Here is a 144,179-nt window from a genome sequence, read left to right on the forward strand (position 1 = left end):
ATGCAAACCAAATTTTAGCATGCTCTATGTATTTCTTCATTAATGGGTGCAAAGCATATGATGCAAGAGCTTAATCATGAGCACAACAATTGCCAAGTATCACATTACCCAAGACATTAATAGCAATTACTACATGTATCATTTTTCAATTCCAACCATATAACAATTTAACGAAGGAGAAACTTCGCCATGAATACTATGAGTAGAAACCAAGGACATACTTGTCCATATGCTACAGCGGAGCGTGTCTCTCTCCATAAAGTGAATGCTAGGATCCATTTTATTCAAACAAAACAAAAACAAAAACAAACCGACGCTCCAAGCAAAGCACATAAGATGTGATGGAATAAAAATATAGTTTCAGGGGAGGAACCTGATAATGTTGTCGATGAAGAAGGGGATGCCTTGGGCATCCCCAAGCTTAGACGCTTGAGTCTTCTTAATATATGCAGGGGTGAACCACTGGGGCATCCCCAAGCTTAGAGCTTTCACTCTCCTTGATCATGTTGCATCATACTCCTCTCTTGATCCTTGAAAACTTCCTCCACACCAAACTCGAAACAACTCATTAGAAGGTTAGTGCACAATAAAAATTAACATATTCAGAGGTGACACAATCATTCTTAACACTTCTGGACATTGCATAATGCTACTGGACATTAGTGGATCAAAGAAATTCATCCAACATAGCAAAAGAGGCAATGCGAAATAAAAGGCAGAATCTGTCAAAACAGAACAGTTCGTATTGACGAATTTTAAAATGGCACCATACTTACTCAAATGAAAATGCCCAAATTGAATGAAAGTTGCGTACATATCTGAGGATCATGCACGTAAATTGGCTTAATTTTATGAGCTACCTACAGGGAGGTGGACCCAGATTCGTGACAGCAAAGAAATCTGGAACTGCGCAGTAATCCAAATCTAGTACTTACTTTTCTATCAAAGACTTTACTTGGCACAACAAAACACAAAACTAAGATAAGGAGAGGTTGCTACAGTAGTAAACAACTTCCAAGACACAAATATAAAACAAAGTACTGTAGCAAAATAACACATGGGTTATCTCCCAAGAAGTTCTTTCTTTATAGCCATTAAGATGGGCTCAGCAGTTTTAATGATGCACTTGCAAGAAATAGTATTTGAAGCTAAAGAGAGCATCAAGAAGCAAATCCAAAACATATTTACGTCTAACATGCTTCCTATGCATAGGAATCTTGTAAATAAACAAGTTCATGAGGAGCAAAGTAACAAGCATAGGAAGATAAAACAAGTGTAGCTTCAAAAATTTCAGCACATAGAGAGGTATTTTAGTAACATGAAAATTTCTACAACCATATTTTCCTCTCTCATAATAACTTTCAGTAGCATCATGAGCAAACTCAACAATATAACTATCACATAAAGCATTCTTATCATGAGTCTCATGCATAAAATTATTACTCTCCACATAGGCATAATCAATTTTATTAGTTGTAGTGGGAGCAAATTCAACAAAGTAGCTATCATTATTATTCTCATCATCAAATATAGGAGGCATATTGTAATCATAATCAAATTTATCCTCCATAACAGACGGTACTAAAAGTCCAATATCATTATCATAAATAGGAGGCAAAGTATCATCAAAGTAAATTTTCTCCTCAATGCTTGGGGAAATAAAAAGATCATGAAAACCAGCTTCCCCAAGCTTAAAACTTTCTATATTATTATCAACAATGGTGTTCAAAGCGTTCATACTAATATTACTACCAGCATGCAAATAAGATTCCATAGGTTTTTTAATTTTCGCATCAAACAATCCATGTTTTAAATCAGGAAATAGAAATAGAAGCTCATTCTTGTCCATTATGCAAAACTAGTGAAATAAAAACATGCATGATATTAAGTAAAGTAAAACAAGTAACTAATTTTTTTGTGTTTTTGATATAGCAAACAAGATAGCAAATAAAGTAAAACTAGCAACTAATTTTTTTGTATTTTGATTTAGTGCAGCAAACAAAGTAGTAAATAAAACTAAGCAAGACAAAAACAAAGTAAAGAGATTGAGAAGTGGAGACTCCCCTTGCAGCGTGTCTTGATCTCCCCGGCAACGGCGCCAGAAATTTAGCTTGATGACGCGTAAAGCACACGCTCGTTGGGAACCCCAAGTGGAAGGTGTGATGCGTACAGCAGCAAGTTTCCCTCAGTAAGAAACCAAGGTTTATCGAACCAGTAGGAGTCAAGAAGCATGTTGAAGGTTGATGGCGGCGGGATGTAGTGCGGCGCAACACCAGGGATTCCGGCGCCAACGTGGAACCTGCACAACACAACCAAAGTACTTTGCCCCAACGAAACAGTGAGGTTGTCAATCTCACCGGCTTGCTGTAACAAAGGATTAACCGTATTGTGTGGAAGATGATTGTTTGCAGAAAACAGTAGAACAAGTATTGCAGTAGATTGAATTTCAGTAAAGAGAATTGGACCGGGGTCCACAGTTCACTAGAGGTGTCTCTCCCATAAGACAAACAGCATGTTGGGTGAACAAATTACAGTTGGGCAATTGACAAATAAAGAGAGCATGACCATGCACATACATATCATGATGAGTATAGTGAGATTTAATTGGGCATTACGACAAAGTACATAGACCGCCATCCAATCGCATCTATGCCTAAAGTCCACCTTCAGGTTATCATCCGAACCCCCTCCAGTATTAAGTTGCAAAGCAACAGACAATTGCATTAAGTATGGTGCGTAATGAAATCAACAACTACATCCTTAGACATAGCATCAATGTTTTATCCCTAGTGGCAACAGCACAACACAACCTTAGAACTTTCTGTCACTGTCCCAGGTGTCAATGCAGGCATGAACCCACTATCGAGCATAAGTACTTCCTCTTGGAGTTACAAGCATCTACTTGGCCAGAGCATCTACTAGTAACGGAAAGCATGCAAGATCATAAACAACACGTAGATATAACTTTGATAATCAACATAACAAGTATTCTCTATTCATCGGATCCCAACAAACGCAACATATAGAATTACAGATAGATGATCTTGATCATGTTAGGCAGCTCACAAGATCCGACAATGATAGCACAATGGGGAGAAGACAACCATCTAGCTACTGCTATGGACCCATAGTCCAGGGGTAGACTACTCACACATCACACCGGAGGCGACCATGGCGGCGTAGAGTCCTCCGGGAGATGATTCCCCTCTCCGGCAGGGTGCGGAGGCGATCTCTGGATCCCGAGATGGGATCGGCGTTGGCGGCGTCTCTGGAAGGTTTTCCGTATCGTGGCTCTCGATGCGGGGGTTTCGTCACGGAGGCTTTAAGTAGGCGGAAGGGTAGGTCAAGAGGCGGCACGGGGGGCCCAGACCATAGGCCGGCGCGGCCAGGGGTGGGGCCGCGCCGCCCTAGGGTTTGGCCACCCCGTGGCCCCTCTTCGTTCCGTCTTCGGACTTCTGGAAGCTTCGTGGAAAAATAGGCCCCTGGGCGTTGATTTCGTCCAATTCCGAGAATATTTCCTTACTAGGATTTCTGAAACCAAAAACAGCAGAAAACATCAACTGGCACTTCGGCATCTTGTTAATAGGTTAGTTCCAGAAAATGCACGAATATGACATAAAGTGTGCATAAAACATGTAGATAACATCAATAATGTGGCATGGAACATAAGAAATTATCGATACGTCGGAGATGTATCAAGGACCATTCTTTTACTTTCAATGTTGAGTCAGTTCACCTATTTCTCTCCACCTCAAGAAGCAAACACTTGTGTGAACTGTGCATTGATTCCTACATATTTTCTTATTGCACTTATTATATTACTCTATGTTGACAATATCCATGAGATATACATGTTACAAGTTGAAAGCAACCGCTGAAACTTAATCTTCCTTTGTGTTGCTTCAATACCTTTACTTTGAATTATTGCTTTATGAGTTAACTCTTATGCAAGACTTATTGATGCTTGTCTTGAAGTGCTATTCATGAAAAGTCTTTGCTTTATGATTCACTTGTTTACTCATGTCATATACATTGTTTTGATCGCTGCATTCACTACATATGCTTTACAAATAGTATGATCAAGGTTATGATGGCATGTCACTCCAGAAATTATCTGTGTTATCGTTTTACCTGCTCGGGACGAGCAGAACTAAGCTTGGGGATGCTGATACGTCTCCGACGTATCGATAATTTCTTATGTTCCATGCCACATTATTGATGATATCTACATGTTTTATGCACACTTTATGTCATATTCGTGCATTTTCTGGAACTAACCTACTAACAAGATGCCGAAGTGCCGATTCTTTGTTTTCTGCTGTTTTTGGTTTCAGAAATCCTAGTAACGAAATATTCTCGAATTGGACGAAATCAACGCCCAGGGTCCTATTTTGCCACGAAGCTTCCGTAAGTCCGAAGAGGAGACGAAGTGGGGCCACGAGGTGGCCACACCCTAGGGCGGCGCGGCCCCTTGGCCGCGCGGCCACGTGGTGTGGGGCCCTCGTGCCGCCTCCTGACCTGCCCGTCCGCCTACTTACAGCCTCCATCGCGAAACCCCCAGGACCGAGAGCCACGATACGGAAAACCTTCCAGAAACGCCGCCGCCGCCGATCCCATCTCTGGGGATCCAGGAGATCGCCTCCGCACCCTGCCGGAGAGGGGAATCATCTCCCGGAGGACTCTACGCCGCCATGGTCGCCTCCGGAGAGATGTGTGAGTAGTCTACCCCTGGACTATGGGTCCATAGCAGTAGCTAGATGGTTGCTTCTCCTTATGTGCTTCATTGTCGGATCTTGTGAGCTGCCTAACATGATCAAGATCATCTATCTGTAATTCTATATGTTGCGTTTGTTGGGATCCGATGAATAGAGAATACTTGTTATGTTGATTATCAAAGTTATGTCTATGTGTTGTTTATGATCTTGCATGCTCTCCGTTACTAGTAGATGCTCACGGCCAAGTAGATGCTTGTAACTCCAAGAGGGAGTATTTATGCTCGATAGTGGGTTCATGCCTCCATTGATATCTCGGGACGGTGATGAAAGTTCTAAGGTTGTGGATGTCTTGCCACTAGGGATAAAACATTAGTGCTATGTTCAAGGATGTAGTTACTAGTTACATTACGCGCAATACTTAATGCAATTGTCTGTTGTTAGCAACTTAATACTGGAGGGGGTTCGGATGATAACCTGAAGGTGGACTTTTTAGGCATAGATGCATGCTGGATGGCGGTCTATGTACTTTGTCGTAATGCCCAATTAAATCTCACTATACTCATCATAATATGTATGTGCATGGTCATGCCCTCTTTATTTGTCAATTGCCCAACTGTAATTTGTTCACCCAACATGCTGTTTATCTTATGGGAGAGACACCTCTAGTGAACTGTGGACCCCGGTCCAATTCTCTATACTGAAATACAATCTCTTTGCACATCGTTTCTCTTGTTTTCGCAAACAATCATCTTCCACACAATACGGTTAATCCTTTGTTACAGCAAGCCGGTGAGATTGACAACCTCACTGTTTCGTTGGGGCAAAGTACTTTGGTTGTGTTGTGCAGGTTCCACGTTGGCGCCGGAATCCCTGGTGTTGCGCCGCACTACATCCCGCCGCCATCAACCTTCAACGTGCTTCTTGGCTCCTCCTGGTTCGATAAACCTTGGTTTCTTTCTGAGGGAAAACTTGCTGCTGTGCGCATCATACCTTCCTCTTGGGGTTCCCAACGAACGTGTGAGTTACACGCCATCACCCACCTTCGCCCAGAAAATCCCCAGGGGGGTTTTCGCAAAACCACCATCTTCCCCGCGCCTCCAAGCACCTCTGTGGCGCGTCCACCGCCGCCCGATGCTCCTCCTCGCCGTCGAGATGAACGCCGCCGCCCCCGGCGGCTATAAAAGCTCGCCGCCGCCGCCCCTACGAACCCTAGCCCCTTTATTCCCCTCGCCGCGCTCTCCCGACGCCCCCAAATCCCTAACCCTAACTCCTCTGGCCGGACCTGCCCCGCCCGATTCCGGCGCCGGCGAGGTTCCCCGGCCGTCGCCGACCCCTCCACGAGCTTCGCGGTGAGCCGCTGCCCCTCCCTGCACCCTCGGGTCGCCCTCTTCCCCTCTGTATCGCCGCCGCGCCGCACCACCTGCCCCGCCGCCGCTCGGACATGGCCGCCGGCCATGCTCCGGCGACTATTCGCGAGCGGCGCCGCCACCAAAAGGCTCAGTGCACCGAGCCGCATCATTCCCCCACTCGCGCGCCTTCAATTTCTGGCCAAATCGCCCAATTGCAACATCACCAGAGCTCTACTGTGAGCCATGGCCGCGCTGACGTCAGCATGACGTCAGCGTGACGTCATTAATCATTTTCCTATTTCTCTGTTTTTCCAGTAATTAATTTCTGTAATTTCTGTAAATAGAAAAATAATGACATGTGGGTCCCCTGGTCAGAATTTTATTAATTTAGGAAATGTTTAGAAAATAATAAAATTATGACATGTGGGTCCAACTTTATTATTATTTATATAATTTTCTGAAATTGATTTAAAATGAATTAAATTTTGGAAATTCATAAGTAATTCATTTTAAATCAGAAAAATATAAAATTATATATCAAAATGATCAGAAAAACATTTCCTAATTGTTTATCCATGTTTCATACATGCTTGAACCAATTAAACATCAAGCCTTAGTAGAAACCCTAATTCGACCCCTCTCATATGTCGGGATCGATGCCGAACCCCTCTTTTTCAGTCGATGCACCTAGGGTTTAACCCAACCCCTTTGTCATCATATTGTATGTGCATTGCATTGTACCTTGTCTTGATCGTGCTATTCTTTTCCGGTGTTTGGTTCTTCACGATAGGGACCGAACGCGAGCCTGAGATCAACGCCCCCAAAGAGCAGCACCAGAACAACGAGGGACAAGGCAAGCCCTAACCTGGTTCATATATTGTTTCATGATGCTTTTACTTCTGGTTCTTACATATTGCATCCGCTTCAAATATGTTTTATCGGCTCTGGTAGATATCCTATGTGTGCATATTCCATCTTTGTAGCCCAAAGTTCCTGATCCACCGCTCCCAGCAAAATTAGGTTGAGCTTTGTTTGCATCGCTAGAGCCATATATATAATATGCTTAGCCATGCTTAGCTGTTGAAGTCTGGTCCATCCGGTTGATGAATCAGAGCTACGAATGAACCTAGTTTGACAGGATGACGTGGTAAGATCAGTGATGATGTTAATAAACATGCTAAAGGCTTGGATGGGCCGCCACATGGGGATGTGGTGATTTGACTCATTCTCGCCGATACTAGGACCTGAGTTCTTGCCTCTGGAACCAAGACTGAGCGTACAACCACACGGGGCCCATGGGAACCCCTTGGCCCGAACTTACCTAGCTTACCCATGAGTCAATTAGTTTGCGAGTTCCATTTGCCATACGCATGGGGGAAAGATGGAAAAGGTTTTCAAAGTGCATCATACAGGGCGTGGCCGGGGTGAAGGATGCTGGAGGCATTGAACTGGATCCCCTGCGCACAATGACCGGGACCGCCTCGGAGAATGGCTACCTACGATGACGGAGCTCCCCAGTTAGTTTGACTCATGGAATAGGCGAAGTAAGGGAAAGGTTTTGGTCGACCACCCTCTGCCTGCACACCAAGGAAGTGTGCTAACGTTCTGGCATTAAGAGTCGGTCGGCGCGTGTGGGTAAAGTTGTACACCCCTACAGGGTAAATCTTTTCGAAAAGCCGTGTCCACGGTTAAGGACGACCTGGGAAAGGACGTGATGATCATAGACAACTTGAACCTAATCGTAAAACTTGATATCTATGTGTGAATAAGGATCTCTTCTCAGGGTGTCGAGGGGTGATCCTAGGTGATAGGTTCAGGTGATGATGAAGATTCGGTGGATTCAACATGATGATCTTAGAGCTAGAGTTGATATCGCTCTCTTATCCCTTTTGAAAATGGTCTGAATAGACGAGCTTCTGCTCCTTCCTGTTTACAAAGGAAAACTGGCTTTCCGCAAAATAAGCTCCACATAAAGCCTCGCATACCCGCTTTGCTAATAGGTTGTACTAAGTCTTGCTGAGTCCCTGTACTCAGCCTTGCATGCTTTGTTTCAGAGGAAGTCCTTCCAACTGATGGCGGCTTCTACCTTGTCGTCGACGAGTAGTTCGGAGTTCCTCAGGCGGCAGCCTGAGACTTATGGGCTGGGACGTCGCCTTATGTTATGGCCTCTTAGGCCCTTTGCAGTCTTGTTATCTAGATAACATAATTTGCTTTCCGTTGCTTGTTGAATTGTGGTCAGTGACCTCTGCGTGTAATAAATTTGGATCTTAACTCTGCTAAGAGTTGTAATATATTTGCTTTCAGTCGTAGAGTCACTGTTGTGTTACCGATTCTCACCCTGTAGACCCTAGAGATTTAGGTTAGGCTTATGCTAGATGTGATATCTGGGTTTGTCTAGCCCTGACCTCCGGGGTCGCGACACCGACAGTCAACAAACTATCGACTGGGCGAAAGTAGGCAACACAGAACAGATAGAGCAAACACAATGGCGATCGCTGATCAGGGCAGCAAAGCCCAACACGAAGAAAATCCTGGCCTATCTCGGAATCAAGCCATCTTCAACTCCTAGCTCATCAAAGCCGAAGGTCTAGTTGAATGCCCCTTCTTTTTATTTTTTCTGTTTCTTTAGCTATTGTCGCCATATTAGCTTTGGCGACAATTACCTTAGTAGTCCCTTTGAAGAACCCCTTCTGTAATATCCATGTAAATTTCATGAAGATCAATGGAATTCTGTCTTGCGCAATCATTTGATATTCAAATTTTCTTTTCCAGTTGATATTTGATAACTACTCTGCCAATCCTTGTTCTCGCTCGATACTACCGCTTCTTCATTCTCGAAGAAAACCCTTATCGAAGATTTTTCCAGTAAACATTTGTCGCAAGATTTGCAAGAACTTCGCCAACAACTCCAATCCATGAAGAAACAAACTCTTGCGATGATGGAGCAACCTCGACAAGCATCCGAGAGAGAGAAAATTGCTCTTCAACAGGCGAAAGAAGCCATTGCTGCAACGGATGCTGCTGTTGCTGAGGCTACCGAAGCTTCTTCTCGAGAAAATTATATGCTTCAGCTAATGACCGACGCCAGCCTGGACATGACAGGTATGTTTCCTGTTCATAACCATGCTGGATGTTGTTTTTGCTATTTTCCTTCCTTGACAATTTATTTGCTGTACCAGGCTCATTTTTGGATACTGCTGCCGAAGATCAACGTGTTGAAGCTCGAGCCAATGTTCTGCTCAGACTGGCTGCACAACATGGTTCTAATTTTTGGGTTACCCCCGAGCGTACCCGCCAAATTGTCAGATTCCAAGATCGCGCGGCTCAGGTCCATGACTTCCTTGACTTCTGTACGAAGACTTTGTTTTTAGTTTATGGAACCATGTTCCCTCGCAACAAAATGCCAGAAACTCTTCCTGCTTTAATGTAAAAATTTCGAGATGCTCCTCGAATCCATGGCTTTGTGCGGGCTCAACTCTCTGCTGGCGCAAGATTTGCTATGATGATGATAAAGATTTGCTATCCAAAATTGCCCATGAATCAAATTGTTCCCACGTGCCTGGCTAAGATGTCGAAGAAAAAGAGAAACATGGGCAAGATTGATGATCTGGTGACTCCTGTAGCCGAAGATATGATGGTTGAACTTCTTCGGATGGATGCTGAGTTCTTTGTGAAGGGTAGCTATGCCGAGCATAGTACTCGTCCTTCCAATGAGCGAATAACCATAGACCATGTGCTAGGTATCCATTGAGGGTTTTCTCCTTTTTCTTGCTGTAGTTTCACCATTGATATGTCTTTGTGTATTTGTAAACATGATCTATATTGTAAAGCTGTCAACTCTGAAAATATGTAATGTTTCTATTTTTGATCGTCAAGCCCCCGAGCCTTTTGTAGTGACCCAGCCACTTAAGTTGGTTTAATCATGTCTAATATACCTTCTTATGCATCATGCTTCTCATAAACATGCATCCTCATCATCATTGCTTTGTCATGAAAATAAATAGAAGTTCAAACTTTGCCCCTTATCTTTGTTATGTGAAAAGTACACCTCATATTAGTGAGTATGCTAAATATTTCTAAAACTGAATTCTCTAATGTTTGGAAAACACCTACTGCTGCTAGGTTATCCTATGCCAAGTTATGAGATAATAGTAACTCATTGCTATTTTTTACATTGCCTTTGTCAAATTCCTATTTTGCAACTTCATAAAAGGTTTACACATCCTTCTAATGTGGTTTGAAATTGTGAATTTCTGTATCCAGTGTTTTCAAACTATAAGTGAGTTCAAAAATATTTATGGCCTTAGAGTTTTACTCAAAATACTAGCTATCATTCAGTTTTCAGGTTTTGTTAAAATCTGGTTGTGCTGTTCATGATTTTTGTAAGCAATTCAAATGAACTCCGTTTTATATAAAAATTCTACAGTATGTCAACAATTGCTTTATCCGGCTTGTGTAAAATTTTTGAAAAAAATTCTGAGCTCCTTTGGTATACCCTCTATACTAAAGCAGATAGCAGTTTCAGTTTCAGAAAACTGTCACGGTTTCAGTTTTCAGGTTTTGTCAAATTCTGGCTGCACTGCTCCCAATTTTGCGAACCATTCAAATCAACTCCGTTTGAGCTGAAAATTTTACCGGATGCCAAAAATAGTTATATCTTGCTTATGTAAAATTTTCAGAAATTTCTGAGCTCATTTGGTTGCCCAACAATTTTAAAACAGAGAGCAGTTTCAGAAAAAACAGCAAGCAGTTTTCAGTTTCAGTAAACGTGTGAGCAGCAGTCTTCTTCCCCGTGGCAGCCAACGACCGGGCAGTGAGGTCGGCGACCTGCTCGCCGTTCATCGAGGCCCAGGCCATCTTGGCCACCCCTTGACCTTTATAAGCCTTCCTAGAGCCTCAGCCCCACTTTTCCCCTCTTCCCCAACCTCCTGTAGCCCTAGATCGAGAAGGCCGTCTCGACGCCATTGACGCCGGCAAGTTTTCCCGAGGCAAGATTCTGGAGCCCTGTTCATGTCATTTTGTACCCCTTGGCTTGGTTCTTCTCGGTGACCTTCTTCCCCCTTCATCTCGCAGCAACCGAGGAGATCGGGCTTCATCTTCGCCAACTCCGGCCGCACTCCGGTGACGTTTCTGACAGTTCCGGTGAGCCACTGGCCAAACCACCGTGTCCTTCAGCTTCTCTGTACCACAGTGCATCTTTTTGATGTGCTCATTGCTTCAGATGGTCACCTGCGTCGAGCTGCCGTTGTGACCAGTCGCCGTCGCCGTCAACTGAACGCCATCGTCAACTTGCCACCGACGAACGTCGACCACCAAAGCCTCTTCTTCCCGGCCCGACCTTTTTCTTTGAGTTTATGGTGAGCTCTCTACTCTCCCATTGCTCGTTGTCCTGCTCAAATTCGTGATCTGTAGCCATCCCTGCATGTATATGTTGGCATGCTGGGCGTGTTGCCCTGCACCCCCCGGTGTGTGCTGCTGTTCATGCATGCTTGCATCTCTTCAAGCGATGTTTTGTCAATATGAAACTTCCTGTAGATGCCCTATGTTCCCAGCTTTCAAACGCAACAAACGGCACTCGATTCCGTTGCCTATACCGCTCGAAATCGTCTTTGTCTGAATCTGTTTCGAAGTTCAGAGTTGAGCAGACGAACTGGTTCTTCTCAATCCCGTCAACCAAAATTTGTTCAAATGTTTGCAACTTGTAAAAATTGTAGAAAATTCATACTAACTCCGTTTTGGGTGATTCAAATTGCTAAATTCGTAATTTTGAAAGATCTACACCGTGGTGTGAGATTTGCTGCATGATCATGCCTGTACAAACCCGAGAAGAGTTTGAGCCTTAAAAGGTAGTATTTGTAATTATATGCATACTTGTAAATCCCATATCTTGAGATAGGAATCTCCAAAATGAGTGAATAAAATTGCTGTACTCATATTGTAACCCCATTTATACAGTGATGATAGTTTTTCCACTGTTGTACATATACTTGAAAATGCATGTATGTGATGGATCATTTGACTATTCTTATGATACCGCATTTGAGTTTTGCTTGCTCGTGATGAACTCAAATTGATTGCTCTATATTATCATGGAATGTGCATCATGAAATCATAATCATGGCATTTCATTGATTTATGTACTGAGAACAAAACCATTGTTGAATGAGTGACTTATTTGCCTTCTATTTGGATCTTTTGTTCTTCTTGCCATAGGTGATGAGGAGGGTGTGAATTGTGAGGACGACGATTCACTGTACCAGCAGGGTGATAAAGGCAAGCAGCCCATAGGGTGTATCAACTTTGTTATTCTGAATATGCCATGCTGGGTGTGATGTGATGATTGTGTTGGAGACACTACCCTTGTGTTTCTAAATGATTGTTTACTACTGTTAATGTTGGTCATTAGCATGTGTAGGAGTTGTTTGTGGTAAACATGGGATTGGTATGCCATTGATTTGGATATGATCCCAATTTTGGGTAATTATGTTGTTGGGCTGTAAGCATCGGTCCTTGCTCTTTGGGTCTTGGCTGACTTGGTAACTTTGAGCAAGGCATCAGGCTTAGCGGTTTACCTCCTTGGCTGAGAGTCATGCCATGATCAGCGAGCGATGTCTCTGATCATGATAATTAAAATTGCAACTAAAATGAATCGACTGGAGTGGGTACCCTGATATTTGCTTCTTTATCCCACTTAAGTCACTTTAAGGACAAATTTGTGTGCCTTTGATCCCAAGCTATATCGTATCACCGAGTCTTAGCATAGTAGCTGCAAATGTTTAGTTGGTATTTTCCTTGGTTGGATTTGGAGTTTTGGACATGGTGTCCTGTAAAAAGGACATGGTGTCTCTTTTTGTGCCCATCCTAGCTAGATGGCGCACACCCCGCAAACGAGGAACCATAACTGTACTTTGGGCTTCGACCGCAACCTATGGACCAGGTCAACGCTTTCTAGAAGCGCCCTGGAGTGAACCTAGGGGCAGCTACTATGTTAGGGCGACGTGTTGGAAAGGTCTTATAGTGGTTCACCGTCTATCTTGTCCGCTGTAATAGAGGGTCAGAAGGCTTGGGTGAGGGTAAAATTGTACACCACTACATGTTTAAATCTATTCGAGTAGCATTGTCCACGGTCATGGACATGCTAGGTTATTTCACACATGAGATGTAAGTCACTATTGGTCAAGCGTCGGTCTCGGGATGCAGTTTGGAATGTTGAACCCTCATATGCTTTACTTACACCATGGTTGTTTTGGTAATATAATGAACTGCTAGATGTCCATTCTATTGCTCGCAATCATGTTATAATATCCGTTACTTGTCCATGTTATACAATATTTGTATATGTTGCTGAATTCATTATACTTTTGGTCACTTGTGAGTGGATCCAATGATCCTCCAATTCCGGGGTTGTGATGCGATGATCATAAACCTAGAATGAGTGATTTTACCATGTCATAGATGGGTTTTATTGGTGAATTTTCGTCCTGGACAATGGTGCAGATTTCTGTCATGTTTTGCTAATATGGACGTCATTGGCAGTTGCTTATGTTTCTCTTGTTTCTCAAAAATTCCAGAACTGATGGGATATGGACATAGGTGCTTTTACTTAATTATATGATGTATTTTAGACTGGGAACCATGATGGTTTAGGTACTGGACAAATGAGTCCAGATCTGAAGTTTTGTTTGTCTTGGAGACCCCATATGCAATTGTTTACTTTTGATTTAATGGGATTAATATGCATGCTATGTAACTAATTTAAAATGGAGGAAAGTAAGTCTTGCTGAGTACCTTAAGTACTCACCCTTGCTGTTGTAATCTTTTTGCAGAGGATAAAACTTCACTTGGCAGCGAGTCCGAGTATGACCTCGACGAGTAGTTTGGTTCTACCTTCAGCAGCTTAGTCCCTTGGGTTGTTGGTGGGCGAACTGAAAGGTTGTTATTTTGAAGCCATCTTATGGCATTGTGAATTTCTTCCGCTGTGTTTATTTGAATTGAGCTTCTGGTTTGTATCATGTAACTTGAAGTTAAAAATTGAAGTCCTTGTGAACTATGTTGTATCGTGTTGTGCTTGAGTTGTGGTATCAAATCTGGATATGTATGCATGTTGACTGATCCTTGGGAACATGTTTAGCATATCCCAGCTTTGGTTATGGTGTTGGATTATTCTTATGTTGAATTAGAATCATTGCCGAACCGAGTGGTTGCTATGAGCACCGGTCATGCCGGTTGAGCGATGATTCGGGTTTGATTGCGGTAATGAGTTTAATTCAGCATAGGATTATGATAATGCATAACTTGGGCTGTCACAGGTTGGTATCAGAGCTTAGGATGTCTCTAGGATAGAACCAAGTAGAATGGTCGAGTTTAGATGTCTTTTGGAAAATATTTTGAAAGAATAACAAATCCTAAAATTGTTAGATAAAAATCATTTATTCCTTATCTCTGGTGGTGCTGTTCATATACTTGTGAGTTAGAATGACTTTGAAACTAACTTTAATCTTCTTTCTACCTATTCAAATTCATAAGTGCGAAGTTTAGCTTCCGTAGTTTTCTTCCCTTCTGTTATCCTTCTAGACGGAGTCGAGAACTTAATAGATCATAGCTAGCTGCGCGTGGCCTTCGAGTTTTTAGCTAGTTGCTTTTGGATATGCTATGTTCGAATAATTGCTATTTTCTGGTTCAATCACAAGTTGTAACACCATTTTAGTTGATGATGCTCTTGTTGATATATAAGAACCTTGTGTGCCTTATTTGATTCTTGTACTGGCTATGATGCCTCTGTACAACCATTTGGATTTCAAATATGTGAAAGTTTGTTTGTGCATTCACATAAAACGCATTCCTATCTTAGTACCCTTATGGTTATCGATCTATCCCATTCCGTATCATCCTTCTATTCTTTTTGTGCTAACCTTGTTGTTATCGATTAATTTCGGTTTCAACAGGATGCCTCCTCGTCGTGGTGGTCGTGTTGGAGGGCGTGGCCATAGGCGTGAGGATGATCTTCCTCCTCCACCTCCAAATCTTGCGGAGGTCATGGCGAACCAGACACGTCTTTTGGAGGAGATGATTAGGAGCAATGCAGCACATAGGGCACCACAAGATCAGGAGATCTCTCTCATGGATTTTCAGAAGTGTGATCCTCCCAACTTCACTTCAGCCTCTGAACCTTTGGTGGTGATGACTGGCCGAGAGATATGGAATTTAAGTTCCAAAGACATGCGCATTCCTAATGGCAGCAAAGTTCTCTTCGCCACATACCAGTTTCGTGGTCCCGCACTTGCTTGGTGGCAGTCCCAGTTGGCTATGCAGCCCGCTGGTCAGGAGATGTCTTGGGCTGATTTCTGCACACTTTTCCGTCGTGCTTATGTCCCGGAGAGCACCATTGGCCTCATGAAGCAGAAGTTCAGGGCTCTCAAGCAGGAACGCCGCTCAGTCGACGAGTACTTGGGGGAATTTGAGCATCTCTCCCGCTATGCTCCAAGAGACGTTGAAGATGAAAAAGAGAAGATTCAGGCCTTCTTGAATGGCTTGTGCGAGGATCTTCATGAGAAGCTAGTCACACATGATTTCCCGGATTTCCGCACTTTGGTGGACAAGGCTAGGCTAGCCGAGAGGGCTAGTATTTCTTCAGAGATAGCCCGCAAGCGCAAGAGGGAGGCATTTCAGGCTTCCAAGGCGGGATCATCTAGCTCTCGCCAAGAGAAGTCGGTTCCTAATTCTTCTAGTGGCAAAAGGTTCCATAATCAGCAACCTTATACCCATCCAAGGCATCACAGACATGACTACAACAACACAATCAGCGGCAGGGTGGCGGTCAATTCAAGGATAATAAGAACAAGAATGTTGAATGTTGGAACTGCCATGAGCGTGGGCACTTCTCCACTTCTTGCACCAAGCCGAAGAAGGCTGGAGAACACCTTGGGCCTCACAAGGTGCCTCCTAGAGGTTCCACTTCAGGGGCTAGACCTGCTGCCAAGGTCAACGCCCGTCGTGCTCGCATCAATCACATCAAAGTCGCTGCAGCGGAGGAGTCCCCAGAGGTCATTTTGGGTATGTTTCTTGCCGAGTCACATTCTGCACTCATGTTGTTTGATTCTGGTGCTTCTCATTCTTTTATCACCAAGAGGTTTGCGCTTGCTTATGGTTTGCCGCGATCTAAGTTGTCGGCGCCTATGCTTGTTCAAGCACCTGGATCTAACCTTGATTCCGATACTATTTGTTTGGGAGTTGAGCTCTCTATCATGGATGTCACTTTCTGGGCCGATCTGATTGTGATTGGTTCTAGAGACATTGACATCATTCTGGGCATGGATTGGTTATCCAAGTACAAAGGGAAGATTGATTGTGCTAGGAGATCTATCCGCCTCACTAATGATAGTGGGGAGACAATCCATTTTTCCCCCAAAGCTATAGGTGCACGATTGTATGCCCTTAATGATCCTGCCACCACTGAGATGAGTGGGATTCCGGTTGTCAGTGAATTCTCTGATGTCTTTTCAGAAGAGTTACCTGGCATGCCCCCTGATCGTGAGGTTGAATTTGTTATTGAGCTTGCTCCTGGTGCTGCACCTATCTCTAAGAGACCATATCGGTTAGCCCCTGAGGAGTTGGCTGAAATGAAGAAGCAACTCCAAGAGCTTGAGGAGAAGGGTTTCATTAAGCCTAGTAAATCTCCATGGGGTTGTCCAGCCATGTTTGTCAAGAAGAAAGATCACTCGCTTAGGTTGGTCGTTGATTACCGCCCCTTGAATGAAGTGACAATCAAGAACAAGTATCCTCTCCCAAGGATTGATGACTTGTTTGATCAGTTGAAAGATGCAAAAGTTTTCTCTAAAATTGATCTCAGATTGGGATATCATCAAATCAAAATCAGACCCGAAGATACTGCAAAGACAGCATTTCAGACTCGTTATGGGTCATATGAGTACACGGTCATGTCTTTTGGGCTGACCAATGCTCCTTCCACTTTCATGCAGCTTATGAACCATGTATTCATGGAATATCTTGATAAATTCATTGTCATTTTCATTGATGATATCCTGATTTTCTCCAAGTCCGAGCAAGAGCATACCGAGCACTTGAGACTAGTGCTCGAGAAACTCCGTGAGCATCGCCTCTATGCCAAATTCTCGAAGTGTGAATTCTGGAAGACCTCAATGGAATTCTTGGGTCATGTTCTTTCGGTGAGGGTGTTCTTTGTTGATCCTAGTAAGGTTGTTGCTGTTCAGAAATGGCAATCTCCAAAGTCTGTCTTCCAAGTCCGAAGTTTTCTTGGGTTGGCTGGTTATTATCGCCGCTTCATTGAGGGCTTTTCTAAAATAGCCAAGCCAATGACTGAGCTTCTGAAGAAGGATAAGAAATTTGTGTGGAGTGAGGACTGCGAGAAGAGCTTTCAAGAGCTCAAGAAGCGCCTCACCACCGCTCCAGTGTTGACTCTCCCTGACACTAGCAAGCCATTTGAGATTTTCTGTGATGCTTCCCGCACTGGTTTGGGTTGTGTTCTCATGCAAGATCGAAAGGTTGTGGCTTATGCATCTCGTCAGTTGAGACCTCACGAGCTTAATTATCCTACCCATGATCTTGAGTTAGCCGCAGTGGTCCATGCTTTGAAGATATGGCGGCATTATCTTCTTGGTAGTCGCTGTGAAATCTATTCCGACCACAAAAGTTTGAAGTACATTTTTACCCAGTCTGATCTAAACTTGAGGCAAAGGAGATGGTTGGAATTGCTTAAGGACTATGATATGGACATTCAGTACACTCCTGGCACGACCAATCTTGTTGCCGACGCTCTGAGCCGAAAGTCTTGTCATGCTCTATTGCTTGCTAGAGACCATCCTCTAGAATTGGTCCAAGATCTCCAGCGGCTGAATTTGCAAATCGTTGAGAAGGGATTTCTTGCTAATCTTGAAGTAAAGCCTTCTCTTCATGATCAAGTCAAGATAGCCCAGTTGAAGAGCGTGAGCATTCAAAAAATCAAGGAGAATATCAAAAGTGGTCAAGCAAAGTACAAATGCTTCACGGAAGATGCCGATGGGATTGTATGGTTTGGGCGACGACTTGTTGTGCCCAAGAAACAATCACTTAGAGAGCTTATCTTGAAAGAAGCCCATGAATCTTCTTATTCCATTCATCCCGGTGCCACTAAGATGTATCAAGATCTTCGAAAGTTATTCTGGTGGACCCGCATGAAGCGGGAGATTGCATCCTATGTTGCCCGGTGTGATGTTTGTCGCCGTGTCAAGGCAGAGCATCAGAGACCGGCAGGCTTGCTACAACCTAGTTCTATTCCTGAGTGGAAATGGGATGTGATTGAGATGGACTTCATTTCTGGTCTTCCTAGGTCTCCCAAGGGGAATGATGCAATTTGGGTGATCATTGACACTTTCTCCAAGGTGGCTCATTTCCTTCCTGTGAAGTCTCAGCTTCGTGTTAGTCAGATGGCTGACCTCTATCTTTCAAGAATTGCGAGTCTTCATGGTGTACCTAAGAAAATTCATTCAGACCGAGGTAGTCTTTTCACTTCACGGTTTTGGGAGAAGTTTCAGAAGGCATTGAGTACACATCTTTCCTTCACAACTGCCTTTCACCCACAGTCCAGTGGGCAAGTTGAAAGAGTGAATCAGATTCTTGAGGATATGTTGAGAGCTTGTGTCCTCACCTTTGGCAAGAATTGGGAGAAATGCTTGCCCTTAGCTGAGTTTTCTTATAACAACAGCTATCAATCCAGCATTGGTATGGCTCCTTATGCCTTGTTGTATGGAAGACCATGTAGGACCCCTCTCAATTGGTCCGAAACGGGAGAAAGAAAATTGTTTGGACCTGATCTGATTCAAGAAGCTGAAGAGCAAGTTCGGGTGGTTAGAGAGAAGCTCAAAACCGCCCAATCTCGTCAAAAGAGTTATGCAGACCGTCGACGTCGTGCTCTTACCTTTGAGATAGGTGACAAGGTATACCTCAAGGTCTCTCCTAAGAAGGGCACCCAGAGGTTTGGGTTAAAAGGAAAGCTTGCTCCTAGGTACATTGGGCCTTTTCCCATTATTGCCAAAAGAGGAGAAGTGGCATATAAGTTGGAGTTGCCTCCTGCACTTTCAAGAATCCATGATGTATTCCACGTATCTCAATTGAAGAAATGCTTTAGAGCTCCTTCCGAGGTTATCCATCAATTCGAGGATCTTTCCATCCAAGATGATTTATCCTATCTGGAGGTTCCGATCAAGATATTAGACCAAGCTGAAAGGAAGACAAGAAGAAAGGCCACAAAATTCCTGAAAGTTCAGTGGAGCAATCATACCGAAGATGAAGCTACATGGGAATGTGAAGATCATCTCAAATCTGAATTTCCATCTTTCTTCTCTAATCCACGGTAATCTCGAGGACGAGATCCTTTCTAAGGGGGGTTGGTTTTGTAGTGACCCAGCCACTTAAGTTGGTTTAATCATGTCTAATATACCTTCTTATGCATCATGCTTCTCATAAACATGCATCCTCATCATCATTGCTTTGTCATGAAAATAAATAGAAGTTCAAACTTTGCCCCTTATCTTTGTTATGTGAAAAGTACACCTCATATTAGTGAGTATGCTAAATATTTCTAAAACTGAATTCTCTAATGTTTGGAAAACACCTACTGCTGCTAGGTTATCCTATGCCAAGTTATGAGATAATAGTAACTCATTGCTATTTTTTACATTGCCTTTGTCAAATTCCTATTTTGCAACTTCATAAAAGGTTTACACATCCTTCTAATGTGGTTTGAAATTGTGAATTTCTGTATCCAGTGTTTTCAAACTATAAGTGAGTTCAAAAATATTTATGGCCTTAGAGTTTTACTCAAAATACTAGCTATCATTCAGTTTTCAGGTTTTGTTAAAATCTGGTTGTGCTGTTCATGATTTTTGTAAGCAATTCAAATGAACTCCGTTTTATATAAAAATTCTACAGTATGTCAACAATTGCTTTATCCGGCTTGTGTAAAATTTTTGAAAAAAATTCTGAGCTCCTTTGGTATACCCTCTATACTAAAGCAGATAGCAGTTTCAGTTTCAGAAAACTGTCACGGTTTCAGTTTTCAGGTTTTGTCAAATTCTGGCTGCACTGCTCCCAATTTTGCGAACCATTCAAATCAACTCCGTTTGAGCTGAAAATTTTACCGGATGCCAAAAATAGTTATATCTTGCTTATGTAAAATTTTCAGAAATTTCTGAGCTCATTTGGTTGCCCAACAATTTTAAAACAGAGAGCAGTTTCAGAAAAAACAGCAAGCAGTTTTCAGTTTCAGTAAACGTGTGAGCAGCAGTCTTCTTCCCCGTGGCAGCCAACGACCGGGCAGTGAGGTCGGCGACCTGCTCGCCGTTCATCGAGGCCCAGGCCATCTTGGCCACCCCTTGACCTTTATAAGCCTTCCTAGAGCCTCAGCCCCACTTTTCCCCTCTTCCCCAACCTCCTGTAGCCCTAGATCGAGAAGGCCGTCTCGACGCCATTGACGCCGGCAAGTTTTCCCGAGGCAAGATTCTGGAGCCCTGTTCATGTCATTTTGTACCCCTTGGCTTGGTTCTTCTCGGTGACCTTCTTCCCCCTTCATCTCGCAGCAACCGAGGAGATCGGGCTTCATCTTCGCCAACTCCGGCCGCACTCCGGTGACGTTTCTGACAGTTCCGGTGAGCCACTGGCCAAACCACCGTGTCCTTCAGCTTCTCTGTACCACAGTGCATCTTTTTGATGTGCTCATTGCTTCAGATGGTCACCTGCGTCGAGCTGCCGTTGTGACCAGTCGCCGTCGCCGTCAACTGAACGCCATCGTCAACTTGCCACCGACGAACGTCGACCACCAAAGCCTCTTCTTCCCGGCCCGACCTTTTTCTTTGAGTTTATGGTGAGCTCTACTCTCCCATTGCTCGTTGTCCTGCTCAAATTCGTGATCTGTAGCCATCCCTGCATGTATATGTTGGCATGCTGGGCGTGTTGCCCTGCACCCCCCGGTGTGTGCTGCTGTTCATGCATGCTTGCATCTCTTCAAGCGATGTTTTGTCAATATGAAACTTCCTGTAGATGCCCTATGTTCCCAGCTTTCAAACGCAACAAACGGCACTCGATTCCGTTGCCTATACCGCTCGAAATCGTCTTTGTCTGAATCTGTTTCGAAGTTCAGAGTTGAGCAGACGAACTGGTTCTTCTCAATCCCGTCAACCAAAATTTGTTCAAATGTTTGCAACTTGTAAAAATTGTAGAAAATTCATACTAACTCCGTTTTGGGTGATTCAAATTGCTAAATTCGTAATTTTGAAAGATCTACACCGTGGTGTGAGATTTGCTGCATGATCATGCCTGTACAAACCCGAGAAGAGTTTGAGCCTTAAAAGGTAGTATTTGTAATTATATGCATACTTGTAAATCCCATATCTTGAGATAGGAATCTCCAAAATGAGTGAATAAAATTGCTGTACTCATATTGTAACCCCATTTATACAGTGATGATAGTTTTTCCACTGTTGTACATATACTTGAAAATGCATGTATGTGATGGATCATTTGACTATTCTTATGATACCGCATTTGAGTTTTGCTTGCTCGTGATGAACTCAAATTGATTGCTCTATATTATCATGGAATGTGCATCATGAAATCATAATCATGGCATTTCATTGATTTATGTACTGAGAACAAAACCATTGTTGAATGAGTGACTTATTTGCCTTCTATTTGGATCTTTTGTTCTTCTTGCCATAGGTGATGAGGAGGGTGTGAATTGTGAGGACGACGATTCACTGTACCAGCAGGGTGATAAAGGCAAGCAGCCCATAGGGTGTATCAACTTTGTTATTCTGAATATGCCATGCTGGGTGTGATGTGATGATTGTGTTGGAGACACTACCCTTGTGTTTCTAAATGATTGTTTACTACTGTTAATGTTGGTCATTAGCATGTGTAGGAGTTGTTTGTGGTAAACATGGGATTGGTATGCCATTGATTTGGATATGATCCCAATTTTGGGTAATTATGTTGTTGGGCTGTAAGCATCGGTCCTTGCTCTTTGGGTCTTGGCTGACTTGGTAACTTTGAGCAAGGCATCGAGGCTTAGCGGTTTACCTCCTTGGCTGAGAGTCATGCCATGATCACGAGCGATGTCTCTCGATCATGATAATTAAAATTGCAACTAAAATGAATCGATTGGAGTGGGTACCACGATATTTGCTTCTTTATCCCACTTAAGTCACTTTAAGGACAAATTTGTGTGCCTTTGATCCCAAGCTATATCGTATCACCGAGTCTTAGCATAGTAGCTGCAAATGTTTAGTTGGTATTTTCCTTGGTTGGATTTGGAGTTTTGGACATGGTGTCTGTAAAAAGGACATGGTGTCTCTTTTTGTGCCCATCCTAGCTAGATGGCGCACACCCCGCAAACGAGGAACCATAAGCGTACTTTGGGCTTCGACCGCAACCTATGGACCAGGTCAACGCTTTCTAGAAGCGCCCTGGAGTGAACCTAGGGGCAGCTACTATGTTAGGCGACGTGTTGGAAAGGTCTTATAGTGGTTCACCGTCTATCTTGTCCGCTGTAATAGAGGGTCGAAGGCTTGGGTGAGGGTAAAATTGTACACCACTACATGTTTAAATCTATTCGAGTAGCATTGTCCACGGTCATGGACATGCTAGGTTATTTCACACATGAGATGTAAGTCACTATTGGTCAAGCGTCGGTCTCGGGATGCATTTGGAATGTTGAACCCTCATATGCTTTACTTACACCATGGTTGTTTTGGTAATATAATGAACTGCTAGATGTCCATTCTATTGCTCGCAATCATGTTATAATATCCGTTACTTGTCCATGTTATACAATATTTGTATATGTTGCTGAATTCATTATACTTTTGGTCACTTGTGAGTGGATCCAATGATCCTCCAATTCCGGGGTTGTGATGCGATGATCATAAACCTAGAATGAGTGATTTTACCATGTCATAGATGGGTTTTATTGGTGAATTTTCGTCCTGGACAATGGTGCAGATTTCTGTCATGTTTTGCTAATATGGACGTCATTGGCAGTTGCTTATGTTTCTCTTGTTTCTCAAAAATTCCAGAACTGATGGGATATGGACATAGGTGCTTTTACTTAATTATATGATGTATTTTAGACTGGAACCATGATGGTTTAGGTACTGGACAAATGAGTCCAGATCTGAAGTTTTGTTTGTCTTGGAGACCCCATATGCAATTGTTTACTTTTGATTTAATGGGATTAATATGCATGCTATGTAACTAATTTAAAATGGAGGAAAGTAAGTCTTCGAGTACCTTAAGTACTCACCCTTGCTGTTGTAATCTTTTTGCGAGAGGATAAAACTTCACTTGGCGGCGAGTCCGAGTATGACCTCGACGAGTAGTTTGGTTCTACCTTCAAAGACTTAGTCCCTTGGGTTGTTGGTGGGCGAACTGAAAGGTTGTTATTTTGAAGCCATCTTATGGCATTGTGAATTTCTTCCGCTGTGTTTATTTGAATTGAGCTTCTGGTTTGTATCATGTAACTTGAAGTTAAAAATTGAAGTCCTTGTGAACTATGTTGTATCGTGTTGTGCTTGAGTTGTGGTATCAAATCTGGATATGTATGCATGTTGACTGATCCTTGGGAACATGTTTAGCATATCCCAGCTTTGGTTATGGTGTTGGATTATTCTTATGTTGAATTAGAATCATTGCCGAACCGAGTGGTTGCTATGAGCACCGGTCATGCCGGTTGAGCGATGATTCGGGTTTGATTGCGGTAATGAGTTTAATTCAGCATAGGATTATGATAATGCATAACTTGGGCTGTCACAGGTTGGTATCAGAGCTTAGGATGTCTCTAGGATAGAACCAAGTAGAATGGTCGAGTTTAGATGTCTTTTGGAAAATATTTTGAAAGAATAACAAATCCTAAAATTGTTAGATAAAAATCATTTATTCCTTATCTCTGGTGGTGCTGTTCATATACTTGTGAGTTAGAATGACTTTGAAACTAACTTTAATCTTCTTTCTACCTATTCAAATTCATAAGTGCGAAGTTTAGCTTCCGTAGTTTTCTTCCCTTCTGTTATCCTTCTAGACGGAGTCGAGAACTTAATAGATCATAGCTAGCTGCGCGTGGCCTTCGAGTTTTTAGCTAGTTGCTTTTGGATATGCTATGTTCGAATAATTGCTATTTTCTGGTTCAATCACAAGTTGTAACACCATTTTAGTTGATGATGCTCTTGTTGATATATAAGAACCTTGTGTGCCTTATTTGATTCTTGTACTGGCTATGATGCCTCTGTACAACCATTTGGATTTCAAATATGTGAAAGTTTGTTTGTGCATTCATATAAAACGCATTCCTATCTTAGTACCCTTATGGTTATCGATCTATCCCATTCCGTATCATCCTTCTATTCTTTTTGTGCTAACCTTGTTGTTATCGATTAATTTCGGTTTCAACAGGATGCCTCCTCGTCGTGGTGGTCGTGTTGGAGGGCGTGGCCATAGGCGTGAGGATGATCTTCCTTCTCCACCTCCAAATCTTGCGGAGGTCATGGCGAACCAGACACGTCTTTTGGAGGAGATGATTAGGAGCAATGCAGCACATAGGGCACCACAAGATCAGGAGATCTCTCTCATGGATTTTCAGAAGTGTGATCCTCCCAACTTCACTTCAGCCTCTGAACCTTTGGTGGCTGATGACTGGCTGAGAGATATGGAATTTAAGTTCCAGCACATGCGCATTCCTAATGGCAGCAAAGTTCTCTTCGCCACATACCAGTTTCATGGTCCCGCACTTGCTTGGTGGCAGTCCCAGTTGGCTATGCAGCCCGCTGGTCAGGAGATGTCTTGGGCTGATTTCTGCACACTTTTCCGTCGTGCTTATGTCCCGGAGAGCACCATTGGCCTCATGAAGCAGAAGTTCAGGGCTCTCAAGCAGGAACGCCGCTCAGTCGACGAGTACTTGGGGGAATTTGAGCATCTCTCCCGCTATGCTCCAAGAGACGTTGAAGATGAAAAAGAGAAGATTCAGGCCTTCTTGAATGGCTTGTGCGAGGATCTTCATGAGAAGCTAGTCACACATGATTTCCCGGATTTCCGCACTTTGGTGGACAAGGCTAGGCTAGCCGAGAGGGCTAGTATTTCTTCAGAGATAGCCCGCAAGCGCAAGAGGGAGGCATTTCAGGCTTCCAAGGCGGGATCATCTAGCTCTCGCCAAGAGAAGTCGGTTCCTAATTCTTCTAGTGGCAAAAGGTTCCATAATCAGCAACCTTATACCCATCCAAGGCATCAGCAGCAACAGCTACAACAACACAATCAGCGGCAGGGTGGCGGTCAATTCAAGGATAATAAGAACAAGAATGTTGAATGTTGGAACTGCCATGAGCGTGGGCACTTCTCCACTTCTTGCACCAAGCCGAAGAAGGCTGGAGAACACCTTGGGCCTCACAAGGTGCCTCCTAGAGGTTCCACTTCAGGGGCTAGACCTGCTGCCAAGGTCAACGCCCGTCGTGCTCGCATCAATCACATCGAAGTCGCTGCAGCGGAGGAGTCCCCAGAGGTCATTTTGGGTATGTTTCTTGCCGAGTCACATTCTGCACTCATGTTGTTTGATTCTGGTGCTTCTCATTCTTTTATCACCAAGAGGTTTGCGCTTGCTTATGGTTTGCCGCGATCTAAGTTGTCGGTGCCTATGCTTGTTCAAGCACCTGGATCTAACCTTGATTCCGATACTATTTGTTTGGGAGTTGAGCTCTCTATCATGGATGTCACTTTCTTGGCCGATCTGATTGTGATTGGTTCTAGAGACATTGACATCATTCTGGGCATGGATTGGTTATCCAAGTACAAAGGGAAGATTGATTGTGCTAGGAGATCTATCCGCCTCACTAATGATAGTGGGGAGACAATCCATTTTTCCCCCAAAGCTATAGGTGCACGATTGTATGCCCTTAATGATCCTGCCACCACTGAGATGAGTGGGATTCCGGTTGTCAGTGAATTCTTTGATGTCTTTCCAGAAGAGTTACCTGGCATGCCCCCTGATCGTGAGGTTGAATTTGTTATTGAGCTTGCTCCTGGTGCTGCACCTATCTCTAAGAGACCATATCGGTTAGCCCCTGAGGAGTTGGCTGAAATGAAGAAGCAACTCCAAGAGCTTGAGGAGAAGGGTTTCATTAAGCCTAGTAAATCTCCATGGGGTTGTCCAGCCATGTTTGTCAAGAAGAAAGATCACTCGCTTAGGTTGGTCGTTGATTACCGCCCCTTGAATGAAGTGACAATCAAGAACAAGTATCCTCTCCCAAGGATTGATGACTTGTTTGATCAGTTGAAAGATGCAAAAGTTTTCTCTAAAATTGATCTCAGATTGGGATATCATCAAATCAAAATCAGACCCGAAGATACTGCAAAGACAGCATTTCAGACTCGTTATGGGTCATATGAGTACACGGTCATGTCTTTTGGGCTGACCAATGCTCCTTCCACTTTCATGCAGCTTATGAACCATGTATTCATGGAATATCTTGATAAATTCATTGTCATTTTCATTGATGATATCCTGATTTTCTCCAAGTCCGAGCAAGAGCATACCGAGCACTTGAGACTAGTGCTCGAGAAACTCCGTGAGCATCGCCTCTATGCCAAATTCTCGAAGTGTGAATTCTGGAAGACCTCAATGGAATTCTTGGGTCATGTTCTTTCAGCTAAGGGTGTTGCTGTTGATCCTAGTAAGGTTGTTGCTATTCAGAAATGGCAATCTCCAAAGTCTGTCTTCCAAGTCCGAAGTTTTCTTGGGTTGGCTGGTTATTATCGCCGCTTCATTGAGGGCTTTTCTAAAATAGCCAAGCCAATGACTGAGCTTCTGAAGAAGGATAAGAAATTTGTGTGGAGTGAGGACTGCGAGAAGAGCTTTCAAGAGCTCAAGAAGCGCCTCACCACCGCTCCAGTGTTGACTCTCCCTGACACTAGCAAGCCATTTGAGATTTTCTGTGATGCTTCCCGCACTGGTTTGGGTTGTGTTCTCATGCAAGATCGAAAGGTTGTGGCTTATGCATCTCGTCAGTTGAGACCTCACGAGCTTAATTATCCTACCCATGATCTTGAGTTAGCCGCAGTGGTCCATACTTTGAAGATATGGCGGCATTATCTTCTTGGTAGTCGCTGTGAAATCTATTCCGACCACAAAAGTTTGAAGTACATTTTTACCCAGTCTGATCTAAACTTGAGGCAAAGGAGATGGTTGGAATTGCTTAAGGACTATGATATGGACATTCAGTACACTCCTGGCACGGCCAATCTTGTTGCCGACGCTCTGAGCCGAAAGTCTTGTCATGCTCTATTGCTTGCTAGAGACCATCCTCTAGAATTGGTCCAAGATCTCCAGCGGCTGAATTTGCAAATCGTTGAGAAGGGATTTCTTGCTAATCTTGAAGTAAAGCCTTCTCTTCATGATCAAGTCAAGATAGCCCAGTTCAAGGACTGCCATTTCTCCTTGTTTATCCCCTTCGTCTCACCAGCTTTTGCCCAGTCGACATTTTGCTGGCTTTCGGAAACCAGAGCTATAGTACCTTCAACTCCAATCTTCAAGTTCTCTTGCCGAAAAGATAGCCCAACATCCTCTTCAGGAGTGAAGCGCTTGGCAAGATCAGAGAAGGTGTCTGGTTGTTGATTCTTCGGGAAGAAGTATGGGAAGAGGCGCGTAAATGCGGTCCGTGCATCAGCAATACTGCGGTGCGCCAGATCATCATGAATTTAAAGGAGGGAAAGGGCGTCGAGAAGACGATCCCCTTCAGGCTCTTGAAGTTCAAAATCTTGACCCATCTGCCCTGCTGAAACAAAGCTCGGGTTATCAACAAGTATAAGGAGAGTTAATCCTAGAAGCGACTCGAGCAAAGTGATCAATAAACTTACTGAAAAAATGCCGATTTTGCGATTCAAGGCGGCCAATGACATCCTCTTCACGTGCAATCTGTTGAGTTATCTTCTCGCTTAAAGCAGTTTCAGCTTGATGAAGTCTCTTTCGAAGATCTTCAACAAAGGCAGCGTCCTGTTCAGCTTTCTTGCGATCCTTTTCGCTTTGCTCAAGATTGATGCAAAGATCATTGGCGCACTTGTTGGCCTTGGCAAGATCCTCTAACAGAAGGAAAACAAGGCAGGAGCATCGAGTCAAACACTGCAATATAGTCGAAAATTCAATTCGGCTCCCGGGTCCGTATGCACCCTCTACCAAAAAATCATATTTCAAAATGTCAAAAAAATCTAACAAAAATTTTACATGTACATCTTCATAATATGTGTTCATTCGTCAAGGTTCACGAAAAACCAATATTTTTTGTGGTCTATCTAAAAAAGAGAAAACTTATCTTGTGAAAACCATTATTTTTAGCACCGAGTTTTGTCTTTTTTACACACGTCACATGATAAGTCTATTTTTTATGAAACAACTTTGTAAGCGTGTAGCACGAGAAGATTTACATGCGAATTTTTGATTTCAAATTTTTTGAAATTCAAAATATGTGTAAGATGCATTTTAAAATAGAGGGAGCATATGCTCCCATGTTCCAAAACAGCACTCCCCAATATAGTCTACTTGTTGATAAGTAAAAACATCACATAAGTATGAAGGTTTACCTTTCAAGCCTTCGACAGTATTACAGTACCCAATAAATTGAGTACCGAGATTGATGAAGTGCTTCATAAGAGGCTGTAGAAAGAGAGGTGAGGTAAAGGTTAAGAGGGGCAAAACTCGACAAACGATACAAAATAGCGGTAAGGGTACTTACATCGTCCAAGGAAGGAGTCGCTGAACTCCCGGCCAAGAAGCTTAATTCCTCGCCAAGTTCAATCCTCGCTCTTTTCGGTGAAGAGGCTCAGGGGCTGATGACAGGAGTCGACATCTCCAAGTCTTGCCGATGAGGAAGCGAGGTTTCTTCTTGTGCACGGCGAGCTTCTAACAAAACTAAAGTCTGTGACGTGCTTGTTGGAGCAGTCACATTGGCAGCGGGTTCTTCCTCCTCTTTGCCACTGTCCACAAAAGATAAGATGAGGGTATTCACAAACAGTATATACAGAAAATAAAAAAAGAGGGCGTAGGATAGCTTATGAGCTAATCATGGCATCATCATAAGGACAGAAGAAACCCTCTTCCTCAGGAGAAGCTTCCTCGGCAGGCGACCCGCTAGGTTTGGAGGTGCCAGAATCTTCAACTTCACCCCTCTTCCTTTTTGTTTGTGGAGAGGCAGCGGAAGGAGGAGAGTGTGCAGATTCGGTAGCCTCCGAGTCTGTATCTTTGTCAGAAGAAGCCGCGGACCTGTGAGATCCCGCGACTTCACTTTCAGGGCGAGGAACGCCCTGAGAATCGTCGGTAACGATGATCCGTTCGTCGACCTCCCCACCTTCAGGTAAGGGAGGGAGAGAGGATAAAATTTGATGGTTCTGCAGAAGAACAAGTCAACAACAAGGGACAGTTAAGAAATACAGGTGGATAGCAACAGCAGGATAAGCAAGATAGCAGTCAAAATTTGAATGAAAGTCGAGAAAGCAAGTTAATCAAGATAGTAGTCGAAAAAATAGAAAACTCGAGAGACAAGTTACTTACTTGGGGGAGGGCGTTGGTGCCGCTAAATGGCTCCACGCGACAAAAGGTTGGAACTGTGTCTTTCTTGCTAAGTGACGAAAAACGTCGGACAAGCTTCTCCAAATCCTTCACAGAGAGATCTTTGGATATGCGGTCGACATCCTTCTCGCTAGCATACATCCAGAGGGGATTTTTGCGATCCTGTAGAGGCTGCACCCTGATCCTAAGGAAATGCGCAGTAATTTGAACACCCGATAGTTCCTTACCGCGGGTGTTCTGAAGCTCATGGATGCGCTTCATCAACGCATCTGTCGCCATTTTTTCCTCCTCGGTAGCTTCCGCGTCCCATGAACGGCGCCGAAGGATTTTTGCGTCACCATTGAAGGGCGCGACATTATATTCCTGCGAGCCAAGGTACTCCTCGCAGATGTGTAGCCATCTCCTGCGCCACCCTTGGACAGAGTCGGGGAATTTGACGTCGAAATAATCGACGTCGGAGCGGACATAGATAACAACACCCCCTACGTTGTAGTTGGTGTTATGGGAGTTGTTGCGGCAAATGTAGAAAATGCGTTTCCACATGGCCCAATTCGGATGGGTCCCGAGAAAGAACTCGCAGAGGGTGATGAAGATGGAGATATGGAGGATGGAATTGGGAGTCAGCTGATGTAGCTGCAGCTCGTAAACAAAAAGCAATCCACGGAGGAATTCGTGGATGGGGGGAGACAGGCCGGGGATGAGGTGGTCGACAAAAGTTATCCGATAGCCGATGCGAGGTGTTGGGAAGCTCTCCTCCCCAGGGAAGAGCAGTCCTTCTTCCTTCTTGGTCAGCTCGAGCTTCTTCAGCATGTTGAAGTCCTGATTGGAGATCTTGGATCTCTCCCATCCAGAGATCTCGAAGTTCTCCGTCACCATGGTGGTTTCTGGAGTGGAGTGCCTTGTGATCCTTGCCCGCGGTGGCATAAAAGTAAGCGCTGGAGAGATTGAGGAGGAACACGGGCGCAGGAGCTTGGGGTTTGCAATGGAAGCTTTGGAGAGAGAGGATAGGAGCGTGGCGCAGCGAAGGGGATTTCTGAGGAAGACGATGGCTATTTGTATCGAGTCACTAAACCGCTGCGCCGTTGGATGATGGAGAAATAGATCCAGCGCCGTACACGTGTGACCATGGGTAAAATAGTCTTTTTACTATGAAGTAACTAGACAGGCGCTACAGCACGCGTGCCAGGGAAAGTGGAGGACGTGTACCCACTTGCGTAACGTGTCAAAAAATGCAGTGGTGAGGGTCCGCATGTCAGCCAGAGAACAGAATTCGCACCTTCCCAACACAGCGATTGTGGCTATCGTCAGCATTGATGTCACCATATGAGAAATTTCGACTTCAGTTCTTCCGAAGTTTGGCGGAAATCTGAAATGGAGTTTTGATTCGAAAGATAGCAAAGGTGAGCCTACAACCAAGTATGAATCCTTAACTGTAGCCTCGGGGGCTACTCCCATCGGGAGCGCTGGTCGTGCACCCGATAAAGATGGAAGTACTATAAAAAATTGACAATATAGCGATAAAGATACTAAAAAAGGTGAGCCTACAACCAAGTACAAGCACTTGGATGTAGCCTCGGGGGCTACTCCCATCGGGAACGTTGTTCGTGTACCCGATGAATTTGAAGAAGTCATGGTGAGCATATTTCGAGTTATGAAATAACTCTTCATATACTCCCATCGGGAGGACAAGGTAAAAAATATAAGTCATCAATTGACTCGAACTAATGCGCTATTCCAGCAGCCGAAAAAGGCACTCGACAACATATTCTCAGAGCGCCTCAGTCGCGATTTAAATCTCAGAATGCCGCAAAACTTTGCGAAGGTAAGACCCCAGGATCCGTCCTGCGTGGCGTGGCATCGTACCTGAATGCGCTCTGCTACTTTTTTTCGTATCAATAGATGCGAAGAAAAATCCTAACGGACGCGTTAGGTACCCGATAAAACATGACTGGAATTTGGCATATGGTAAGACCTTAAGCGGCAGATGTCGAATTACGCTAGTATACCGAGATCATGTCCAGGGACTTGATCTTGAAGTAGGTATTTGCGGGATTGCCACGAGAGCAGTTAACTGGTACCTGATCCGTCAGATGAACCAGCCCCAATTACCGTTATCCCTGTACAATATATGATTATCTTATGAAAGTCTTTCAGTAACTAGAAGAAATCAGGAATTAATTGTAACGATGGAGATTTTCCCTGATTATTCGATTCAAGAAAAATCTCGGGGGGGGGGGGGGGGGGGGGGGCTAATTACATAAGCAACCCCAATGGGCTTGCCAAAGATGGTACCCGGGGTTTACTGAAGGCCCATGAGTCGACAACTATGAAGCTCGGAAGCCCAATTAGCTAATAATATGGAAAGATAGAATTGTATTAGGATTAAAGAGATTTGTAACTTTACGGGTTGAACTCAAAGAGTCTCCCTTAATATGTAACCTTGTGTAATAGGAAACCCTCAGCTCCGCCTCCTATATAAGGGGGAGTTGAGGGATGAAGAGGGCATCGATTTTATTGTCAACACAACCCTAGTTTTCTAGCAGTCGAGTACTTTTCTGGCTGAACCCTTGAGATCTACTTGCCCTCTACTTCCTACGAAAACCCTAGTCTACAATCTGTAGGCATTGACAAGTCCATACCTTGTCACTGTCGTCTACCTCACGACAGAATTTATTGGTGTGCAGCGACGGTGCAGTTTCCATAGAGGCACAGGGATGCGTCTCATCGCCCCTACCTCTCCGTGCCTGCGTTAATGAGCGCCACTGCTCCCCGCCTCCCTCTGGCCTATAAAAAGGGGCGCTCTCGCATCAACCCTCACACACAAACCCTAGCGCCTCTCTCCCCAACCCTAGCCGCCACCATCTCAAGAGTCGAGGGCCATGGCTGGTAGAGGCAGAGGCCGAGGTTGCGGCCATGGTCGTGGCCGCGGCCGTGCTGGAGCACCAAGAGCTGCACGGTCGCTGTCGCCTGCGACGTCATCGTCTTCATCATCGTATCTGCAGGAAGAGCACCAAGTGTCGTCGTGGCGAACGGACAGATGCCATGGGATGGCTTAGATTGGGGCCGAATGGACGCTAGAGGATTCGGGGGAGGGTTTGCGACTAGATGGGATGAACTTCCGGATGCTTTCCTCAAGAACACAACCAAAGGCCGGTATGCAAGAAGAGAGACAAGAGGAAGAACTCTTCACTAGATCGCTTGCTTCATTGATCTCAACATGCTTACAGGTTCTGGGATACAAGTTCTATCGTCTAATCTCCTCTGTGGACACGCGCCTGTATGAGGCAGTACCCCCTCTCCTTATATAGGGGAGAGGGTGGCTTACAGAACAAGAAACCCTAATGGCATCTTTGACTGGACAAACTACTTTACAAAGCTACTTTAATCACAGATGACGCCGGAGTCTTCTTTAATCAGGGACGCTGACGTCCTCCGGCTTCTTTCAGCGTCATCTCTCTCTTTGGCGCCAGGGCTCTGATTAAAGCCGCTTTGCTTAGCTCATCCTTGTCTTCTTGCTCTGAAGAGAATCTTTGACCAGTCCTGCCGACAGGCCCTTCTTTCCGGTATCTTCTTTACCAGGTTCCGGTATACCCCTCTTGGGGATACCGGCTTGGTCTCACTTAGCCAAATTCTTACCTTTGTGTTCCGGTAAGAATATTAAACCGGTATCTTGATGGCTCAAACCATCCGGTTTGGCATGCCTTTGGCATACCGGGGGTTATCCCCCCAACATTAGTCCCCGAAGCTGGTATAGTCTGGCGAATTCTATCCTACAGACCATGCCAGGTTTTCATCTTTCTAGGATACCGGTTTAATCTCTCCGGCTTTGAGCTTGGATCCGGCATCTTTGCCCTTATTTGTCTTTACTATCTTTGCAAGGAATTCCCCGGCATCTCTTTTCTCCGGTATCATTCGCATTTACTCTTTCCTCGGCGAAGTCGAGAATATTTCGGGCCCCGCGTCTGTCAGTGACATGCGCACTGTTAACTAGCGCGCCAGTGTCAGTTGTCACTTCGCTTCGACTCCCGCGCGCTCATTAAATGCACCACTGCGGATCCCACTAGCCACTTCGGATCTCGTGTGTGCCTCCGTGTGGCTTCTTATTTTTTCGCGTGTACTTCCTCGCCACGTGGCGGCCCATGGTGCGAACCGTCGCGGGCCGCGAGGCGAACCGCCGCGGCCCGGCGGTTTTCGGCCCACCTCCTCTCTTCTTTATAAGGAGAACTGCCCCTTCTTCTTCCTCTTCTTGCATTCCCCAACCTTCGCGCACAGTGCTCCTCACCTCTGCGCCTTCGCCGCTCTTCCTCCACCGTTGTTTGCTTGAGCTTTGTCGCCCGGCGAACTCACGCCGCGTTTCTGCCGGACCTCGTCGTGCGGAAATCTTCCGTAGTTCCTCCGTCGCGCCCGCAGCATTCTTGCTTCTTCGCGTCCTTCTCCGCCTCGCCGTCGACGGTGCTCGTCGGCGACAGTAGGTTCGCTCCTTCACCGGCGAACGTCTTCCCCAGCGACTGCGCCGCTCGAGGTTAGTGCCAATCTCACTTTGCTTGCCATTTGCTTGCTTTCTAGATCTTGGGTCGATAGTGTCCTTATTTCCTCTTTTTCTTTGATTTTCTTCTTACTCGTAGATCTTCGCGCGGGGTTCAACTGTGGGATTTCTGTTTTTTCGCCTCCAAACCAATGTCTGGCGAAGAATCTTCCTCTGCTTCGTCTTCTTCCTCCTCCGGTAGTCATCGTAGACAATCTTCCGGTGGATCTAGGGCTTCAGATCCGATGGATACCGATTCCGGCAACCAGCAGGGATCCGGTGGCCGCCAAGAATCCGGTGGACGCCTAGAATCCGGTAGCTCTAGCCAAGCATCCGGTAGCCACCTAGAAACCAGTAGCTCTGGCCAAGCATCTAGTAGCTCTAGCCAATCATCCGGCGCGGAGCCTTCCCCAATTACTCGTGGAGCCTGGATGGGCTCCAATGTTACCGAATACGAGATCGATTGGTTATACCGGTCCCGCAGGATTCCGGAAGGAGTAACCTGCCGGCTTCCCGGTGACGAAATTGAACCGGAGCCCCAGCCCGGTGAACATGTTGTTTTCCTTGCTCATTTTGAGCGTGGCTTCGGCCTTCCCGCCTCTCCTTTTTTCCGGGAGTTCTTAAATTTCTATGAACTCCAGCCTCATCACCTTCCTGGCAATGCCATCTTTTACCTTTCCTGCTACGCCACCTTCATGGAGGCCTACATCGGCATTCGTCCCACTCGTGAGATGTTTGCCCGCTTCTTTGCTCTGCGGATTAACTCCGTTCAGGGCAAGGAAATTCCTAAACCCAAGCCGCCTGTGGAGTGCGGGTCTTGCATCGTCGGCTCCCGCCAAGGGAGCACTTTCTTTAAGTTCACCGGCCTTGAGTCCTGCCGCGCCTGGCAAGGAACTTTCTTCTACGTGAAGAACAATGGCCGCGCAAATCTCATTGATCTTCCGCCGTTCCAAGTGGGGCCTCCCAGTAGAGCCAACTGGAGTTATAACCCGAAGACGGATCATGCCGAAACCAACCGGGTGGTACGCTTCATGGCCTCTTTGAAGAAGGAGACCAACATCTGCTCGGATGATATCATCTGCACCTTTATTTCGCGCCGGGTGCTTCCTCTGAAGCGCCGGGTGCATAGGATGAGCGAGATGTACGGTCCTGGCGATCCCACCAAGATCACAGGCCGTCCCCTTAGCAAGAAAGACGTCGTCCGCAAGGCTAAGCAGATCTGCCAAACTGCTATGCCATTTGAATGGGAATGGGGCCTCCTTCCCCTCAGCACTACTAACCCTCCGACCCAAGAAGTAAGAGATTACGCAATTAGGGTTGGTTTTGCCGGTAACTTTTTGCTCTTGTTAACCCTCTTTTTTCGTGTTTCAGGCCAAAGACCGCTTCCCCCTCATTCAAGCAGAGCGACGTGGGATCTGCGTGAAGCGCGCCCTTGACTCCTTCGACCCAGATCCCTACATTCGTTGGAAGGATCTGAAGATGGGCAAGACTCCGGCTGCGCGCCTTGGCCGGTCTCCACCGAAGCCAACCGGGTCCTCCGATGACCTGTCCATGCTTGAGGTATTTTCTCTTTTCCGGTTTCTTTTACTTCTCCGTTATTGCTTTCTTGCGAATTTTTTCTTAGCTATGTTTAACTTATAGATCCACGAGCAGGCGCCGCCCTTGCGCGCCGAGGCCGGCTCCGAGTTTGTGGACAAACTCATGGCCCAGGGCCAAAAGAACAAGACGCCGGCATCTGATGCCGGTTCCAGTCAGGCCCCTCCGTCCAAGCGCTTCCGGACTGAGCCCTTGGGGGAAAAGGAGGTGGGCGTGCGCCGCTACGGGCGCAAGCAGATGCCGACTGCTTCCGGGTAAGTTTCTTATTTTCTTGCTTGCCTCTTTTTGCCAAGTTCCTTTTTCCGGTTGCTTTTTCCCAACTATCTTTCTTTCTTTCTCTCAGCCCCGCGCTCAAGCTTGGCTCAAGGCCAGCGGGCTCTGAAGGTTCCGCAAGGACCTCAACCCCTCCTCCTCGCTCAAGCCCGGCACCATCTGGTGCCGGCAACACCTCTGCCTCCCCTTCGGGGGGCACAACAAGTTCGGGGCGTGCGGCCCCTACATCAGCAGATCACCGCACGGAGGAGGATCTTTCCTTCCTCCCTGAGAACCAGGATACCGGCGCCAGTAATATCGGCGCCGAGGAAAAAGCTGCCGGGCGGGCGGAGCCTTCGGCTCCTCCCGTCCTTGAAAAGAAGACAACTTCCGCGCCGGAATCTTCCGCGCCGGAAAGTTCCAACCTGGGTGACGCGCCTAGCGCTCCCCCTTCTCCACGAACCATTCTGATGCCACCGCCAGATGCTCCTCGCATCAAGCCCTCCGGGGCTGCTCCAACTGCGCCGCCGCCCAAGATCTCGAAGTTTATCAAAGGGAAGGCGACGGCCTCCAACGCCCCTTCCGGCGGCCAGCAGCCCCTGGTGCTGCACGTCTCCAAGGCCGCCAGCGCTGCTAGCAAGAAGGCCACCGACCTCCTTGGCCGCATCACTGAGTTCCAGCGCAGGGGCCAGGACCTGGGGCATCTGCTGCCCTACGCCCAGAAGTGGAACGCCGCGGATATGACTCCGGCGACCCGCGGCTTGGGCAAGGACAGGCTGCCGGCACCTGACCCTGTTGGGGACCGGTCTTCCGAGGAGCACTTCATGCGGCTTCGCTGCGCCGTGAAAGAGCTCGACAGCGCGTGGTATGATGCCACGAACAACTTGATGGTACGCTTTACTAACTCTTTTCAACTTTTACCGGTTTCCTTGCTTCCGGATTTTTCTATCTTTTCCTAAGTTTGATGCCGATTTCTCTCTTGTCTGCCTTCCCAGTCCCCGAGTTTTGTGGTGAGAGCGCAGCTTTTAGCACAAAACTTTAACTTAAAAACTTAGCGTGAAACCGGCACTGCCAGTCCCCGAGTTTCGGGTTAAGAACCTTGTTCTTAGCGCAAAACTTAGCTTAAAACGCGCGAAACTAGCACTGCCAGTCCCCGAGTTTCGGGTTAAGAACCTTGTTCTTAGCGCAAAACTTAGCTTAAAACGCGCGAAACTAGCACTGCCAATCCCCGAGTTTCGGGTTAAGAACCTTGTTCTTAGCGCAAAACTTAGCTTAAAACGCGCGAAACTAGCACTGCCAGTCCCTGAGTTTCGGGTTAAGAACCTTGTTCTTAGCGCAAAACTTAGCTAATCCCTTTTTCTTGAACAGCTCACGGCTGACGCTCGGAAGGCCCTCTTTGAGGAGATTCTGTGGGAACACCGGGACCTCGCTGAGGCACATGATAAGTGCCAAGGTAAGTTTCTGTACCACCGGCATCTTCTTACCGGAAATCTTTTTCCTCCTAACATTTATAATTTTTTGCTTAACAGTGATCCCGGAAGCTTCCATTGAGGCTCTCAAGGAGCAGCTCGCTGCCGCCCAACGTACAATTTTTTTTTCTCTCTCCTGTTAGCTTGGTTTTCTTTTCATCTTAACCAGCACAATCTTGTTAACACCTTCTTTTCCGGGTTACAGGGGAGAAGGACCAGCTCATCCGGCGGCATCAGGAGGAGCTGAGCGCCCAAAAGACCAGCTACCAGGAGCTCAAGTCCCAGCTCATCCAGCTGGGGCTTGATCATGCTAAGGCCCTCAAAGCTGCTGAAGCTGATGCAGCGGCCAAGATGAATGAAGCTCTTGAAGATGCCGGCAATGCCAACTCGGTGTTGCTAGCTGAGCTGGAGGAGCTGGCCAAAGCCCAGAAGGCTGCTGAGGAGAAAGCTGCGCGGCTGGAGGAGGAGCAGAAGGAGTGCAACCGGCTGGTCCTGCAAACTGACACACTTGCCTACCGTAAGTCCTTTCCTTTTGCACTTTCTGACTACTGCCCACAAGCCTTTTTTCTTCCGATCACATTTTCTTTTCGTTATCTTTCCTTCCGGTTGCCTTTTCGTCCGGATTCCCTTCCTTAGCCTTTTTCTTTCCTTGCACAGGCCTCTTCCCGGACTCTCAGAGGTATGCTGTTAAGAAGGTTGACGAGTGCCGCACTGCCCAGGGCCAAGCGAATCTTGCCGTGCCATGGACCCCCTATGACCATCTGGTCGCGCTGAGTGCGCGGGTGTCTCATATGCGCGCCATAGATCGCAACCTGTCTGACATTCCTGATGTAGCTACCCAGCTCTTCAGGACCTTGTGGCCTGGCGAGGAGGTGCCGGATACTTTTTCACTGATCAGCGACCGCCTCAAGGGCGCTGGCAAGAGGATCCGCGAGTGGCAGTGCTCTGCTGCCCGCGCCGGAGCAGACTCTGCCCTCCGCGTTGCTTGCTCATGGTATCCGGAGCTGAACTTGGATGCCCTCACCGGAGTGCGCGAAGGCGCGGAAACCGATCTGGACCCGATTCTTACCGCTAAGCGGCAGGATCGCGCATACCATATCGCGGAGTACGCTGACATGCGCACCTTCATCCCTCCCCCTCCTGACGTCCAAGACTATCTTGACGAGGAGGAGGATGAAGCCGAGGAGGAGCCTCTGGGCGATGCCGGTGCTGGCGATGCCCCTCCTGAAGCCCCCGCTGCCTGATTATCTACTTGCCTGAAGATTTACCTGTGTTATGCTACTTGGTCCTGCGTGTCTCAAAACAATGTCCTGTTAAATTCTACCCCGGTATGCCGGGGTTTATGATGTAAAACTTTAAGTCCGCTTTTGGTTGCCGTACAACAGTTTGTGCCGGTAAGTTATACCGGTAGCTAATTATCTTAAGTTTGCCTTAGCATATTTGCTTCTGGTTTTGCTTTTATCCTGTACTGCAAGGATTTCCAAATTGTTTTCGCATCCAATTCGATGCACACTTGGTTCTTTTGCCTTGGCTCTGCCTGCCTTCTCTGGGCGTTCTTTGGCGTATGAGCACAAGGTTCTTTCACCAAACAAGCATTTTCTTGAATTTAGAAATAACTTCGAAATTTTGCAAAAAACCGGTTTAACCGGGGTTAGTTAAATTTTCCGGATTGTTCTTTCCTGCTCTCCCTCTTCGCAGTTCATGTGCTTATCCCCTACCGGTTTATCTTGCTTGCCATGAAGCCGGGTTGCGGACAGCAGCAGAGTCGAAGACTCCGGTAGGGTTTAGCACACTACTAAACCGGAAAGAAAAAACGTTCAATAAGCAACCGGTAAACTGAAAAAATAAACAAGTTACATGCAACCTTATTGGGGTAGTCCCCGAGATTCATTCAAGGTTCCGACATCTTTTATTCATAGTATGTAAGGTACAAAAAGGAACTTCTTACACCACAACTTCAAGAGTAGAAAGGACGCAACAGAGCTACGTTCCATGGACGCTTGCTCTCCTCTCCGGACCTGTCCGCCTTTCCTTTTTTCCACTCCTGTGCATCGATCAAGTAGTATGCATCATTGTGAAGTACTTTGCTTACAATGAAGGGACCTTCCCATGGTGGTAAGAGCTTATGCCGGCCTTCAGTGCGCTGCACTAGGCGTAGCACCAGATCTCCTTCCCGGAAAACTCTCGGGTTAACCTTCCGGCTATGATAGCGTCTCGAGGTTTCTTTGGTAAATGGCTGTTCTTGCCAAAGCCAGCTCTCTTGCTTCTTCTAGCAAGTCCACATCATTTTCTCTGGCCTCTTTGACCTCTTGCTCAGTATAGAGCTGTACCCTTGGTGAATCATGAATGATGTCAGTTGGTATGACTGCTTCTGCTCCATAAACCATGAAGAATGGAGTGTATCCGGTAGACCGGTTTGGAGTTGTTCTTATACTCCATAGTACTGATGGTAGCTCATCGAGCCAACATCCCGGCGATTTTTCCACCGCATCAATGAGTCTTGGTTTGATACCGGAAAGTACCAAAGCATTCATTCTTTCCACTTGGCCATTGCCTTGTGGGTGTGCCACTGAGCACAAATCCAACCGGATGTTGTTGTCCTCACAAAACCTTTTGAACTCACCTTGAGCAAAGTTGGTTCCATTGTCATGATGATCTTTGTGCGGGTATCCATACCGCAAAATGACATCTTTTAAGAACTTCACCGCTGTATGCCCATCACACTTTGCGATAGGTTTCACTTCTAGCCATTTGGTGAATTTATCCACCATAACCAAGATGTGAGTCATGCTGCTCCTTGCAGTTTTGAACGGGCCAACCATATTGAGGCACCAAACGGCAAATGGCCATGTTAATGGTATTGTTTTTAAACCGGACGCTGGGGTATGATTTTGCTTGGCGTACCTCTGGCACCCGTTGCATTTTCTTACCAAATCCTCAGCGTTTTCCAAAGCAGTGGGCCAATAAAACCCATGCCGGAATACCTTTGCTACCAGCGCCCTTGATGAAGCATGATGCCCACATTCTCCTTGGTGAATCTCCTCAAGCATTTCTTTCCCTTCTTCCGGTTCCACACATCTTTGAAGGACACCGGTAACGCTTCTCTTGTACACCTCACCATTGATGAATGTATATGCTTTGGACCTTCGTTGGATTCTCCTTGATTCATTTTCGTCATCCGGCAAGGTGCCGTTGATCAGGAATTCCTTAATAGGTTTAACCCATGATGGTGTCTCTCGAACCAAAACACCGGTGCATCTATCTCCATGCTATCCACCAGTATCGTTTCTTCCGGTACGGCTGCAGCAGTCCCCGAGCCTGTGGGAGCAGTCCCCGAGGGTACCGGTGCAGTCCCCGGGTTTCCTTCATCGATATCCATGGGTACTACATGTGATTCCGGTACGAAAATTGATTCCGATTCTGGGCTTGGTTTGATCGATGGCACTTTTAAGTGGGCTAAAGCTATTCCGGGGGGAATTTCTTGCCTGGATGAGCCCAGCTTGGATAAAGCATCCGCGGCTTCATTTTCTGCGCGCGACACATGGTGAAACTCACACCCTTCGAAGAATCCGGCAATCTTTTGCACGTGAAACCGGTATGAGGCCATGTTGGCATCTTTTGCATCCCAATCCCCGGAACATTGCTGTACCACAAGATCTGAATCTCCGTAGCAAATGATCCGGTGTGCACCGATTTCTTTTGCGACCTTAAGCCCATGGATCAAAGCTTCATATTCAGCGACATTATTCGATGCCCTGAAATGCACTTGCAAAACATACCGGAGATGATCTCCTTTTGGCGAGGTAAGCACCACACCAGCACCCAGACCCTCTTTGAGTTTGGATCCATCAAAGTGCATTTTCCAGTATTCTATCTTCTGATCTGGTGGTTTGTATTGCATCTCCGCCCAATCGACGAGGAAATCAGCCAAAGCCTGTGATTTTATGGCATCCCTTCTTTCGTACGCTGGTACATATGGTGATATCTGGATTGCCCACTTTGCAATCCTTCCGCTAGCGTCCTTGTTGCACATGATATCGGAGATTGGTGCTTCACTCACTACCCTCATAGGATGTTCTTCAAAGTAATGCTTGAGTTTTGTGGCGGCCATGTACACGCCATAAGTCATCTTTTGGAAGTGAGGGTAGTTTTGTTTTGAGAGGGAGAGCACCTCGCTCAGGTAGTATACCGGCCTCTGGACGGTTTTTCCTTCCTCTTCTCTTTCAACCACAACCACTACGCTCACAACCCGGTTTGTTGCTGCTATGTATAATAGCATAGGCTCTCTTTCTAGAGGTGAAGCCAGTATAGGTGCTGTGGCCAACATTGTTTTCAGTTCTTTAAACGCTGCGTCTGCCTGAGGGGTCCAGACGAACGTGTCGGATTTTTTCATTAGAGCATATAACGGCAAGGCTTTCTCTCCTAGCCTGCTTATGAACCGGCTTAGCGATGCCAAGCTTCCGGTAAATTTTTGCACATCTTTTAGCTCTCGTGGGATAGTCATTCTTTCTATTGCCCGGATTTTTACCGGATTGACCTCAATGCCCCGGCTTGAGACAAGGAAACCGAGCAGCTTGCCGGCAGGGACACCGAAAGTGCATTTTGCCGGATTAAGCTTCATCCGGAACCGTCTTAGGTTATCGAATGTTTGCCGGATGTCATCGATTAAGGTGTTCTTTACCTTAGTTTTTATCACAATGTCGTCTATATAGACTTGCACATTCTTTCCGATTTGATCAAACACGCATTTTTGCATACAGCGCTGGTACGTTGTACCAGCGTTGCGCAAACCAAAGGGCATAGTGACATAGCAATAAGCCCCATGCGGGGTGATGAACACAGTTTTTATTTGATCTTCCTTTTTCAAGGGGATTTGGTGGAAACCGGAATACGCATCCAGGAAGGACAATAACTCACACCCAGCAGTTGAATCAATCACTTGATCGATCCGTGGCAAAGGAAAAGGGTCTCTTGGGCAAGCCTTGTTTAGGTTGGTGTAGTCGATGCACATACGCCATACCTTTGGAGCTTTTGCCTCCAGGTTCTCATCTTTTTTCTTTTCAACCATTACTGGATTGGCCAGCCACTCTGTGTGCGTGACCTCCACAATGAATCCGGCAACGAGCAGTTTAGTTACTTCTTCTCCAATAATCTTCCTCCTATCTTCAGCGAACCGGCGCAAGGGTTGCTGCACCGGCTTGGCGTCTTTCCGGACATTTAAAGAGTGCTCAGCCAGCTCCCTCGGAACACCCACCAAATCATCAGTTGACCAGGCAAAGATATTCCGATTCTCACGGAGGAAGCTGACGAGCGCGCTTTCCTATGCTTGATCGAGTCCGGCACCGATGCGAACGGTGCGCTCTGGGTAAGCCGGATCCAGCACAATGTCCTTCGTTTCATTTGTCGGCTTGAACGCCGGTGAGCCCAAGCTTCCACTCATTGCCGCTAAACTCAACTATGAGGACTGAGCCAGCGCAACCGCGGTTTGCATCCTTCTCTTTTCCTCCGCGATCACCAGCGATTCCGCCAGGTTCGATCCGGCAGATGCAGTTTCCAGTGAGACCTTATAGTTCCCCACCACCGTTAAGGGTCCACGAGGTGCCGGCATCTTCATTTTGAGGTAAGCTGTATGAGTGGTAGCCATGAAAGCTGCCAACGCTGGTCTTCCCAACAACGCATGGTAAGGACTGTCTAGATCCACCACCTCAAACTCAACATTTTCAACCCGGCAATTGTCACGTCCTCCAAACGCTACGTCCACCCGAACTTTTCCTACCGGGGCACAGGACAAGCCCGGAACGATTCCGTGGAACGTTGTACGCGTTGGCTGAAGCATGTTTTCTCTTATGCCCAGCGTATGCATGGTATGCTTGTACATGATGTTTATGCTGCTGCCGTTGTCTATCAGCACCTTGCTGAATTTTACTCGAGTTTGCGGCCCTTTCATGATTGGGTCCACAACAAGAGCGTATCCACCCGGATTCGGCATGATCTTGGGGTGATCCTTAAATGACCAGGTAATTTCCTGATCTGACCACAGCATGTATTTGGGAACCGCCGGCATCACGGCGTTTACCTCCATGGAGCGGCGATGCACACTTTGCCTGTCTGTCGGCTCAGTGACAAAGACAACACAGCACATATGCGGGCCCTCGTAAACATTCCGGCCTAAAGGTGCCGGTGGAGGTGGTTGATCATCGTTTTGCTCCACCCGGTTAACTTGTTGGTACTGCTGCCTATTTGGCTCCCCCATCCCTGTCTGTCTCACCGGCACGTTGCTGGCATAAAGCGAGCTGTTGGGGCTGGTTTGGCCTCTTGTAAGTGCTACTGAAGTTGTTCACGAAGGCTTCCTCAAAGTCCAGCCATCCGTTAATGCTTCCTGCCGGCAAGTTGTTAAGCCAAATCCGTGCAGGGCCTACCAGGTAGGACGGTATGATTCTCACCGCCCAACGCCGGTTTACTCCACCACCAGCTACATAAACAGCTGTGACATAGTCCGCCAGCCAATCTTCCGGCTTAGTCGTGCCATCATACGTTTTTATGTCTCGGGGCAGCTGGAAATTGCGTACTGATACGTCTCCGACGTATCGATAATTTCTTATGTTCCATGCCACATTATTGATGTTATCTACATGTTTTATGCACACTTTATGTCATATTCGTGCATTTTCTGGAACTAACCTATTAACAAGATGCCGAAGTGCCGATTCTTTGTTTCTGCTGTTTTTGGTTTCAGAAATCCTAGTAACGAAATATTCTCGGAATTGGACGAAATCAACGCCCAGGGTCCTATTTTGCCACGAAGCTTCCAGAAGTCCGAAGAGGAGACGAAGTGGGGCCACGAGGTGCCCAGACCCTAGGGCGGCGCGGCCCCCCCTTGGCCGCGCGGCCCTGTGGTGTGGGGCCCTCGTGCCGCCTCCTGACCTGCCCTTCCGCCTACTTAAAGCCTCCGTTGCGAAACCCCCAGCACCGAGAGCCACGATACGGAAAACCTTCCAGAGACGCCGCCGCCGCCGATCCCATCTCGGGGGATCCAGGAGATCGCCTCCGGCACCCTGCCGGAGAGGGGAATCATCTCCCGGAGGACTCTACGCCGCCATGGTCACCTCCGGAGTGATGTGTGAGTAGTCTACCCCTGGACTATGGGTCCATAGCAGTAGCTAGATGGTTGTCTTCTCCCCATTGTGCTTCATTGTCGGATCTTGTGAGCTGCCTAACATGATCAAGATCATCTATCTGTAATTCTATATGTTCCGTTTGTTGGGATCCGATGAATAGAGAATACTTGTTATGTTGATTATCAAAGTTATGTCTATGTGTTGTTTATGATCTTGCATGCTCTCCGTTACTAGTAGATGCTCTGGCCAAGTAGATGCTTGTAACTCCAAGAGGGAGTATTTATGCTCGATAGTGGGTTCATGCCTCCATTGATATCTGGGACAGTGACAGAAAGTTCTAAGGTTGTGGATGTGATGTTGCCACTAGGGATAAAACATTAGTGCTATGTTCAAGGATGTAGTTACTAGTTACATTACGCGCAATACTTAATGCAATTGTCTGTTGTTAGCAACTTAATACTGGAGGGGGTTCGGATGATAACCTGAAGGTGGACTTTTTAGGCATAGATGCATGCTGGATGGCGGTCTATGTACTTTGTCGTAATGCCCAATTAAATCTCACTATACTCATCATAATATGTATGTGCATGGTCATGCCCTCTTTATTTGTCAATTGCCCAACTGTAATTTGTTCACCCAACATGCTGTTTATCTTATGGGAGAGACACCTCTAGTGAACTGTGGACCCCGGTCCAATTCTCTATACTGAAATACAATCTACTGCAATACTTGTTCTACTGTTTTCTGCAAACAATCATCTTCCACACAATACGGTTAATCCTTTGTTACAGCAAGCCGGTGAGATTGACAACCTCACTGTTTCGTTGGGGCAAAGTACTTTGGTTGTGTTGTGCAGGTTCCACGTTGGCGCCGGAATCCCTGGTGTTGCGCCGCACTACATCCCGCCGCCATCAACCTTCAACGTGCTTCTTGACTCCTACTGGTTCGATTAAACCTTGGTTTCTGAGGGAAAACTTGCTGCTGTGCGCATCATACCTTCCTCTTGGGGTTCCCAACGAACGTGTGAGTTACACGCCATCAAGCTCTTTTTCTGGCGCCGTTGCCGGGGAGATCAAGACACGCTGCAAGGGGAGTCTCCACTTCTCAATCTCTTTATTTTGTTTTTGTCTTGCTTAGTTTTATTTACTACTTTGTTTGCTGCACTAAATCAAAATACAAAAAAATTAGTTGCTAGTTTTACTTTATTTGCTATCTTGTTTGCTATATCAAAAACACAAAAAAATTAGTTACTTGCATTTACTTTATCTAGTTTGCTTTATTTACTGTTGCTAAAATGGCCAACCCTGAAAATACTAAGTTGTGTGACTTCACAACCACAAATAATAATGATTTCTTATGCACACCTATTGCTCCACCTGCTACTACAGCAGAATTCTTTGAAATTAAACACTGCTTTCTTGAATCTTGTTATGCGAGAGCAATTTTCTGGTGTTAGTTCTGATGATGCTGCTGCCCATCTTAATAATTTTGTTGAACTATGTGAAATGCAAAAGTATAAAGATGTAGATGGTGACATTATAAAATTAAAATTGTTCCCTTTCTCATTAAGAGGAAGAGCTAAAGATTGGTTGCTATCTCTGCCTAAGAATAGTATAGATTCATGGACTAAATGCAAGGATGCTTTTATTGGTAGATATTATCCCCCTGCTAAAATTATATCTTTGAGGAGTAGCATAATGAATTTTAAACAATTAGATACTGAACATGTTGCTCAAGCTTGGGAAAGAATGAAATCTCTGGTTAAAAATTGCCCAACCCATGGACTGACTACTTGGATGATCATCCAAACCTTCTATGCAGGACTAAATTTTTCTTCGCAGAATTTATTGGATTCAGCTGCTGGAGGTACCTGATACGTCCAAAACGTATCTACTTTCCCGAACACTTTTGCTATTGTTTTGCCTCTAATTTGTGTATTTTGGATGCAACTAACACGGACTAACGCTGTTTTCAGCAGATACAGTGTCTCGTTTTTGTGCAGAAATCCAACTTTCGGTAAAATCCTCGGAATTTATGCAGAAGGCCCTATTTTCCCAGAGAACTGACGGAGCCAGAAGGACAAACCAGGTGGAGGCCCGAGGGCCCCACACCATAGGGCGGCGCGGCCCAGGGGGGGCCCGCGCGGCCATGTGGTGTGGCCCCCTCGGCCGGCCTCCGACGCCCTCCTTCGGACTATTTATCGGCCTCGACCTAAAAATGCATGGAGAGAAGTCGAAGTCGCCAGAAACCCTCCAGAACGCCGCCACATCGCGAAACTCCGTCGCGGGAGCCAGAAGTCTCCGTTCTGGCACTCCGCCGGGACGGGGAATTGGAGGAGATCATCGCCATCATCACCGCCAACGCCTCTACATCAACCAGCCATGTTTCCCCCATCGATGTGTGAGTAATTCCCCCGCTGTAGGCCGAAGGGGATGGTAGGGATTGGATGAGATTGGTCATGTAATAGCATAAGATTGTTAGGGCATAGTGCCTAGTGTCCGTAATTGGTACTTTGATGATATTGTTGCAACTTGTTATGCTTAATGCTTGTCACTAGGGCCCGAGTGCCATGATCTCAGATCTGAACATGTTATTGTTTCATCATGATATTCATTGTTTATTGATCTTACCTGCAAGTTGTATACACATGTCGCTGTCCGGAACCGATGGCCGAAGTGGCGAGAAATCGGGATAACCGGAGGGAATGGTAGCGATGTGAGGATCACATGTGTTCACGGAGTGTTAATGCTTTGCTCCGGTACTCTATTAAAAGGAGTACCTTAATATCCAGTAGTTTCCCTTGAGGCCCGGCTGCCACCGGCTGGTAGGACAAAAGATGTTGTGCAAGTTTCTCATTGCGAACACGTACGACTATATATGGAACACATGCCTATTGATTGCTTTGTACTTGGACACCATTTTATTATTATCTGCAAATGCCCTGCTGTGATTGTTACATGAGTTTCTCTCATCCATGCAACGCCCGTTCATCCGTCCCCGTGCCTACAGTATTTTAATCCTGCTGTTTACTATAATCACTACTTTCTTTGTACGTGTTACTCTGCTGCTGTTATTTCACTACTGCTACTTCTATAAAACTGTTACTACTGATAAACTCTTGCGAGCAAGTCTGTTTCCAGGTGCAGCTGAATTGACAACTCCGCTGTTAAGGCTTCCAAGTGTTCTTTGTCTCCCCTTATGTCGAATCAATAAATTGGGTTTTACTTCCCTCGAAGACTGTTGCGATCCCCTATACTTGTGGGTCATCAAGACTATTTTCTGGCGCCGTTGCCGGGGAGCATAGCTTTATTTGGAAGTTCACTTGGATTAATATTGTTCGCTGCAAATTCTCCATCATGGGTAAACCTCGCGATACTAAGATCGCCATATTACCATCCACTACAAGAAAAGGTACAATTCTGAGTACCTCCGCTACACTTGATTCACCATCTGTGATTGATAAACTTGTTTCACCGCCACATGCTTCACATGCGGGTACTTCTGCTGAATCTGAAAACTCTCATAATATTGATAATATTTCTGCTGTGCTTGATGATAGTGGTTCTTTGGGATCCTTTCTAGATGCTACAATTGCTAGGTCTAGACAAATTGAAAATACTGAAACTCCTAATACTACTACACCTGTTAATTCACCTGAACTTGATTATTTTAGTGATGATCCTGATGAAGATTATGTGGAGCTTAATGATGATTTTATTGAAAAATGCAATGCTACTACTGATGCAAGAAAAATTAAAAAGTTGCTTGCAGAATATGCTGTTAGATATAAACTGTCTCCTGATCCTAAGTTTGCCACATCTCCTATAAACATTAAGGATAAAGATTATGATTTTTCTCTTGATCTATCTCATATAGCTATTGTTGAGAAAACACCCTTTTGTGGTACTGAAAAAGAAAGTCTTGTTGAACACATGACTGAGTTATCTACTCTAAGTAGCTTGTTTTCGATGATGTCAAGATGCGTACTTACTTTGTTGCTAAAATCTTTCCATTCTCATTAAAGGATGACGCTAAAACTTGGTATAATAGTTTGCCACCTAATTCTATTAAAAGTCCAAAAGAATTGCTTGATGTTTTCTTCCGTAAATACTTTCCTGCTAGTGCTCAACATATTGCTTTGCAGAGAATTTATAATTTTGACCAGGAAGATGGAGAGAAATTGCCTGAGGCTTGGGCGAGATTTTGCTCTCTTATTAGAGCTCGGCCTGATCATGATTTGGAAAAGCATGATTTACTTGATATATTTTATAGTGGACTAACCATTGAGTCTAGGGCATACCTGGATAGTTGTGCTGGTTGTGTTTTCAGGAAAAGAACTCAGGGCAGCTTATTTGAAGAATTATTGGCTAAAATAGGCCGGAATCATGATGATTGGACTACGCCTGAACCAACTCCAACGCCAATATTAAAGAAGAGGGGTTTAATTAAATTGAATGATGAAGATATGAGGGAAGCCAAGAAGTCTCTCAAGGAGAAAGGTATTAAACCTGAAGATGTGAAAAATCTTCCTCCCATAGAAGATATATGTGAGATAATTCCCCCTTCATCCATGATTGAGGTAAACTCCCTTCAACGCTTTACTAGGGAAGATATTCCGTATTCGAAGCCTCCTGCACAATGCTTAGATGAGTTTGATAATTATATTGTTAAGCAAGAAAATTTTAATATGAGAGTAGAGAATCATTTAATGGAAAATTCTCGAGCTATTAGTGAATTGCATGATATTGTAGAAAGAACCTCCAATGATGTTAAGATGCTTGTTAAACATTTTCATATGATTCAAACTCAAATTGATCAACTCACTAAAGTGCAAAATGACTTGTTGGGGAATAATTCTAAAGAAAAACATGCTTATGAAGTAACGACTAGAGGTGGTGTTTCTACCCAGGATCCTCTATATCCTGAAGGGCATCCCAAAAGAATTGAACAAGATTCTCAACGCATTGAACCTAGTGCTCATTCTAAGAAGAAAAAGAAGAAGAAACATAAAAATGTTGTAGAATCCTCTGAACCTGCTAATGATCCTAATAGTATTTCTATTTCTGATGCTGAAACTGAAAGTGGTAATGAACATGATAAAGATAATGATAAGAATGATACTCCTGATAAAGAAGAGGTTGAAGAAGAACCTGAAAAGCATGCTAAAAATAAAAAGTACACTAAAGAAGATTTTATTGCTGAGAAACATGGTAATGAAAGAGAACCTTGGGTTCAAAAGCAAATGCCTTTTCCTGCTAAGAAACTGAAATCAAAGGAAGAAGAACACTATAATAAATTTTGCGATTGGATGAAACCTTTATTCTTGCAAATCCCTTTGACTGATGCTATTAAATTGCCACCTTATTCAAAGTATATGAAAGATATTGTTACTAACAAAAGGAAAATCCCCAATGAGGAAATTTCCACTATGCTTGCTAATTACTCTTTCAATGGCAAAGTTCCAAAGAAGTTGGGCGACCCAGGTATACCTACTATTCCTTGTTCTATTAAGAATAATTATGTTAAGACTGCTCTATGTGACTTGGGAGCCGGTGTTAGTGTTATGCCTTTTTCCCTTTATAAGAGACTTTACTTAGATAAGTTGATACCTACTGATATATCTTTGCAAATGGCTGATAAATCTACTGCTATTCCTGTTGGTATATGTGAGGATGTTCCTGTTCAAGTTACTACTAACTGCTTGATATTAACTGATTTTGTTGTGTTGGAAATGCCTGAAGATGATAATATGTCTATTATTCTTGGGAGACCTTTTCTTAACACCGCAGGGGCTGTTATTGATTGCAATAAAGGAAAGGTTACTTTCAATGTTGATGATAAAGAGCATACCGTCTATTTCCCCAAGAGGATTGATAAAGTATGTGGAGTCAATACTATTTCTAATGTGAGAACTATCAAAGTGGGAACTATTGATTGTCCTATATATGAGCCTAAGGAAGAGTATCAAACTCTCGTGATTGGATCTATATCAATACAATTCAAGGTAACATGATTGATTTGAGGTTTATTTCTTCTTATGCTATGTAAAATTTATTTGGTGGCAAGACTTGATCAACCTTGTTAACAAATACTTTTTATATGCATAGAGGAGGTAAACAACATCTCTTTCTTCCTCCACTTGCTTTATTTGCTGTAGCACTTTTGATTTGCAAAGTTCCTTAGTTAATTGGAGATTTCAAAATTTTTCCTGGCCAGTAATAATAAATTAAATACCCAGAAATGTGCATTTTTCAAAGTTTTCAAAAATTCACAAAAATTATACCGTTGGTCCTATTTTTCGATGAGGCACACAGGAGCACCGAGAGGATGACCTGTGGGGCACCAGAGGGTGCCACACCACAGGCCGGCGCGGCCAAGGAGGGGGGCGCGCCACCCTGTGGTGTGGGCCCCTCCTTGCCCCACTTTGCCATCTCTTTCTCCCAGCACCTTCTCTCTCCCGAAAAAACTCGTACCAGGTTCCTCTCACTCGCGTTTTTGCTCCAGAGCTCCAGATTTCTCGATCTCTTTGCTCAGCCCAGATTTCTTGCTGAAATTTGGCACATTTGCTCCTTGGTATGTGACTCCTCCACCCATCCAAGTAGAATTTTGTTTGGTTGAGTATATCTTGAATATTTTGCTGCTGTAGGTAACATGTTTAGTGAGCTTGCATGCTTGTTCTAAGTGGTAGAAACTAGTTGTGATGCATGATTAGTACTCTAGCAAGTTCCTTTGGTAGCTTCCCTCAATTATATGTCACCAAATCAAATTTTTATATTGTTTGTTGAAATTTCAGAAAATGGAGTGGAATAGATATCAATTGAACCAACAAGAATTGGAAGTCCAACAAGTTATGAGAGTCAATCGTGAAGAGGGAGTATACCCCTCTTACTACCCGTGCGCGGATTTCATGAGAAGCGCGGGAATATTTGAAGATGTTCAAAGTCTAATTTCTCGTGCAGGGCTGAGTGATTTTGTTGAAGGAGAGCCAAGACAATATGCAAAATTAACTATGTCTTTTGTGCAGGACTTTAAGTTCAATTGGTCACGATCTAACCCCACGGTTCAGTATAAAATTTACAATAAAGCTGTCAACTTGCCATTCAGTGATTTTTGTGCAGCAATTAGAGTACCACAATGGGGATCATGCGAGAAGATAAGGGGATCGCTGCAAGAACTCTTAAACCTCTTCAAGATGATTTGCTATGGAAGGAGTTTCTCAGTGGATAGTGGTAAAATCACTAGCATTCAGCTCCCGGCTATCCGCTACTTTGCTTATTTTATTACCAAATGCGTTCTTGCTAAAAAGATTGGCGGTAAACTTTCTATCCCGGATTTAGCTTTTCTAGCTGTGGCACTGCAAAGTAGTAGGACTTATAATTTGGGGGCATTGATAGCTTATAGACTTGCTACTAACCGTGAGAAAGGTGGAATTTGTGGAGGTCTCATCGCCTCTCGTTTACTAGCTTTTCATAATGTAGAACCTCATCATTTTGATATTCCATTCCCCATAGAAAAACTTGACATAGCCTCTATGATTAAACATGAATTTGTTTCAGATTCCTCCAACTTAGGTAACCTATTTTACAAGATGAAATTTTATAAGAAAGTCTAGAGAATAACTAAGAAAACTGAGAAACTAGTAAAATTGCCTGCGCCTGTTTTGTCTAACCTTGATTCCAGGGGAGATTGGTCGGTCACAGAAGGTGCACTGGATGCACACATAGAGAGAGGAGGTCAACATGCAAGAGACGACACGGAGGTCGAGGAGCACCTCGACTCATCATCCGATGCAGCAAGTTCCTCGCATCAACATGTTGGACATGTGGAGCCTCCACGTTTTTCTTCTGCACAGGAACTTTACTATGACTACTCCATGAATTACCCACCGGCGAGGAACAATGATCCTCGTTGGGGTTGAACTCCACTTAGGCCAAAAGCCTAAGCTTGGGGGGAGGTATACCGGCATCACTCATTCTTTGCATATTATGGTTGCTGGATACTTGTACATATTTGTTTTGTTCGTTTGAGTGATTTTCTAATGAGAGGAAGATGATATTTGGGGAAGTGCTGCCTGAAAACAGATTCTGGACTGTTACTAGAAAAATTCGTGCGCACAGCCAGAGCGTTATTTTGAGCTGCCAATTTTTGTGCAGGTTCCCCAGGTTGTTATCTAACTTTCATTAGTTGAACACTTTTCGAGCTGAGCAACGTAAGATTTTTGTAAAAATCGATTTCTGTACTGCTGTCAGGTTTTGGCAGATTTCTGCCATCTCGCTTTTCTGTGTTTCTTTTGGTTTGCTATTTCTTGTTTTTGCTTTGTTTATTTTCCAAAACACAAAAAGACCAAAAATATTTCTGTTGTTTCTCTTCACCATTTGTTTGCTTTGGTTTCTTGCATTTGTTTCGCTTTATTTGCTGTTGCTAGTTTGTTATAAGAAAACCCAAAAAGATTTTGCTTTGTTTGTTTGTTTCCTCTTGTTCTTGTTCTCAAATTCGAAAACACCAAAAATATTTGCTGTTCTTCTTTGGTTTTGTAAAGTTCATCTTGAGTTCAATGGTCTTCGGTGGCTGGAGCGTGGTTTTCATTTCATATTATCCAAGCTACACAAGTGAAAAGGCAATAATGACGATCTACGACAATTTGATTGTGGTGAGAGGCTGGTATGAACTCTATTTGTTTTCATTTTTGTACATATACTCATCCATGTAAGCATGCTTAGTTGGTTCATGTGAGGTATATGTTATTTGAGAAAGTCTAGTAGTTTATGATCTCTCATGTTTAGCTCCAATCTATTAATATGAGTAGCATGTCATGGATGTTTGCTTGCATTGTTTTATTCATAAGTAAGTATGGCATTGTGGTATCCTCCTCTGAATAATTCATTTATATCGACTTGGCACATGCTCACGCATGCATATGACTAAACAAAAAGTCAATTAAGCCTCGATGATCTATATTGCTTCAGAGTTCTTGTATCACTTTTATGCCTCCGTTAATTTATTTTGCCGCAAGCATGATTATGACAGTTACTGCTCTCTTGATTTGTCGCTCCCTAGTCTATTGCTAGCCTTCACTTGTACTGAGCGGGAACGCTGCACGTGCTTCCAAACACATGAAAACCAAGTTATTCCAGAGTGTCCACCATAAATACCTATGCATGGCATTTCAAACCATTCCAAGTAAATTCTCATGCGCTACCTTTAAAACCTTCAAAATGCTTCTCAATTTGTGTTTATGTTTCATAGCTCATGAGGAAGTATGTGGTGTTTAGCTTTCAACCTTGTCATTTACTTTTGACGGACTCTCACATGGACTAGTGGCACATCCACTTATCCAATAATTTTGCAAAAAGAGCTGGCAATGGGATTCCCAGTCCCAAGTTAATTAACTTAAATAGACACTCCTCCATGGTTTGTGATTGATGGACGGCACCCGAAGGATTCGGTTAGCCATGGCTTGTGTAAGCAAAGGTTGGGGGGAGTGTCATCATCATAATAAAACTAAAATAAAAAGGCACTCCTTCATGGTATGAGATTGTTGGCAGGCACCCGAGGATTCGGTTAGCCATGGTTTGTGTAAGAAAGGTTGGAAGGAGTACCAAATAAATATGCAATAATTCATGGGAGCCGCTCTTGGGAGTCCGGTTGGCGAGGTAGTTGGTGTACCCATTACCATTCGTTGACAACAACAAACACCTCTCAAAATGATTTTACTCCTGATTTCAAAAATGAAAAGCTCTAGCGCATGCTAATCCCTGCTTCCCTCTGCGAAGGGTCAATCTTTTACTTTTATGTTGTGTCTCCATTATTTCTTTGAGCACTATCTTGAGAGCACAACTGTCATTCTTAGTATAATATGCTTGTCTCAAAATATGATTGATTGTGGTATAACTTTGATGCTTTTATCTTTGACAATCACTACTTCTAGTCTTTCTATGAACTCCAGAGGTGCCCAGGCATTTATGTTTTACCAATCAAATACAGGCAAGCGAGATACCACTTTATCATACTCTCTTATGAACATTGCAATCCTGCTTATATACATGATTCATGATGCTTATTATTAATTGTTGGTACCTCTCCATGATTGACATAGCTGTTAGATGATCTTATTTGCATGTATCTCATTATGAACTGCTTAAGTATTAGCCATAGCATGAGAATATATACATCATATGAGCAAATGCGTTCATGAAAGTTCTTTTATCGCTCAGTTGTTAACTGAATTGCTTGAGGACAAGCAATAAGCTAAGCTTGGGGGGAGTTGATACGTCCAAAACGTATCTACTTTCCTGAACACTTTTGCTATTGTTTTGCCTCTAATTTGTGTATTTTGGATGCAACTAACACGAACTAACACTGTTTTCAGCAGAACTGTTCTGGTGTCTCATTTTTGTGCAGAAATCCAACTTTCGGGAAAATCCTCGGAATTTATGCAGAAGGCCCTATTTTCCCAGAGAACTGACGGAGCCAGAAGGACAAACCAGGTGGAAGCCCGAGGGCCCCACACCATAGGGCGGCGCGGCCCAGGGGGGCCCGCGCGGCCATGTGGTGTGGCCCCCTCGGCCGGCCTCCGACGCCCTCCTTCGGACTATTTATCGGCCTCGACCTAAAAACGCACGGAGAGAAGTCGAAGTCGCCAGAAACCCTCCAGAACGCCGCCACATCGCGAAACTCCGTCGCGGGAGCCAGAAGTCTCCGTTCTGGCACTCCGCCGGGACGGGGAATTGGAGGAGATCATCGCCATCATCACCGCCAACGCCTCTACATCAACCAGCCATGTTTCCCCCATCGATGTGTGAGTAATTCCCCCGCTGTAGGCCGAAGGGGATGGTAGGGATTGGATGAGATTGGTCATGTAATAGCATAAGATTGTTAGGGCATAGTGCCTAGTGTCCGTAATTGGTACTTTGATGATATTGTTGCAACTTGTTATGCTTAATGCTTGTCACTAGGGCCCGAGTGCCATGATCTCAGATCTGAACATGTTATTGTTTCATCATGATATTCATTGTTTATTGATCTTACCTGCAAGTTGTATACACATGTCGCTGTCCGGAACCGATGGCCCCGAAGTGACAGAAATCGGGATAACCGGAGGGAATGGTAGCGATGTGAGGATCACATGTGTTCACGGAGTGTTAATGCTTTGCTCCGGTACTCTATTAAAAGGAGTACCTTAATATCCAGTAGTTTCCCTTGAGGCCCGGCTGCCACCGGCTGGTAGGACAAAAGATGTTGTGCAAGTTTCTCATTGCGAACACGTACGACTATATATGGAACACATGCCTATTGATTGCTTTGTACTTGGACACCGTTTTATTATTATCTGCAAATGCCCTGCTATGATTGTTACATGAGTTTCTCTCATCCATGCAACGCCCGTTCATCCGTCCCCGTGCCTACAGTATTTTAATCCTGCTGTTTACTATAATCACTACTGCTGTCTGTGTTACTCTGCTGCTATTATTTCACTACTGCTACTGCTATAAAACTGTTACTACTGATAAACTCTTGCGAGCAAGTCTGTTTCCAGGTGCAGCTGAATTGACAACTCCGCTGTTAAGGCTTACAAGTGTTCTTTGTCTCCCCTTGTGTCGAATCAATAAATTGGGTTTTACTTCCCTCGAAGACTGTTGCGATCCCCTATACTTGTGGGTCATCAGTACCTTTATGTCCATCACTCTTGGTGAAGCAACAAAGCTTCTTGATAATATGATGATCAACTACTCTGAATGGCACACGGAAAGAGCTCCACAAGGTAAGAAGGTAAATTCTGTCGAAGAAACCCCTTCCTTGAGTGATAAGATTGATGCTATTATGTCTATGCTTGTGAATGATAGGACTAATATTGATCCTAATAATGTTCCGTTAGCTTCATTAGTTGCACAAGAAGAACATGTTGATGTAAACTTCATTAAAAATAATAATTTCAACAACAATGCTTACCGGAACAATTCTAGTAACAACTACAGGCCATATCCTTATAATAATGGCAACGGCTATGGTAATTCTTATGGGAATTCTTACAACAATAATAGGAGTTCACCCCCTGGACTTGAAGCCATGCTTAAAGAATTTATTAGTACACAAACTGCTTTTAACAAATCTGTTGAAGAAAAGCTTGGGAAAATTGATATACTTGCTTCTAAAGTCGATATTCTTGCCTCTGAGGTTGATCTCTTGAAATCGAAAGTTATGCCTAGTAGGGATATTGAAAATAAAATTGTTACTACAGCAAATGACATCCAAGTTAGAATTAATGAGAATATAAGATTAATGGCTGAACTGCGTGCTAGGTGGGATAGAGAAGAAAATGAAAAAAACTAGCTAAAGAAAAGAATGTAGCTAAAGTTTGGACTATTACCACCACTAGTAATGCTAATGCTACATATGATGCTGCACCTCCTACTATTAATAATAAAAGAATTGGTGTTAGCAATGTTTCCACTTCTAATGCAAAGCGAGACTGCCCGAAAGCTTGCTAAATCTGAAATCACTGTGATAAAACTGCTGAAATTTTTTCCAACATTGGGGATGATGATCCCATTGCTTTAGATTATAATGGTTTGAATTTTGATGATTGCCACATCTCTGAAGTTATAAATTTCTTGCAAAAACTTGCTAAAAGTCCTAATGCTAGTGCTATAAATTTGGCTTTCACGCAACATATTACAAATGCTCTCATAAAAGCTAGAGAAGAGAAACTAGAGTGCGAAGCCTCTATTCCTAGAAAGCTAGAGGATGGTTGGGAGCCCATCATTAAGATGAAGGTTAAAGATTTTGATTGTAATGCTTTATGTGATCTTGGTGCAAGTATTTCTGTTATGCCTAAGGAAATTTATAATATGCTTGACTTGCCACCGCTGAAAAATTGTTATTTGGATGTTAATCTTGCTGATCATTCTACAAAGAAACCTTTGGGGAAAGTTGATAATGTTCGCATTACCGTTAACAATAACCTTGTCCCCGTTGATTTTGTTGTCTTGGATATTGAATGCAATGCATCTTGTCCCATTATATTGGGAAGACCTTTTCTTCGAACTGTTGGTGCTATCATTGATATGAAGGAAGGTAATATAAAATATCAATTTCCTCTCAAGAAAGGTATGGAACACTTCCCTAGAAAGAGAATGAAGTTACCTTTTGATTCTATTATGAGAACAAATTATGATGTTGACACTTCGTCTCTTGATAATACTTGATACACACTTTCTGCGCCTAGCTGAAAGGCGTTAAAGAAAAGCGCTTATGGGAGACAACCCATGTTTTTACCTACAGTACTTTGTTTTTATTTTGTGTCTTGGAAGTTGTTTACTACTGTAGCAACCTCTCCTTATCTTAGTTTAGTGTTTTGTTGTGCCAAGTAAAGTCGTTGATAGAAAAGTTCATACTAGATTTGGATTACTGCACAGAAACAGATTTCTTTGCTGTCACGAATCTGGGCTGTTTTCCCTGTAGGTAACTCAGAAAATTATGCCAATTTACGTGAGTGATCCTCAGATATGTACGCAACTTTCATTCAATTTGAGCATTTTCATTTGAGCAAGTCTGGTGCCTCGATAAAATTCGTCAATACGAACTGTTCTGTTTTGACAGATTCTGCCTTTTATTTCGCATTGCCTCTTTTGCTATGATGGATGAATTTCTTTGATCCACTAATCTCCAGTAGCTTTATGCAATGTCCAGAAGTGTTAAGAATGATTGTGTCACCTCTGAACATGTTAATTTTTATTGTCGCTAACCCTCTAATGAGTTGTTCTAAGTTTGGTGTGGAGGAAGTTTTCAAGGATCAAGAGAGGAGTATGATGCAACATGATCAAGGAGAGTGAAAGCTCTAAGCTTGGGGATGCCCCGGTGGTTCACCCCTGCATATATCAAGAAGACTCAAGCGTCTAAGCTTGGGGATGCCCAAGGCATCCCCTTCTTCATCGACAACATTATCAGGTTCCTCCCCTGAAACTATATTTTTATTCCATCACATCTTATGTGCTTTGCTTGGAGCGTCGGTTTGTTTTTGTTTTTTTGTTTTGTTTGAATAAAATGGATCCTAGCATTCACTTTATGGGAGAGAGACATGCTCCGCTGTAGCATATGGACAAGTATGTCCTTAGTTTCTACTCATAGTATTCATGGCGAAGTTTCTTCTTCGTTAAATTGTTATATGGTTGGAATTGGAAAATGATACATGTAGTAATTGCTATTAATGTCTTGGGTAATGTGATACTTGGCAATTGTTGTGCTCATGTTTAAGCTCTTGCATCATATGCTTTGCACCCATTAATGAAGAAATACATAGAGCATGCTAAAATTTGGTTTGCATATTTGGTTTCTCTAAGGTCTAGATAATTTCTAGTATTGAGTTTGAACAACAAGGAAGACGGTGTAGAGTCTTATAATGTTTTCAATATGTCTTTTATGTGAGTTTTGCTGCACCGGTTCATCCTTGTGTTTGTTTCAAATAAGCCTTGCTAGCCTAAACCTTGTATCGAGAGGGAATACTTCTCATGCATCCAAAATACTTGAGCCAACCACTATGCCATTTGTGTCCACCATACCTACCTACTACATGGTATTTCCCGCCATTCCAAAGTAAATTGCTTGAGTGCTACCTTTAAAATTCCATCATTCACCTTTGCAATATATAGCTCATGGGACAAATAGCTTAAAAACTATTGTGGTATTGAATATGTAATTATGCACTTTATCTCTTATTAAGTTGCTTGTTGTGCGATAACCATGTTCACTGGGGACACCATCAACTACTCTTTGTTGAATTTCATGTGAGTTGCTATGCATGTTCGTCTTGTCTGAAGTAAGAGAGATCTACCACCTTATGGTTAAGCATGCATATTGTTAGAGAAGAACATTGGGCCGCTAACTAAAGCCATGATCCATGGTGGAAGTTTCAGTTTTGGACATATATCCTCAATCTCATATGAGAAAATTATTAATTATCGTTACATGCTTATGCGTAAAAGAGGAGTCCATTATCTGTTGTCTATGTTGTCCCGGTAAGGATGTCTAAGTTGAGAATAATCAATAGCGAGAAATCCAATGCGAGTTTTCTCCTTAGACCTTTGTACAGGCGGCATAGAGGTACCCCTTTGTGACACTTGGTTAAAACATGTGCATTGCGATGATCCGGTAGTCCAAGCTAATTAGGACAAGGTGCGGGCACTATTAGTACACTATGCATGAGGCTTGCAACTTGTAAGATATAACTTACATGATACATATGCTTTATTACTACCGTTGACAAAATTGTTTCATGTTTTCAAAATCAAAGCTCCAGCACAAATATAGCAATCGATGCTTTTCCTCTATGGAGGACCATTCTTTTACTTTCAATGTTGAGTCAGTTCACCTATTTCTCTCCACCTCAAGAAGCAAACACTTGTGTGAACTGTGCATTGATTCCTACATATTCGCTTATTGCACTTATTATATTACTCTATGTTGACAATATCCATGAGATATACATGTTACAAGTTGAAAGCAACCGCTGAAACTTAATCTTCCTTTGTGTTGCTTCAATACCTTTACTTTGAATTATTGCTTTATGAGTTAACTCTTATGCAAGACTTATTGATGCTTGTCTTGAAGTGCTATTCATGAAAAGTCTTTGCTTTATGATTCACTTGTTTACTCATGTCATATACATTGTTTTGATCGCTGCATTCACTACATATGCTTTACAAATAGTATGATCAAGGTTATGATGGCATGTCACTCCAGAAATTATCTGTGTTATCGTTTTACACCTCAGGACGAGCAGAACTAAGCTTGGGGATGCTGATACGTCTCCGACGTATCGATAATTTCTTATGTTCCATGCCACATTATTGATGTTATCTACATGTTTTATGCACACTTTATGTCATATTCGTGCATTTTCTGGAACTAACCTATTAACAAGATGCCGAAGTGCCAATTGCTGTTTTCTGCTGTTTTTGGTTTCAGAAATCCTAGTAACGAAATATTCTCGGAATTGGACGAAATCAACGCCCAGGGTCCTATTTTGCCACGAAGCTTCCAGAAGTCCGAAGAGGAGACGAAGTGGGGCCACGAGGTGCCCAGACCCTAGGGCGGCGCGGCCCCCCCCTTGGCCGCGCGGCCCTGTGGTGTGGGGCCCTCGTGCCGCCTCCTGACCTGCCCTTTCGCCTACTTAAAGCCTCCGTTGCGAAACCCCCAGCACCGAGAGCCACGATACGGAAAACCTTCCAGAGACGCCGCCGCCGCCGATCCCATCTCGGGGGATCCAGGAGATCGCCTCCGGCACCCTGCCGGAGAGGGGAATCATCTCCCGGAGGACTCTACGCCGCCATGGTCGCCTCCGGAGTGATGTGTGAGTAGTCTACCCCTGGACTATGGGTCCATAGCAGTAGCTAGATGGTTGTCTTCTCCCCATTGTGCTTCATTGTCGGATCTTGTGAGCTGCCTAACATGATCAAGATCATCTATCTGTAATTCTATATGTTGCGTTTGTTGGGATCCGATGAATAGAGAATACTTGTTATGTTGATTATCAAAGTTATGTCTATGTGTTGTTTATGATCTTGCATGCTCTCCGTTACTAGTAGATGCTCTGGCCAAGTAGATGCTTGTAACTCCAAGAGGGAGTATTTATGCTCGATAGTGGGTTCATGCCTCCATTGATATCTGGGACAGTGACAGAAAGTTCTAAGGTTGTGGATGTGCTGTTGCCACTAGGGATAAAACATTAGTGCTATGTTCAAGGATGTAGTTACTAGTTACATTACGCGCAATACTTAATGCAATTGTCTGTTGTTAGCAACTTAATACTGGAGGGGGTTCGGATGATAACCTGAAGGTGGACTTTTTAGGCATAGATGCATGCTGGATGGCGGTCTATGTACTTTGTCGTAATGCCCAATTAAATCTCACTATACTCATCATAATATGTATGTGCATGGTCATGCCCTCTTTATTTGTCAATTGCCCAACTGTAATTTGTTCACCCAACATGCTGTTTATCTTATGGGAGAGACACCTCTAGTGAACTGTGGACCCGGTCCAATTCTCTATACTGAAATACAATCTACTGCAATACTGTTCTACTGTTTTCTGCAAACAATCATCTTCCACACAATACGGTTAATCCTTTGTTACAGCAAGCCGGTGAGATTGACAACCTCAGTGTTTCGTTGGGGCAAAGTACTTTGGTTGTGTTGTGCAGGTTCCACGTTGGCGCCGGAATCCCTGGTGTTGCGCCGCACTACATCCCGCCGCCATCAACCTTCAACGTGCTTCTTGACTCCTACTGGTTCGATTAAACCTTGGTTTCTTTCTGAGGGAAAACTTGCTGCTGTGCACATCATACCTTCCTCTTGGGGTTCCCAACGAACGTGTGAGTTACACGCCATCACGTACCGGTGGCTCTTCTCCCATGATCCGTGGGTCAAAACATTTTGGGCCAGGTGGACCCTCAGATTCGATCATTTCAGAAAGATGTACTCTGTCCAGCCTGTGCCTCGCATCTTGGTCTGGCAAACATCTTTCCCCCAGGCGATCCCCCAAGGGGTTCCGGTAGACTCTTGTTCGTTCTACTTCGGAATCTCCCTCTCCGTATCTTTCTGGTTCCGCGGCTCTTGCCTGCCGGTGCCTTGGTGGTGGCGTTTCCTCATACGCTGCCCTTGCAGCTCGATAATTTTGCCCGGTTTCATATTTACCGGCATGATTGTTTCCGTCATAGCCTCCTCTGGCGTAGCCTCGACCTGCCCCTTGGCTTTTTCTACCGGCATCGTGTTGCCCGGCTTGTTGTTTTCCGGCAAGAACCGGATCGTACACAGTCATCTGCTGTGCGTTCATCTCTTTTTCTCTTCTTCTGTCCGGATGGGGGGACGATGCCTGCCCATGGGACTTGCTTCTGGCATTCTTTGTTGAACGCGCGGATTTTGAGGCCGCGGCCTTGTTCAGCTTAGCCAGTTGCTCAGCATTCTGCTGCTCAATAGTTTCCAGCAGCTCTCTAACACGCTCTTGCTGTTTTGCCAAAGCATCTCCGGAAAGCGATTCACACAGCTCTACTGCAGCTTTAGCAGCTTTTATAGTTTTATCCGGGCTACTGTACTTAGGTTTTTCCACGATGCTAACAGATGCAGAGGTACTTTTGCCGGCAAGTACTTCTTTGCGCAAATCCTGATCTAGGTTGCGAGCTTTTAGCCGGTTCTCCGATATCCTAGCAGCATGAGCGCTAACAGAAGCAAAGCCATGGGCAGCGTTATACTCACGTAGGGTTAGGTTCAGCTCGCGCTGCGCCCGGACGATGTCGGCGCCGTTCGCGAGCAGCTTCTGGCGTTGTGCCTCCAGCTCCGCCTGAGCCGCTGCCGGGTCGATGTTCTGTGCGATGGGCGTTGCCAGCACGTTCATCGCCGCTTGGAGTGGTGTTGCCGGTGGTGCGGAAGATGCTCCCGCAGCGCCAGCGTCGCGCTCCAGCGGTGGCTTGGCCGCACGGGTCGAAGCCGCACGACCAGCACCTTCATCCATAGCTTCTTTTCCTGCACCAACCACGCCGGTCATCATTACCTCGACGCTGCCGGCGGCGCGGCCAGCACAGAGCCACCTTGGCGGGTCCGGTGCCACCAGCACCGGCGAGAGGCGCTGGCGCATAGGGACGGTGCCGAAGTAGACGCGGTGGCTGCCAAACTCGATGGTGCGGCCGTTCTTGGGGAAGATGCCGCCGTTGGCGAAGCAGCCCGCGTTGTCGTTGATGAAGTCCATGTCGTAGATGCGCTGCACGAGCGCGGACACCGTACGCTCGCCGGCGACCTCGAGGATGCCCGCCCGAATGTGAACTCCTGCAAGCGCCACTTCATGCCCCACGGTGGGCGCCAACTGTCATCGTGGCGAACGGACAGATGCCATGGGATGGCTTAGATTGGGGCCGAATGGATGCTAGAGGATTCGGGGGAGGGTTTGCGACTAGATGGGATGAACTTCCGGATGCTTTCCTCAAGAACACAACCAAAGGCCGGTATGCAAGAAGAGAGACAAGAGGAAGAACTCTTCACTAGATCGCTTGCTTCATTGATCTCAACATGCTTACAGGTTCTGGGATACAAGTTCTATCGTCTAATCTCCTCTGTGGACACGCGCCTGTATGAGGCAGTACCCCCTCTCCTTATATAGGGGAGAGGGTGGCTTACAGAACAAGAAACCCTAATGGAATCTTTGACTGGACAAACTACTTTATAAAGCTACTTTAATCACAGATGACGCCGGAGTCTTCTTTAATCAGGGACGCTGACGTCCTCCGGCTTCTTTCAGCGTCATCTCTCTCTTTGGCGCCAGGGCTCTGATTAAAGCCGCTTTGCTTAGCTCATCCTTGTCTTCTTGCTCTGAAGAGAATCTTTGACCAGTCCTGCCGACAGGCCCTTCTTTTCGGTATCTTCTTTACCAGGTTCCGGTATACCCCTCTTGGGGATACCGGCTTGGTCTCACTTAGCCAAATTCTTACCTTTGTGTTCCGGTAAGAATATTAAACCGATATCTTGATGGCTCAAACCATCCGGTTTGGCATGCCTTTGGCATACCGGGGGTTATCCCCCCAACACCAAGTGTTGTTCGAGTTCATCGTCGTCCTCAATGGTGACCCAATCGGAATCCAGAGGCTGCCGGATAAGTTCTCCAAGTTCATCGCCAGCAACGAGCCATCCGCGCTGCATCTGCGGGAGGCTGGCTCCTACTGCTGCCAGTGGCCGGTGGACGTGCTCTTCGATGGGCGCGACAAGATGTACTTCCACACCGACTGGGAGAAGTTCACGCACTACAACGACCTCCAAGCCGGCTGCGTGCTCACATTCTCCTACCTAGGCGACGCAGATATGAGCATGAAGGTGTTCGATGACACGTCCTGCCGTCGGCACTACCACGGCGACAACGAAGAGGAGGACGACTGAACGCGCCGAGTGTTCTTTCTTCGCAATGAAAATAGTAACGGAAGTTTCTGTATGTTCTCCTTGTAAAGGACCAATAGGGCTATCATTACTAGCTGGGGTTTCTAGTTTAGGTGACTGAGAGTGCCTGCAAGTGTTCTTTCTTGGCAACGAACATACGAAATCTGCGATACCAACACTAGTTAGGTTTCCTCATTTTGCAATGTTTTATTATGTATTAGTTTGTGAAAACCATGTTCCAAACTATGCATTGTATTAGTTTGTGTAAAATCATGTTCCAAATTATGTATTAGTTTGTGCAATGTTCCACTCTCTAGCACCACTGAAAATTAACAAACTCCACCCCCAGTGGATCGCCTTTTTAGCACTGTAAAATAAAAAAGAAATAGATAGAAAATTCAAAAAATAAAATCCATCGATGTGCTCATGTATTATGACATCTAGCACCAATAAAAATTAACAAACATGGATTTCGACTTTTTTTTTGCAAAATTGCATTGCAAAATCATCAAACTGGATTCTTGGTTGCATACGAAATCGGAAAAAAACGCACAATATATCAAATGTTCCCACGAAAATTCTACATCCGAATTCACCTAGGCTTGCCCGGTTGGACTATTTTTAGAATCCCCAAATTCGAAAAGAGTAAAAAGATACGACAAGTCAAAGATTTTTTCGTGTAAAAATAAAAAAATTGAAAAAAATTCCGTGGCACACCAACTTCCCGTGCGCCACAGAAGTTTTGGCTCAAAATTTAAATTTTGGAGGCGCCAATTTCCTCCTCCACTTCTCCTCCACAACTTCTCCTCTTAGTTCTCCATCTCCTCACTTCTACTTCTTCTCCTCCGACCACCACCACCTCATCCCTTCTTCTCCACCACCACCACCACAAGCTCCTCCCTTCTTCTCCCTCCTCCTCCTACGGCTTCCTCCTCAGGCGACCACCACCACCATCTTCTCCTCCTAGTCCGGCGACCACCACCACCACCTCCTCCTCCTCCTCCTCCTCCACCACCACCACCACCTCCTCCTCTTCCTCCTCCACCACCACCACCACCACCTCCGCCACCTCCTCCGGTCGGCCTCCTCCTCCACCCACCCACCCCACCCAACCACTCACCTTCTGGCGAAATTCTGGCAGCCCCAGATCAAGATCAAGATCTAGATATGGCCGCCACTTTTTTTATAATTCAAAAAAAAATTATGTGGCGCATATTGGCATGGTGCGCCACAGAAGTTTTCAAGAAAATTATATGGTGCATATTGACCTAGTGCGCCACAGAAGTTTCAAAAATTCTGTGGCGCATGTACATATGCGCCATAGAATTTAAATACTAATCGCGTGTCAACTGTGACGATCTGGATATGGGCCACATAATTGAAATTTGATGCGCCACAGTTAGTCTATTTTCCATTAGTGCTCCACCGGGCATGAATTATCGGAGGAGATGTGCACATGCGCATACGATGTTAACCTTTGGTCACGAAGATTTCTTAAACAGTTTTGTGTTTTCAAGAAAAACAATCTCACTTACCTAAATTGCCAATGTATTTATTCTTTATACAACAAATTTTAGGGTATAGTATTAAATTGATCCAACGGTTATTCTATATAGTTCATTTCTGAATTTGGGTAGAGGATGATTTGGTAATTTCTGTTGTACTCGTATAAATAGGCTTAGGACCTCTCCAAAGGGGAGACATAAACGGATGTGGAGTGATCGTCTGCGACCGCGCGGTCAAAAAATACGTCTACATCCAGGGCCAGCGGCCCGATGCATAGTGATAGGGCTGTCCGCGGAGACGCAAACGTGATCCAAATATGCGCCTCGGTTGCGTCTCTGCAGACGATGCGCAATCGTGCCGCGTGACCGCTTGCTCTAACCTGGGCCCATAGGTCAGGGACAGTGAAATGGACCGCGTGGATTTTCTTCCTATTCCCCTTATTTGCTGCCCTAGTGCAACGCCGCCACCCCAACCCCACCCCACTGCACCGCCATATTACATGTCAACTGTCCGGGCCTCACCGCGCCAGAGAACAAGATCGGAGTCGGGTAGTTTCGTGGCCGCATCTATCGTGTCTTTGGGGGCCAAGCAACTACCGGTTGTGCCGGCCGGCCTCGCCGCCCAGGACTTGTTCGGTCAATTGCGCCGTTAGGTTTTAATTTATTTTTTGGGCACTATTATGGGTGACCATTGATCCGCAGTTTCTACCTACGCAGATGGACATGTGGAAGTTGCTCAAAAAGTTCCGTAGTGAGGTCATTGACTCCTATTCCGACTACGAGTCTGAGCAGACGACACAGAACATGGATTCTACTACGGCCTCCATTCTCCACGAGCACAATACCAACTAGGCGCGAGTGCATCGGGGCTCTGTGAAAGACCGCTAAAAAATCTTACCACACAACAGAGTGGAAGGGCACCTTCGACTTCACAAGGACTACTTCGACCGCGCTGCGGTATTACCGGAAAAATTGTTCCGGCCCTGGTACATGATATCAAGGGACATGCTAATGACCATTCTACGGGACGTTTGAGATTACGACTCATACTTCTAATTATACCTGGGCATATCTCGGGCCAGACCGGGCCATGAAAAGCCCGACCTCTTTATGTTAGGCCCGAGCCCGGCCCGGCCAAATTCAGCATTTTGCAGGCCCGAGCCCGGCCCGAGGCAAAGCCCGACAGCCCGAAGCCCGGCCCAATGGCCCAAACCTGACGTTTTCCAATCAAATCATTGCAAGTTTGGCAACAAAATCTGGGTGAAAATGGCTCGTACTATTGCATACCATAGAAGAAATCTGTTCGAAAGTAGGGGAGAAAAAAAGAAATCAACCAAAGCAATTGACAGATGCTAGTTTGTACAGATCCATTTGAGTTCATACATAAAAACAACATAAACGTTCACGTGACCGTGTTCCCTCACAGCAGGCTCACATCAACAGATCTATCTACATACAGAGATGACGAATTTTAGAGGTACAGGAAGGCACCATAAGAGCTAGATGAGCGAACGGCAGCGTCTCTGTACAAGCGGACGGCGATAATCTTGGATGTGTCGGGGGAGGGTGGGGGCTGAGGAGAGGGTGGAGTACGCGCCGCCGCTGTGAGCTGGGAGATGGGATTTATGTTCTAGGGTTTGTGAGGAGCGGGGAGAGGCAAACTGAGGCTTTATACGGCGGCTGTGGTGGGATTTACGGGATGAGGCCTACAAGATTTGCACGGAGTTGGAATAGTCGGGCTAGGCCGGGCTAAATTTGGGCCGAAAATGTAAGCCCGAGCCCGGCCCAATTGTTGCTTCGGGCTACGATATGAGGCCCGAGCCCAGCCCAAGGTTCAAGTTTAGACCAGCCCAGGCCGGGCCCGGGCCTGGCCGTCGGGCCGGGCTGCCCATGCCCAGGTATGCTTCCAATGCAGGCCCGATGCCATAGTGCGCTAGGCTTCACCTCCTAGCAAAAATATTGTGCAGCCATTTGCATGTTATCGTATGGAATGACTGCTGATATATTCGATGAGTATCTTAGAATGGTTGAGAGCACCTGCCTTGAGGCCATGTACCGGTTTTGCCGAGCCGTGATTGCCATGTTCGGAGAATATTACTTGACCGAGCCAACAGTTGAGGACACAAGGCGGTTGTTGTCTATCAACGAGTCTAGAGGGGATTCCCATGTATGATTGACAACATAGATTGCATGCACTGGGAGTGGAAGAACTGTCAATTTGGATGGCCGGGTCAGTACAAAGGCTATGCCGAGGGATGCACTACCATTTTTTTTTCTTGAAGCAGTGATATCTCAAAATTTATGGATTTGGCATTCATTTTTTGGCATGTCCAGTTCCAATAATGACATTAATGTGTTGTACCACTCTCCTGTTTTCAACGGGTTTATGCAAGGCAAAACTCCTCATGTGAGCTACGAGATCAATGAAAATGAATATGACAAGCCATATTATCTTGTTGATGGCATCTACCCTAACTGGACCACACTGATGTAGATTGTTCGTAATCCAAACACACACAAAATGAAGAGGTTTGCCACGATGCAATGAGCTACCTGGAAAGATGTGGAGTGGGGATTTGATGTGTTCCAAGCTCGCTTGACAATTATCCGTTACTCGGCTAGAACATGGTCGCTGAAGAACATACATAAGGTGATAATGTGGTACGTGATCATGCATAACATGATAGTTGAGGACGAGCGTCCCGATGGCCGCAATGAGCACCTATAGGATTTGCCAGGGTGAGCTGGTTGTGCCAATCTCTAGGGCATCATCCTGGCAGCAGTATCTGAATATGAATGTTGAATTCACTGACGAGAACATGTCCAAACGCCTACAAAAGGATCCGATTGAGCATTAGTAGCCATTGGCTGGTCATGAAGACATTGTGTAGTCGCCAATATCACATCGGTTTCATGCAGATTTTCAAATATTTAGATGTAATAATTGAGTACATTAAACCTGTTTATTTTGTTGTTTAAACATTTAAATTTATGTCCGCGGGCCAAATGTGTCGGCCTGCTAGGGGCACCTCCAAGCGCAAATGAACGGGTGGTCAAAAATAACCATTTTCGTATCCACGAGCCGATACAAAGGGACATGCTTGACCACTCAACTACTACATCATCTCTACTACATCGATGAGGGCTTGGATGTTGTTCTTGCCGCTGGTGCCGGGAGGAAGGACGACCACATGTCATGCAGGAGACGGAGCATGAAGTCTTGCGACATGAAGTGTTACATCTGGAGCGATCTTGGAAACGAGGCCGCCGCCATGGCCGTGAGCACCGGTAGCAAAGGGAAAAAAATAGCCCGCTATAACAAAATAGAGTGGGTCTAAAAATACACTATTAGCATGCTATAGCGTGCTATTAACGCGAATAGCGTGCTATAGCGCCGAAATAGCATAACGTCGGCTCTTCAGATATGCTATAGCGTGCTATTAGCGTTGGAATAGCGCGCTATTTTTTTTCCATGATAGTAACTCGTGCTGATTCAGATTGCCACTTTGAGTGATTTTTGAGATGTAAACTCTAATACTTTCAGACCTTGCAATAATAATAATAAAAAGCTGTGTTCTGCACATCCGGCCATGACCATTCTTAGTGGTTTACCTCAGACTTCTCCTAACACTGGTAGAAAAACGCTCATCTATACCGGTTCCAGAGGGGCATTAGTACCGGTTGAGCAACCGGTATTAATTATCCAGCACTAAAGGCCCCCCCCTTTCGTACCGGTTGCTTACGAACCGGTATAAAAGGGGCCTCCACGTGGGCCACCAGGAGAGCTCAGGGCCAAGGAGCTTTGGTACCGGTTGGTAATACGAACCGGTACCAAAGGTTCCCACCCGCGGCAGGGAATTTGCCCAAATCTCTGCCGCGGCAGAGAATTGGATTTTTAGGGTTTTTGGAGGGGTTTAGGGATATCGGTTTGTTTCATATCGCGTCGATGCACCAGAAACGCGTTTGGGTTTAGGTAGTACATGAAGATCAAGATGATGCATAGCAAGTTGGTGCATATAATATAACACACATGTAATTGCATAAGATCGCAAATTAAGTAGCACTATGCATGAAGATCGATCTTCATGCATATTGGTACTCTCCGAGGCGTACTCTATATATGTCTATTACATGTAGCATAGTGGTACTCTTCGAGTCAACTATATATGTAACATGTACATCTTCATTCATAGTGGTACTCTGCGAATGGTGGTATGACGTCCCGAAGGAAAAACCCCGCCAATTCCTCGCCTATTGCTATGAAGCAGTCATCGATTGAGAGCTTGTTCCGCTTTCTTGCCAACTATAAAAGAATAAGATACAAATGAATACATGAAACAACTATTACTGAAACTCAGCACAACTTATGATAAGAAAACAAATTTGTGAAGATTGTTTTTGTACCTCTTTATTTCTTTCATTATTCGTTCTCTCGCTGACAATTCTGCGGATGTACTCGCAAACGAAGAATCCACAGAGATCGGTCCCTTGTGGTTGTTGCGGGCATTTCTTTACAAGAATATAATTCAATCAAACAATAGTCAAGTATGATAATTAAAAGGTGTGTGGATCTAGGTAGTACTACATACTTTCGCACGCCATCGCAGCTTCGGTGTCCATTCACGGGACGTATCTTCCTTGATGAAAGTTTGCCATACGCTGCTCGACAAAAGAAAATGCATAAAAGAGTCATCAATTAGTTCAAAGCAGGAAATTAACGAAACAAACCGATAAGAATTAAAATTACCTTCTGAGCATTAAAAAACAAGACACGTATAGTTCCGATTTTTTGCTTAGTGAGTCAAAGACTTCAACTTGTCCAATTTCCATATTGATGATGAGAAGAATAAAGTGAAACCTACGCACGTTTCAATATGTAGTGTCATATATATAAGTCATTAGTTAAAATTTTGACATACGGTGAGCAAAATATAATGTGTTATAAGACAGTAAGACTCACTCGAAGTTGTAAGGCCAAATTATTAGCTTTTTGTCACGTTGTCGCTTCAAAAACCTTAGCAAAGTCTGCGGTGTATCCTTGTTATAGAGGGGATTCTCTATGGTTTTAACATGCATTGTGTGCGGGTCAATGAACCCAATGTCTGTGATTTCATCCCTTTTGCATTCGAGCATCTTCGATCTGCATAATATAGCGCACAAAAGATTATAATCTGCAGACAATGAATGAGCTGAGCTAAAGACTTCTCAAATTAAATAAATAAATCACTTACAGACAATAGCAACTGATGATTGATTTGTCGAGGGCCCGGAGATTGTATAACTGAAAGAGTTCGGCGAAGTCAACGTTCACACAGTACTCCTGGAAGTAGTGCTCTTCCCTAACTCGCACCATGATAGTCTCGATCCCTTCCTTTGAGGCATTAAGGTACCACGAATGCAAGTTACGCATACATGTTGGTACCTTCCTGAGATTCTCGACCAAATCTTTCCCTTGAACAAATTGATATGCTCGTTCAGCGAAGGCGTAATCAGTTGCGTCTTGTCGAGAACTTTGAACGGTCTTCCCGTCAAACACCTTGAGAGGGGCGACCGATTGAACGGGTTGTTGTCCGAGCTGGTAGACTTGGTGTATCCCTTTTATCTCCCTGATACCCGATTTAACGGGTTTTGTCGCCTCGATCATCTTGTCATACGACCTTTCAATAGAACGCGCATAGTCAGATGGCGGCGATGGTACAGGGTCATATAGATTGTCAACGGTACGCACAACTTTCACCGGATCTAGTGTCTTCTCGAAAGGTATCTACGCACTTTCGGTGCAAAAAATTTCTTCAACTCGGCCTGAACGGCCTCCGCGTTTTCCTCTGGAGTTTTTTCCCAAGGTAACTTCTCAGTAGGCGGCAGTTGTTTCTCCTTTCTAGCTTTCTTCCTAGGCGGTGTACCGTTCGGCTTAACGGACGCTGTCTTACGCGGATGATCTCGAGATGGTGGACTCACGCTGGGGTCCCTCTCAGGTAGGTGTGGACTTGGCTGCTCACCAGGACTGCCACCAGGAGGAGTCGATGGCATTTGCTGCTCATGTGTAGGAGTCGGTGGCCTTTGCAAAAGGACGACGTACTTCTTCGGCCATAGGGCGAAACCGTGCTTGACATCGGCCAGTGTCCTCTCATCTTCACCTCTAGGAATATCAAGCTCCACTGTTTCAAAACCCGGAACAACTTCATCCACCCCGACACGAACACAGCCAGGTGGAATGGGCATTTGATGGTGCATTGCTCCATCTTCACTTGGGTACACATAGCCGACCGCCACCTTAACGGACGCGGTCCTGAATAACATATGTAGCTTGCAATCTGTCTTCTCCGTGACATAATCCACGGGGTAGCTTCCTCCACATCCGTCAAGATGCGAGGAACCGACACTGCTTCTTCGCTGAGATGGGGCAACATCGGCTTGTGGATCCTGTAGAAATAGCGGCTGATCAGGTGCCCTCTGATTTCTCTCAAGAGCCTCCACCCTAGTTAACAATTCCGTTACAATGTCGGCGTCCTTCTTCTTCTTTCGCGAACGGCTTCTATAAGTGTCAGCGCTGTCCGGCCACGCTTCCTTCATGGTGAGACCTGGGCGAGCTCGTACCCGTCCAACATGTTCAGGGTTCCCCAGAGCGAGTGTCAGCTCGTCATTCTCTCGATCGGGAATGTACTCTCCCTTTCTGACCTTTTCAATTGCATCTACAAGCTTCGGTACAATTGCCTCAATTTTTTCCTTCCATTTTCCCTTCGCAACGATGAGCCCTGTCTTTGGGTCCAACCCTGCCCCATGAGCGAACTACCAGAACTTGGACCGTTCGGGCCAGTCCCATGTCTGTGGAGTGATTCCATCATCCATCAGTTTATTCTCAAACGCTGTCCACTTCGGAATGGCACTCTTGTAGCCACCTGACCCCAAATGATGCGGAAGTTTCTTCTTTGAAGCATTTTCGGTATTTTTCTTCGATCGGGACACAAAAGTAGACGATTTCTTATACTCCTTAAATGCGGCCCAGTGATCTTTTATCTTCACTAGATTATCATCGAATACTGGATCTTCATTCTTATATTTGTCCCATAAATTTTTCTTGAAGCTCTGGAATTGTATGGCCATCTTCTTCAATGTCCATTCCTTGACTTTATTCTTCTGGCCTTCCGTCATGTCTTCCGGTAGGCTGAACTTTGTCAGTAGCGTGTCCCAAAGAAATTTTTTCATCGTGTCGTTGACATAACTAGCACCACTCTCCGGGTTCTTGGGCTTATGCCACTCTTGAATGCTGATAGGTACATGGTCCCTAACAATAACTCCGGCTTGACTTGTAAATTTGCGGCAAAACTCCTTGGGATGCTCTGGTTCACCATTATCCTTGAATGCCGTGAGGGCTAACCTGCCCTCACCCTTTAGCACCCGCGTCGGGCCTCATTTTGTTCTAACAGACTTGCTCGATGATCCAGAAGGCTAAAAGAAAAAATTATTCGTTAATAAGTGCAATACAAATAAATGAATGCATCTAGGGATGAACACAGACTAATTGATACATAGATATACACCTCACCGGAGTTTGTGATGGACACTTCATTGTCTTTTCTAACTTGTTCAGACTCAAGTCCCTCGCCAAAATCATTCAGAAAGTCTTGGAACTCGTTGTCATCTCCATCGTCGGGTTCCGGACCATGGGCACTCTCATAGATCAATTTCTGCACCGCTTCTTCCCCCTCCTCATCTCGGACGAAGGTGCCATCCTCCATACCTCAATGTCACTACAAAATTAAGAAAGCAATTGTATTTCATTCATCCAATGAGTCATTTAGCTAGCAATTCATTATTTGAAATACATAAGTTGTGACAAGTTAATAGCATAATCCAGTGAAATACAAACACATAGCATTTCTAGGGAGGTGGCATCGGCGGCGGTGGCATCGGTACATTTCAATAGCATTTCTAGGGAGGTGGCATCGGCGGCGGTGGCATCGGTACATTTCAATAGCATTTGTAGGGAGGTGGCATCGGCGGCGGTGGCATCGTCACATTTCAACACTGTATCAACAGACAATAGCTAGTCGAAATGAGCATGAAGCAACAACATGCATGTATCTTATCTATCTCCTACCTCTATATCTACTACCTAAAAAGAACGAGAGGGGTCCATTTTTCGCCACTAAGTTTGCTCCTTCCCAACACCACCGCCGCCACCCTTTCAATCTCCATCACCACCGTATCCTTTTGATCCGTAGCACCACCGCCGCCACCCCCCATCAATCTAAATCTCCACCAGAGTCCAATGTGAGAGCGCCATGGCCAAGAAGTGCTTTGGCACTGTCGTCCAATGGCGATACTCCTAGTCCTAGTACTGTAGAAAAAAACATGGAAACAATTCCCCTTCTCTTCTTCCACCCTCTTTGCTCCACTCCACACTCCACACTCAGCACACGCCGCTCAAAACCCTCGTCTCCACCGCGCCGCTTCCGGTGGCGGCCATGGACACACTGCTGTCGCCCGTTCCTATAAAATCCAAGATGGCGGCCGGGTTCCGGCGCCTAGGCGTTGACCCGGACGATGCAAACGGACTGTTCTGGCGGGCGACGGCGGCGGCCATTGGCACCCTAGGGCCGCTTGCGCCAATGTTCGCTGCGACAAGTTCTGCACCCGCTTCTTCTTCCCCACCCCGCGCGTCGACCACGCCAGCCGCCTCCCCGACGCGCTCCTCGGCAACATCGTCTCCTGCCTCCCCGTCAAGGATGCCGCGCGCACGGCCGCGCTCTCCCGCCGCTGGCGCGGGGTCTGGCGCTCCACCCCGCTCGTCCTCGCCGACGCCGACCTCCTCCCCGCCACCTCCGCCGTGTCCAGCGTCCTCGCCGCGCACCCGGGGCCCTTCCGCTGCGTCCACCGCACCGAGCGCCCGCATGCCGGAGTTCCACGGCCTGCTCACGGTCGGCTCCAGGATCCTCGCCGCCAAGGGCGTCCCAGGAGCTCCTGCTCGCCAACGGCCGGTGGCCGCACGTCCTCGTCTTGCCCTCCACCTTCCTACGCATGGCCACCCTCACCCGCCTCTACCTCGGCCTCTGGCGGGCGGCGCGGCAACAACCATGGCGCCAACAGTGAGCGCGGCCGGCGACGCATTTCGTCGAACGCGCTGAGCGCGAATGCGATGCGGCCGGCGGGGTGGCCGGGGAAGCGGCGTCTGCGGCGTCGGCGAGGCTGACGGCGGCGTCGGCGAGGTGGTCTCGCGGTGGCGCGCGCGCAGCAGCGTGGAGCGCAACAGCGGCGCAACTTGCCGGAGGAGGGGAGAGGGCGGCCGGGCGCGCTCACCTTGTTCCGGCGCGCGGAGGAGGGGAGAGCGGCGGGCGACGATGTGGGCGACGGCGACGGCGTGTCGGCGGGCGGCGCCGAAGATGGCGACACGGCGTGGGCGATTGCGTGCATGGGCGACGGCGACGGCGTGGGCGCGCAGCGGTTTCTGCGAAGAACTGTGAAGTGTGGGGTGGTTTGGGCACGCAGATAAGTCAAAACGTAGGGGAAACCCCTTTGGTACCGGTACGAAAGGTCTTTCGTACCGGTTGGTGGTACCAACCGGTACCAAAGGTTTTTTTTTGTTTTTCTTTTGCTGTTTCTTTTGTTTTTATTTTTCTTTTCTTTTTCTTTCCTATTTCTTTTGCTGTTTCTTTTTCTTTTCTTTTTATTTTCTGTTTCTTTTCTTTTTATTTTCTGTTTCTTTTCTTTTTCTTTTCTGTTTCTTTTCTATTGCTTTTCTATTTCTTTTTTCTATTGCTTTTCTTTTTTTTCTGTTTCTGTTTCTTTTCTCTTCCTGTTTCTTTTTCTTTATTTTCTATTTATTTTTTCTATTTATTTTTTCTATTACTTTTCTTTTTCCTTTCTTTTCTATTTCTTTTATATTTATTTTTTCTATTGCTTTTGTTTTTATTTTCTATTTCTTTTCTATTCTATTCTATTTCTTTTCTTTACTCTCGCCACGACGCCGTCCGCACAGGAAACTTTCCCGCCCCGACGTCGCGCGGGAAACTTTCCCGCCACGACGCCGCGCGTGGGAGAAAAAAGGCGGGAAAGAAAGGGCGGGAATGAAATTTTATTACGATTGAACTCGAATTAAAAGTACATAGCTCAACTGAAAATTATGATGCATGGCCAGATTTGACTGTTGGAGCCATTCAGTCATACTCGTGCCTAGCCCTATAGTAGTCGCCACTGTAGTCATCGTAGTCGCCGTCATCATCGTCGCTGGCATCGGGGTCGCGGTAGTCGAACGTCGGCGGGTGAGCACGCGTGGGCTGGGACTGAGGGTAGCGCAGGCAGGGGCCACGGTAGGCCATGACGCCCTGGAGAGTCCGGCCGCGCCACCACAGCCGACGGCCGGCCTCGTTGAAGTTCGGAGGAGGCAGGCCGCCCTCCTCGTGCCTGGCAAGCGCCCTCTCACGCCGATTGATGAAGAAGCTTTCCCAAGTCGGGCTGTAGTCGGGATGCCACTGGGGATTCCTCCGCTGCTCTGGCGTGAGCTCGAAGTAGTAGTGGTTCGTGATGGCCATCTCGCGCGCCACACCTAGAGGGACTGGAGGGACCGGTACGCCTCCGACGCTTAGCAACCAGCCGGTCGGGACGCGGTAGCCCGGCGGGCAGGGGTAGTTCGAGGCGCAAAGCGCCTCCGCCTCCCGGGGGGTTAGAGATGCGATGGAAGCCATGGGAGAGAATGATGAGGTTTGCAGATATGAGTCTAGATGTGATATGTAAATGGTGGCCAAGCCTACATATATATAGTGAAAAAATGGCGGGAAGACAGAGGCGGGAACCGGTGGAAAGCGCGGGAAGAAAATAGGCGGGAAGACAGAGGCAAACCTTTAGTACCGGTTGGTGGGTGCAACCGGTACTAAAGCTGTCGGTAGGATAAGGACGCCCTGCTCGATGAGATAAAGTATGTAGCGCACGACGCCCTGTCGGTGGGATAAGGACGCGTGGGTAACCTTTAGTACCGGTTGGTGGTACCAACCGGTACTAAAATACTGTCGGCGAGATAAGGACATACTGCTCGATGAGATAAAGTATGTAAGCGCCACGACGCCTGTCGGTGGGATAAGAACGCGTGGGTAACCTTTAGTACGGTTGGTGGGTGCAACCGGTACTAAAGCTGTCAGCGAGATAAGGACGCTCTGCCTATAAAAGGAGCATCGATACACCATGGGAAGCATCTCAACAAGCCAACATGGATGGAGAGTTTCATCACCATGGATGGAGGAAAGGGTTGGGAAATCTCCCGTGGCGGAACTTGTCGAAGATGCCCTTGGTGCACACGCCCTATGGCATCTTCGGAAGTTCTGCCTCGGAAAAATTTCCCTGCAAGCCCGTGGAAGACTCCATCTCCTCTAACAATGTTGGGGAAAGGGTTGGGAAATCTCCCGTGGCGGAACTTGTCGAAGATGCCCTTGGTGCACACGCCCTATGGCATCTTCGGAAGTTCCGCCTCGGAAATTTATTCCTGCAAGCCTGTGGAAGACTCCATCTCCTCTAACAATGTTGCAGAAAGGGTTGGGAAATCTCCCGTGGCGGAACTTCTCGAATATGCCCTTGGTGCACATGCCCTATATATGGCATATTCGGAAGTTCCGCCTCGGAAAAATTTCCCTGCAAGCCCGTGAAAGCTACTTAACTAGTAAAACAAGCCAACCATCTCCATTGTTAATATCTTACATACAGTAACATCATTACACAAAAGTGATTTCCATATTGAGATACACAAGTTATGATCCCTATATGTAGCTAGCTAGTCTTCTGAGTTTTCTTCGTCCGTTTCCCTTTCTTCTTACTGCGACGCAACCATGGACAATCTTCATTGTTTAAGATGATGCTTGGGTCAATTTTTACCTTGAAGGGTGGAATATCGTCAAACTTATTATAATCTTCTGACATGTCTGTCTTGTCCTCTACTCCCACGATGTTTCTTTTTCCGGAAAGAACTATGTGCCGCTTTGGCTCATCGTATGATGTGTCCTCTTGCCTTTCTTTTCTTTTTTTCGGTTTGCTAGACATATCCTTCACATAAAAAACCTGAGCCACTTCACTGGCTAGGACGAATGGTTCGGTGTCGTACCCTAGATTCTTGAAATCCACTGTAGTCATTCCGTACTACGGGTCTGCACATGCACTCGTCTTTCAGGTTGAACCATTTGCACCGGAACAAAGGGACCTTGAAATTAGGTCCATAGTCAAGTTCCCATATCTCCTCTATGTACCCATAATATGTGACCTTGTTCCCATTGCCATCTTCTGCATCAAAGCGGACACCATGTTTTGGTTGGTGCTCTTTTTGTCTTGGGCGAAAGTGTAAAATGTGTTCCCATTAATCTCGTACCCTTGAAAAGTCGATATAGTAGAAGATGGTTGCTTGGCCAACAAGTACAGCTGCTCGTCATCGGTGACATTCATGAGACGTGTTTGCAACCAACCGCCGAAAGTCTTCATGTGTTCTCCATCAATCCAATCTTCACGTTGCTCCGGGTATTTAGAGCGTAAGATATCCTTGTGTTCCTCTTTGTACAGAGCCACCAAGATGGAATTATGTAGAACTGTGTAGTGTGCTTGAGTGAAAGAATGTCCGTCCATACACGTTGCTGATTTCTTTCCTAGCGTGCCTTTTCCACGCAGTCTCCCCTCATAGCGCGATTCAGGAACACCGATCGGCTTAAGGTCAGGAATAAAGTCAACACAAAACTCAATGACCTCCTATGTTCCATAGCCCTTGGAGATGCTTCCTTCTGGCCTAGCACGGTTATGAACGTACTTCTTTAAGACTCCCATGAATCTCTCAAAGGGGAACATGTTGTGTAGAAATACAGGACCGAGAACGCCAATCTCTTCGACCAAGTGAACTAGGAGATGTGTCATAATATTGAAGAAGGATGGTGGGAACACCAACTCGAAGCTGACTAGACATTGGACCACATCCTTCTGTAAATTTTGTAGAGTAAGTGGATTGATCACCTTCTGAGAAATTGCATTGAGGAACGCACATAGCTTCACAATGGGTACTCGAACATTTTCGTGAAGCCCCTCAATGCAACCGGAAGTAATTGTGTCATAATCACGTGGCAGTCATGAGACTTTAGGTTTTGAAACTTTTTCTCCGACATGTTTATTATTCCCTTTATATTCGACAAGAAGCCAGACGGGACCTTGATGCTACTCAGGACTTCAAAAAAGATCTCCTTCTCCTCTTTGGTAAGAGCGTAGCTGGCAGGACCTTGATACTTCTCTGGATTCAGGTTGTTTCCTTCGTGGAAACTTTGCTGGTCCTGCCATGCATCCGGTGTATCTTTTGTCTTCCCATACACGCCCAAGAAGTTTAGCAGGTTCATGCAAAGATTTTTCGTTACACGTGCATCACGTCGATTGCAGAGTGAACCTCTAAGAATTTCCAGTAGGGTAGCTCCCAAAATATCGACTTCTTCTTCCACATGGGTACGTGTCCATCAACATCATGCGGAACAGATTGTCCGCCGGGACCCTTTCCAAAGATCACTTTTAAATCCTTGACCATATCATATATAACTTCCCCAGTAGGGCGGCTAGGCTTCGTTCGGTTATCTGCCTCACCTCCGAAATGCTTTCCTCTCTTTCTTACGTGATGTTGTTTTGGAAGAAATCGACGATGCCCCAGGTACACATTCTTGTTTCCCAAATAATTACTGTCAGTCTCACCTAAACAGTGTGTGCATGCATTGTATCCCTTGTTTGACTGCCCTGAAATGTTACCAAGAGTAGGCCAATCATTGATGGTTACAAATAACAACGCTCGTAGGTTAAATTCCTTTTGTTCGTGCTCATCCCACACAGGTACACCTTCGTCACGCCACAACTCTAAAAGTTCTTCAACCAATGGCCTCAGGTACACATCAATGTCGTTGCCGGGTTGCTTCGGGCCCTGGATGAGCACTGGCATCATAATGAACTTCCGCTTCATGCACAACCAAGGAGGAAGGTTATAGATACATAGAGTCAAGTGCCAGCATCTATGAATGGAGCTCTGCTCCCCGAAAGGATTAAAGCCATCTGTACTTAGACCAAATCTTAAGTTCCTTGCGTCATCTGAAAATGACTTGAACTCTCTGTCAATTTTTCTCCACTGCGACCCGTCAGCGGGGTGTCTCAGCATCACATCTTTCTTACGGTCCTCTTTGTGCCATCGCAACAACTTGGCATGCTCTTTGTTCTGGAACAAACGTTTCAACCATGGTATTATAGGAGCATACCACATCACCTTCGCAGGAACCCTCTTCCTGGGGGTGGACTCACCCTCAACATCGCCAGGGTCATCTCGCCTGATCTTATACCTCAATGCACTACATACCGGACATGCATTCAAATTCTCGTACTCCCCGCGGTAGAGGATGCAGTCATTGATGCATGCATGTATCTTCTGCACCTCTAATCCTAGAGGGCAGACAACCTTCTTTGCTTCGTACGTGCTAGAGGGCAACACGTTCTCCCCTGGAAGCATCTTCTTTATTATTTTCAGCAACTTTTCAAATCCCTTGTCAGAAGTACCATTCTCTGCCTTCCACTGCAGCAATTCCAGCGTGGTACCCAGCTTTTTCTGACCATTTTCGCAATTTGGGTACAACAGTTTGTTGTGATCCTCTAACATTTTCTCCAACTTCAACCTCTCCTTTTCATTTCCGCAGTTCATCTTCGCATCAAGAATGGCCCGACCCAAATCGTCATCCGGGTCATCAAAAATCGGCTCATCGAAAATGTGCTCTTCTTCAGCTTCGTCTTCCCCCATTCTACTACCACCGTCTTCAGTGAATAAGGGATAGTTGTCACTATCCTCTTCTTCTTCGTTGTCTTCCAATATAACCCCTTTTTTCTCCGTGCTTGGTCCAACAATTATAGCTAGGCATGAAACCGTTCTCCAGCAGGTGGACGTGAAGGGTCTTCGAGGTAGAGTAATCCTTCATATTCTTACAGGAACTACATGGACAATACATGAAACCATTCGACCGCCTGTTTGCCTCAGCCACGTTGAGAAAATAATGCATGCCATTAATGAACTCGGGATGGCACCGGTCACCGTACATCCATTGTCGACTCATCTGCATTTTATATGTATATCAAAAATCATTAAATACACAACATCATGGATATATGAGTGACCAACTTAATTAATATTCAAGTTCATCACATAAAACTAATTGCTTTTTATAAAAAAGAAGAGGGGCTCACCGAGGTGGTACCGTGCCGGCTAGGGGACGAAGCTGGCGATCAACAGCGGTAAGGACGGGGATGATACTAATTAAAACCTACAAAACATACCATAATTTCAGCTCAAATTGCATATAAAAAAATAAAATCACTAACTTAGGCATTTCATCGAACACCTTGCTTGCACTAGAAAAATAGTACGAGTTAAAACTACCAAAGAAATGAGCTAAATTAGGAACGCCAGAAGAAAGGATGATATTGCTAACCCTTGGTATGCCGTTAATCTTGTTAAAATGGTGGAGAAAAATGAAGATTATTGGAGTGTGAGAGGTGCAAAATATTTGGAAATGTGAGAGGAGGAGAAGGAGAATGAGATATGCAGGGGGTCGGGCACGCGGCTGCGCGCTGATATAGGGCACAGACCCTTTAGTACCGGTTCCTTACACGAACCGGTACTAAAGGTGCAACCCTGGCCCCACCACCGCCTGGAAACTGGGCTCAAACACTTTAATACCGGTTCGTGTTACGAACCGGTATTAAAGGTCCATAACGAACCGGTATTGATGTCTCACGCACGGAACCGGTATTAATGCCGCCTTTAGTACCGGTTCGTAAGGGAACCGGTACTAAAGGCTTAGATGGATGAGAGGTTTTCTACTAGTGTAATCTCTCCCTCTAACGCAAACGCGGTGCAGATTTTGGAGCAAATCTAGTGCCGGAGTTTTAAATATTAACTACCTAATATGTCTCGATCTGGTGCCTAAATATAATACACGAATTTTGGTCTAGTATTCCCGACCTGGCCACTGGATCACAAGATATTAACTATCCAAAATAATCAGATGTACCATAAAAATGACCCGTACTAAGTGGTCTTGAAGTGCTTGTGTACGTCCTATTATTGCTCTATTGAGCTAATATATAATCCAGGATTCTGTTATTTGACTGTGCGTGGTGTTCCCAATATTCTCCTCCTGCCTTGCACTCTTTCACGATGCGATATTAACGCTTATTAGAAAATTTTCATCGACAACAGCACGCACATTACCGAGCTAATGACAAAGCCAATGTCAACCATTTGAGCTGTGTGTGAGATTGTGCTCTCCATGTTCTAGTTGACTTATCTTTTTAATACTTATTTTAACATTATGTTCCAACTTAAACAGACAACACAGAATATATCACCTACCATCAAAGGAAAAAATATTGTACGGATAGATCATGCACGGATGTTCTCAAGGTCCGCCTCGACCTATAAGTAGACATGCAACACACCAAGTTTTCTTCATCCATATCTACAATCTAATCCCTACTCCACTCTCTAGCGGCCTATCAATACCATGGCTAGAAAACTTGCCGCTTTGGCTTTGCTGGTAGCATTGCTTGGTTGCGTGGCCCACACGTGCCAAGCGGGGTACGGGTTTCCTTACCCATTATCGTCACCCAAAAAGAGCTCTTCACTTGTTGCCCCGATGCTCAGCTACGCTCACTACTACAAGACTTGCAAGGGAGCGGAGAAGATCGTTAGGAACGTTGTCCAGGAGGAGATTAAACGCAACCGCGGCATCGGCGCGGGCCTCATTCGTCTCTTCTTTCACGACTGCTTTGTCCAGGTATATATAATTATATGTAGCATGTCGATAACCTAGGTAACATTCTTACTATATATGTGCCCTCAAATGAAACTAACGTAGAAGTTAACAATTTGGCATGACGATTATATATCTACTTTTCAGGGTTGTGATGCATCGGTCCTCCTTGACAAGACTCCCGCCAATGAATCGACAGAGAAGTTTGGCCTCCCTAACATAGGCAGTCTTCGCGGCTTTGAAGTGATTGATAAGATCAAGACCAAGCTCGAGGCAAAATGCAAGGGTGTCGTCTCGTGCGCAGACATTGTCGCCTTTGCTGGACGTGACGCCACCTACTTCCTTAGTAACAAGAAGGTATACTTTGAAATGCCGGCTGGCCGCTATGATGGACGTGTCTCTTCTGCGAGTGAGACCCTCTTCAACCTTCCCCCTCCTTTCGCCAACATCACGGTGCTTGAGGCTATGTTTGCAGCCAAGGGGCTCAACCTCGATGAGATGGTCACCCTATCTGGCGCGCACACTATTGGGATCTCCCACTGCTCGTCCTTCGGTGACCGTCTCCCGCGCAATGCCTCCGACCCAATGGCTATGAACCCTAGGTTTGCCAGCTCGGTGACAAGGAAGTGCAAGAACCCTAGCTCTACGGTGGATCAAGACTTCAAGACCCCTAATAAGTTGGACAACCAATACTACAAGAATGTGCTTAACCATGAAGTTTTGTTCACGTCGGACGCCGCGCTTGAGTCATCCAAGACAAAGAGATTGGTGAAGCAGAATCTTGTCCCGAATGTGTGGGAAACAAAGTTCAAACAAGCAATGAGAAAGATGGGCGGCATCGGGGTGAAGACCAGAGCAAATGGGGAGATCAGAAAAAACTGCCGGCTCATCAACTAGAGACTATTCATTCAATGATATCGAAACTACGTGCTTCAATCACCATGGCTTTTGATCGAAACTATTAGAAAACCTCATGTATTTGTTTGTGCTATTTTGAAACTTCTGTAAATTTCCATTAAAGCTTTCATTCATTCCGGTGCTTCAGATGATTTTACTCAAATTTTGTCGGTGTACTGCTATTATCTATGAGATCTTTGAGGGTTCTTTTTAAGGGCTCTGTCCACCTTTTCACTAAACATTATTGGTCATAGTCATCATCACCCCACAACTTATCCTCTGCGAGCTTTTGGAAGAAAGTTTGTAGCACATGTCAAACCCTAATTAAATGTGCACATGATCACATTTATGTAGTCTAATAAGGATTCAGCTAAAGGATCATTTGCGGTCCGGTTGATATTATCGAATTGTACGGAACAGTATGACGAATTGACGATGTCTTGCTAGCTAATGCTGACTCCTCAGCCAGAAAGCGGAAAACCAATCAGAATTATACGAAATGGTTGATATTATCTAATTGTACGGGACGGTGCAATTTTTGTATTATGTTCTTTAAGAGTAACTAGCAAAAATGCCCATTCGTTGCTACGGTTTTTGTTGAACATATTTACGCTAAAAAATGATTTTACCTATTTCAAGTGTCAAAACTTCATGAGCCAACCTCATAAAAAGTCGGTAATTACTAATAGGGTCAGGTTGGCAAAACAGCTTTGTACGAGAATGATAACAGAAGTACACATTTTTAGAATGGTGAGGTATCGTATTGAATACTTAAAAATATATACTTTGATAGAAAAATTGAAAAACAAATTCTTGTAACCATACAACATGGCTCTAAATCAATTATGATTTTAAGATCTAGAAAAGAAAGAGGCATTAAGAGTGTAAAATTACCTCAAGTAATGATCCAGAATATTACTACCTCGGGACAGATTTAATTTACGCGCACTTGCATCCAGCTCTCAGCGTCACATGTACAAACTCTGTGTCGATTAAATCCGACCGGAGGGAGCAACGGCACCATAATTTTTAGGGGAGTGATATCTTGGCACATGGGAGTGATGCTACCTTTCTTTTCAAATGCATCTTAGATATACTTTGATATGTTAAAAAAATTGAAAGAAAAAATCCGTACGTGCTACGCGCTCACAAAGTTGTTTCATGAAAAATCAACTTGTCTTGTGGCGCGTGTAAAAAGACAAAATTCGATTCGAAAAATAAGTCTTTTCACAAGATAACGTTTCTCTTTTTTTATATAGACCACATAAAGTATCTTTTTTCACGAAATTTGACCACATATATTATTGTGGAGATGTACATGTAGATCTTTTTGTCCAAATTTTTTAACACTTTGAAATAGTATGTTTTTGGTATAGGAAGCATGCGCACCCGGGATCCGAATTGAGTTTTCGAATTTTTAGAACCTACAAAAATATGGTGGCATCAATCAGTTTCATAACGTCAATATGTTATTAGACACATGAGGTCTCGATTTGTTTCAGGAAAATTCTGCACTTCTGTACATAGTAAGACGGGCTGTGCTTCCCTGTCCCCCCCGGCGAACGACATTTAGGTGGGATACCCGTAAGACATGGTGGGTCCGTATTATCATCGTATAAGTATACTCCACGTCAGTTGCCAGGCAGATACTCGGTTTCCACGTAGATGAGGTACATGTTGTATACGTATTCATGTCGATGACGGTTTCTGCCGGCCCCATAGCAGTATAAAGATCGTTAGGCCCAAAATTTACGTTGATCACGTGGATCTGTTGCTGGCGATACGCGGTGGTTACAGGGGGATTTTTTTCAAACGTTGCATGTGCGCCATAGCTAGTCCTTAGGGTTTGGACGATTTGTCGGGAGGAGACGGGCAGGGACGAGTTGGGAGTGCAGGGTGTTGACGCGTAAAGCACATGCCCGTTGGGAACCCCAAGTGGAAGGTGTGATGCGTACAGCAGTAAGTTTCCCTTAGTAAGAAACCAAGGTTTATCGAACCAGTAGGAGTCAAGGATCACGTGAAAGTTATTGGTGGCGGAGTGTAGTGCGGCGCAACACCAGGGATTCCGACGCCAACGTGAAACATGCACAACACAATCCAAATACTTTGCCCCAACTTAACAGTGAGGTTGTCAATCTCACCGGCTTGCTGTAACAAAGGATTAAATGTATGGTGTGGAAAATGATGTTTGTATGCGAAGAACAGTAAAGAACAATGTTTGCAGTGGATTGTATTCGATGTAAAAGAATGGACCGGGGTCCACGGTTCACTAGTGGTGTCTCTCCAATAAGATAAAGCATGTTGGGTGAACAAATTACAGTTGGGCAATTGACAAATAAAGAGGGCATAACAATGCACATACATATCATGATGAGTAGTGTGAGATTTAATTGGGCATTACGACAAAGTACATAGACCGCTATCCAGCATGCATCTATGCCTAAAAAGTCCACCTTCAGGTTAGCATCCGCACCCCTTCCAGTATTAAGTTGCAAACAACAGACAATTGCATTAAGTATGGTGCGTAATGTAATCAACACAAATATCCTTAGACAAAGCATTGATGTTTTATCCCTAGTGGCAACAGCACATCCACAACCTTAGAACTTTCTGTCACTGTCCCAGATTAAATGGAGGCATGAACCCACTATCGTGAAGGAGATATGCCCTAGAGGCAATAATAAAGTGGTTATTATTTATATCTTTATGTTTATGATAAATGTTTATATATCATGCTAGAATTGTATTAACCGAAACATTAGTACATGTGTGATATGTAGACAAACAAGAAGTCCCTAGTATGCCTCTTAAACTAGCTTGTTGATTAATGGATGATTAGTTTCATAATCATGAACATTGGATGTTATTAATAACAAGGTTATGTCATTGTGTGAATGATGTAATGGACACACCCAATTAAGCGTAGCATAAGATCTCGTCATTAAGTTATTTGCTATAAGCTTTCGATACATAGTTACCTAGTCCTTATGACCATGAGATCATGTAAATCACTTATACCGGAAAGGTACTTTGATTACACCAAACACCACTGCGTAAATGGGTGGCTATAAAGGTGGGATTAAGTATCCGGAAAGTATGAGTTGAGGCATATGGATCAACAGTGGGATTTGTCCATCCCGATGACGGATAGATATACTCTGGGCCCTCTCGGTGGAATGTCGTCTAATGTCTTGCAAGCATATGAATGAGTTCATAAGAGACCACATACCACGGTACGAGTAAAGAGTACTTGTCAGGAGACGAGGTTGAACAAGGTATAGAGTGATACCGAAGATCAAACCTCGGACAAGTAAAATATCGCGAGACAAAGGGAATTGGTAATATATGTGTATGGTTCATTCGATCACTAAAGTCATCGTTGAATATGTGGGAGCCATTATGGATCTCCAGATCCCGCTATTGGTTATTGGTCGGAGTGAGTACTCAACCATGTCCGCATAGTTCTCGAACCGTAGGGTGACACACTTAAAGTTGGATGTTGAATTGGTAGTTCTTGAATTATGGAATGTAGTTCGATTATTTGTTCGGAGTCCCTGATGAGATCCCGGACATCACGAGGAGTTCCGGAATGGTCCGGAGAATAAGATTCATATATAGGTTGTCATTTTATGTGAAATAAAATGTCGCGGAAGGTTCTATGGAAGGTTCTAGAAGGTTCTAGAAAAGTCCGGAAGAAACCACCAAGGAAGGTGGAGTCCACAAGGGACTCCACCTCCATGGCCGGCCAGCCCTAGTGGGGGTGGAGTCCCAAGTGGACTCCACCAGAGTGGGCCGCCACCCCCCCACATGGGAGGTGGGAATCCCACCTTTGGGTGGGAGTCCTAGTTGGGCTAGGTTTGCCCCTCCTATGGAAGGTTTTGGTTTCGGGTCTTATTCGAAGACTTGGACACCAACACTTGGGATCCACCTATATAATGAGGGGCCAAGGGAGGGGGCCGGCCACCCCAAGACCATAGCTTGGCCGCCCCCCTTGAGTGGCCGGCCACCCTCCCAAACCCTAGCTTTGCTCCTCCACTTCATATTGTCCGGTTTGCTTAGCGAAGCTCCGCCGGACTTCTACACCGCCACCGAGCACCACGCCGTCGTGCTGTCGGATTCAAGAGGAGCTACTACTTCCGCTGCCCGCTGGAACGGGGAGGTGGACGTCGTCTTCATCAACAACCGAACGTGTGACCGAGCACGGAGGTGCTGCCCGCTCGTGGCGCCGGAACCGATCGTGATCAAGATCTTCTACGCGCTTTTGCAAGCGGCAAGTGATCGTCTACCGCAGCAACAAGAGCCTCATCTTGTAGGCTTTGGAATCTCTTCAAGGGTGAGACTCGATACCCCCTCGTTGCTACCGTCTTCTAGATTGCATCTTGGCTTGGATTGCGTGTTCGCGGTAGGAAAATTTTTGTTTTCTATGCAACGTTATCCGACAGTGGTATCAGAGCCGTGTCTATGCATAGATGGTTGCACGAGTAGAACACAATGGTTTGTGGGCGTTGATGCTCTTGTTATCTTTAGTTTGAGTACTTTGCATCTTTATGGCATAGTGGGATGAAGCGGCTCGGACTAACTTTACATGACCGCGTTCATGAGACTTGTTCCTCGTTCGACATGCAACTTGTATTGCATAAGAGGCTTTGCGGGTGTCTGTCTCTCCTACTATAGTAAAGATTCAATTTACTCTTCTATTGAAAACATTAGTATCAACGTTGTGGTTCATGTTCGTAGGTAGATTAGATCTCTCTCGAAAACCCTAAACCACGTAAAATATGCAAACCAAATTAGAGACGTCTAACTTGTTTTTGCAGGGTTTGGTGATGTGATATGGCCATGATATGATGATGAATATGTATGAGATGATCATTATTGTATTGTGGCAACCGGCAGAGCCTTATGGTTGTCTTTAAATTTCATGTTGAGTAGTATTTCAAAGTAGTTGTAATAGTTGCTACATGGAGGACAAACATGAAGACGGTGCCATTGACCTTGGTGCTACGCCGACGATGATGGAGATCATGCCCGAAGATGATGGAGATCATATCCGTGCTTTGGAGATGAAGATCAAAGGCACAAGAACAAAAGGGCCATATCATATCACATATGAACTGCATGTGATGTTAATCCTTTTTATGCATCTTATTTTGCTTAGATCGCGACGGTAGCATTATAAGATGATCCCTCACTAAAATCTCAAGATAATAAAGTGTTCATCCTTAGTGGCACCGTTATTAAGTCTTATCGTTTCGAAGCATCTCGTGATGATCGGGTGTGATAGATTCGATAAGTACATACAACGGGTGCAAGACGCTTTTGCACATGCGGATACTAAGGTGGCCTTGACGAGCCTAGCATGTACGGACATGGTCTCGGAACACGTGATACCGAAAGGTAGAGCATGAATCATATGGTTGATATGATGAACACTATGAGTGTTCGCCATTGAAATCACACCTTTTCTCGTGATGATCGGGTTTAGGTGCGGTGGATTTGGTTCGTGTGATCACTAAGACAATGCGAGGGATATTGTTTTGAGTGGGAGTTCACCTAGGGTTTTAATTATGTTGAATTAAAATTTGAACTCAATTTGTCATAAACTTAGTCTAAACTATTGCAAATATATGTTGTAGAGATGGCGTCCTCAATCAATTTTAATCAGTTCCTAGAGAAAGAGAAACTTAAGAGCAACGGTAGCAACTTCACCGACTGGTTCCGTCATGTGAGGATCTTCCTCTCTGGCGGAAATCTGCAATTTGTGCTTGATGCACCGCTAGGTGACCCTCCTGCAGAAGATGAATCCGATGAAGTAAAAGCTGTTTACGCAACTCGGAAAACTCGGTACTCTCAAGTTCGGTGTGCCATCCTGTGCGATGCTGGAATCCGATCTTCAAAAACGTTTTGAGCACCATGATCCTCATGAGTTGATGAATGAGCTGAAAGCTATATTCGAGACTCATGCGGCGATGGAATGCTATGAAGCATCGAAACATTTCTTCAAATTTGTATGATGGAAGAAGGCAGCTCCGTTAGTGAGCACATGCTCGCCATGACCGGGCATGCGAAGAAACTCAGTGACTTGGGAATAGTGATTCCTAACAGACTGGGGATTAATCGTGTCCTTCAATCACTGCCACCAAGTTACAAGAACTTTGTGATGAACTACAATATGCAGAACATGAACAAGGAGTTACCTGAACTCTTTGGCATGCTAAAAGCTGCTGAGATTGAGATCAAGAAAGAGCACCAAGTGTTGATGGTCAACAAGACCACCAGTTTCAAGAAACAGGGCAAGTCTAAGGGAAAATTCAAGAAGGGTGGCAAGAAAGCTGCCACGCCTCCTATGAAACCTAAGAACGGCCCTAAGCACGATCTTGAGTGCTATTCTTTGCAAGGAGAAGGGACAACTGGATGCGTAATTGCTCCAAGTATCTGGCTGATCTAAAGAGCGGCCTTGTCAAGAAGAAGAAAGAAGGTATATCTGATAGACATGTTATAGATGTTTATCTCACTAGTTCTCGTTCTAGTACTGGTATTTGATCTTTTGGTTCGGTTGCTCATATTTGTAACTCGAAACAGGAACTAAAGAATAAACGACAATTGCTGAAAGATGAAGTGACGATGCGCGTTGGAAACGGATCCAAGGTCAATGTGATCGCAATCGGGACACTTCCTCTACATCTACCTTCGGGATTAGTTTTAAGCCTAAATAATTGTTATTATGTACTGCGTTGAGCATGAACATTATATCTGGATCTTGTTTAATGCAAGACGGTTATTCATTCAAGTCTGAGAATAATGGTTGTTCTATTTTTATGAATAATATCTTTTATGGTCGAGCACCACAAAAGAATGGCTTATTCTGTTAGATCTCGATAGTAGTGATACACATATACATAACATTGATGCTAAGCGAATTAAACTAAATGATAATTCTACTTATATGTGCCTTGTCGTCTTGGTCATATTGGAGTGAAACGCATGAAGAAACTCCATCTTGATGGATTACTTGAATCACTTGACTTTGAGTCACTTGATAGATGCGAAGCATGTCTAATGGGAAAAATGACAAAGACTCCATTCTCTCGGTATGATGGAGCGAGCTACCGACTTATTGGAAATCATACATACCGATGTATGTGGACCAATGAGCGTAGCATCGTAGCGGTGGTTATCGTTATGTTCTAACCTTCACAGATGATCTGAGTAGATATGGGTATATCTATTTCATGAAACATAAATCCGAAACTTTCGAGAAGTTTAAGGAATTTCAAAGTGAAGTAGAAAATCAACGTAACAAGAAGATCAAATTTCTACGATCTGATCGTGGAGGTGAATATCTGAGTTATGAGTTTGGCATGCATTTAAAGAAATGCGGAATACTTTCACAATTGACACCGCCGGGAACACCTCAACGAAACGGTGTGTCCGAACGTCGTAATCGAACTCTCTTAGATATGGTTCGTAGTATGATGTCTCTTACTGATTTGCCGTTATCATTTTGGAGTTATGCATTAGAGACAGCCGCATTCACTTTAAATAGAGCACCATCAAAATCCGTAGAAACGACACCGTATGTATGAATTATGGTTTAATAAGAAACCTAAGCTGTCGTTCTGAAAGTTTGGGGTTGCGAAGCCTATGTAAAGAAGTTACAACCGGACAAGCTAGAACCCAAAGCGGAGAAATGCGTCTTCATAGGTTATCCTAAGGAAACTATAGGATACACTTTCTATCACAGATCCGAAGGCAAAATCTTTGTTGCTAAGAACGGAACCTTTCTTGAGAAAGAATTTCTCACTAAAGAAGTGACTGGAAGAAAAGTAGAACTCGATGAGATTGATGAATCTATACTCGTTGATCGAGTAGCGCGATCTGGAAGTTGTACACTGCATCGCCTACACCGGCAACAGAGGAAGCTAATGATAATGATCATGAAACTTCGAACGAGGAAACCATCGAACCTCGCAGATCGACAAGGGAACGTGCCACTCCTGATTGGTATGATCCTTGTCTAAATGTCATGATTGTGGATAACAATGATGAGGACCTGCGACGTATGAAGAAGCGATGATGAGCCCAGATTCCAACAAATGGCAAGAAGCCATGAAATCCGAAATGGGATCCATGTATGATAACAAAGTATGGACTTTGGTAGACTTAACGATAGCCGAAAGGCTGTCGAAAATAAATGGATCTTCAAGAGAAAAACAGATGCTGATGGTAATATTCTGTCTATAAAGCTCGACTTGTCGCAAAGGGTTTCGACAAATTCAAGGAGTTGACTACGATGAGACTTTCTCACCTGTAGCGAAGCTGAAATCTGTGAGGATTTTGTTAGCAATAGCTGCATTTTTCGATTATGAGATTTGGCAGATGGATGTCAAAACGGCGTTCCTTAATGGAGACATTGAGGAAGAGTTGTATATGGTACAACCCAAAGGTTTTGTCGATCCTAAAAATGCTGACAAAGTATGCAAACTTCAGCGTTCAATCTATGGACTGAAGCAAGCATCGAGAAGTTGGAACCGACGCTTTGATAAGGTGATCAAAGACTTCGGGTTTATACAGTGTCATGGAGAGGCCTGTATTTACAAGAAAGTGAGTGGGAGCTCGTAGCATTCGATATTATATGTAGATGACATATTATTGATCGGGAATGATATAGAACTATTAAGCAGTGTTAAGGGTTATTTGAATAATAGTTTTTCAATGAAAGACCTTGGTGAAGCATCGTATATATTAGGCATCAAGATTTATAGAGATAGATCAAGACGTCTAATAGGGCTATCACAGAGTACATATCTGGACAAGATTCTAAAGAAGTTTAGAATGGACGAAAGTAAGAAAGGGTTCTTACCTATGTTACCAGGCAAGGTATTGAGTAAAACTCAAGGGCCAGAAGCTACGGCAGAAGAAAGAGAAAGGATGTGTAACATCCCCTATGCCTCGGCGATAGGATCTATCATGTATGCCATGCTATGTACTAGACCGGATATAGCACATGCTTTGTTAGTTTGACTAGCAGAGATATCAAAGTGATCCAGGAATGGAACATCGGACAGCGGTCAAGAATATCCTGAAGTACTTGAAAAGAACTAAGGATATGTTTCTTTGTTATGGAGGTGACCAAGAGCTCGTTGTAAACGGTTACACCGATGCAAGTTGGAACACTGATCTGATGACTCTAAGTCACAACTGCAGGTACGTGTTTATATTGAATGGTGCTGCAGTAAGCTGGGCAAGCTCGAAACGGTGCACGGTGGCAAAGTCTTCAACAGAATCAGAGTACATAAGCGGCTTCAGAGGCTTCATCGAAGCGGTATGGATGAAGAGGTTCATTGTAGAGCTCGGTGTGGTTCCGAGTGCATTGGACCCATTAATCATTTATCGTGATAACATGGGTGCCATCGCCAATGCACAAGAGCCAAGGTCACACAAGAGGCTGAAGCATATCAAGCTGCGTTACCACTCGATTCGCGAGTACATCGAAGATGGAGAAGTAAAGATTTGCAAAGTACACACTGATCTGAATGTAGCAGATCCAGTTGACTAAAGCTCTCCCTAGGGCAAAGCATGACCAACACCAGAATGCCATGGGTGTTAGGTATATTACAATGTAATCTAGATTATTGACTCTAGTGCAAGTGGGAGACTGAAGGAGATATGCCCTAGAGGCAATAATAAAGTGGTTATTATTTATATCTTTATGTTTATGATAAATGTTTATATATCATGCTAGAATTGTATTAACCGAAACATTAGTACATGTGTGATATGTAGACAAACAAGAAGTCCCTAGTATGCCTCTTAAACTAGCTTGTTGATTAATGGATGATTAGTTTCATAATCATGAACATTGGATGTTATTAATAACAAGGTTATGTCATTGTGTGAATGATGTAATGGACACACCCAATTAAGCGTAGCATAAGATCTCGTCATTAAGTTATTTGCTATAAGCTTTCGATACATAGTTACCTAGTCCTTATGACCATGAGATCATGTAAATCACTTATACCGGAAAGGTACTTTGATTACACCAAACACCACTGCGTAAATGGGTGGCTATAAAGGTGGGATTAAGTATCCTAAAGTATGAGTTGAGGCATATGGATCAACAGTGGGATTTGTCCATCCCGATGACGGATAGATATACTCTGGGCCCTCTCGGTGGACTGTCGTCTAATGTCTTGCAAGCATATGAATGAGTTCATGAGAGACCACATACCACGGTACGGGGCAGGAGTACTTGTCGGGAGACGAGGTTGAACAAGGTATAGAGTGATACCGAAGATCAAACCTCGGACAAGTAAAATATCGCGAGACAAAGGGAATTGGTAATATATGTGTATGGTTCATTCGATCACTAAAGTCATTGTTGAATATGTGGGAGCCATTATGGATCTCCAGATCCCGCTATTGGTTATTGGTCGGAGTGAGTACTCAACCATGTCCGCATAGTTCTCGAACCGTAGGGTGACACACTTAAAGTTGGATGTTGAAATGGTAGTTCTTGAATTATGGAATGAAGTTCGAATATTTGTTCGGAGTCCCGGATGAGATCCCGGACATCACGAGGAGTTCCGGAATGGTCCGGAGAATAAGATTCATATATAGGATGTCATTTTATGTGAAATAAAATGTCGCGGAAGGTTCTATGGAAGGTTCTAGAAGGTTCTAGAAAAGTCCGGAAGAAACCACCAAGGAAGGTGGAGTCCACAAGGGACTCCACCTCCATGGCCGGCCAGCCCTAGTGGGGGTGGAGTCCCAAGTGGACTCCACCATAGGGGGCCGGCCACCCCCCCACATGGGAGGTGGGAATCCCACCTTTGGGTGGGAGTCCTAGTTGGGCTAGGTTTGCCCCCTCCTATGGAAGGTTTTGGTTTCGGGTCTTATTCGAAGACTTGGACACCAACACTTGGGATCCACCTATATAATGAGGGGCCAAGGGAGGGGGCCGGCCACCCCAAGACCATAGCTTGGCCGCCCCCCTTGAGTGGCCGGCCACCCCCTCCCAAACCCTAGCTTTGCTCCTCCACTTCATATTGTCCGGTTTGCTTAGCGAAGCTCCGCCGGACTTCTACACCGCCACCGACACCACGCCGTCGTGCTGTCGGATTCAAGAGGAGCTACTACTTCCGCTGCCCGCTGGAACGGGGAGGTGGACGTCGTCTTCATCAACAACCGAACGTGTGACCGAGTACGGAGGTGCTGCCCGTTCGTGGCGCCGGAACCGATCGTGATCAAGATCTTCTACGCGCTTTTGCAAGCGGCAAGTGATCGTCTACCGCAGCAACAAGAGCCTCATCTTGTAGGCTTTGGAATCTCTTCAAGGGTGAGACTCGATACCCCCTCGTTGCTACCGTCTTCTAGATTGCATCTTGGCTTGGATTGCGTGTTCGCGGTAGGAAAATTTTTGTTTTCTATGCAACGTTATCCGACATATCGAGCATAAATACTCCCTCTTGGAGTTTCAAGTATCAACTTGGCAAGAGCCTCTACTAGCAACGGAGAGCATGCAAGATATTAAACAACACATATATGATAGATTGATAATCAACATAACATAGTATTCCATATTCATCGGGTCCCAACAAACACAACATGTAGCATTACAAATAGATGATCTTGATCATGTTAGGCAGCTCACAAGATCGAACAATGATAGCACATGAGGAGAAGACAACCATCTAGCTACTGCTATGGACCCATAGTCCAGAGGTGAACTACTCACACATCAATCCGGAGGCGATCATGGCGATGAAGAGTCCTCCGGGAGATGATTCCCCTCTCCAGCAGGGTGCCGGAGGCGATCTCTTGAATCCCCCGAGATGGGATTGGCGGCGGCGGCATCTCTGGAAGGTTTTCCGTATCGTGGATCTCGGTACTGGGGTTTTCGCGATGAAGACTTTATGTCAACACCCGGATTTTTAAGTCCAGATGCCTGTTATGCCATACATCGCAATCCCAGGAATATTGTTGTTGCGAGACATAACAGTTGAATATCATAAGTCATCATTCATTACATACCATATTCGTCTTACAAATAGAGATCACCCGATCCAATATTACACAAAGAGTGATCTATTGATCAACACACACACAGTTCATAGTTTCATAGCGGAAGCGTAACGTAGAAGGGACTCGCTAGTCCACAGGCCAACGTCTGACGTCAGAAGATTCCCTAGTTGTCGTGGGCGTCCTGCTGGTCGTCCTCTTCATACTGTTGTTCTGCTTCATAGTCTGGCCATTTGAATAGCCAGGGACACAGCCGTGAGTACTTTAAAGTACTCGCAAACTAGTGCTAAGGTAAGTGCTAACAATTCTAGTAAGGAGTGCTAAGCTCTAGTTTATTTTGCATAAATCCAACCTTTAGTTCACAAACATTTTTGTAAAACTCTTCATATGCTAACTAACTCAAGTGGGAACATTAGTGTCATTCCCACAACTCTGTTGTGATTCAAAGTCAAGATCACCTTTTAAGTTCAAAAGCACAAGTCACCCTTCACCAATCATAGTTTTCGAAAAATTCTGATGACGGAACAATATGGCCTTTCCAACTGTCCATAACCGAGGACGCGGCTATTCGAATAGGTTTAACTCTGCAGAGGTTGTACACTTGTGCCACAACAATTGCAATAGCTCGTCGTGGTAATCGGCCCTGATTTATCGTACGCAGCACGCGAACTACCAATCATAACCTTTCATTGACATACCCTAGTATAGGCACCTCTCCCCATGAGCTTGGCCTCCCGGTGAAGGCAGACAGTCGGCACGAGGCGCACTTGAGGCTTGGGCCGGACATTCACCTCATTTCGCATCGTATCTTATCGTTTCTATTGTGGTAGAGGCAGCTTTCGGCATAACCCCGATGATGCTTGTTTAGAGGGAACCCATACTAAGACACACAAACTTCCGGTTAAGCCCTACCCAGATTCAGGTATTGTGGGGGTACTTGTAAAATTGGAATGGTATCGCATCCGAACCCAACCATCAGTGTTTTTGTAAAAATCACCCAATCATTCACCAGTCATATTCACCTTCAAAATCTCTCAATAGAATGACTCATCATTCCAAGGTTTTCAAAGCTATTTCAAATTCCCGGTTCCCAAATGGAGTAGTCACTTTCAAATTAGCACTAGCATCTATGTATGAGGGGTGCTAGGTATTTTGCTTGGCTTCTAGGCTAACTTTGATACTCTTGTACTAATCCAATACTGACCAATTGAATCATGAATCAAAAAGTATTTTGATAAAACAAAAGTAAATAAAGCTTGTAAAGTAAAAACTGGGGAATAGGATCATAAGCATAGAGTAAGATAGGGTAATGCCTTGCTCATAGTGAGCTTTGCACTTTGCAAGAATATTCTCTTGCTTTGCTTGAGGGAGACTAACTTTACTAGTCTAGTAAATTTCTCTACTTTGACCCAAGTTAACTACAAAAGTAACTTCTTGGGAAAACAAGTAAAAATTGGTAAGATATAAGCTTGGGATAGGCTTATGTAAGAAAAGATGGTGCCTTGCCCCAAAGGGGCTTTGCACTTTGCAAGAACATTAGCTTGTTATAATATCAGCTTGCATGGGTAATAGCTTGCCTTGGTTGTAGTGAGGGTCCAAGTTCTCTTCTCATTCCTCTTTGTAGAAGTCCCCCTCTTCCTGATGGTCTCCGGTACTAGCGTCTAAAATACGAATACGGGTACACAATCATCATACCAAACTTACATACTAAACTAAGCACACACCAGTTTTACACAACTTAAACTAGCATCACACACTACTATTAAGTGGGTGGATGTGTTCCTCTTAAACTAGTTTCCTCTTATACTAACTTAGGTGTTTCTTTCAAATACTTAGAGAAAATAAATTCCTCTCATTATCTTATTAAGATTTAATTTCTCTTATGAATAATATATGACCTAGGTTGACCAAAGTCAATCTCGTCATACTCATCATTTGAGAAAATGATTTAAATGAGGTTCCATACCTCATACAATTTAATACTAACAGGGTAGTGTTTTAATGTCACCAAATAACTCAATATGAGGTTATATAGACCATGGTCCATACCTCATGGTGAAATACTTGAGACCAAGATTTAAATGAGAGGGAAACCTCTCATATGATCTAACACATAGTGGTAACTAGGTTAACAACTACCATTGAGGGGATTCAACATCATCAACACATCAGTGGCTAATCTAGCATTTCTTGTACTCACACCAATTATTCTACTCACACAAATACTACCATTAGGGTGCATTGGTTGTGTTGCTTGAGGAAGATAATTTCCTCTCCTACATATGTAAAGGACAATTTCCATATGGTTCTGGAGAAATACTTTTCTCTCATTGCAATCTTCTTAAGATTTAATTTCTCAAACAACCATACATGAAATAATGTTGACTCAAGTCAACCATTCATTATCATCATTTGAGAAATAGATTTAAATGAGGTAGAGTACCTCATACCACTACATATGATTTAAATCTCTAAGTAATTCATATAAGTGAGTTTGGCCAGGGGTCCAAACATCACATGAATTCATTTGAGACAAGATTTAAATGAAGTATAAGACTTCATATGAATTACTTAATAGTTTTGGACAATATCAACTAGTTAACTAGCCATATTGTACACTACTTAAACTAGGGCATGATCATGTAAAGTGACCATACCACTTTCTTGCATAAACAATTAGGGTAAGTCAAAAGTGAGCTATTGGAGTTGGAATTGACTCAAGATCTATTTTGGTTGATTTTTAAGAATTATTCCAAGGCAGAAAAGTCCCTGTCTTGTTTATTTTGCTACGTTAATTCTACAAATAATTTTGGGATGGGACCAGTGGCATTTGATAGATAATTTCACTAGCTTTCCAACGGTATAAAATTCATAAATTTTGGTTAAGTAGATTTGGAGTTATTCAATTTCAAACACTGCATCAGTTTGCAATTTGTCTCAAAAGAATTAAACTAATTTCGAATTTAAACGGGGCGGGAAACGAAGTGGGCTGATTTAGTTTGAAACGCGGCACAGAGGAGTTGGGCCGGCCCAGCTAACGCTGCGGGCCTGCTGACAGCAGGACCCACCCGTCAGTGAGCCTTACTCACCGAATCGGTATGGAGGATCGTGGGACGTAGGATTAGAGGAAGATCGTGTGGCCGAGGCTCGTCGTCTCCGTCGAGGGGAGGGGCTTGCTGCCGCGGTGGAGGTAGGGGGTCGGCGGCGAGCTGGGACTCCGGCGAGGATCAGCAGCGGCGCCGGACGGCGTTGTCGACGACGAGGAAGCAGATGGCGCAGACGGCGGCTCGAATGGTGGCCTGAATCGACGGCGGCGATCTCAGGTCCGCCGCGGGCTCCGGCGTTCGATTGGGCGGCTTCGGTGGCTAATCAACGAGGAGAAGAGGTCAAGGAGGATCAGGGAGAGGAGTGGAGTTGAGCGGTGTGAGAAATGGAGGAGGAGGAGCTGTCCTTTTATAGGGGCGAGTTGGCCGTGAGGGGTGCGGCGAGGGTGACAGCATCGCGGCGGCTCCGGCGAGGGAATCGGGTCGGCGAGGTAGGCGCTAGCTAGGTGACGTCGAGGCGGTGCTAGGACGCTTGCTAGCTAAGTGGGGGACGGTCTGGTTGGCGCGCGCGACGTCGAGCTCTGGCGACACGGGTGCGGGATAAGGGCGAGCTGGTCGACGGCGACAGGCGGCGCGAGGACACGGGACCGTGTTTGGTGGGTTGGCGCGGTGACGGCGAAGCTCAACGTGAAGCGAGGGGGTCCAGGGGAGGTGTGCTGCGGCGAGGCGACTCGTGGCCAGGGCATGTCCACGGGCGCGCGCACGACGCCCTCGGCATGGCCCTAGGCTGATCTGGGCGCGTGTGTTTCAGCCATTGTCGTCGTTCATCTCGATAGGGGCCTGGCTAGGGAGGTCTAGGGAGGTGAGGTGGAGCTCCAGGACATGGTGGGCACGGCTGGTGAGGAAGGAGAGAAGAAGAGGGGGAACATGGCCGGCATGGCATGGCTATGCCATGCTTGGCTAGCTCCTTAGGGTTTCTGTGGGTTGGCTAGGGGGAGAAGGGTCAAGGGAACAAGGTGGAGAGGTTTTGGGCAGGGTAGGGTTGGCTAGGACACTATTTTAAATAGTGTCAAATAGTTCCCTATTTGCATTTCACAAATTTTGTCCAAATTTGGTTTGATTCAAATAGTTGGCCAACTTGAATAGGGTGTGTTTGGTTTGGTTCTAAATGACCAGAGGCAAAGAGAGGTGGTGGTGAAATTTAGAAAAGCAAAATATTGCAAAGTTCACTAAGTGGGAGATTGTTCCACTTAATCAAAAGTTGCAACTTTGCATGAGCATAGCAAATGATCAAAAATGAATTTGGCCAGGGGGTCTTTACAAAAAGTGTTCACCTTGATGTTGACTTTGAAATGGTGCAAAGAGTTAGCAAGAGTTAGTTTGAGAAAAATGAATGGCCAGGGCTCAAAGTAGTGATCAGGCTAAAATTGGCAGATTTGACCAATATCACATGTGATCCCCAATTGAGTTTGAATTTGGTTTGAATTGGGTTTCTTGGATTCCAAAAGTTGTAATAAGTGTTTAGTAACATTATACAACTAATGGTGAAGGCCAAAATGGTCTAGGGTCAGAATTTATAAAAATGGCATAAGCCATATGTGAGGGTTTTGTGATTTTCTCCCTTTTATTCTTTTATTTCTCTTTGCTTTATTTTGACAAGAGTGAGGTTTATTTGGGGTTAGATTGAGTTGGGTAAAAGGTTCCAACCATTTTGAGGCAATGGATGTGGCTAGGTCAAGATTGGATAATTTGGCTCAAGGTGTATGTGAGTGAAAAATGGAGTTATCTCACTATTTGATTTCTCTCCATTTGATTTGACTTTTCTTGACTCTAAGGTGATCTTATTAGTTTAGAAACATTTTCAAACCATTGAAACCATTTCAAATGGTCTTGCTCAAAGATTTGTAAAATTGGCCATAATGCATGAGAGGTGACATGTCAATTTTTCTTATTCTTGTAAGGTGCTCCCCTTGCTTTACTTGAGCAAGGTTGAGGGTCAATTTAGGGTTAGATTAGGTTCAGAGATGGTTTCACACCATTTGGTTAGGGTAGAAGTGCATAGGACAAGAATTGGTGAAAATGGCTATGTGTCACATATGCCTCTATGCATATGTGGCACTTGATTTTTAATTTGACTAGGCTTGACCCAATTGATGTGGTGGAGAGTTGAAATGGTATATAGGAGTGATCCAACCATTCAACTTCAAGTCTTAGGGTCAAGATCCTCAATTTCACAAACTTGATATTTTGCTCACATATGCCTCTATGGCATTTTTACTTTCTCTTTACAAACTTTTGTTTTCATTTTGGATTGGGTTGGAGAAGTACTAGATAAGGTTTAAGAAGGTTTTCCAATCCTCTAAATAAAGTAGAAAGGCCTAGGGTAATGTTTTACCAAATAGCCATAGGCATATATGCCTCTTCTTAAATAAGATTTTTCCTTTTTATTTTATTTCTCAAAGATTGATGACAAGAGGGAGGTGGTTTAGGGTTTAATAAGTTTTGCAATGGTTCACCACCATTCAGCAAAATAAGAAAGGGTAGGGTTCAAGATTTACATATTAAGGCTATAGGCCGACATATGCCTTTTCCTTTATTTTAGGTTTCTCAAAAAAAGATCCAAATGATTTTTGAAAATTGTTAGGGTTTAGGGTTTTTTCTTATTTGATTTCTTTCTCTCTTTAATTTCATTGGGTTTGTGATCTTCCCTTGATCACTTTAGGGTTTTAGGGTTTATCACCTAAGCATAATAACACTCATCATGGCAAAACACAAATAATAGGTAGGAGCTCTAAGCATAGCACTCTATTTAAGAAAAGTTTTTGTTGGTTCTCATTTTTGTAAAAAGGAAATTCATTTTCTCTTTATTTTGAAATTTGGGGTGTTACAAACCCTTCCCCCTTAAACAAATCTCGTCCCGAGATTTTAAGAAGAGTTAGGTTCCTAAGAGAGATTGGGTGATATGATTTAGCAGAAAACATACTTGGCATGTTCTGAGGTGCTTCTTGCGCTTCGGTGGCCGTCAGGTTGTAGTAGCGGCCGTTGCGGTTGTTCGGGTAGTTTGGAGCATACTTTCTTCTAGTTGCGATACGGCGTTGCTGCTGTGCAAGTGCAGCGGGATTGGCGGCCATCTTGGCAAGCTTCTTGGGGCATTCATTGGAGTAATGACCCACAGTTCGACATTCATAGCAGGTTACCGTTGGCTTGTCTGTTTGTGCAATGGGTACAGCATTGCTTCCAGTCCTTGGGGCGTTGTTGGTGGCTTTCATCGGGCATTTGTTAGAGTAATGACCGGTAACACCACATTCATAGCAAGTCACATTGGACTTGCCTCTGGGGGCATTGTTGGGTGTTGGGATGAGCTGCTCCAGTGATGCTATCTTCACGCGGAGGCGGGCAATGAGGTAGTCCTTCTTGGCGTGTTGATGGCGTAGTGCCTTGCGCTCCATTGCAAGGATGTTGATGGTGTCAGTCATCTTGGCGTGCTCAATGTGCACCTAGTTGGCCTGGGCACGGGAGTTGTTGCGGGTAGGAGGGGCCATCTGAACATTGAGGTAGATGATAAGATAAGAGGGAAACTTCTATGGTTTGTTTGAGTTAAAGTTCAAAAAGTTCAAAACTTGAAAACTTGAGTAGTGTTGAGGGGGTAAAAACCAGCAACACTCTTTCATTCATACTATACATCACACATTACAAATCTAACACACCGTTGGTTTGAAGAACCATTCATTCGCTCTACGATACAAGGGGATCCTGATACAACTCACACCTACTTAAGTGCTGGGGTGATACTACTCTTCCGGGTGGATTCTTCTTCTTCACGGGTGAGGTGCTTGGCGAGAGGCGAGGGCGTTGTCCAAATCCCTGCGGGTTTTGTACTGCCTGAAGTCCTGGTGTGCTACATCGGGGTTCAGCTCCGGGGTTGGGGACATGGTCATCGGTCTTCCTATGGAGTCATGTCTTGGGTAGTAGATGAAGCGAGTGTTCTTGATCTTGTCCTTATTTTGTCCACACAGACGGGAAATGGCTTCTTGCATAGCTTTGACAAGTCCTTCCTTCCAAGTGCTTCCCGTTACAGAAATCCAGATGGTTTCCCATACCGGGGCATCAAGCTTCCTTCGTAGATCAGTAGAAACGTCCCACCGAGGTGGTTCTCCTAACGGTGCCTTGAGGGGTATTCCGAAGAATTCGGGATACGGATGTCCCAGATATTCCACTAGTTGCTTCAACTCCTTTTCGAACTTTAGGTCGCCTTCAGGACCAAGCTGATAGGACTCCCATTGGTACTTCATCTGTGAGCAATTAGGATAAGTAAGTTAAAGAAGTAGTCAAGTGTGCAACATTTTAGGTAGGCTTGTAAAGGAAGTAAAGTATAGATTTCTCATTTTTGCAAAGGATCTCAAGGATAAGAGTAAGAACAAGTTTCCACAAATATTCACTTCATTGGTTTTTGAAACTAAGTTTTTCAGACGTCCATTCTAACTAGGGTCTCCTAAGGTCAAACAATGGCTCTGATACCAACTTGTCAACACCCGGATTTTTAAGTCCAGATGCCTGTTATGCCATACATCGCAATCCCAGGAATATTGTTGTTGCGAGACATAACAGTTGAATATCATAAGTCATCATTCATTACATACCATATTCGTCTTACAAATAGAGATCACCCGATCCAATATTACACAAAGAGTGATCTATTGATCAACACACACACAGTTCATAGTTTCATAGCGGAAGCGTAACGTAGAAGGGACTCGCTAGTCCACAGGCCAACGTCTGACGTCAGAAGATTCCCTAGTTGTCGTGGGCGTCCTGCTGGTCGTCCTCTTCATACTGTTGTTCTGCTTCATAGTCTGGCCATTTGAATAGCCAGGGACACAGCCGTGAGTACTTTAAAGTACTCGCAAACTAGTGCTAAGGTAAGTGCTAATAATTCTATTAAGGGGTGCTAAGCTCTAGTTTATTTTGCATAAAGCCAACCTTTAGTTCACAAACATTTTTGTAAAACTCTTCATATGCTAACTAACTCAAGTGGGAACATTAGTGTCATTCCCACAACTCTGTTGTGATTCAAAGTCAAGATCACCTTTTAAGTTCAAAAGCACAAGTCACCCTTCACCAATCATAGTTTTCGAAAAATTCTGATGACGGAACAGTATGGCCTTTCCAACTGTCCATAACAGAGGACGCGGCTATTCGAATAGGTTTAACTCTGCAGAGGTTGTACACTTGTGCCACAACAATTGCAATAGCTCGTCAGGGGTAACTGGCCCTGATTTATCGTACGCAGAACGCGAACTACCAATCATAACCTTTCATTGACATACCCTAGTATAGGCACCTCTCCCCATGAGCTTGGCCTCCCAGTGAAGACAGACAGTCAGCCTGGGAACTGCACAGGGCTTGGGCCGGACATTCACCTCATTTCGCATCGTATCATATCGTTTCTATTGTGGTAGAGGCAGCTTTCGGCATAACCCCGATGATGCTTGTTTAGAGGGAACCCATACTAAGACACACAAACTTCCGGTTAAGCCCTACCCAGATTCAGGTATTGTGGGGGTACTTGTAAAATTGGAATGGTATCGCATCCGAACCCAACCATCAGTGTTTTTGTAAAAATCACCCAATCATTCACCAGTCATATTCACCTTCAAAATCTCTCAGTAGAATGACTCATCATTCCAAGGTTTTCAAAGCTATTTCAAATTCCCGGTTCCCAAATGGAGTAGTCACTTTCAAATTAGCACTAGCATCTATGTATGAGGGGTGCTAGGTATTTTGCTTGGCTTCTAGGCTAACTTTGATACTCTTGTACTAATCCAATACTGACCAATTGAATCATGAATCAAAAAGTATTTTGATAAAACAAAAGTAAATAAAGCTTGTAAAGTAAAAACTGGGGAATAGGATCATAAGCATAGAGTAAGATAGGGTAATGCCTTGCTCATAGTGAGCTTTGCACTTTGCAAGAATATTCTCTTGCTTTGCTTGAGGGAGACTAACTTTACTAGTCTAGTAAATTTCTCTACTTTGACCCAAGTTAACTACAAAAGTAACTTCTTGGGAAAACAAGTAAAAATTGGTAAGATATAAGCTTGGGATAGGCTTATGTAAGAAAAGATGGTGCCTTGCCCCAAAGGGGCTTTGCACTTTGCAAGAACATTAGCTTGTTATAATATCAGCTTGCATGGGTAATAGCTTGCCTTGGTTGTAGTGAGGGTCCAAGTTCTCTTCTCATTCCTCTTTGTAGAAGTCCCCCTCTTCCTGATGGTCTCCGGTACTAGCGTCTAAAATACGAATACGGGGTACACAATCATCATACCAAACTTACATACTAAACTAAGCACACACCAGTTTTACACAACTTAAACTAGCATCACACACTACTATTAAGTGGGTGGATGTGTTCCTCTTAAACTAGTTTCCTCTTATACTAACTTAGGTGTTTCTTTCAAATACTTAGAGAAAATAAATTCCTCTCATTATCTTATTAAGATTTAATTTCTCTTATGAATAATATATGACCTAGGTTGACCAAAGTCAATCTCGTCATACTCATCATTTGAGAAAATGATTTAAATGAGGTTCCATACCTCATACAATTTAATACTAACAGGGTAGTGTTTTAATGTCACCAAATAACTCAATATGAGGTTATATAGACCATGGTCCATACCTCATGGTGAAATACTTGAGACCAAGATTTAAATGAGAGGGAAACCTCTCATATGATCTAACACATAGTGGTAACTAGGTTAACAACTACCATTGAGGGGATTCAACATCATCAACACATCAGTGGCTAATCTAGCATTTCTTGTACTCACACCAATTATTCTACTCACACAAATACTACCATTAGGGTGCATTGGTTGTGTTGCTTGAGGAAGATAATTTCCTCTCCTACATATGTAAAGGACAATTTCCATATGGTTCTGGAGAAATACTTTTCTCTCATTGCAATCTTCTTAAGATTTAATTTCTCAAACAACCATACATGAAATCATGTTGACTCAAGTCAACCATTCATTATCATCATTTGAGAAATAGATTTAAATGAGGTAGAGTACCTCATACCACTACATATGATTTAAATCTCTAAGTAATTCATATAAGTGAGTTTGGCCAGGGGTCCAAACATCACATGAATTCATTTGAGACAAGATTTAAATGAAGTATAAGACTTCATATGAATTACTTAATAGTTTTGGACAATATCAACTAGTTAACTAGCCATATTGTACACTACTTAAACTAGGGCATGATCATGTAAAGTGACCATACCACTTTCTTGCATAAACAATTAGGGTAAGTCAAAAGTGAGCTATTGGAGTTGGAATTGACTCAATATCTATTTTGGTTGATTTTTAAGAATTATTCCAAGGCAGAAAAGTCCCTGTCTTGTTTATTTTGCTACATTAATTCTACAAATAATTTTGGGATGGGACCAGTGGCATTTGATAGATAATTTCACTAGCTTTCCAACGGTATAAAATTCATAAATTTTGGTTCAGTAGATATGGAGTTATTCAATTTCAAACACTGCATCAGTTTGCAATTTGTCTCAAAAGAATTAAACTAATTTCGAATTTAAACGGGGCGGGAAACGAAGTGGGCTGATTTAGTTTGAAACGCGGCACAGAGGAGTTGGGCCGGCCCAGCTAACGCTGCGGGCCTGCTGACAGCAGGACCCACCCGTCAGTGAGCCTTACTCACCGAATCGGTATGGAGGATCGTGGGACGTAGGATTAGAGGAAGATCGTGTGGCCGAGGCTCGTCGTCTCCGTCGAGGGGAGGGGCTTGCTGCTCTGGCGGAGGTAGGGGGTCGGCGGCGAGCTGGGACTCCGGCGAGGATCAGCAGCGGCGCCGGACGGCGTTGTCGACGACGAGGAAGCAGATGGCGCAGACGGCGGCTCGAATGGTGGCCTGAATCGACGGCGGCGATCTCAGGTCCGCCGCGGGCTCCGGCGTTCGATTGGGCGGCTCCGGTGGCTAATCAACGAGGAGAAGAGGTCAAGGAGGATCAGGGAGAGGAGTGGAGTTGAGCGGTGTGAGAAATGGAGGAGGAGGAGCTGTCCTTTTATAGGGGCGAGTTGGCCGTGAGGGGTGCGGCGAGGGTGACAGCATCGCGGTGGCTCCGGCGAGGGAATCGGGTCGGCGAGGTAGGCGCTAGCTAGGTGACGTCGAGGCGGTGCTAGGACGCTTGCTAGCTAAGTGGGGGACGGTCTGGTTGGCGCGCGCGACGTCGAGCTCTGGCGACACGGGTGCGGGATAAGGGCGAGCTGGTCGACGGCGACAGGCGGCGCGAGGACACGGGACCGTGTCTGGTGGGTTGGCGCGGTGACGGCGAAGCTCAACGTGAAGCGAGGGGGTCCAGGGGAGGTGTGCTGCGGCGAGGCGACTCGTGGCCAGGGCATGTCCACGGGCGCGCGCACGACGCCCTCGGCATGGCCCTAGGCTGATCTGGGCGCGTGTGTTTCGGCCGTTGTCATCGTTCATCTCGACAGGGGCCTGGCTGGGGAGGTCTAGGGAGGTGAGGTGGAGCTCCAGGACATGGTGGGCACGGCTGGTGAGGAAGGAGAGAAGAAGAGGGGGAACATGGCCGGCATGGCATGGCTATGCCATGCTTGGCTAGCTCCTTAGGGTTTCTGTGGGTTGGCTAGGGGGAGAAGGGTCAAGGGAACAAGGTGGAGAGGTTTTGGGCAGGGTAGGGTTGGCTAGGACACTATTTTAAATAGTGTCAAATAGTTCCCTATTTGCATTTCACAAATTTTGTCCAAATTTGGTTTGATTCAAATAGTTGGACAACTTGAATAGGGTGTGTTTGGTTTGGTTCTAAATGACCAGAGGCAAAGAGAGGTGGTGGTGAAATTTAGAAAAGCAAAATATTGCAAAGTTCACTAAGTGGGAGATTGTTCCACTTAATCAAAAGTTGCAACTTTGCATGAGCATAGCAAATGATCAAAAATGAATTTGGCCAGGGGGTCTTTACAAAAAGTGTTCACCTTGATGTTGACTTTGAAATGGTGCAAAGAGTTAGCAAGAGTTAGTTTGAGAAAAATGAATGGCCAGGGCTCAAAGTAGTGATCAGGCTAAAATTGGCAGATTTGACCAATATCACATGTGATCCCCAATTGAGTTTGAATTTGGTTTGAATTGGGTTTCTTGGATTCCAAAAGTTGTAATAAGTGTTTAGTAACATTATACAACTAATGGTGAAGGCCAAAATGGTCTAGGGTCAGAATTTATAAAAATGGCATAAGCCATATGTGAGGGTTTTGTGATTTTCTCCCTTTTATTCTTTTATTTCTCTTTGCTTTATTTTGACAAGAGTGAGGTTTATTTGGGGTTAGATTGAGTTGGGTAAAAGGTTCCAACCATTTTGAGGCAATGGAGGTGGATAGGTCAAGATTGGATAATTTGGCTCAAGGTGTATGTGAGTGAAAAATGGAGTTATCTCACTATTTGATTTCTCTCCATTTGATTTGACTTTTCTTGACTCTAAGGTGATCTTATTAGTTTAGAAACATTTTCAAACCATTGAAACCATTTCAAATGGTCTTGCTCAAAGATTTGTAAAATTGGCCATAATGCATGAGAGGTGACATGTCAATTTTTCTTATTCTTGTAAGGTGCTCCCCTTGCTTTACTTGAGCAAGGTTGAGGGTCAATTTAGGGTTAGATTAGGTTCAGAGATGGTTTCACACCATTTGGTTAGGGTAGAAGTGCATAGGACAAGAATTGGTGAAAATGGCTATGTGTCACATATGCCTCTATGCATATGTGGCACTTGATTTTTAATTTGACTAGGCTTGACCCAATTGATGTGGTGGAGAGTTGAAATGGTATATAGGAGTGATCCAACCATTCAACTTCAAGTCTTAGGGTCAAGATCCTCAATTTCACAAACTTGATATTTTGCTCACATATGCCTCTATGGCATTTTTACTTTCTCTTTACAAACTTTTGTTTTCATTTTGGATTGGGTTGGAGAAGTACTAGATAAGGTTTAAGAAGGTTTTCCAATCCTCTAAATAAAGTAGAAAGGCCTAGGGTAAAGTTTTACCAAATAGCCATAGGCATATATGCCTCTTCTTAAATAAGATTTTTCCTTTTTATTTTATTTCTCAAAGATTGATGACAAGAGGGAGGTGGTTTAGGGTTTAATAAGTTTTGCAATGGTTCACCACCATTCAGCAAAATAAGAAAGGGTAGGGTTCAAGATTTACATATTAAGGCTATAGGCCCACATATGCCTTTTCCTTTATTTTAGGTTTCTCAAAAAAAGATCCAAATGATTTTTGAAAATTGTTAGGGTTTAGGGTTTTTTCTTATTGGATTTCTTTCTCTCTTTAATTTCATTGGGTTTGTGATCTTCCCTTGATCACTTTAGGGTTTTAGGGTTTATCACCTAAGCATAATAACACTCATCATGGCAAAACACAAATAATAGGTAGGAGCTCTAAGCATAGTACTCTATTTAAGAAAAGTTTTTGTTGGTTCTCATTTTTGTAAAAAGGAAATTCATTTTCTCTTTATTTTGAAATTTGGGGTGTTACAAACCCTTCCCCCTTAAATAAATCTCGTCCCGAGATTTTAAGAAGAGTTAGGTTCCTAAGAGAGATTGGGTGATATGATTTAGCAGAAAACATACTTGGCATGTTCTGAGGTGCTTCTTGCGCTTCGGTGGACGTCAGGTTGTAGTAGCGGCCGTTGCGGTTGTTTGGGTAGTTTGGAGCATACTTTCTTCTAGTTCGATACGGCGTTGCTGCTGTGCAAGTGCAGCGGGATTGGCGGCCATCTTGGCAAGCTTCTTGGGGCATTCATTGGAGTAATGACCCACAGTTCGACATTCATAGCAGATTATCGTTGACTTGTCTGTTTGTGCAATGGGTACAGCATTGCTTCCAGTCCTTGGGGCGTTGTTGGCGGCTTTCATCGGGCATTTGTTAGAGTAATGACCGGTAACACCACATTCATAGCAAGTCACATTGGACTTGCCTCTGGGGGCATTGTTGGGTGTTGGGATGAGCTGCTCCAGTGATGCTATCTTCACGCGGAGGCGGGCAATGAGGTAGTCCTTCTTGGCGTGTTGATGGCGTAGTGCCTTGCGCTCCATTGCAAGGATGTTGATGGTGTCAGTCATCTTGGCGTGCTCAATGTGCACCTAGTTGGCCTGGGCACGGGAGTTGTTGCGGGTAGGAGGGGCCATCTGAACATTGAGGTAGATGATAAGATAAGAGGGAAACTTCTATGGTTTGTTTGAGTTAAAGTTCAAAAAGTTCAAAACTTGAAAACTTGAGTAGTGTTGAGGGGGTAAAAACCAGCAACACTTTTTCATTCATACTATACATCACACATTACAAATCTAACACACCGTTGGTTTGAAGAACCATTCATTCGCTCTACGATACAAGGGGATCCTGATACAACTCACACCTACTTAAGTGCTGGGGTGATACTACTCTTCCGGGTGGATTCTTCTTCTTCACGGGTGAGGTGCTTGGCGAGAGGCGAGGGCGTTGTCCAAATCCCTGCGGGTTTTGTACTGCCTGAAGTCCTGGTGTGCTACATCGGGGTTCAGCTCCGGGGTTGGGGACATGGTCATCGGTCTTCCTATGGAGTCATGTCTTGGGTAGTAGATGAAGCGAGTGTTCTTGATCTTGTCCTTATTTTGTCCACACAGACGGGAAATGGCTTCTTGCATAGCTTTGACAAGTCCTTCCTTCCAAGTGCTTCCCGTTACAGAAATCCAGATGGTTTCCCATACCGGGGCATCAAGCTTCCTTCGTAGATCAGTAGAAACGTCCCACCGAGGTGGTTCTCCTAACGGTGCCTTGAGGGGTATTCCGAAGAATTCGGGATACGGATGTCCCAGATATTCCACTAGTTGCTTCAACTCCTTTTCGAACTTTAGGTCGCCTTCAGGACCAAGCTGATAGGACTCCCATTGGTACTTCATCTGTGAGCAATTAGGATAAGTAAGTTAAAGAAGTAGTCAAGTGTGCAACATTTTAGGTAGGCTTGTAAAGGAAGTAAAGTACAGATTTCTCATTTTTGCAAAGGATCTCAAGGATAAGAGTAAGAACAAGTTTCCACAAATATTCACTTCATTGGTTTTTGAAACTAAGTTTTTCAGACGTCCATTCTAACTAGGGTCTCCTAAGGTCAAACAATGGCTCTGATACCAACTTGTCAACACCCGGATTTTTAAGTCCAGATGCCTGTTATGCCATACATCGCAATCCCAGGAATATTGTTGTTGCGAGACATAACAGTTGAATATCATAAGTCATCATTCATTACATACCATATTCGTCTTACAAATAGAGATCACCCGATCCAATATTACACAAAGAGTGATCTATTGATCAACACACAAACAGTTCATAGTTTCATAGCGAAAGCGTAACGTAGAAGGGACTCGCTAGTCCACAGGCCAACGTCTGACGTCAGAAGATTCCCTAGTTGTCGTGGGCGTCCTGCTGGTCGTCCTCTTCATACTGTTGTTCTGCTTCATAGTCTGGCCATTTGAATAGCCAGGGACACAGCCGTGAGTACTTTAAAGTACTCGCAAACTAGTGCTAAGGTAAGTGCTAACAATTCTAGTAAGGGGTGCTAAGCTCTAGTTTATTTTGCATAAAGCCAACATTTAGTTCACAAACATTTTTGTAAAACTCTTCATATGCTAACTAACTCAAGTGGGAACATTAGTGTCATTCCCACAACTCTGTTGTGATTCAAAGTCAAGATCACCTTTTAAGTTCAAAAGCACAAGTCACCCTTCACCAATCATAGTTTTCGAAAAATTCTGATGACGGAACAGTATGGCCTTTCCAACTGTCCATAACCGAGGACGCGGCTATTCGAATAGGTTTAACTCTGCAGAGGTTGTACACTTGTGCCACAACAATTGCAATAGCTCGTCAGGGGTAACTGGCCCTGATTTATCGTACGCAGAACGCGAACTACCAATCATAACCTTTCATTGACATACCCTAGTATAGGCACCTCTCCCCATGAGCTTGGCCTCCCAGTGAAGACAGACAGTCGGCACTGGAACTGCACAGGGCTTGGGCCGGACATTCACCTCATTTCGCATCGTATCATATCGTTTCTATTGTGGTAGAGGCAGCTTTCGGCATAACCCCGATGATGCTTGTTTAGAGGGAACCCATACTAAGACACACAAACTTCCGGTTAAGCCCTACCCAGATTCAGGTATTGTGGGGGTACTTGTAAAATTGGAATGGTATCGCATCCGAACCCAACCATCAGTGTTTTTGTAAAAATCACCCAATCATTCACCAGTCATATTCACCTTCAAAATCTCTCAGTAGAATGACTCATCATTCCAAGGTTTTCAAAGCTATTTCAAATTCCCGGTTCCCAAATGGAGTAGTCACTTTCAAATTAGCACTAGCATCTATGTATGAGGGGTGCTAGGTATTTTGCTTGGCTTCTAGGCTAACTTTGATACTCTTGTACTAATCCAATACTGACCAATTGAATCATGAATCAAAAAGTATTTTGATAAAACAAAAGTAAATAAAGCTTGTAAAGTAAAAACTGGGGAATAGGATCATAAGCATAGAGTAAGATAGGGTAATGCCTTGCTCATAGTGAGCTTTGCACTTTGCAAGAATATTCTCTTGCTTTGCTTGAGGGAGACTAACTTTACTAGTCTAGTAAATTTCTCTACTTTGACCCAAGTTAACTACAAAAGTAACTTCTTGGGAAAACAAGTAAAAATTGGTAAGATATAAGCTTGGGATAGGCTTATGTAAGAAAAGATGGTGCCTTGCCCCAAAGGGGCTTTGCACTTTGCAAGAACATTAGCTTGTTATAATATCAGCTTGCATGGGTAATAGCTTGCCTTGGTTGTAGTGAGGGTCCAAGTTCTCTTCTCATTCCTCTTTGTAGAAGTCCCCCTCTTCCTGATGGTCTCCGGTACTAGCGTCTAAAATACGAATACGGGGTACACAATCATCATACCAAACTTACATACTAAACTAAGCACACACCAGTTTTACACAACTTAAACTAGCATCACACACTACTATTAAGTGGGTGGATGTGTTCCTCTTAAACTAGTTTCCTCTTATACTAACTTAGGTGTTTCTTTCAAATACTTAGAGAAAATAAATTCCTCTCATTATCTTATTAAGATTTAATTTCTCTTATGAATAATATATGACCTAGGTTGACCAAAGTCAATCTCGTCATACTCATCATTTGGGAAAATGATTTAAATGAGGTTCCATACCTCATACAATTTAATACTAACAGGGTAGTGTTTTAATGTCAACAAATAACTCAATATGAGGTTATATAGACCATGGTCCATACCTCATGGTGAAATACTTGAGACCAAGATTTAAATGAGAGGGAAACCTCTCATATGATCTAACACATAGTGGTAACTAGGTTAACAACTACCATTGAGGGGATTCAACATCATCAACACATCAGTGGCTAATCTAGCATTTCTTGTACTCACACCAATTATTCTACTCACACAAATACTACCATTAGGGTGCATTGGTTGTGTTGCTTGAGGAAGATAATTTCCTCTCCTACATATGTAAAGGACAATTTCCATATGGTTCTGGAGAAATACTTTTCTCTCATTGCAATCTTCTTAAGATTTAATTTCTCAAACAACCATACATGAAATCATGTTGACTCAAGTCAACCATTCATTATCATCATTTGAGAAATAGATTTAAATGAGGTAGAGTACCTCATACCACTACATATGATTTAAATCTCTAAGTAATTCATATAAGTGAGTTTGGCCAGGGGTCCAAACATCACATGAATTCATTTGAGACAAGATTTAAATGAAGTATAAGACTTCATATGAATTACTTAATAGTTTTGGACAATATCAACTAGTTAACTAGCCATATTGTACACTACTTAAACTAGGGCATGATCATGTAAAGTGACCATACCACTTTCTTGCATAAACAATTAGGGTAAGTCAAAAGTGAGCTATTGGAGTTGGAATTGACTCAATATCTATTTTGGTTGATTTTTAAGAATTATTCCAAGGCAGAAAAGTCCCTGTCTTGTTTATTTTGCTACATTAATTCTACAAACAATTTTGGGATGGGACCAGTGGCATTTGATAGATAATTTCACTAGCTTTCCAACGGTATAAAATTCATAAATTTTGGTTCAGTAGATTTGGAGTTATTCAATTTCAAACACTGCATCAGTTTGCAATTTGTCTCAAAAGAATTAAACTAATTTCGAATTTAAACGGGGCGGGAAACGAAGTGGGCTGATTTAGTTTGAAACGCGGCACAGAGGAGTTGGGCTGGCCCAGCTAACGCTGCGGGCCTGCTGACAGCAGGACCCACCCGTCAGTGAGCCTTACTCACCGAATCGGTATGGAGGATCGTGGGACGTAGGATTAGAGGAAGATCGTGTGGCCGAGGCTCGTCGTCTCCGTCGAGGGGAGGGGCTTGCTGCCGCGGCGGAGGTAGGGGGTCGGCGGCAAGCTGGGACTCCGGCGAGGATCAGCAGCGGCGCCGGACGGCGTTGTCGACGACGAGGAAGCAGATGGCGCAGACGGCGGCTCGAATGGTGGCCTGAATCGACGGCGGCGATCTCAGGTCCGCCGCGGGCTCCGGCGTTCGATTGGGCGGCTCCGGTGGCTAATCAACGAGGAGAAGAGGTCAAGGAGGATCAGGGAGAGGAGTGGAGTTGAGCGGTGTGAGAAATGGAGGAGGAGGAGCTGTCCTTTTATAGGGGCGAGTTGACCGTGAGGGGTGCGGCGAGGGTGACAGCATCGCGGCGGCTCCGGCGAGGGAATCGGGTCGGCGAGGTAGGCGCTAGCTAGGTGACGTCGAGGCGGTGCTAGGACGCTTGCTAGCTAAGTGGGGGACGGTCTGGTTGGCGCGCGCGACGTCGAGCTCTGGCGACACGGGTGCGGGATAAGGGCGAGCTGGTCGACGGCGACAGGCGGCGCGAGGACACGGGACCGTGTCTGGTGGGTTGGCGCGGTGACGGCGAAGCTCAACGTGAAGCGAGGGGGTCCAGGGGAGGTGTGCTGCGGCGAGGCGACTCGTGGCCAGGGCATGTCCACGGGCGCGCGCACGACGCCCTCGGCATGGCCCTAGGCTGATCTGGGCGCGTGTGTTTCGGCCGTTGTCATCGTTCATCTCGACAGGGGCCTGGCTAGGGAGGTCTAGGGAGGTGAGGTGGAGCTCCAGGACATGGTGGGCACGGCTGGTGAGGAAGGAGAGAAGAAGAGGGGGAACATGGCCGGCATGGCATGGCTATGCCATGCTTGGCTAGCTCCTTAGGGTTTCTGTGGGTTGGCTAGGGGGAGAAGGGTCAAGGGAACAAGGTGGAGAGGTTTTGGGCAGGGTAGGGTTGGCTAGGACACTATTTTAAATAGTGTCAAATAGTTCCCTATTTGCATTTCACAAATTTTGTCCAAATTTGGTTTGATTCAAATAGTTGGCCAACTTGAATAGGGTGTGTTTGGTTTGGTTCTAAATGACCAGAGGCAAAGAGAGGTGGTGGTGAAATTTAGAAAAGCAAAATATTGCAAAGTTCACTAAGTGGGAGATTGTTCCCCTTAATCAAAAGTTGCAACTTTGCATGAGCATAGCAAATGATCAAAAATGAATTTGGCCAGGGGGTCTTTACAAAAAGTGTTCACCTTGATGTTGACTTTGAAATGGTGCAAAGAGTTAGCAAGAGTTAGTTTGAGAAAAATGAATGGCCAGGGCTCAAAGTAGTGATCAGGCTAAAATTGGCAGATTTGACCAATATCACATGTGATCCCCAATTGAGTTTGAATTTGGTTTGAATTGGGTTTCTTGGATTCCAAAAGTTGTAATAAGTGTTTAGTAACATTATACAACTAATGGTGAAGGCCAAAATGGTCTAGGGTCAGAATTTATAAAAATGGCATAAGCCATATGTGAGGGTTTTGTGATTTTCTCCCTTTTATTCTTTTATTTCTCTTTGCTTTATTTTGACAAGAGTGAGGTTTATTTGGGGTTAGATTGAGTTGGGTAAAAGGTTCCAACCATTTTGAGGCAATGGAGGTGGCTAGGTCAAGATTGGATAATTTGGCTCAAGGTGTATGTGAGTGAAAAATGGAGTTATCTCACTATTTGATTTCTCTCCATTTGATTTGACTTTTCTTGACTCTAAGGTGATCTTATTAGTTTAGAAACATTTTCAAACCATTGAAACCATTTCAAATGGTCTTGCTCAAAGATTTGTAAAATTGGCCATAATGCATGAGAGGTGACATGTCAATTTTTCTTATTCTTGTAAGGTGCTCCCCTTGCTTTACTTGAGCAAGGTTGAGGGTAAATTTAGGGTTAGATTAGGTTCAGAGATGGTTTCACACCATTTGGTTAGGGTAGAAGTGCATAGGACAAGAATTGGTGAAAATGGCTATGTGTCACATATGCCTCTATGCATATGTGGCACTTGATTTTTAATTTGACTAGGCTTGACCCAATTGATGTGGTGGAGAGTTGAAATGGTATATAGGAGTGATCCAACCATTCAACTTCAAGTCTTAGGGTCAAGATCCTCAATTTCACAAACTTGATATTTTGCTCACATATGCCTCTATGGCATTTTTACTTTCTCTTTACAAACTTTTGTTTTCATTTTGGATTGGGTTGGAGAAGTACTAGATAAGGTTTAAGAAGGTTTTACAATCCTCTAAATAAAGTAGAAAGGCCTAGGGTAAAGTTTTACCAAATAGCCATAGGCATATATGCCTCTTCTTAAATAAGATTTTTCCTTTTTATTTTATTTCTCAAAGATTGATGACAAGAGGGAGGTGGTTTAGGGTTTAATAAGTTTTGCAATGGTTCACCACCATTCAGCAAAATAAGAAAGGGTAGGGTTCAAGATTTACATATTAAGGCTATAGGCCCACATATGCCTTTTCCTTTATTTTAGGTTTCTCAAAAAAAGATCCAAATGATTTTTGAAAATTGTTAGGGTTTAGGGTTTTTTCTTATTTGATTTCTTTCTCTCTTTAATTTCATTGGGTTTGTGATCTTCCCTTGATCACTTTAGGGTTTTAGGGTTTATCACCTAAGCATAATAACACTCATCATGGCAAAACACAAATAATAGGTAGGAGCTCTAAGCATAGCACTCTATTTAAGAAAAGTTTTTGTTGGTTCTCATTTTTGTAAAAAGGAAATTCATTTTCTCTTTATTTTGAAATTTGGGGTGTTACACTTTAAGGGCGGAAGGGTAGGGTTGAAGGCAGCGCAAGGGCCCCACACAACAGGGCGTCGCGGGCCCCACCCTGGCCGCGCGGCCCTGGCGTGGCGGCGCCTCGTCGCCCCACTTCGTAATCCTTTCGGTCGTCTGGAAGCTTCGTGGAAAAATAAGACCCTGGGCGTTGATTTCGTCCAATTCCGAGAATATTTGTTTTGTAGGATTTCTGAAACTAAAAACAACAGAAAACAACAACTGGCTCTTCGGCATCTTGTCAATAGGTTAGTGACGGAAAATGCATAAATATGACATAAAGGGTGTATAAAACATGTGAGTATCATCATAAAAGTAGCATGGAACATAATAAATTATAGATATGTTACGTATCAAGCATCCCCAAGCCTAGTTCCTACTCGCCCTCGAGTAGGTAAACGATAACAAGGATAATTTTTGAAGTTACATGCTATCATAATCTTGATCAATACTATTGTAAAGAATATGAGATGAATGAAGTGGTTCAAAGCAATGGTAAAGATAATGACTAAACAACTGAATCATATAGCAAAGACTTTTCATGAATAGTACTTTCAAGACAAGCATCAATAAGACTTGCATAGGAGTTAACTCATAAAGCAATAGATTCTTAGTAAAAAGTTTTGAAGCAACACAAAGGAAGATATAAGTTTCAGCAGTTGCTTTCAACTTCAACATGTTTATCTCATGGATAATTGTCAACACAAAGTAACATGATGAATGCAAATAAGAAAGTATGTAAGAATCAATGCACACAGTTGACACAAGTGTTTGCTTCTAAGATGGAAGGAAATAGGTAAACTGACTCAACATAAAAGTAAAAGAATGGCCCTTCGCAGAGGGGAGCAGGGATAAAATCATGTGCTAGAGCTTTTCAAGTTTTGAAATCATAAAGAGAGCATAAAAGTAAAGTTTTGAGAGGTGTTTGTTGTTGTCAACGAATGGTAGTGGGCACTCTAACTCCCTTGCCAAGCAGACTTTCAAAGAGCGGCTCCCATGAAGGACGTTATCTCTACCACCAAGGTAGATCATCCCTCTTCTCTTTTGTTTACACATGTACTTTAGTGTAGTTTATTTTATTTTTGGGTGACACTCCTTCCAACCTTTGCTTTCACAAACCATGGCTAACTGAATCCTCGGGTGCCTTCCAACAATCACATACCATGAAGGAGTGTCTATTTATTTTAGTTTTATTTAGGTGACACTTCTCCCCACCTTTGCTTTCTCAAGCCATGGCTAACCGAATCCTCGGGTGCCTTCCAACATTTCACATACCATGGAGGAGTGCCTATTTGCAAAATTAAGTTGCTTACTGACGAATCAGAGCAAAACATGTGAAGAGAACTATTAATGAAAGTTAATTAATTGGGGCTGGGAACCCCGTTGCCGGCTCTTTTTGCAAAATTATTGGATAAGCGGATGAAGCCACTAGTCCATTGGTGAAAACTGCCCAACAAGATTGAAAGATAAAAAACACAACATACTTCCTCATGAGCTATAAAACATTGACACAAATAAGAGATAATAAATTTTGAATTTTATAAAGGTAGCACATGAAGTATTTACTTGGAATGGCAGAGAAATACCATGTAGTAGGTAGGTATGGTGGACACAAATGACATAGTTTTTGGCTCAAGGATTTTGGATGCACGAGAAGTATTCCCTCTCAATACAAGGCTTAGGCTAGCAAGGTTGTTTGAAGCAAACACAAGTATGAACCGGTACAGAAAAACTTACATAAGAACATATTGCAAGCATTATAAGACTCTACACTATCTTCCTTGTTGTTCAAACCCTCACCAGAAAATATCTAGACTTTAGAGAGACCAATCATGCAAACCAAATGTCAACAAGCTCTACAGTATTTCTTCATTAATTGGTGCAAAGTACATGATGCAAGAGCTTAAACATGATCTATATGAGCACAACAATTGCCAAGTATCAAAATATTCAAGACATTATACCAATTACCACATGTAGCATTTTCTGTTTCCAACCATATAACAATTAACGAATCAGTTTCAACCTTCGCCATGAACATTAAGAATAAAGCTAAGAACATATGTGTTCATATGCAACAGCGGAGCGTGTCTCTCTCCCACATAAAGAATGCTAGGATCCAATTTTATTCAAACAAAACAAAAACAAGAACATAAAGACGCTCCAAGTAAAGCACATAAGATGTGTTGGAATAAAAATATAGTTTCACTAGAGGTGACCTGATAATGTTGTCGATGAAGAAGGTGACGCCTTGGGCATCCCCAAGCTTAGATGCTTGAGTCTTCTTGAAATATGCAGAGATGAACCACGGGGGCATCCCCAAGCTTACAGTTTTCACTCTCCTTGATCATATTGTATCATCCTCCTCTCTTGATCCTTGAAAACTTCCTCCACACCAAACTCAAAACAAACTCATTAGAGGGTTAGTGCATAATCAAAAATTCACATATTCAGAGGTGACATAATCATTCTTAACACTTCTGGACATTGCACAAAGCTACTGACAGTTAATGGAACAAAGAAATCCATCAAACATAGCAAAACAGGCAATGCGAAATAAAAGGCAGAATCTGTCAAAACAGAACAGTCTGTAAAGACGAATTTTTCTGAGGCACTATACTTGCTCAGATGAAAATTCTCAAATTGAATGAAAGTTGCGTACATATCTGAGGATCACGCACGTAAATTGGCAGATTTTTCTGAGTTACCTACCGAGAATACTACTCAAATTCGTGACAGCAAGAAATCTGTTTCTGCGCAGTAATCCAAATCTAGTATCTTCTTTACTATCAAAGGCTTTACTTGGCACAACAATGTAATAAAATAAAGATAAGGAGAGGTTGCTACAGTAGTAACAACTTCCAAGACTCAAATATAAAACAAAAGTGCAGAAGTAAAATGATGGGTTGTCTCCCATAAGCGCTTTTCTTTAACGCCTTTCAGCTATGCGCAGAAAGTGTGAATCAAGTATTATCAAGAGATGAAGCATTGACATTCTTACCAGGGGCGTTGCGCCTATCTCTCTTACTCTTATTCTTACTCTTTGGTTTACGGAATACATGACCGCATCCGGGTGTAGAGGTAAAATTTAGAGTGCCTTTCCCCACATCTATGATTGCTCCCACGAGTTTCAGCAGGGATCTTCCAAGTGTGATTTGTCCTGCTCCTACACATTCAATAACGCGATAATCAGTGGATACCGTCCTTCCAAGAAAGGTTGTGAACACACCTTCAGCTATTCCCTTAGGAATTATAACAGAGTTATCAGTAAGAGTTATTCCTTCTCCTCCTTCAGTAAGTTCCCAAAGTGTCAAAGATTCATAAATACTTTTAGGTATAAGGCAAAACTCATACATAATATCACAACGAGCATAAAAAGTTTCACCACAAATAGCAACTTTAATGGTAGGCACCCACATTGAAGGTTCAAAGCTTAATGGAACATAATCATAATATTCGCGAATCTGGTTGTACCCTTCTTTTAAACAGGATATATTTGTTTCGAGAGTGTTTAATCCATTATGAATGCTAGCAAGAGATGAATAAAAATTATTATCGGATCTAGATGATGTAACCAATTTTCTTATGGCATTAAAAGCTTGATCCCCATCACAGTGAAGGAAATCTCCTCCCACTACAGCATCTAAAGCATATCTATAGCGAAGAATAAGCCCAAATTAAAAGTTACTAAGAAGCAAACTTAGCGTCATTTTAGGTTCATTTTTACTATAAGAATCAAAAATTGTAGACCAAGCTTCTTTAAAATTCTCCTCACCCCCTTGTTTGAAAGTAAAGATCGATTCCTCAGGTGATAGCGTAGCAGCTACGGGACTAGTCATGATAACAAAATAAAGTAAATGCAAGTAACTAATTTTTTTGTGTTTTTAATATGGAGAACGCAAACAAGATAGTAAATAAAGTAGAGCAAGTAACTAATTTTTTTGTATTTTGGTATAAGAAAGCAAACAAAACAGTAAATAAAATAAAGTAAAGGAAGACAAAAACAAAGTAAAGAGATTGGAAGTGAGAGACTCCCCTTGCAGCGTGTCTTGATCTCCCCGGCAACGGCGCCAGAAATTTAGCTTGTTGACGCGTAAAGCACACGCCCGTTGGGAACCCCAAGTGGAAGGTGTGATGCATACAGCAGCAAGTTTCTCTCAGTAAGAAACCAAGGTTTATCGAACCAGTAGGAGTCAAGGAGCACGTGAAGGTTGTTGGTGGCGGAGTGTAGTGCGGCGCAACACCAGGGATTCCGGCACCAACGTGGAACCTGCACAACACAATCCAAATACTTTGCCCCAACTTAACAGTGAGGTCACCGGCTTGCTGTAACAAAGGATTAAATGTATGGTGTGGAAAATGATGTTTACATGCGAAGAACAGTAAAGAACAATGTTTGCAGTGGATTGTATTCGATGTAAAAGAATGGACCGGGGTCCACAGTTCACTAGTGGTGTCTCTCCAATAAGATAAAGCATGTTGGGTGAACAAATTACAGTTGGGCAATTGACAAATAAAGAGGGCATAACAATGCACACACATATCATGATGAGTAGTGTGAGATTTAATTGGGCATTACGACAAAGTACATAGACCGCTATCCAGCATGCATCTATGCCTAAAAAGTCCACCTTCAGGTTAGCATCCGCACCCCTTCCAGTATTAAGTTGCAAACAACAGACAATTGCATTAAGTATGGTGTGTAATGTAATCAACACAAATATCCTTAGACAAAGCATTGATGTTTTATCCCTAGTGGCAACAGCACATCCACAACCTTAGAACTTTCTGTCACTGTCCCAGATTAAATGGAGGTATGAACCCACTATCGAGCATAAATACTCCCTCTTGGAGTTACAAGTATCAACTTGGCCAGAGCCTCTACTAGCAACGGAGAGCATGCAAGATCTTAAAGAACACATATATGATAGATTGATAATCAACATAACATAGTATTCCATATTCATCGGGTCCCAACAAACACAACATGTAGCATTACAAATAGATGATCTTGATCATGTTAGGCAGCTCACAAGATTGAACAATGATAGCACATGAGGAGAAGACAACCATCTAGCTACTGCTATGGACCCATAGTCCAGGGGTGAACTACTCACACATCTATCCGGAGGCGATCATGGCGATGAAGAGTCCTCCGGGAGATGATTCCCCTCTCCGGCAGGGTGCCGGAGGCGATCTCCTGAATCCCCCGAGATGGGATTGGTAGCGGCGGCGTCTCTGGAAGGTTTTCCGTATCGTGGATCTCGGTACTGGGGTTTTCGCGATGAAGACTTTAAGTAGGCGGAAGGGTAGGGTTGGAGGCGGCGCGAGGGCCCCACACAACAGGGCGGCGCGGGCCCCACCCTGGCCGTGCGGCCCTGGCGTGGCGGCGCCTCATCGCCCCACTTCGTAATCCTTTCGGTCTTCTGGAAGCTTCGTGGAAAAATAAGACCCTGGGCGTTGATTTCGTCCAATTCCGAGAATATTTCCTTTGTAGGATTTCTGAAACCAAAAACAGCAGAAAACGGTAACTGGCTCTTCGGCATCTTGTCAATAGGTTAGTGCCGGAAAATGCATAAATATGACATAAAGTGTGTATAAAACATGTGAGTATCATCATAAAAGTAGCATGGAACATAAGAAATTATAGATACGTTTGAGACGTATCACAGGGCGGAGCAGGGTGGAGCAGGGCGGTTGCGTTTTGAGGCCTCTGCCGGCTTTCATGGAGGCGGGAGCGACGACGAGGCTGGGCAAGGGCGGACGCGGGCGAGGATCGCACGGCGCCTTGAAAGGTCATTGATCAAGTCGCGCGTTGAGACGAGGCCTGCCCTAGGGTTTTGAGTTGTCTGTCGTTCCTCCTGCTAGAGGCGGCGTTAGGGTTTGGCGCTCCGTGGTGGTTCTGCGAGGTAGTGGATTGTAATCCCTTGGCATGTTGATGAACTTTTTTTGCGATGTACTTATTTGGTTCTTGGTTTGCTGTGGTAGTCGATATGGACGTTTCAGATTTGAGTTCAAGTTCAATGGAGTATGACAGCGGAAATACGAATGAAGAGGAATTGGATTTTACGTCTGCCAACGACAATGCACCACCTGAAGATGGACACACTTCTGGAGACGATGATGTCGACAAAAGTGTGAGTGAAACGAAACTAGTGGTGTTATTTAGTACTTGCATGTAAGTAGTTAAATATTGATTGTGCTAATTTTTTTCATAGATGGATGCAGATGGTATTGATCGAGAAGATGATAATGTAGAGCAAGAAGAAGATTTTGACACTGATAATGTGAGTTTGTAGTAATTAATGTTTGTTTGCATAAAAATATGGAAGTGATGTTTACATGGTTTAAAATGCATTAGATTCAGAGTGATGTTGTGGATGAGCCAAATGATGATGAGAAATTGGACTCCGGTTTTGTTGACGAGGTATGCATATTTGTAACTATACTAGGTCATATGTATGTTAAAACAATTCATTTTATGTTGACGTAACATGATCCTGAATCTTTCTTATTTGCTTAGGTATTAGTTGACGATAATTCTTCTTACGACTATTACGGTGATTCAGACTTGGAGACTATAGAAGAACCTGTTAGAAGAAGACATGTAAGATTTATGAATTTATTCGTTGCATGACTCGCAGACATGGCGTACAAATTATTTATGTTTTCAATGTCAAAAAAAATTGTGCAGCCATGTGAAATCAGTTGGTAAGAATAAGAATGATTCACAGGGTGAAGATGAGAGTGATGTGGAAGATAAAAGAGATTTTTACTGGGAGGTAATGGAGAAGACATTTGTTTCTGAGGCAGCTGCTTATAATTTTTATAATGGATATGCTCGACAAGAGGAATTTAGTGTAAGAAAGTTCAAGTTCAAGAAGAATAAGGGTGCTAAAAAACAGTTCGCAGAAGACATTTTGTGTGTTCACGGGAAGGAAAACGTGACAGCAAGTTACTGACTATGGACAACCGCACCCGTAGGTTAAGACCTGAGTCCCGTTGCAATTGTAAAGCGGAGTTGGATGTGAAGCTTGATAGGGCATCGGGCCTTCGGAGAGTTGCAAAAAAAATTTACAAGCACTGTCATAAGTGTGCAGAACCGAACGAGAGACCATTTTATGGTCACATAGGAGGATTAAAGATTTCCAGAAAGCGGAGATATTAGCATTGGCAACAGCTGGGGTTAGAAAGCATGTGATCATGGATACCTTACTCAGCAAGTATGGTCGGTACACCACTGTTGGGTTTACGAGGAAGGACTTGTACAACATGTGCTGTCGGGAGAAGAGAAAGTTACTTGCAGGTGGTGATGCTACAATATCCATTGTCATGATGGAGAACCGGAAGAAGAAGTTTGCTGACTTTTTTTTGAGTATGACATTGATAGTAAAGGTCGTTTGAGAAGCTTGTTCTGGTGTGATGCTCAGTCCCGTCAAGATTACAATGATTATGGAGACGTACTGGTGTTCGACAGCACATATAAGATGAACCGATATGGTATGCCATTTGTTCCGTTTTTTGGTATTAATAATCATCGTAGGACGACAGTTTTTGCGTGTGCCATCTTATCAGATGAGAAGGAACGCACATATGTATGTCTACTAAAGACTTTTTTGAAAGCAATGTTTGATGGGATTCGTAGCATAGAAAACAAAAATTTTCCTACCGCAAGAACGAAAACACAAGCCAAGATCTAATCTAGAAGACGGTAGCAACGAGGGGATCACGAGACTAACCCTTGAAGATTTCCAAAGCCTACGAGATTAGATCTCGTTGTTGCAGAAGATGATCACTTGCCGCTTTCAAAGGCGCGCAGAAGATCTTGACGGTGCCACAATCGGGCAGCACCTCCATAGTCGGTCACACGTACGGTGTTGATGAAGACGACGTCCTCCTCCCCGTTCCAGCGGGCAGCGGAAGTAGTAGATCCTCCTCGGAATCCCGGCAGCACGACGGTGTGGTGACGGTGGTGGTGGAGATCTCCGGCAGCGCTTCGCCAAAGCGTATGCGGGAGAGGTGGAGGAGGAGGGGCAACTAGGGTTAGGGGAGAGGGGGTAGCTAGGGCGCCGGCCATGGGCACCCTTTGGTGGTGCGGCCAAGAGTGGGCTGCCCCCTCCCTCTCCTCCTCATTATATAGGTGGAACCCCAAGGGTTTGCCCAAAGTCTTCAAATAAGACCCCAACAGAAAAACTGCCTTATGGACGAAACCAAGAGGGACAGGGACTCTCCCCTTCCCCACTTGCTTGGCCGTCCAGGGAGGTGGAGTCCACCATGGACACCACCCTCCCACTTGGTGGGCAAGTTAGGGTTGGTGGAGTCCAACCGGGACTCCACCTTCCATAGTGATTTATTCCGGATAATTCTAGAAACCACCTTCCATAAATTCACCGGATCATTTTCCAAACTTGGAAAGTGACTTCCTATATATGAATCTTATTCTCCGGACCATTCCGGAACTCCTCGTGATGTCCTGGATCCCATCCAAGACTCCGAGCAAATCTTCGAACTCCATTCCATATTCCATATCTACTTAAACGACATCAAACCTTAAGTGTGTCACCCTACGGTTCGCGAACTATGCAGACATGGTTATGACCTCTCTCCGACCAATAACCAATAGCGGGATCTGGAGATCCATAATGGCTCCCACATATTCAACGATGACTTAGTGATCGAATGAACCATTCACATACGATACCGATTCCTTTTGTCACGCGATATTTTACTTGTCCGAGGTTTGATCATCGGTATCTCTATACCTCGTTCAACCTCGTCTCCTGACAAGTACTCTTTACTCGTATTGTGGTATGTGGTCTCTTATGAACCTTTCATATTCTTGCAAGCTAAATAGACGACATTCCACCGAGAGGGCCCAGAGTATATCTATCCATCATCGGGATGGACAAATTCCATTGTTGATCCATATGCCTCAACTCATACTTTCCGAATACTTAATCCCACCTTTATAACCACCCATTTACGCAGTGGCATTTGATGTAATCAAAGTACCCTTCCGGTATAAGTGATTTACATGATCTCATGGTCGAAGGATTAGGTAACTATGTATCGAAAGCTTATAGTAAATGAACTTAATGACGTGATCTTATGCTACGCTTAATTGGGTGTGTCCATTACATCATTCATCAATGACATAACCTTGTTATTAATAACATCCAATGTTCATGATCACGAAACGATGATCATCTATTAATCAACAAGCTAGTTATACAAGAGGCTTACTAGGGACTCCTTGTTGTTCACATAACACACATGTATCAATGTTTCGGTTAATACAATTATAGCATGGTATGTAAACATTATCATAAACTCAAAGATATATTATAATAACCATTTTATTATTGCCTCTTGGGGATATCTCCAACAGTCTCCCACTTGCACTATAGTCAATAATCTAGTTTACATTTGTAAAGATATAACACCTTGGCCTTCTGGTGCTTTATCATGTTTTGCTTACGGGAGAGGTTTTAGTCAACGGATCTGACATCCTCAGAAACGTAGGTATTTTGCAATTCATTTGCGTCTTCACGCATTACTCATTTTCCAAATGAGTTGGCATTAAATATGTTTGGTCTTCTGGTGGAACCTTAATTCCGCGGTCTAAAATATGTCACCAATATTGTCATACACAATATAGCTTCAAAGTTCTGACACTGTCGGAACTACACCAAGTTCTCAAAGAACTCCTCGACTTAAACATCCTCAGTCATTGTCAAAACAATGACATACTCTGCCTTCGTTTGTAGAATCCGTCACAATATTTAGAACTCATCTAAATCTAGCATAGACAATTTCTAGCTCATTGTGCTACCTTTTAAACAACACTTAGCCTAATTTGAGATTGAATTTTATTTTTATATGTGATCAAACTAATATCGGTGCAACACTTTACAGCGATTTGTTTGTCATTACCCCATACAAAACTATATATATATCCTTAGTTCTTCTAAAGTACTCAAGGATATTCTTACTGTCGTCCAATGATCATCACATGAATAATTCTGGTACATGCTCATAACACTTTAGAGCACAAGACATCTGATTGTGTACATATTATTCGTGATCTATAATCACTCATGTGATTTGACTTAAATTATTATGTGTTTCAATATATCTTCATAGATCTTGACACTAAATATGTTTTAGTCCATTTCCTTTCATTGAAGTTAATTCTCAATGAAACCTTTTAATCAAGTATATAATTACATCATTTATAACCAACTATATGTCATCTACATAAAGTATTACAAATATGTCTCAGCGCACCCACTTAATTTCTTGCAAATGCAATCATCTTCATCGTTTCTGATGAAATCAAAAACTCTTTGACTATTTCATCCAGTGAAGATTCCAACTCCGCGATACTCACTTCATCCAATTGAAGTTCGTATACCTATCTAGTATTCCACGAACTGGCAAAACTCTTGGTTGTATCTTGTATACACCTTTAATACACACTTCTGTTAAGTAATGTATTTTGCCATCCTACTAGCATATCTCATAAAATAAATATGTAGCGATTACTAGAATATCCACATAGACTATAAGCATTGCTACGGAAGATCTAATCTTATCGTAGTCAACTCTTTGAACTTTGTAGTAAACAACTTTTCGACAAGTCGAGCTTCTTCAAGGATATTCCATCCAAGTCCATCAATTTTTATAGATCCATTTACTTTCAAAAAGTATTCATCTATCATGGATTTCATGGCGCATGGCCATTTTAACGGAGTCAGGGCCCATCATAACTTCTTTGTTTGTAGTTGGTTTATCATTGTTCAAAATCAATCCTTTGTCCACAAATCATTTATTTGATCACAAAGTAAACCATACCTACAAGGTTCAATAAGTACTTCGATCTCCATGGCTAAAACACTTTGTAGACATGGGAGCCATGATCGTCATGGCCGCTTCCGGAACCAAATTCCGGTGCTGCGCTACTCTGATCATTATGCTCAGGTTCATAAACCTTATCAAGTTCTATTGTCCTCCCACTCAAATACTTCGCTAGAAACAATTTCTTGGAAATAAATAAGAAACATCGACAAACACTTTTGTCTTTGTCTCCATAGTGGAAAGAATTCCCAATCAATTCTTTGGGATAATCAACAAAGACATTCATCTGATTTTGGTTGTAAACTCTTAGACCAAAATTTAAAGAAAGGACTATTAGGGTTTATACCCATGCCATAACTTGTATGGTGTCATTTCAACGGATCATGATGATGCTCTATTTAGTGTAAAAGCGATAGTCTCTAAAGCATAATCCACAAAAATATAATGGCTTTATTTTATCTCATCATTAATCCAACAAGGTTTGGATACGTCTTTCGGATACTTCATCATCACTATGATACTCCAAGAAACGTGAGTTGTAGAACAACTTCAGAACTCTCTTAGATGTTCGCTAAAACTCGTAATTCAAATATTTCCACCATGATCCAATCATAGATATTTGACTTTTCTATTACAATGACTTCCACTTCATGCTGAAATTTATTTGAATCTATTCAAATGTTTCAAACTTCTTCCTTATCGAATATATCCACATATATATACTCAATTCATTGTTGGAAGTTTTCATGAAGTGGAGGAATCTCCCGCACACAACTATGCCCAGTGAACCACATACATCATCATGCATGTTTCCACTAAGTTAGTTGCCCGTTCAACTCTTGGCCTATGAACGGTATTTCAGTCATTCTCTTTTAGAAAAGATTTGCAAGCGTCAAATGATTCAAAAATCAAATGACTCCAAAAATCCATTTGCATGGAGTTCCTTCATGCGTTCCTCTCTAACATGACCTAAATGGAGGTTCCACAAATAAGTGGAATTCAAATCATTTGCCTTATGGCATTTTAGCGTCAGTGTTATGTATGTGTGTTTCACCATTAAGATTTATAATAACTTATCCATCGTACATGGAGTAATGTCATAACTTCAACAACTCATTGTTTTCATTTGACCAGAGCAAAATAACAATTATTAAGTTCTTTATTATAAATTCTAAGGACTAGGTAGAATGCCAACGACAAACATAATAACACCTTATTATGTTCCAGACGTGCATTATTACCATATTCCTTATCAGTCACTTAGGCCATCGTATTCTTGTATTGTGTTGTATTGTATGACATCTCGTACCAACCAATCTGGTACAAATACCCAAGAATTTTATTATGTGACCAAACTAGGAATACATTCATAACATGTATAGCATTTATATACACCTGAGCTAGACTTTCTAGTCTTTTTCTTTCTTTCTGCCAAAATATCTTTTGTAGTTTCTCTTTTAGCTTTCCTCATTCTCAGAAAACACTTCACCTTCAATAACTTCTAGGTTTGTTGGTCAAATACCAAGAACCTTGAGGTTCTTACTTTGAAGTTGATCATCATATGTCAAGTGTTTCAGATTTCACTATTAGTAACTTTGTAATATGATGAACAATTTCACTCATAATTTTATCCATCATTTCATGACGAATTTCCGAGACCATGTCTGTACATGTTAGGCTCGTAAAGTTTAACCTCAGTATTCGCGTGTGCAAATCTGGCTTGCACCCGTTGTATGCACACGTAGAATCTATACCTCAGTATTCGAAACGACGAGTCTTAGCAACGGTGCATACTAAGGACGGTCACTTCATGGATATGCGAATATTGTTAGTGCCCCAATAGTTGGAGGATTGGGACGCCTGGCGTCTTCAACCTTCATACATTCCCATAAAACTTATGAGTTTATGTAGTCTCACCAAATTATATTCTATCATCTTGCAACAAGGTCTTAGATATCACATATATCTCATACCTCGCTTATTTCTGAAAACAAAATTTTCAGCTCCTTACTTTTCAAACAGATTTGAACTTCAAGTTTCACGGAGACAAGATGATTCTAGGTACTAATTGAAACCATTGTTCTTTGAATCAGCAATGTGAGGTTTACTAAAAGTTTGCAATAGGACTTAATCATTTCTTGATTCTTTAACAATGCGGTACTAGTCCGTAAAGTTACTTGTCAGACTTAACAGTATTTCTATCTCAATTACAAGACTAGCGTATGGTAGAAAACGGATGCCAATTCTACAAATTAATTCAAAATACTATTCAGACTATGTTCATGATAATTAGTTCATGTTTTAATCTAATTACTAATGAACTCCCACTTAATACAACATCCCTCATAGTTGTTAAGTGGTACACGATCCACATCCACTACACCAAAACCGATCATCATGTGAGATGATGTAGCTTCAATGGTGAACATCAACATGTTGATCATATCATCCATATGACTCGTGTTCAACCTTTCGGTTTCCATTGTCCCGAGGCCATGTCTGTACATGCTAGGCTCGTCAAGCAAACCCAAGTATTCCGTGTGTGCAACATGGCTTACACCCGTTGTATGTGAACGTTGAGTCTATCACATCCGATCATCACGAGATGCTTCGAAACGACGAATTGTAGCAACGGTGCATACGAGGGGAGAACACTTTATTATCTTGATATTAATGTGAGGGATCATCTTATAATGCTACCGTCGCGATCTAAGCAAGATAAGATGCATAAAGGATTAACATCACATGCAATTCATAATGTGATATGATATGGCCCTTTAGTCTTTGCGCCTCCGATCTTCATCTCCAAAGCACGAACATGATCTCCATCATCAACGGGCATGATCTCCATCATCGTCGGCGTAGCGTCAAGGTCCATGGCGTCGTCTTCATGGTTGTTCACTGTGTGTAGCAACTATTACAACTACTTTGATATAATACCACAACATGAAATATAAAGACAACTATAAGGCTCCTGCCGGTTGCCACAATACAATAATGATCATCTCATACATATTCATCATCACATCATGGCCATATCACATCACCAAACCCTGCAAAAACAAGTTAGACGTCTCTAATTGGTTTGCATATTTTACGTGGTTTAGGTTTTTCGAGTAAGATCCAATCTACCTACGAACATGAACCACAACGGTGATACTAATGTTGTCAATAGAAAGAGTAAATTGGATCTTCACTATAGTGGGAGAGACAGACACCCGCAAAGCCACTTATGCAATACAAGTTGCATGTCGAGCGTGGAGCAAATCTCATGAACGCGGTCATGTAAAGTTAGCCCGAGCCGCTTCATCCCACTATGCCACAAAGATGCAAAGTACACAAACTAAAGACAACAAAGCATCAACGCCCACAAAACAATTGTGTTCTACTCATGCAACTAATCTATGCATAGACACGGCTCTGATACCACTGATGGGATTCGTAGCATAGAAAACAAAAAAATTCCTACCGCAAGAACGAAAACACAAGCCAAGATCTAATCTAGAAGACGGTAGCAACGAGGGGATCACGAGACTAACCCTTGAAGATTTACAAAGCCTACGAGATTAGATCTCGTTGTTGCAGAAGATGATCACTTGCCGCTTTCAAAAGCGCGTAGAAGATCTTGACGGTGCCACAATCGGGCAGCACCTCCGTACTCGGTCACACGTACGGTGTTGATGAAGAAGACGTCCTCCTCCCCGTTCCAGCGGGCAGCGGAAGTAGTAGATCCTCCTCGGAATCCCAGCAGCACGACGGTGTGGTGACGGTGGTGGTGGAGATCTCCGGCAGGGCTTCGCCAAAGCGTATGCGGGAGAGGTGGAGGAGGATGGGCGGCTAGGGTTAGGGGAGAGCGGGTAGCTAGGGTGCCGGCCATGGGAACCCTTTGGTGGTGCGGCCAAGAGTGGGCTGCCCCCTCCCTCTCCTCCTCATTATATAGGTGGAACCCCAAGGGTTTGCCCAAAGTCTTCGAATAAGACCCCAACAGAAAAACTGCCTTATGGACGAAACCTAAAGGGACAGGGACTCTCCCCTTCCCCCCTTGCTTGGCCGGCCAGGGAGGTGGAGTCCTCCATGGACTCCACCCTCCCACTTGGTGGGCAAGTTAGGGTTGGTGGAGTCCAACCGGGACTCCACCTTCCATAGTGATTTATTCCGGATAATTCTAGAAACCACCTTCCATAAATTCATCGGATCATTTTCCAAACTTGGAAAGTGACTTCCTATATATGAATCTTATTCTCCGGACCATTCCGGAACTCCTCGTGATGTCCTGGATCCCATCCAAGACTCCGAACAAAACTTCGAACTCCATTCAATATTCCATATCTACTTAAACGACATCAAACCTTAAGTGTGTCACCCTACGGTTCGCGAACTATGCAGACATGGTTAAGACCTCTCTCCGACCAATAACCAATAGCGGGATCTGGAGATCCATAATGGCTCCCACATATTCCACGATGACTTAGTGATCGAATGAACCATTCACATACGATACCGATTCCTTTTGTCACGCGATATTTTACTTGTCCGAGGTTTGATCATCGGTATCTCTATACCTCGTTCAACCTTGTCTCCTGACAAGTACTCTTTACTCGTACTGTGGTATGTGGTCTCTTATGAACCCTTCATATGCTTGCAAGCTAAATAGATGACATTCCACCGAGAGGGCCCAGAGTATATCTATCCGTCATCGGGATGGACAAATTCCACTGTTGATCCATATGCCTCAACTCATACTTTCCGAATACTTAATCCCACCTTTATAACCACCCATTTACGCAGTGGCGTTTGATGTAATCAAAGTACCCTTCCGGTATAAGTGATTTACATGATCTCATGGTCGAAGGACTAGGTAACTATGTATCGAAAGCTTATAGCAAATGAACTTAATGACGTGATCTTATGCTACGCTTAATTGGGTGTGTCCATTACATCATTCATCAATGACATAACCTTGTTATTAATAACATCCAATGTTCATGATCACGAAACGATGATCATCTATTAATCAACAAGCTAGTTATACAAGAGGCTTACTAGGGACTCTTGTTGTTCACATAACACACATGTATCAATGTTTCGGTTAATACAATTATAGCATGGTATGTAAACATTATCATAAACTCAAAGATATATTATAATAACCATTTTATTATTGCCTCTTGGGCATATCTTCAACAATGTTGCAGCAGAAACCCAAGTCAATAATCACCGATGCCGATAGTGCGATGATTAGAGCTATTCGAAGTGTGTTTCCGGAGCAGTCGCACCATATTTGTTCATGGCACATTGAAAAGAACATAGCTTGGCACCTAATTTTCAAGTCATTGAGTGAGTTTCGGTCTCTTTTGTATTACACGACCACGCCGGATATATTCGAGAAAGATAGCACGCTTTTATCCAGAAATGGCAGACGAAGAAAACTCAAACTTGGCTGAAAAGAATGTACAAGAAGAAGAGATTATGGGCAGTGGCATACCTATCTGAGGGGTTCTGGCTTAGTATGAAAAACAACCAGCAAGTTCTTAACTCATGTCTTCACCTACATCTAGACTACGGTATCACACTTGTGGATTTGATTTTGCACTACGAGAATGCTATTGTCCGCATTCGAGAGACAGAGGAAAAAGATGACTGCATCAGTTCACAGACATCACATGTAACCAATTTGAGGATAATTGTGAGAGCTGTTGCGAAGGTATTCACTCTGGCAAATTTTTATATATTGCAGCAAGAGATTAATAAAATAGAAGGAATTGAGTTTATAGATAAGTATATGGGAACAGATGGAGAGATGCAGTTTGTTGTGGCTTGGAAAAAGAGAAAGCATGCAAAGTTTTATGTTGATTATAAACCGGCCAACTCGGATAAACTTTTAGAGTGCAGCTGTCGAAGGATGATCCGGAGGGGACTTCCTTGCAAGCATATTCTGCATGTACTGGACGTACTGAATTTCGATGAAATACTCAAGTGTTTAGTTCTGGTCCGATTCTCTAAAAATGCTAGGGGTTGCTTGCCAGCGAGGCGTAAAAGCGATCTATATGGTTGGGCTTTTCCTGTAGCGGAGGAGCGACAAAGATTTACCGAGTTGAATGTGTTAACACGTGAAGCATTGCAAGTTGCATGCAAAGATCTAGAGTTATTCGAGCAGAGCAAGGCATTTTATGCTGACCTAATTTCAAAGAAGATGGAGTATGATAATGTACCGGACCATCGCACAAGCTCGCTGAATACTGATGGTAATAAAGTAGGTGATCCTGCTAAAGTTGCTGCTAGAGGTTCGCCTAAGAAACGAAAGCGTAGAGATGATGGAGAAGGACCCGTGACGAAGAATGGAAGGCCATTATCGTATGAGGAGCGGGGTAAGGGCATTCGATGTAGCAGATGCAAAAAGCCCGGACATACGAAATGTAGCTTGAAATGCGAGTTGCATTCGAGGTAAGTATTAGTATTTGTAATCAAAATTTTATGCATCCTTGTAAAGTTTTTTATTTATTTTACCATCTTTTGTGTGAATTGCAGGCATGTTGCGCATATGTTCGTAGGTGAGGAAGATCAATGACTTATTTTGAAGAATGAACTTCGTAGGCCATTATGAAGCTGGAGTTGGCATGGCGATATATGTTATTTAGTTTTGTTTAATATAGTGGACTGTGTGAAGATATTTTGGAGTTACGATGCTACTTTGCTTGATGCATTTGTCATATAAATTCTTGGTATTGTGTATTAAATAGATTTCCCGGGTATAGTCTTTTAGTAACCCAAAACAGAGCATTAAATAGATTTTCAGGCATAGTAAAATAACATAAAGTACACAATATGAAGTTGATGCAGACGTTTCATCTAACAGAGAAAATTATGTAGCTGTCATAATCCCTTAGATCACTTGTTTAAGGAGTGAATGCACAACCTCACCATTTGATCGCTTGTTTAGGAATGCGAATTTGGTTTTTTCCTTTGAGTTTTCGTTGCAAAATATAAAACTAAATAATAGTATGCCCGCACCTACATAAGTACATGGCGTCCTAGCTGGGTTCAGTACCCGGCTTAACAAGCAGTACCGAAATCATGGTGGTAACATGGCATTAAGTGACTGTTAGAACAATGGAATCTTGTGAGCAGTACAATTTAAGTTCTAAACCAAAGTAAAATAACTAGTGCAAAGTAAAATAAAATCACTAGAGGGCAGAATCAGAGTGCACATAGATATACACGAATTGACTAAAACCATGGCATTACTGAAAACATAGACGAATACTTAAAAATCCATCTGGTAGTTGCGATTCTTACTTAAATGTCATACAAAGAGATTCACACAAACTGGGAAACCTTCTAAGGGACTACAAGCCAACATATGATCACATCTGCTTTATCTAAGTAACGACTCTCTTGGAGATCCTGACAACCTTTGTTTTCACCGTGTCTAAGAGATTTGAAGTTGCTAAAACTATCTGTGCGTTAATGAGCTTCCTTGATGCGTTTACAATCTCCTGCAAACAATAGTCATTGTTTATACGGTATTTATGTACCACGGAAGAAAGGTGTTGGTTCTTAATACTTGTGATATTTCTGTAGTTCATTTATCTCCATCCCAATGTTCCATGCATTGAAGAACAAATAAGCCACATGAATTGCTGCAACATTAATTCAGTTCATTGAGTTAGTACATGAAATATAGTAATGTACTATTTATTTACTTGTAGTTTGGATGTACTGGCCCATCTTTTTGCTGCGCCATATCATATGATTTTATATTCCAAGTGGACACATCAGGGAAAAATCCAGTTGTACATTTGTTGTACTCGCGTATATCAGCTGCTATTTGTTGTCTCTGTAGAAATATAGATAATTAGATGTTTGTGTACACATGCAATCGGAGACAGTATGCAATAGAAGAAACAGTACCAGAGCCTGACGGTCTCTATTGTCTGAGTTAATGGATATAATGAGTCAAGAACTTAGAATTCTTCCTTCGGTATGTGCATGATCACGGTTGTACAGTGATTATTTGATATGTTAACTAGAAAATATGCCTATTTCGAAAGGAAAAAAATTTCATTGCAATATAAATTATTAATCGTATTAACATTCGTCATAATGATGGAAAACTTTACCTTGTCCCGCAAAATATTCGTCCATAACTCGTTGAATGGCTCCAGTTCTTGCATCTAAGTGATCATCATTCTTGTTACATGTTTTCCCATTTTTTGGCCTTTGCGATGTTTTTCTAGCAGGAATGATGATCTCCACGTTGAACATAGGTACCGATCATCCCCAACACGGAGAGACAAATCTCGAATGTAAGCATCGATTACCTGAACAACAAATGTTTGGTGTAATTAACACATAAACAGATATGTGCATAATTGAAACATAAACAGGTATGTGCATAATTGAATCATCAGCTATTTACTTACATCATATGTGCACCATTTATGGTCTAGAACCACTTTAAGCCGTTGTGATGTCAATGTGACGCCAATATCATTTTTGTAGACATATTTTTTTCCCATTTTCCCAGTCTTGCAGCATGGTTGAACAAAAATCTCGACTGCTGCGATGTGTTCCGCTGTTAAAGCAGTAGAGTCTTGGGGCATTTCAACGTCATTGCTCGATGCAATAGTTGTAGATACAAAAGGCATTGTGCTTAATATACAACTACTAAACGAAATGTTAGCAAAAATAAAATAGGACCATTGCGTACCTATTGCGGGAGTTGGTTTTTTTCGAGGTTGATGTTTCAGTTGGTTCTCAATGATAAAAGGATGTTGCAGTTTAGAGGCAGCTTTCGCTTCCTCTTTCCAACTTCAGTCTTCCCGGTTGCACTATTCAAGCTTTTTGATCCTTCTGAGGCAGCCCCTTTATGTTCGTCGTGTTTGTTCATATTTTGGAGCGCAGGTTCAAATATCTTTGATGACACCTTCGGATGAAGAGGCATCCTTCATAGCTTCATTAAGTTGCCAAGGATTTTCAGGCATTCCATCCCCTATGAAGTCAGCACACTTAGTCATTGCAGGTGTGACGTAATCCGCATCATTATGGGCCTCTTCAGACACCTACAGAAAGGAAACAAACAGGCACACAAACCAGGTGATTACGTGAATTTTAGTGTAGAAGGCACTGTCAATTAAATTAAAACTAACCTTGTCAAAATCTTTTTGAGGTAATGACACACTATGTGTGTCACTTTTTTCTCGTAAACAAATTCTTTCCGTTCAGCTGCTCCATTGAGAAATGAGCCGCAACCTTCTTCATAACAGTCCTTATCTGAAAATGCTTCTCTCATTGGTTTGTACCTCACACCTGATTTATTTAATAATTTGACAACATCCTGCAATCAGAAACAAATTTTAGCATCTCAATAATAATTTGATACATGTTGAACTATTTACTTGAAATATATTTCCGCCAATTCACCTTTGCGCATCTCTCTGGTAGTTTTTCCATATCTCCCTCTTCAATTCTTGCATCATCCGCTTCATGTTGATTTCCATCGTAATTTCCCACGAGGGGGCGGGTTTCTTTGAGCTACTTGGCTTCCCATTACTCCTTCCATTTCTCCTTCCAGTAGGTGGTTTTTTAATGTCCACACCACTTTTTTTGTTTGCATCTGTTTTCTTCCCATAGGCTCGCCTATATTCCTCTGTTATGATATCGTCAATCCAAAATATACAATTTTAATATGTCAGTACGATATTTCAAGTACATAGTTCAACATAAATCAACTATAATATATGTCCCGGCCGGTTAGCTATAATTACCTTAAGGATACCTTTGCCCCGACCATTTTCTTGATCATAGTTATCTAAGCCTGCAGCAGCTTCTGTCCAGTTGATCATAAGTGGGCGTGAAGAGATGCCAGCACATAGTGCTATCTCATCAAGAGGTTGCACTTTCTCCCAATGCAAGTACTACATGAAATAATAGAATGCAAAGTTAGTATTTAAAAAAAACAAAACCAAAACAATAACGGACATGTACCTCTAAAATTGCGACATTACCTTTTGGCCACTGTCTAATATATATTCCTCTGCGGCAAGTGCTGATCTGCTCGATCACATATGCAAGCGTGAATTTGTTCCAATTCAAGTTGTGTAACTTGTACATTGTTTCCACAAATGCATAGAATGGCTTATGAACCATATAGTTAGAAGTAGGAGCCATAATGCCTATAAGAATTAAAACCACCCTTCGCAGAAAGTCATCATCCGTGGCTTTAGAAGTAATGATTTGCTCAATCATATCTTTCATCACTAAATTGTCAGTTTTTTTACTTATAAATCTAGTTGGTATGTTTGTTTTCCATTCTTCACCTTCCTCTTCCAATATATCAGCAGATGACAAGCCTTCATCTTCTAATCCTTGCAAGCATTCCACATCCTCATTCCTTGCCGATATTTCACCCACCCTTGGTTCAATGATGAACTTACTCTTTTCCGCATCATAAACCTGAATCATGTATTTGATCAAAAGTGATCACATCTTTCTGGATGGAATTTGGAGCATGCATCGGCCAACAGCACAGGTGCTTAATTTCTCTCTTTGCTCCTTGGTCAAAGCCGATACGAGATTGCACCACTTTATTATGTCACAGAAAATCTCCCCATCCGGGTCGTCCATCTGTAGACCAATTGTGAATAAAATGAAATAATACGCTTTATGAAATACAATATTTATACTGCATCACATATAAACAAAATAATATAGCCTGGGGTTTAATTATTCTTATGCAGAGTATAGATAGAAAGAAAGAAAACAATTTAACATGTAATAGTACAGCCTGTGATTACGTTTTTGTACTGCAAGTAAATACAGCAATGTGTAGCTATGAAATCTCAACACAATGATTATATACTCAGCATTTGCAGGTTTTGTATGTCGTTTGACACCTCCCATGCACTCAAACTTATGCAAGCGATTGATTAAGTAAAATAAGTGATACTAGGGTGCACTATATGATCTCTTAGTTGTAAGAATCGTTCCTAAATATAGATGTGCCAACTGATGGTGGACATCATAAGGTAAATCTACTGACAATAATCTTGTAGTAAAATAGTGCATTAGAAAGTTACCAGACAGCAAACGTGAATGCATGTGCTAACGAATTTGTACTTCACGTGCTGATAGGTTTGTAGTGCATGTGCTTGCATGTGCTTATATTTCTGTACTGCATGTGCTAGATTAGGGCTTGGGGAGGAGGAGGCTACTACGGCAGAGATGGTGGCCGCGGCTGAGATGGTGGCCGCGGCTGAGGTGTGGTTGTCGCGGCAGTGATGGTGGTAGCGACAGAGGTGCTGGAGAAGTGACTTGGACATTACCTTACGAGACGTGGACTGACGATGTCGCCGGAGATGCGTCCGATGGATAAACTCAGTGGCGGTTCCAATCGACGAATACGGTGGACGGTGGTTGAGGTAGGGGCGGCGGACGGTGGGTGGGGTACGGGGCGGCGGAAGGTGGTGGAGGTAGGGGCGGCGGACGTGGGATGATGGAGTTTCAGTCCTAGGTCAATGAGGCCACGACCTATGCACGATATCTAACCGATGATGCTGCCCTACACGCACATAATGTGGCAGTCAACGCATCGGTCCTCCATTTAATGGGCCGAAAGCCCATAAAGTAGTACCAACAAATATTAATGCAAAAAACGTCCCAAATGTGTTTAATCGATTTAATTTGAACTATGTTATTTGTATGTAATGTTCATATTTGTAACTGGTTTTAACAAAATCTAATTTCCAAATGTTAGGACATGCACATTACATCTGTTTGTTTAGTTTATGAATTATGCTTTATGATCAAACTTACAATTATATTGATTAATAGAAAATTTTAAAATAAAATATTAAACAGAACTATGATGCATTTATAAGGTTTTGTGCAAACAATACTTCATAGTAGTACCATGGGAGCATATACAAAAAAAAGGATGAACTAGAGATTGTCGAAAAAATCACATCATCTCCGATGGACCGTTTGGTCTAACTTAAGCCCCTTTTTTTAAAGAAGTGATTTTTTCAACCTCCTCCAAATCACCTCAAATTTTGTACACATGGTCTTGAACACAAAATTAGGTAGAACGTGGAGGATTTGTACATTTTTTAAAAAAAATCTTAAATATTTTCTCATTTCCCCTCTTTTCCACCGAAAACCCTTGTTTCGACACATCCCTACCATGGGGTCATCATGCATCCAACTCCAAAATAACAAACAACATGCCAACCAAGGTGTCACATGACAAGGTCCACAAGTGTGCCAAATCATGTCCCAATCCAAGGTGGTTAGGTCAATTTTTTTGGCCATTTCCCCCACTTTTCCACCGAAAACCCTTGTTTCGACACATCCCTACCATGGGGTCACCATGCATCCAAATCCAAAAATAAAAAAAACCATGCCAACCAAGGTGTCACATGACAACGTCCACAAGTGTGCCAAATCATGGCCCAATCCAAGGTGGTTAGGTCAATTTTTTGCCAGTTCCCCCGCTTTTCCACTGAAAACCCTTGTTTCGACACATCCCTACCATGGGGTCACCATGCATCCAACTCCAAAAACATAAAAACCATGCCAACCAAGGTGTCACATCACAAGGTGCACAAGTGTGCCAAATCATGGCCCAATCCAAGGTGGTTAGGTCAATTTTTGCCATTTCCCCCTCTTTTCCATTGAAAACCCTTGTTTCGACACATCCCTACCATGGGGTCACCATGAATCCAACTCCAAAATCACAAAAACCATGCCAACCAAGGTGTAACGTCACAAGGTGCACAAGTTTGCCAAATATTGGCCCAATCCAAGGTGGTTTGCTAAAACAATTGGTAGTTCCCCCTCTTTTCTACCGAAACCCTTGTTTTGACACATCTCTACCATGGGGTCACCATGCATCCAACTCCAAAATCACAAAAGCCATGAAAACCAAGGTTTCACATGACAGGTGCACAACTGTGCCAAATCATGGCCCAATCCAAGGTGTTTAGGTCAAATTTTTTGCCATTTCCCCCCTCTTTTCCACCGAAAACCTTGTTTCGACACATCCCTACCATGGGGTCACCATGCATCCAAATCCGAAAACACAAAAACCATGCCAACCAAGGTATCACATGAAAATTTCCACAAGTTTGTAAAATCATGGCCCAATCCAAGGTGGTTAGGTCAACTTTTTGCCAGTTCCCCTTATTTTCCACCGAAAACCCTTGTTTCGACACATCCCTACCATGGGTTCACCATGCATCCAACTCCAAAAACAGAAAAACCATGCCAACCAAGGTGTCACATCACAAGGTGCACAAGTGTGCCAAATCATGGCCCAATCCAAGGTGGTTAGGTCAATTTTTTTGCCATTTCCACCTCTTTTCCATCGAAAACCCTTGTTTCGACACATCCCTACCATGGGGTCACCATGCATCCAACTCCAAAATCACAAAAACTATGCCAAACAAGGTGTCACGTCACAAGGTGCACAAGTTTGCCAAATATTGTCCCAATCCAAGGTGGTTTGCTAAAAAAAATCGTAGTTCCCCCTCTTTTCCACCGAAAACCCTTGTTTCGACACATCCCTACCATGGGGTCACCATGCATCCAACTCCAAAATCACAAAAGCCATGCTAACCAAGGTGTCACATGACAGGTGCGCAACTGTGCCAAATCATGGCCCAATCCAAGGTGGTTAGGTCATTTTTTCCCATTTCCCCCCTCTTTTCCACCGAAAACCTTGTTTCGACACATCCCTACCATGGGTCACCATGCATCCAACTACAAAATCACAAAAACCATGCCAACCAAGGTGTTACATCACAAGGTGCACAAGTGTGCCAAACATTGGCCCAATCCAAGGTGGTTTGCTCAATTTTTTGCCATTTCCCCATCTTTTCCACAGAAAACCCTTGTTTTGACACATCCCTACCATGGGGTCACCATGCATCCAACTCCAAAACACAAAACCATGCCAACCTAGGTGTCACCTGACAAGGTGCACAAGTGTGCCAAATCATGGCCCAATACAAGGTGGTTCGGTCATTTTTTGCCAATTCCCCCTCTTTTCCAATGAAAACCCTTGTTTCGACACATCCCTACCATGGGTTCACCATGCATCCAACTCCAAAATCACAAAAACCATGCCAACCAAGGAGTCACATGACAAGGTCCACAAGTTTCCCAAATATTGGCCCAACCCAAGGTGGTTAGATCAATTTTTGCCAGTTCCCCCTCGTTTCCACCGAAAACCCTTGTTTCGACACATCCCTACCATGGGGTCACCATGCATCCAAGTCCGAAATCACAAAAACCATGCCAACCAAGGTGTCACATGACAAGATGCACAAGTGTGCCAAATCATGGCCCAGTCCAAGGTGGTTTGGTCAATTTTTTGCCATTTCCCCCTCTTTTCCACTGAAAACCCTTGTTTCGATATATCCCTACCATTGGGGCACCATGCATCCAACTCCAAAAACACAAAAACCATGCCAACCAAGGTATCACATTACAAGGTGCACAACTGTGCCAAATCATGGCCCAATCCAAGGTGGTTAGGTCAATTTTTCCCATTTCCCCCCTCTTTTCCACCGAAAACCCTTGTTTCGACACATCCCTACCATGGGGTCACCGTGAATCCAACTCAAAAATCACAAAAAACCATGCCAACCAAGGTGTCACATCACAAGGTGCACAAGTGTGCCAAATATTGGCCCAATCCAAGGTGGTTTGCTCAATTTTTTGCCAATTCCCCCTCTTTTCCACCGAAAACCCTTGTTTCGACACATCCCTGTAACATGGGGTCACCATGGTGTGCCATCACAAGGTGTCACATGACAAGGTGCACAAATGTGCCAAATCATGGCCCAATCCAGGTGGCTAGGTCAATTTTTTGCCAGTTCCCCCTCTTTTCCACCGAAAACCCTCGTTTCGACACATCCCTCTAACATGGGGTGACCATGGTGTGCCATCACAAGGTCCACATTTTCCCCAAACCATGCCCCAATCCTAGGTGCTATGCTTTTCCTTTGGTCAGTTACCCCTATTTTTACACCGAAAACCATTGTTCAAACTAAAATAAACCCAAATAATTCTTTCAACCTGATTAATTGCATGTATTATTTTTGACCAAGTACACTACTCAATCGTGGATAAACTAAATCAACTATTCAAAATCAAATTTAAATTTTATTGACATATTTATTATAACATAATTGTAATGACATATGTACAAATATATATTCCCACATTGTTCCTAGACATCCATACTACAACATGTTCTAACAGCTTCCTAATCAACTGGGTCTAAATAGCATCCGACTCAAAAGCTAGACAATCCTGACTGCACATTGCCACCATTCCCAATTGGGCCACCAGGTTGTACATAAATCCCTCTATTCTCCGGCCACCATACAACCCAGTTTCAACATTTTCAAAATTCAAAACCAGTTTGAACTGGACCATATTCAACCATCTCAGTTTCTAATAGAAATATAAGTAACAACAAATAAAGCAACAGATAGATAGATGGATGCCACAATATATACATCCACGAGTACTGCCACACATAAGATGTTGCATGTCTTGCACTACATAAGATCATAGAGTTCAACTTACTACCATTGTTCATACACTAAGGCCATAACTAGGAAACACCAAACCAAACATACTTTTTCACAAAGGAGTCATCATCTATATCTATAATAGATGATGACAGCAGCTGGATAAACAAGCAGCCTACTCCTGAGCATTCTCCTCCAGGGCATCCACAGAGTCTGATGCTCAGCTCTAATGCACGTCGACGTCCTGGTACGACACAGCTCAGCAGCATGCCGCTTCAGGTTCTTCTTGGTGCCACACTTCAGCTTCCTTGGATGCCAGGGGCAAGTGTAACGCCCACGCTTCAGATAGCGCAGACTACCACCCCGCGGCTGCTCCAGGATCTTACACTTGAATGATCCAACATTGCGTTTATCCACACTCTCAGCGGATTCAGTTGAATCATACTTCATAAATTCAAAAAGTCAATTACTTTACATTCCTTGACTACTACATTCATTTTGTTCACATCACACAATAAAAATTCTTGTCAAAACTAACCTCAAGCGAACCCTCAGAGTCTCAGGGGTAAACTGGCTCTCCCAGGTCTTCAAACTTGCGCTTCTTGCCACCAGCCACCTAAATGACAAGTCATATCATACCAATAAAGTGTAACATTAGTTTCTATGAGATCTAATACTTTTTATGACATTTGTAAGCTTACTACCTTCTTACAAGTGCAA

The 144,179-nt window shown here is 43.9% G+C and overlaps 2 protein-coding genes and 2 long non-coding RNA genes across 4 annotated transcripts; all 4 read left to right on the top strand.

Annotated features, from left to right (window-relative positions):
* The first annotated feature begins 10,805 nt into the window (after positions 1–10,805).
* Positions 10,806–14,114, top strand: LOC139831033 (uncharacterized). The gene is made up of 5 exons (XR_011745031.1): positions 10,806–11,052; positions 11,138–11,206; positions 11,286–11,421; positions 12,278–12,337; positions 13,891–14,114. It is a non-coding gene; the product is annotated as an uncharacterized lncRNA (long non-coding RNA).
* Positions 14,115–15,288: 1,174 nt separating this feature from the next.
* On the top strand, positions 15,289–23,700 carry LOC139831034 (uncharacterized). The gene is made up of 2 exons (XR_011745032.1): positions 15,289–16,117; positions 23,405–23,700. It is a non-coding gene; the product is annotated as an uncharacterized lncRNA (long non-coding RNA).
* Positions 23,701–24,524: 824 nt separating this feature from the next.
* Positions 24,525–75,152, top strand: LOC127322774 (uncharacterized). Its single transcript, XM_071820906.1, has 4 exons — positions 24,525–27,716; positions 64,267–64,494; positions 74,689–74,947; positions 74,992–75,152. Exons 1-4 carry the CDS (start codon positions 24,525–24,527, stop codon positions 75,150–75,152), a joined length of 3,840 nt encoding a protein of 1,279 aa, XP_071677007.1.
* Positions 75,153–82,589: 7,437 nt separating this feature from the next.
* LOC139829960 (peroxidase 2-like) lies at positions 82,590–83,949 on the top strand. The gene is made up of 2 exons (XM_071820602.1): positions 82,590–82,870; positions 82,994–83,949. The coding sequence occupies exons 1-2, from the start codon at positions 82,598–82,600 to the stop codon at positions 83,741–83,743; spliced, it is 1,023 nt and encodes a 340-aa protein (XP_071676703.1). The 5' UTR covers positions 82,590–82,597; the 3' UTR covers positions 83,744–83,949.
* The last annotated feature ends 60,230 nt before the right edge of the window (positions 83,950–144,179 follow it).

The sequence above is a fragment of the Lolium perenne genome, chromosome 5, assembly GCF_019359855.2.
Source record: "Lolium perenne isolate Kyuss_39 chromosome 5, Kyuss_2.0, whole genome shotgun sequence".
Classification (NCBI taxonomy): domain Eukaryota; kingdom Viridiplantae; phylum Streptophyta; class Magnoliopsida; order Poales; family Poaceae; genus Lolium; species Lolium perenne.

Coding starts and splice junctions, on each gene's coding strand:
- LOC127322774 (XM_071820906.1), top strand. CDS start 24,525: ATGCCTCCTCGTCGTGGTGGTCGTGTTGGAGGGCGTGGCCATAGGCGT. Junction 64,495..74,688: donor ACGCAGATATGAGCATGAAG/GTGTTCGATGAC, acceptor CGCTGCGACAAG/TTCTGCACCCGCTTCTTCTT. Junction 74,948..74,991: donor CTGCGTCCACCGCACCGAGC/GCCCGCATGCCG, acceptor GGTCGGCTCCAG/GATCCTCGCCGCCAAGGGCG.
- LOC139829960 (XM_071820602.1), top strand. CDS start 82,598: ATGGCTAGAAAACTTGCCGCTTTGGCTTTGCTGGTAGCATTGCTTGGT. Junction 82,871..82,993: donor TTCACGACTGCTTTGTCCAG/GTATATATAATT, acceptor TCTACTTTTCAG/GGTTGTGATGCATCGGTCCT.